The 120679-nt window shown below is 38.8% G+C and overlaps 2 protein-coding genes and 1 non-coding gene across 4 annotated transcripts in view; 1 reads left to right on the forward strand and 2 right to left on the reverse strand.

The window, feature by feature from the left end:
• Positions 1 to 6431: 6431 nt before the first annotated feature.
• On the reverse strand, positions 6432 to 111640 carry LONP2 (lon peptidase 2, peroxisomal). Of its 2 annotated transcripts, XM_069456583.1 has the most exons (15): positions 111336 to 111640; positions 104057 to 104291; positions 100388 to 100519; positions 99061 to 99183; positions 95945 to 96108; positions 87961 to 88055; positions 76777 to 77035; positions 66859 to 67000; positions 47856 to 48006; positions 44837 to 44963; positions 40679 to 40812; positions 20150 to 20292; positions 10617 to 10824; positions 10031 to 10221; positions 6432 to 6834 (listed from the first exon to the last, which is right to left on the reverse strand). In XM_069456583.1, exons 1-15 carry the CDS (start codon positions 111566 to 111568, stop codon positions 6613 to 6615), a joined length of 2559 nt encoding a protein of 852 aa, XP_069312684.1. In that variant the 5' UTR covers positions 111569 to 111640; the 3' UTR covers positions 6432 to 6612. The 2 variants fall into 2 exon arrangements, with proteins under 2 accessions (XP_069312684.1, XP_069312685.1); XM_069456584.1 differs by lacking the exon at positions 100388 to 100519.
• On the reverse strand, positions 67126 to 67255 carry LOC138374033 (small Cajal body-specific RNA 24). Its single transcript, XR_011231317.1, has one exon. It is a non-coding gene; the product is annotated as a small Cajal body-specific RNA 24 (non-coding RNA).
• Positions 111641 to 118681: 7041 nt separating the features above from the next.
• Positions 118682 to 120679, forward strand: part of LOC138373830 (ATP-binding cassette sub-family C member 11-like) — a 78395-nt gene continuing 76397 nt past the window's right edge. Inside the window, exons 1-2 of the mRNA XM_069456427.1 lie at positions 118682 to 118801; positions 119643 to 119779. Of these exons, the coding sequence (XP_069312528.1) occupies positions 118703 to 118801; positions 119643 to 119779 (236 nt within the window). The 5' untranslated portion in view covers positions 118682 to 118702. The remainder of the gene's footprint in view (positions 118802 to 119642; positions 119780 to 120679) is intronic.

The raw sequence follows: 120679 nt of genomic DNA on the forward strand, positions 1-120679 counted from the left end.
GTACTGCTGCTTGTTTGAGAGATAATAAACTAAACTTTCGATTCACAATCAGACATTTCAAATTTAATGACCTAATATTTTTGAAAAGGATTAGGACTATGTAGTTATATAACTGTTTCACCATGCAACATGATCATCTGAGCACTTTAACACTTTAATCTTGGAAAAACACAATTTTAGGTAATTTGTGAGGATTTATTGTAATTTTAGCCAGTTTCCTGTTGGATAGTTAATTGGGCTAGGTAAATTTTTTTCTGGTTATTTATAAACTGTGAACATTTCTGTATGCTTTCTGATTATATTCTTGGGATTCTTTTAAGATCTTAATACTTTTATTATTGCTTTCTGGAGAGGTTCCAGAGGACACTTTAGAAGAGTAGTGTGTTCAGGAGAGTTGCCTTTAAAAAGGAGAAAACAAAATTTAAAAAAGCAGTGTGAAGGATTTTCCATTTCATTGTCAAGTTTTGCTAATTTAAAGAAATTAATGTAAATTTTGTTTACAAATTAGTTTGGCAACTAATAAGGCTGACATTTTAATATTAAGTATTTGTATTTAAGTCCTCATATTCTTGGCCTATAGGAGTGAGATCTATATCCACATTTCTTGGTCTATTTGAGTTTGATTTATGGGGTATGACTCTTGTTCTTAAATTGCTTTTGCTATAACAAGTACTTTCTCCATTAAAGCCCTTGCCCCTTCCTTTTGGTGTTTTCTTCGAGGAGCTTGTATGTGGGGTGGGGGTAAGTGATACTTTTTACCTTTGCTCTTCTGTTTTAGACTTGAACTTGTCCTGTTGCACCATGGGCCAGTTTAGTATGTCAGTTATCATTGTGGAATAGTTTTTCCTTTCACTTTGATTTTTTTATTGTAACATATATGGCTTTCTTTTTAAGGCCCACATTGAGACTTCAAATTTACACGAATGGTTGTATTTGTTAGCTCACAAAAAATAATAGTGTCCCCTCCCTCAGCAAGAGTTCTTCATATTCAGGAACATCTGCAGTGATTCTGCTACGGGTAGAATTTTGTTTATTCAGAATAAAGACTGGAAGAATTGGTAAATAATCCAAATTTTAAAAATCATGGGGGCCAGTCTGTGACTGCTGCATTAGAATGGACCAGAGTAGGATCAGAACACAACAGGGTGAATAGTGTGTGTGAACTACAAACTAGGATTGTAGTCATTTGTATAGGTTATACGAGAAAGGTGCAGACTGCTACAAACCTGTAGAGTGAACATACTGCTGCAACTTTTCCGTTCCTCTACCCACTCGTCCAGTGTGCATGTTCAAACAAGATTATATGGGTCAGGCGTGGTGGCTTATACCTGTAACCGCAGCACTTTGGGAGGCTGAAGTGAGAGGATTGCTTGAGGCCAGAAGTTCAAGGCCCCACGTCTACAAAATACTAGATCAGCCTGGCGTGGTGGCACACGCCGGTAGTCCCACCTGCTGGGGACGCTGATGTGGGAGATTGCCTGAGCCCATCCGTGGGAGGCTGCAGTGAGGTATGATTGCACCACTGCACTCCAGCCTGGTGACAGAGTGAGACCCCGTTTCTTTAAAAAAATAAACAAGTTTTAGTGCTTATGATCTTAAGCTCTATTACCAAAAGAGATTCAAACTTATTTAAAAATGGCATCATCCAAAGAAAATTGTTTCTTATCAAGCACCTAACCAAAATTCAGTGTCTAACAGAGTAGGCTGTAGATTCTAACTGCCTGGGTTGAATTTTGATCGTACACCTATTAAGTTTTAATTAACTTGTCTCTGCCTGGTCCCTCCTCTGTAAAGGGTATGGTATCTACTACATGAGAGAACGAGAAAGGCTAAATGTGCTTATAAAGTGCTTATTTTTGCGCCTTGCACTGTGTCAAGTATCTTGCCTGAACCACATGTATTCCCTATCCTCATACAGCTCTAAGAAATTTCTTTGATAAATTCATTTTATTATAGGTGCAATTTTTGTAAGGCCTTTCTAAATTCGGAAAACCATACCTGGTTTGCAGATACTAATATAAATAATGGTAGGAAAGAACACTTGGTTTTGTAAAGTCACATTTTGACAGGCTTGCACTGTCACGTAAGATGAGGATTTAGCCTAAAAGTTTTGTTTGTATTGCCCAGAAGTGTGCTGACAATGTTAAGAGTTGAATATTTAAAATTTTTTAATACAAGATTTTTTACTGGGCCCCAAATTTTAAATATATTGAATAACTATTCTTTAGTTCGTTAGTAAGTACAAACTATAATATGTTCCAGATAAGTGAATTTTTGTGGCAAATAAAAGCTTTTCCTAGGATTAAAAAATTCCCTTTGATACAACTATTTTAAAACATCTCAGTGGCCATTCACTGGGTCTATTGAGATCCTTTTAATATTTTCTTCCTGTTTTGGTGTTTCTTTTAAAATAAAGTGCAGTTTTCATTGCAGGATTAGGATCCACAAAAATGAACATTAATACTGGACCATAAATCGTCAAATTGGATAATGACTGTAGCCTCAATTTTTTTAAGGTGCCAGGGGCTTCAAGTACAATGTCTCATTTTGGCCAAGATAATGTGAGCTTTTTTTTACTTCATTATAAAAACCAAAACTACTTGATGTTTATAGCTCATAATCCCAGTTAAAATAAATTTTGGATTTGGAAAAGGAGTTGGGAAATTAACATGTTTAAATTAAATATTAACATTCTTTGTAGCTTTGTGTCCACTCCCATAATAATAGTAAAGTTTACCTCATTTCAGTAGCTCATAAAGGAAAACGCCACCAAGTCAGCCCCCCTTACCCTCTGCAGTTGATTACCTGACGACATGGTTGATTTTCTAAGTGTAAATGTCACCAGTCACCTAGCACTGGAAGGTCTTGGTGGTGGACATCACTAGTCACCTTAACTGTGGTCACAGATTTATCGACTGATGCTATTTTAGGAATAAACAGATGGCATTTTTCACTGTGTTTGAATATAGGTGATCAGTGACTAAGGATCCCTCCTCTGATGGTTCGTGGTAAGGTTCAAACAGAGGGACCAAGAGGGACAGCCAAGTAAAAGCACGTATGCCTTAAGTGTACAATATAAAATTTCTTGATAACCAAGGCACTTAAAACTTTATAGTTTTAACACTTTAAGAGTGTTAAAAACTATTTTTTTTTTTTTTTTTTTGAGACAGAGTCTCACTCTGTTGCCCAGGCTAGAGTGAGTGCCGTGGCGTCAGCCTAGCTCACAGCAACCTCAAACTCCTGAGCTCAAGGGATCCTCCTGTCTCAGCCTCCCGAGTAGCTGGGACTACAGGCATGCACCACCATGCCCGGCTAATTTTTTCTATATATATTTTTAGCTGTCTATATAATTTCTTTCTATTTTTAGTAGAGATGGGGTCTCGCTCTTGCTCAGGCTGGTCTCGAACTCCTGAGCTAAAACGATCCGCCCACCTCGGCCTCCCAGAGTGCTAGGATTACAGGCGTGAGCCACCGCGCCCGGCCAAGAGTGTTAAAAACTCTTAATAAAAAAAGCACGGATCCCAAGGTCTCACCCCTAGGCCTACTGAATTAGAATGTGAGTTAATCAGCATTTTTAGTAAAAAAAAAAAAAATCCAGCTGATTGTGATACAAGGGATCTTTGGTTAACATTTTAAAAAACAATGCTAGAAAAAGATGCTCAGCATCACTACTTGTTAGGGAAGTTCAAATCAAAATACTATGGGACACCCATTTTGAGGGCCATTATCAAAAAAACAACATAGGTGTTGGCAAGGATGTGGAGAAATGGGAACGTTTGTGCTCTGCTGGTGGGAATGTTAAATGGTGCAGCTGCAGTGGAAAACACCTCAAAAAGTTAAACAGAATTACGTTGTCTTAGTTGTTTGTGCTGCTATAACAAAATACCTGAGACTGGGTAATTTAAAAAGAATAGAAATTCCTCAACAGTTCTGGAGTCTGAAGGCCAAGGTCAAGGTGCTGGCAGATTCAGTGTCTACTGAGGGCCCAGGCTCTGCTTCTCAGGTGGCACCTTGTTGCTTTGTCCTTGTATGATGGAAGAGCACAAAGGAGCTGGCTGGTTCCTTGGGCACTAAATCAGTTCATGAGGGTGGCGCTCTCATGGCCTAATCTCACCTCCTAAAGGACCCTACCTCTTAGTATCACATTGCTGATTAAGTTGAACACATGAATTTTGGGGGATATTCAGACCACAGCATATATGATCTAGCAATTTCACTTCTGGGTATGTGCCCAAAAGAAGTGAAAGGGATCTGAAGAGTTATTTGTACACCCATCTCTATGGCAACGTTATTCATAATGCCCAAGGGGTGGGAACAACTAACAGATGAATGAATGAACAAAATGTGGCGTATGTATGCAGTGGAATATTTTTTGGCCATAAATTCTGACACATGCTACAACATGGATAAACCCTGACAACTTGTGAGGCATGCCAGACGCAAACGGACAACTATTGTATGATTTCACGTACATGAAAGCAAATTCATAGACACAGAAACTAGAATAGTGGTTACCAGGGTCTGGGGCGAGGGTGGAATTGGGGAAGTTACTTTCCGATGGGTACAGAGTTTTACTTTGTGGTGATGATTTAAAAAAAAAAAAGGGGTGGGGTGTTCACACTGGCAACACTGAATGTAACTGATGCCCCTGAATTACACACTTAAATATGGTACATTTTATGTATATTTTGCCCGGTAAAAAAGGTGAAAAAAAGAAGAGTTCAGATGTCAACCAGCTTCTCCCTTCCCCTAAAAAAAAAAAAAAAAAAAGAAACCGAAACTTGCTGAAGAAATAAAGGTCACACTGTGAAATGTCCTACACGGTGAGACGTAGCCAGGATCTCAGGAGGCTCCTGGAAAAGCAAAGCCTGCTTAAAGCCAGAGGACACAGAAGACGCCCTAATGCCGCTTACAGACAAGCACAAGGCTGCACGTTCAAGACAGGAGAGGAAAAATACAGATAACCACGGGTTTGAAAAATGTTCTTTGCTGCGGCTGTTGAGCGTGGAACACGGCAGAGTAGCTCCCTCTGGTTGCTGAAAACGACTTAACAGGCATAGTTTAGTTCTTTCCCTTCCCTGTAAAATGACAGAGTAGAGATGATAATAATAGTGGATAAGAAAGTCAATTAAATGTTTTCAAATATCCTGATGTTCTTTCTCTGCAACTGTGCCATAACTGGTCCTAGGTCTGGACTTTTCCTCCCAGAACACACTCAGAGAAAGTTTATTAGCAGGTCTGAGGCACAGTATTCTGGGTAACATGCAGACCTCATTTTCACCGTGGAAATTCCAACATATCCTTACATATCTGTTGTTACATACGTTTTGTATCATAAGATTCTAAAGTCCCTTGCTGCCTGGAATAATAATTAGAAATTGCTTAATATTATTTATTATTTTAAATAAATAGTCCTGGTTAGGCCAGGACTGATGGGAAAAACATATTATTTTAGGTTGCATTCTAACTTAATCTTCACAGTAACAATTAGGTACTGTTATTTGCATTTCACAGATGAGGAAAACTAAGACAGGAAAAGTTCACACAGCTGGCAAGCAGAAGAGCCCGAATTCATGGTTACTAATAGCCTGGCTTGAGTCACAGAAGAAAACAGGCTTGGAAAGTCCACCGGATGTGGGAATTGGCACAGGCAAGCAAGAACTAGAAGGCAGGTATAGCAGGAGTCAGGATTCCAAGCTTAGGTACTGACCCAGGACAGATGGCTGCCTCCCTCTGGGAACCGGGCTTTTCTGAGCTGTGTGCTGGCACCGCCACTGCGGGACACAAATGACCAGTTCTGAGGGCTGTTTCCCTCAGCGTACGAAGGGACCTATATTGGGATGTGTAGCCTTACCATAGTTCGCTTAGCTCGAGCACTTTTATTTTCCGCAAGGACAAGCGGTTGGCTATGTATTCATCTTTGCCTAGTTCTCCTCCTAACTGAGTGGTTTCAGGATCCAATAAAGTCTACAGGAGACTCCCTTAAGGTGTAATGGTTGATACCATTACCAGGACTTCCGGCTGATTCTGAGAGTATTACATGATTCTGACCGTAAACACTGCTCCTGCGGGGCTTCAGGTGTGCCAGGATTACTTCCTTCTCTGCAGGTTTAAAGCCACGACCTCCTCTGTGCCACTTAAGAAAACATCCTCCGCTATCTAGGCTCCTGTGGTCCCTTCATGTTCTTGAACCTGGCTGTGCATCCGAAATACCTGCAAGGCTTCTTAAAACACAGAACTCTGCCCCCGTTCCCCCCTCCGGAGTCCGACTCAGGTGCTCTGCAGCGGGGCCGGCGGGCTTACGTTTCTGGAGCAAGTTCCAGGTAGTGCAGATGCTTCTGTTTTAGTGACTGCACTGAGAGCCACTGCTCTGCGTCTTTCCAGGAATAGTAAAGTTCCCACTAAAGACAAGAATTCAACTTTTATCAATTTTATTAAATTAATCTCATCTGTAATAAACAGTAGCCACTACCGGAATGAAGTTCATTACTGTTATGATTGTTTACAAAATAGGGACATTTTGCATACCCCTATTGGTGTGAATGAAATCAACCTTGTCAGTACCTTTTGGCACTTTTATAACTTAAAATTCTAAAAAGTTGAGATCTGGCCCTACAGTTTGCTATTTAAGAGACCAGGTCTGGTCTTGACGGTAAAGCCACCATCAAAAGCTGCATCGAGAACTTCATCCAGGCAGCTCGCTGTGACAAAGCTTAAGTCCTGTCGCACGTTGCCTGGGATTCCTTCCAGGTCCTTCTCATTTCTCCGAGGAATAATGATTTGCTTCAGTCCCGCTCTGTGTGCGGCCAGCACTTTGTCTTTGATTCCACCCACCTGAGGGAGAGAAGAAAGTCTTTAAGAGTAATGATCACCCTTAAGCTGTAAGGGACCCCAATCCACCTTTCTTTCACTGAATTTAACCACTGTTTTAAAACATCCATTTTCCATATAAGCTAGGAAAGCCACTAAAAAGATTACTAAGTAGTAACTTAAATTTTTTTGTTCTGATTAGTATTGTATTAAATCTTTTTTTTTTTTTTTTTTTTTGAGACGGAGTCTCGCTCTGTTGCCCAGGCTAGAGTGAGTGCCGTGGTGTCAGACTAGCTCACAGCAACCTCAAACTCCTGGGCTCAAGCGATCCTACTGCCTCAGCCTCCCGAGTAGCTGGGACTACAGGCATGCACCACCATGCCCGGCTAATTTTTTCTCTCTATTTTTAGTTGTCCAGATAATTTCTTTCTATCTTTTAGTAGAGATGGGGTCTTGCTCTTGCTCAGGCTGGTCTCCAACTCCTGAGCTCGAGCGATCCTCCCGCCTCGGACTCCCAGAGTGCTAAGATTACAGGCGTGAGCCACCGCACCCAGCCTGTATTAAATCCTTTTAAAGGGAGGGAATTCTACATTTTTCATAAGTGTGAGTACCTCTTTTGCCAGTGATTCCTTTTTTAAAATACTGTCAAGGTTAACATTTATATTCCATTCTGTAATCACAACACTCTTGTGTTAGGCTGATTCTGAGAGTATTACATTATTCTGACCGTACACACTGCTCCTGCGGAGCTTCAGCTGTGGGCCAGGATTACTTCCCTCTCTGCAGGTTTAAAGCCACGACCTCTGTGCCACTTAAGAAAACATAGCCTCTACTTTCCAGGCTCTTGTGGTGGTTTTGAAACATGTCCACAATGGTCCCTTCAAAAGGTGAATCTAATTCCCCTCCTCTTCAGTGTGGGCTAGGCTTTGTGAATTGATGATAAGAAACTGTGGGCTGGCGTAGTGGCGTAGTGCCGCATGCCTATAGTCCCAGCTACTTGGGAGGCTGAGGCAGGAGGATCGCTTGAGCCCAGGAGCAGGCGTTTGAATCTAGTCTGTGCAACAAAGTGAGACCCCCATCTCTTAAAAAAAAAAAAATGTAGGAGTGATGTTATATGACTTCCAAGGTTAAGTCATAAAAAAAGAGAGCTTCTACCAGGATCTCTCTTGAATCATTTGCCTGGAGGTAGCCGGTTACCATGTTTGGGATCACCCAAGCAGCTTGCAGAGGAGAAGCCCAAAAGTGAGGGGCTGGGGCTTCCTGCCACCAGCCAGGACCGATCTGCCAGTCACGTGAGTGACCCACCTTGGAAGCAGATCTTCCAGCCCCTTCAGAAGACTGCAGCCTGCCTTTTATCTGGATCGTAAGGATGAGAAGACCCTGGGCCAGAAGAACCCAGCTGAGCCTCTCCTGAATTCCTCATTCACAGAAACTTTGAGAACAAATATTCTAGTTTTGGGGTAACGTGTTCTGCAGCAGTAGATACGAATACAGCCCTCAAGTCACCCGCCTAGATATGTGATCCTCAGAGACGGCCCCCTTGGAGCCCTCCAGCCATTAGCTCCGACCCAGACCCGCCACTCTCCAGGCCTCCTGCACAGCTGTGGTCCCCCACCGCCATGCTCTCGAGGTCCTCTGCATGCGCCGAAGCACGTCGTGGGAGTGGGAGATACACTAACTGCTTGCGTGTAGCAGTGCTGATCTCAGCCTCACACCTGGCAGACAGGAAGGCCGTGATGCGAGACTGGATTTGGAACCATCTCCCCTCACGGTTTGCAGGTGCTGCACATCCCGTGTCCCTGAGGAGGAAGCTTTGTCCCAGTGGTCCCTTTCCATCTGAGGACACTGTAAATTCTAGGAAATGTTCCGTTATTTCTCTGACAATTTGTATATTCCATTTTCCTGTTTGCTAGAGCTCCTGTTAGATGTTGGATCTCTCGGGTTGTTTTTTCACTATAATTTTTTTCTGATAATTCTTTGACCAGTTTTAAAACCATACTTTTAAATCCAAAAGCCGTGTCCTATCCTCTGTTCTTGAATTATGCTTCCTCTAGCCTCGGCAGGTCTTTCTCTGAAATGCTACTGCTTTCCTTCCTGTCTCTGGTGAGATTTCTGTCGGGAAGACAGACTGGCTCTACCTCCAGTTCTGTTTCATGGGCCGGACACTCCTGTCTCCCCAGAAAATGTCTGAACTGTCAAGCTAATGACCCCACTCAGTTTTGGGTGTTAGAATTTATTCCCTTTAATAAGAGTTTATGGTCAATAAACCACCTCCTCATTCCCTTTTAGTAGCGTAGCTGGTGTAAGCCACTACTGTCTTCTTGAAATGCAAGAGTCCTGGGGAAGGGGGAGAAAAGTGATCAGCCATTCTTTTTAAGTATAGATCTACAAATATATCATCATAAATACAGTTTAGAATATGACCATATAACCTTCTCATTTAATGGCTGTATTAAATTAAAAAACTGGGGAAAAAGCATTTTTAGTGATCTAAATTAGCGATTCTATGATTTGCTTTCACTATTCATAAAATAAGGACTTTTTCAGAATAAAGAACATTCCTTTTATTTTTTTCTCATTTTGCTATGAACATGCCAACCTTTTGCCGTAGACTGGTACTGGTACCTAATAACTTAAAACCTAAATACTCTCTCAAGTTCTGTGTATTTTATCACAATGTTTTTATAAGCAGTTTAGGATATGGACTGGAACCTCAAGACCCCACATGTATGGAATTTTTTCAAAATTTAGCAATCAGATGTGGTTAATCGTTATGAGTTTCCATTCCACAATAGTTGTTTTTTCTATAAACCTATCAACTCTAGTAATGTAAGTTTTCTATAGGAGGATAGAAGGTCTCAAAGGAACTTCAAAAGTTAAGAATTGGGCTTAAAGCTTAAAAAGAGCTACTATCCCATTTTACATTTAACAATTTGTAGGTTATTAATAGAACAAGGTCTCAAATCTTCATGTGAACTGCTGATATTTCTGATGACCATACTGGTATTTTTTCCTTTAGCAAGTCTTAGAAAACATGGGCAAAATTATCAGTTTTTATTTGATCAAAATTTTAAAATATGCATTAGTTACAAGTATAAAAATTTAACATATATTTAAAACCAAGGTTTTCAAATAAAGAAGGTAAACCTTTCTTACTTTAAATTTAAAAATATTAATTTTTAAAAATTAAAAACCATATAAATCAGTTTTTCATACTTACTGGAAGAACAAGACCTCTCAGTGTAATTTCTCCAGTCATGGCTACATCTGAACGTACCAGCCGCCCACTAAAAAGTGAGGCGAGACAGGTTACTATGGTAACTCCAGCAGATGGTCCATCTTTCATGACAGCTCCAGCTGGGAAGTGCAGATGGATGTCTGTGTTGTCAAGAAGATCAAAACTTCCAAAAGCTTTAAAAAGGAAAAAAGGACGTTAACATAGGAAAATTGAACCTGTTTTCTTTTCCTCCTAAAAAGAAAATCAGACAAAAATGAATGTTTTGGGTAAATGAATCCTTCAAAATATTAATGGATGGTACAATTAGAGTGAGAGTCTGGAAGAAAAGTTTCATTCTATTTGAAGGATTAAAAACAAACCTTGTGAATTAGTTTCTAGTTCAGGCACTAGGCCAGATAGTACTAAAATGGGAACTAAAATTTCCACAGGGGTTCAAAAGCAAAGGTTTGTGCTTTACTGAATGGCGTAACTGATAATTTAGAGGTGGCAGAGTTGTGAGATGCCCCCTGGATTGTGATCCACGGGCTCCTCTTCCCTCGCAGCTGCGTCCAGCCGCGCGGGCACGCACCGTTGGTCAGCTGGTACTTCTTCGCATTGCTGCGTAGCCAGCTGATGGCCAGGTGGGCAGACTCCTTCATGATGGCCCCCAGCTGGCCAGTCAGAGTGAGCTGGCCTTCGCCATCCATCCGACTCGCCTCCACAAACATGATTTCTCCACCTAAGGGAGTCCAAGCCAAACCGATCGCCACTCCTGGCTGACTCAAACGCTGAGATACCTGGAAAGAGAAGAGAAAAATGATCGGAGTTAGGTCAACAGGTGCCGAAGTACTTTCAGGGGGACTCATCATCCTGCTCTGCAGGAGTCTGCTTTTTCCGTAAGAGACTTAAGCCGTTTACCTCAAAGTCATTACTACCTAACATGATTCCGAGTCACATTTACCGCTTACTGTCTGGCTTTCTGCCAGAAGAAATACCTACGCTTCTCTTTAGCATTTATCAGAAGCAATTTTACCTTAAAATACGTGTGAATAACTTTGATTTTTAAGAGCCAGATCTAGTTACATGTGCCCTAGTTTTCAAGGAATAAACCCAATAGTTTTATCTATTTAAGCATTTTTCTTAGGCTGCATATTATACATACTCCAGAACCTAACTTCATTTTAGGTAATCATGAATTTGTTTCAGAAAGTAGAAACTCTCGTTAGGACACATTTAGGAAGTGTGAGCTCCAGAGGCCAAGTGTGAAGAGATTTATCACAAAGCCTAGATTTTACTTCTCTGCCACTTACCTTTACTTTCTCTGTTATTGCTGCAGAGATTATAAAATACCACTAGCCTATCCACGGCCTGGCTGCCATTTTAAACCGAACCTGCTCATTACCTGAGATCCTGAGCCCAGAGGGTAATACATCCAAGTCATGAAAGCAAATAAAAAGTAACAGTTGAAAAACAATAATACTAACTTTCACTGTGCCCTTTGAATTTCCAAATTTCCCACCCTACAGGAGTTATTCATGTCAGAGGAACTGAGCAAAATGTGTCAACCGAGCACTAACCCAAACACGAGACTTTTCTACTGAGGGGCAACGTTCCCCCGAGGAGGAGTCTGTGGCGTTAGTTTCTGCCTGCAAGGCTGGGCTGCTAATGCTTATTCCCTTTCCAAGGGGCCTGGACAGTGAAAATCCTGATTTTAAAATTTATTCTAAAATCATGTGTGGCATCCATTGAAGCTACTGGGTGTTTATTTTCAGTAGTAAACATAATAGTCTATTTTAAAGCTTCAGAGATTCGGAGGCCAAACTCCAGCGTGGGCTGAGCCGCCGCGGCACACGCAGCACGGCTCACACTCCCCTCTGGCCTCGGCGCTCGCCTGCTGTGATGACTTCAGGGGAAAGACACGAAAGATCAATCAATATGCAAAAGATTAGGATTAATTAACAAAAATACAAACTATTCATAAAACTGTTTACAAAGTTTGTTTTTTCTAACATAAAATCAATTCTCTGTACCTGGACAACATCTAGTTTGAATGAAAATTTGCCAGGGATTCCTGTGGTTTTTTTGTTGTTATTGTTTGTTAGTTTTTGAGGTGGGGTCTTGCTATGCTGCCCACATCGATCTCAAACTCCCGGGCTCAAGTGATCCTCCTGCCTCAGCCTCCCCAGTAGCGGAGACTACAGACGCACGCCACCACACCTGGCTCTAATTCCTGTTTTTTGTCTTTTTTTTTAAAATTACATGATTCCTTTCTAAGGCTGGGTGAACTAATCCTAAAGAATTATCCTCAACATACTGAATCATGTTTAATTTAACATAAAAAGTCATTTGATATAATTTTGTTAGCTATACCATGAATAATCCCTTTCTTACATTTGAATCCTCAAAACTCATTGTCAAAATAATGCCAAAAGTATCCCAAAGAAGCAGTAGTAAGAGTCCTGTTGATTACCATGTTGCTTCAAGAAACCAAGCCAGTTTTCCAACAGTCCCCATCTGCGGGAGTCCTAGTGCTTCGGGTGGGAGTAACAGGTGAACGGTGGACTGGAAAGCGTGGGCGGGGCAGGTCAGTGCTTGTGGCCAAACCAAAGGCGTCCACGCTCACAGTTACCATTCTGACTTGACAGTAAGTGTTCTAGTGCGAACCTGAAGTTGGGACTAATGACAAGCCTGTGTAACGTCAACATACATGGGTGGGAGAACTGAAGTTACTATGAAACCTGGAATTTCTGTGATCAAGGCTAATAGTTATCTAGGAAGTAAAGAACTTTTAATTCTTAGACTTGGAGTCACACTCTTCCAGGGCATGTGCTCCGAAACTTTAACAATCAAAAGCACCCAGTTTCCATCTGTTTCTCCTTCAGAAAAGATGGAGTGTAAGCAAATACGAATTTAAAGGATACGATACATGCTGCTTTCTTGCTTTTGAATGCAGGCAGTTTTTCAGCCATCTTAACCCCTTTACACAGAACGATTTGTGTTTTATAGCAAATAAGTGACAACATGATTTCAAAACAATGTTTATCCACCAGGACTTTCCTGTCAGCGTCTGTTCCCATTACTGCTTTGTGGAATCATCAGCCACATCAGCCAAGACAGGCCCAGGAGTGAAGTTCAGAACGTGTTACTGTCGACGTGGCACGTGTGTGTCTCGAGTTCGTTTTTATTGTTCAGTTTCCCACTTGTCCTATTACTGTGCTTTCCTTATCTGTTAAATAAATATCTGTGCTTTCCTTATCTGTTAAATAAATCTCGTTCAAAGAAATGCTCAAATTCTTCTGCAATAATTCTATCAATAAGGTCAATATGCAGATTGAGGAAGTATTTCAAATATTTAAGGAAAAAACTAAGAAAAATAGAATGTGTCTTTTAATGTACGGGTTGCATTCCTAATACTTCATGGATATCAGTTTTTAATGAGCACTTACATATCGAATCATTGCCAGTTTCACATGTTCTTCCTTCTTGATCAACTAAAAATAGTAATATTTGATTGAAATAGTGAATATATGCAATTTTTCACGACTCTTCCAAGCCTAGACCAACATTAATAGATCCATCAGAGGGACCACGATTTTACATTCATTCAAAAGTCATTCACCAAGTATCCTGAGCCAGGTCATAGGGCACAATGGACACCTCCTGGAACTGACAGACTCCGTAAGGACATCAGACAAAGGAATAACTGTACTCCGGCGTGGGGAGCCACAACAAGGTATCTCCAAAGTGCTTTTATTAATATCTACAGGGAGCCCTGAAGAGGCAAAGGTCCCTCTCTAAGGAGAGGGTTCAAGTGTCACAGGAGAGGCTGGGTAGAGTCTTAACGAGAAGGGGCAGCCGGTGCCAAGAAATGGAGGTATGTAATTTTGTGGGCCTTGTTTCCAGGGACAAGCTTGGTGCAATGCTAAATGCAAAACCTGCGCTGTCAGACTGCTGTGGTCTGTGTGCGTTTGTTCTGTAGTGAGTTTCCACTGTCAGCTGGCTTCTTTGGTAGCTCATACAGCACTTTTGATGCTCCTGCCAGGGCTGTCACCCCAGAAGCTATCCATCTGGCAACCTCTTCATAAAGTCTTCGTACCGAGATCCTAAGCCTTGAGTTAATGCTATTTGAGTTTTCTAGCTGTGGACTGGTTTCAGTGGCACTCCGACAAGGGGTGGGCAGGCTCTGCTTCCCACCACTGTCATTTCTCAAAGCAGCACGGCCGTCGCCCCAGTCTGGCCTGGCGCTGGTGCTGCTGGGAACCAGCTGCTCTCCGATCCTGTCAGCGGGGCTTTCCCTGGCACGAGCGACCCCTGACGGGGCCCTGGGCCCGGCGGTGGGCGCAGCAGCGCGGAGACAGGCCGTGGCTCAGCATGCGTGAGTGGAGCGGGAGAGAGACATCACTTACTACCGTGATTCTCTGGGCCACTTAGTGTTTGTATTCCTCACTTCTACCAGCTCATTTTATTTGCTTGAAAGGCAAGCAGGATGATGGAATCTCCTGGAATTCACCTCTGAATGCACTCTATTCAGGATGCCTTTAAAAATCTGCACGTCTATCCTCTTCTTTCTTTTATTATTTTCTCAGGGCAGTAGCCTTTAGATAAGTCTTCTTATACACCACAGTCAGAAGCCAGTACTGAGGCTTTTATATAAGGTGGGCAATTACGTAGAAACATGCATGGAGTCAGGAATAGTCCAATGACAGAATCCTCTATCCATCTGGGTACACTGGTCCTTTGCTGTTTTGGGGGTGCCTCTGGTCCATTCTCCCTCCTAAAAGCAGCCTGACTCCTTTGGCGACCTACTGTTTTCATGCAGGCTTCAGGAGGCAGAAAACCCAGGATCTTGTCTTCCACTAGGGAGGATAGAAGCACAGCTGGAGAATGAGCTACTACCTACCCCCTACCTAGGAATAAGCCCACTTGCTTAGATGGTTCCTCCTAAGAGCTGGAGGAAGTGCTCTACGCCAAGCCTGTGTTGTGGTGGCGTAAGCAGCGTGACCCAAGTCCAGGCTGCCTGGGGACACCCGTGCCCCTCCTGTTCTTCCACACTCTGTCTCCAATAGTATAGGGAGACCTTTTATTTTACTTTTAAAAAGTGAGCTTAGCTGATGTTTTTTCTTTAGAAAATGTTGCTGTATTTGAGAAGGTGGCCTATAATACTGTTCCTAAATTTGAAATCTAGACTAAGTTCCTAGAGCCCATTTTTCAACCTGTTGAGAGACTTCCAAAGGGATCTAACTCATTAGCAAAAGTGTGCCTTCTCAGCTTTCTCTCTAACTGCCAGTCTGCTAAGTCAGTAACATTTTTGGGTACTGATATATTTTTGTAGACTTATATTCAATGAAAGTGAAGAACAATAAAGAGTGGTATAAGGTTAGTAAATATGGACACGAAATTAGGATTTAAAAAAACAAGGGTTTTTTTGGTGATTGGGGATAGGTCTATCTGTTTTTAGGGGAGTACGGTAGTTGCAGGAACAAGTATTTGTTCATTTTCTTAGTATGTACTGGGCATTATGTTGAGTGCTTTATATATAGTAACTCACCCCATACCCCACCCCCCGACTCTGTAATGGCACACATATAACCACCCCCACGTAGCAGAGGAAGACATGAAACTCAAGGAGCTTGGGCTTATCACCTGGTGATTAAGAGGCCTCCCTGCTACTTTCAGACCTTATTCTTCCTCCCTTCTAGTAAGCCCCTGTTCATGGCAGCTGGCTTTACCATCTCTCTCCTCACTATCTTCTACATTCAGAAAGACTCTTCTCCTTCCTTATCCCCCTAACTCCTGCTGTCATCCTGGGTGTCTACAGCGAGCACATGAAGCCCATCCAAAACTTGGCTTCTCAGTCCTTTCAACACCTCCTGAACTCAGTCAGAGACACTCTTCCAGGTCCTTATCACCAACAGACCTCCTGACCCTCTTTTTTTTTTTTTTTAAAGACAGGGTCCACTCTGTCACCCTGACTAGAGTGGAGTGGCATCATCATAGCTCACTGCAACCTCAAACTCCTGGGCTCAAGTGATCCTCCTGCCTCAGCCTCCCACATAGGACTACAGACCTATGCCACCGTGCCCAGCTGAGTTTTCTATTTTTGTAGAAATGGGGTCTCACTGTGTTCCCCAGACTGGTCTCCACCTCCTGGCTCAAGCAATCCTCCCACCTCGGCCTCCCAAAGCACTGGGATCACAGGCGTGAGCCACCGCACCTGGGCCCCGACCCTCATGTTCTTACCCTTCTGGCACCCTTGTACTCATGCCATAAACTCTAGCCATTTCTCATTACACACCAGCTCTGTGCTGGCTTCACGCCTCTCCTTGTTCAACTAACATACTGTTGCTCCATCATCATAATCTTCTCCTTGTAAATAACTCAGTATTCTTGTCCCTTTCTTCATAGTACCCTACAAAGGGGTATCCCTTCTCTTATCACAAGCCATTCTGGGCCCCATGACACCCCACTTTCCTGGAGACTTTGTTTCTGTTGTACCACCTCTTCCTCAGCAACATCAGTCGTGCCGTCTACTGGATTATTCTTATCGGCAGCTACTATCTGAAAACATTCTCCCTCTGTCGTCCGTATTCCCCTCTAGCTGCCTCATTTCTCTAAGTCATTCACAGCCAAACTTCTGAACGGTTGCCTACGTATGTTCTATTTCCTCGTCTCCCATTCTCTCTTCAGCATACTCCAAATCTGCCATCCCCACTCCCTGTGAAATCTCTTCCAAGGTCAGCCGCCTCTGTGCTTTCCAATTCAATACACATGTTCCTGACCTTATCTTCTATAATCCCGCCACAAACAGTAAACACATTTTTATGTTCTCTCCTTCTTGAAATATTCTCTTCTTTTGTTTTTACGGCAGCACAACATCTCTGTTTTCCTCTCCCCTGCTTGTTCCTTCTTACTCTCTTTTCTTTTTTCCCAGCTTTTCTCTTTTTTGTTGGCTCCTCGGGCCCTCTATGTGATCGCTGAACAATGGTGTTCTTCAGGGCCCGCTCCTAGCCCACCTGCCGTTTCCTATGGATACTTTCTTCTTAGATGATCTCAATATTTCTGGGGCTCCAAACATCCTCTATTTTCTGACAAGTCTCCGACTCACATCTGCGCCGTGGATCTCTTCTCAGAGCAGATCTGCAGTCCCAACGTCTCCACTCCGATGCCGCACAGGTATTTCAGAGCCAGCCTGTTAGAAAGAGCTGTTTTCTTTGCAACATCCCCTCCCCCCGCTCCCCCGTCTCCTCCATCTCAGCAGAGGGCACTACATACGGACCCTTCCTCAAATGTCATCCACCAGCACGTCGACCTCTCCCGTTGTCCCATCTGCCTCGAAAGTGGGTCTCAGATACAGCCAGAGCAGCTACTCCCTCAGTATCACCCTGCTGGTTTTCTTTATAGCATCAATCTCAATTTGTGGTATTTGTTTACTTGTCTATTTTTTCCCTGAAAGTAAGCTGCATGAAGGTAGAGATCACACCGTGCTTGTTTACTACTGTGTTGCCAGAAGCACGTCATAACCTTAATAAGTACTTACTAAACGAATGAAACTCTTTCTAGAATAAACGACAGACCTTAGACTTTTACCTTCATGGAGAATACAGGCATTTAAACAAAAAAAGGTATCTTACAACATCTTGGGAAGACCTCAACATGTCCTCCAGCATTCCCAGTGGGATCCCCCTGTTTGGATTCTCTGGCTAGGCCAGCACAAAGAAGGGGACAGACAAGACTGGCCGCTGTGAACCCCTTGCAGAGAACAGGGGACTTGCTCAGGTGTCCCTGCGCCCTGTTTCTCTACTGTAATAAACAGAGCACAAGCTTTGCAGTCAGTCAGGCCTGGAACCAATCTCAGTTCTGGCACAAGCTGTGTATTCTCTCAAGTTATTTAAACATTCTAAGCCTGCTTCCTCATCTGCTATTGGAAAGACACCATGACTGAGGATTAAATGATGCATCATTTGGAGAGGGCCTTCCCCAGCGCCTGACAAATGACAGACACAGACAGGGGAGTGGCCTAGAAGTGGAACCCAACCTCTCCCATTCCAAAACAGAGCACTACTCGGTAAGAATAAAAATGAAACCTGACGTAAAGCAGATGCCTTTTGAAAAAACTGCCATACGTCACTGCCACGATGTTTAGCAGGGAAAGGCAGGAATTTTCCAGGTCTGACAGGGTACTGTAGAAGAGTGGAAAGAACACTGTCCTTGGGAGTCAGCAGCTGAGTCAGGACACTCTGCTAATTGCACCTGATGCCAATTTGCACAATTCATTTCATCTCTCTAAGCTTTTCCCTGTGTTTAAAATGGAAGGCTCCTAGCACAGTGATGGCCCTCATGGACAATAAAGAAATGTTTCATAAATTTTGATTTTATAGATGCAAATGCTGAGGCAGATTGTGGTTAAGTAATTTGGGGCTGACATTTATCAGACCACTATAGTAGAGATAGAAACCTCAGGCCACAGAGTGAATTCTCTCTTTCAAGTGTGAAAAAGATGAACAAAATGTTCAAACTCTCAGAAACCAGGTCTTCTATTCTAAGACGCTATTTATAAAAGGCAACATGGCTACTGGAGACTTCCTTTCAGACTCACGTTGGTAAAAGTGTTCACATGTAACAGCTCCGATGCTCCGAGGAAAGTTAAATAAGTTTCCCCAGTGCTGACACAGAAAGCTGTTAAGCAGTGTCTATAAAATTTCTCACTTCTATCATTTTGGCTCTATCATTGCCAAGGCCCAGGAATGGGAGCAATGCTTCCAAGCCTAACATCAGCAGAAACAGCTGGGAGAGAAGGGCATATGCAACAGAAACATGCATCAATCTTGTTTTTATTTGTTGTTCTAGTTTAAATGCTCAAAGAACTGCTGGAATGTACTTTTCTGGATAGCCTAGAGCAAAACTCCATCAGCCAAGCAGGAGTCAGAACCTATTTACATCTTCACTCACGAAATTATTGGATTCTCTCAGAATGAGAAAGCAGGTTTTGTTCACCTTCTAAACCAACAAAGTTTTATTCAAGTTCTTTCAACACTTCAAAATTCAAATCTGTGATATCTTAAGAATTCAGATAACCAAAATAATGTCTCTGATTCTACTGTTCAAGTCCAGATTTACTGACAACGGTAAACAAGATGGAAAAAACAACAGGTATCTTAAAACTGACAAACTGCTTATTTCTGGACCAAGAAGAAAGTAGCTGAGAGCTTTGCCGAGCAGCTCATCAGTGTTCACGACCAGCTCAGAATTTGAGTGGATAAACAAGGTGGGTCTGGGCACTGTTTTCCTCTTCTGAGTTGTTAAGAACCTGAGGAAACCATGTCTACTGGTATGATTTCAAATTTTAGGTTATCTATGTATAATTTATCAGATTTCTTTTCTGAAAGTATTTTTTTCCTTAAATTGACAAGAAGGTGAGGGTAAAGCTACATTCAGTAGTATAACACAAACTTTTTCTAGTAACTAACCTACAAAAGCTCCTCCGAGCACCCTAGGAAATAGTTCATAACGCCCTCAGCAGTTATGTTCTGACACCTGTTTCCATCAGCTCTCTCAACTCAGTCCTGGGGCCCAGGCCCTTCTGCCGTGAGGTATAGGTGGGGGAAAAGATGAAAATAGGGCTCGACCTATACATGGATTTAACCCTAAAGAAACTATTAACAATGAAACAAGACATTCCTAAAAGATGCCACCTGGGTCTGAACTAGCAGCAGTCTGGAGCTAAAGCTCTGCTTATGTTTTCTGACATTTATCACGTTGATTCCCTAGCTCCTCCCCCAAGCCCTTGACAGCACACAAAAAATCCTTCATTAAAGCACATATAGGAATCTAGAATTTTTCTAAGGAGAAAGGTTGAGAGACACTGGTCTTAAGATGGAACTGGATGACAAAGAATCGAATGAAACTGGGTTTCTAAAAGAGGATACGGCCAGGGTCTCTGGCTCCCTGCAATAGTCATGTTATCCCATTAAGTACTAAAATGCAGTATCACACAGAAAACAAATTTCCAATCCTAAGACAAAATTCAGCCTCTGGAAACACCCCATTCTACTTCTCCCTTGATATATTAAGCAACCAGAAGAGTAAACTGGTGAGTATCAACGAAGAAATGAGAATGATCACCTCCATTTCATACATCGGGGGCCCAAGGATGTCTTTCAGAGCATGGAAATCAATCAAAATTGGCATTTCGGGTGGTAGGGCCAAGTCAGTAGCATCATTGATAGATTCAGGCTTTGCATCTTCTAAGACGTGTTCTTTGCAACCTAAGAGAGAAAGGTTTATTTAGAAGTTGTGATTTGCAGGTTTGAGAATTCATGAGCAGTAAATATCAAACAGAAGCACAGTGGACTTCAATAGTTCAGTCCCTTTTATGCACTGAAAAAATTCACTTTGCGTATCTGTGGAACACAGATAGAAGAATTAATCTTTCAAGACCCCCTCCAGGGTGGTATCTGCAACTGCCTTGTTCATTTTCTGTTTTGGAGACATGGTCTCACTGTGTTGGCTGGGCTGGAGTGCAGTGGCATCATCATAGCTCACTGCAACCTCAAACTCTAGGGCTCAAGCGATCCTGCCTCAGCCTCCTGAGTATTAATAGTACCTTGTTCATTTACTTTCATTTGTTTATTATCTGTCTCCCCCATTAAAGTGTAAGCACCAGGAGGGCAGTAACCTTGCCTGTCTTCTTTTTAACCATTATATTCTTAACTCAAGAACAATGTCTGGCACTACGCAACTTATGACTCCTAGAGGCCAGATACTGAAGGGTCAAATGCAATAGATGACTTTGGACAATTCTCTGTTAGATCAACCTAACTTAGGGCTTGTGGCAAACTCTTCAATTCCCTCCTCAGGGAAGTTTGCTCAGGTGTCTCATTTTCTAACGGGCAACACGAGCTTGGAAATGATGGAACCCACATAAGCAACGCCTCTTTCGTAGGCACATAGCTCAACTCAGGTTATCGTTTTCCAGCATAAATAAATATGTTAATAATTACCAGTGCCAGGGTAAGGGAACACAAAGCCTGGTCTGAAATCCCTTTAACAATGGACCGCTTCCTTTACCTGCCTAAGAGCCCTGATTGGCTGATATCTTGTCAAAGTGCTGACTGAGTTTGGTTTGGCCTAGACATACAGGGAGCAGGACCCCACTGATCTATCAGACCACCCTCTCTACTGGTCTTTGTAAGGCCAGTATGAGGAAAGAAAAATATTACATAATCTGGGGTCAGAAACCTAAAATGAGGAGCAGAGGTTTTAAAAATGTAGGAAATATTTGGCTCTATCTCATTCCTAGCCTTCTTTTTCTTTTAGTTTGCCATACTTTTTCTATTTCTTGTACTGTCTCATGAAATGTTTGGTTCTAAAATCTTTCTTTTATTACCTTTTTTACATACTCTCTTCCTTCTGAAAGTGACTGTTGTACATGATACATGTATAATTATACAGTTACCTAACATTATATATCTCTATATTTATTGTAGTTTTGCTATGATTCTTCCATTCTTATATTGTGAAATTAAAAGAATTGTTTTTTCACTAACTCTTTTCCTTTCAAAAGTGATTACTGAATATGTTTAACAATAGTAGACCCTTATAACTGGAGACATCCTGGGTGTCACTAAATGATTCCAGCATGACCTTTAGGGTTAAAGGGTTCTCCTAGTCCACTCTCCTTCTGGCCTCCACTGGGCTCCTTTTCAAGGCTAAATCATAAGTGATACAGGAGGGAAAACAAAAATTCAGAGTTTCTACTCTGAGATGGCTATTGGACAGAGCAAATTATGCTATGCAAAGCATCAGACCTCTCATTACCTATCTCTGCAGGATTGTTGTGAGACTTAAAAAGAAAACCCTCTGTAGACTGCCAAGTGCAATATGCAATATACATACTGCATCATATGTGTAAATCTTGAGTTTTATATATTTTTATAATCACACCTCTGTAATGTCACTTGAACAGTTTGGCTCGACCATGTTCTAGAAAGTCTTCCCTGATCTTTCTAACTTCGTTCATAGCATCCATTTATTTCACAAAATCTAGCAATTACTAGGTTACTCAGTAGCTTGTGGAAATGGGAGATTTTCTGCTTGCTGCTCTTTCTACAGCGTATTCCAGCAATACAATGACCAACGGTGGGAAAGCACTCAGATGATCAGTTTAGCTATATGTTGATCTCAGAATAGAAAAAGCATGTAGGCATCATTGCCTAAGTAAAATTAATGCACAGACAGAAAAGCACTACCTGGCTAAGGTCACTCTGAAGATGAAAGGCAGTGGCACGCTGAAACTTCGGCCAGTGCGCACAAGAGCCCGCAAGTTTCTCTAGTCTGTGGTGCTTTGAGACAAGCTTTTCTGAGATCTAATTACTGTTGCCAGCCTGTGTTTCACTGTCGCAGGCGGAGGCAAAGCTGGATGGGTGAAAGCCAATCCACAATTATGTAACCAATGCTTTAGGATATTCAATCCCTTAACTGAATTCAGTGCTTTGAGCACCGAGGCAGTTGGGGGTGGGGAGAGCTATTTCTAATGCAACTAGACATTAAAATATAAACGATGATAATTTACGTATAGCAGCTGGGTTATAAACTATAAACTCAGAAATAACCTATACTTCAAAATTTTCCATCATTAGAATACAGGCCCAGAAAATGAATGCTTCAGTTAAGAAAATGGCGCCAGCTAATAGGGAGACACAGGATAGCACTGATTTCAAGAATCATCTACTGAGCCTTGTGCAATGCAAAGTCAGAGAGCCTGGGTTTGAAGTCTAGCTTGTTCACTTACAAACTGTAACTTTGGGAAAGTTCCTTAGCCTCATCTTTTTTTTTTTTAAAGCTGCTTTTATTATGTAAAACATATATAGCATAATATTTATCACTTTAACCATTTGCAAGTGTATATTCAGTGGCATTAAACACATTCACACCGGTGTTGCAACCATCACCACTATCTATATCCAAAACTTTTCATCATCTCTAGCATAAAGTCTGTACCCAATAAATAATAACTCTCCATTTTCCACTCCCTGCATCCCTGGTAACTATCATTCCGCTTGCTGTTTCTATGAATTTGACTACCTCAGATACCTCCTAACAATATTTTTCCTTTTGTGTCTGGTTTATTTCACTTAGCCACATTTTCAAGGTTCATCCATGTTGTAGCATGTATTAGAATTTTCCTCTTTTTAAAAACTGAATCATATTCCGTTGTATGTATATACCATATTTTGTTTTTCCATTCACCTGTTGACAGACACTTGGGTTGTTTCCACCTTTTGGCTAATGTGACTAATGCTACTATAAACATGAGCGTACAAATACGTTTAAGTCCCTGCTTTCAATTCTTTTGAATGTATACTTAGGAATGGAATTCCTGGATAATATTGTAGTTCTCCGTTTAACTTTTCAAAGAACTACCAAAATGTTTTCCACAGTGGCCGCACTATTTGACATTCTTATTGGCAATACACAAAGGTTCCAATTTCTCCACATCCTTGCCATTGCTTTTAATTTTTTTTAATTACAGCCATCCTACTGAGTGTGAAGAAATATCTCATTGTGGTTTTGAGTTAATTTCTCTAACGACTAATGATGCTGACTGAGTATCTTCTCATATGCTTGTTGGCCATCTGTGTATCTTCCTTGGAGAAATGTGTATTCAAATCCCTTGCCCATTTTTTAACTCGGTTTTTTTTTTGGTGATTGAATTGTAGGAGTTCTTTATATATTCTGGATATCAATCCCTTATCAGATATATGTTTTGCAAGTATTTTCTCCCATTGTGTAGGGTTTTTTCCACTTTCTTAATAGCGTCCTTTGATGCACAAAAGTTTTTAATTTTGATGAAGTCCAATTTATTTATTCTTTTTTTGTTTTGTTTTTGTTTTGTAGAGATAAGGTCTTGCTCTGTTGCCCAGGCTGGTCTCAAGCTCCTGGCCTCAAGTGATCTTCCAGCCTCAGCGTCCCAAAGTGTTAGGATTACAGGTCTGAGTGACCGCAACTGGCTTATGTTTTCTTTTGCTGCCTGTGTTTTTGGTGTCATATCCATGAAATCATCAAATACGATGTCATGAAGATTTTTCCCAATGGTTTCTTCTAAGAGTTTTATAGTTTTAGCTTTTAAGTTTAGATCTTTGATCCACTTTTAGTGAATTTTTATATACAAGGTAAGGAGAGAGTCCAAGTCCAACTTCATTCTTTTGCATGTGGATATATCTAGTTTTCCTAGCTCCATTTGTTGAAAAGACTGTGCTTTCCCCATTTAATGGTCTTGGCTCCTAGTTAAAAAATCATTAACCATATATATGAGTATTTATTTCTGGGCTCTCTAGTCTATTCTATTGGTCTATATTTCCGTCCTTATGCCAACACCATACTATTTTAATTAGCTTTGTATAATATCAAATTTTTTTATTTTATTTATTTTTTTTTTGGAGACAGAGTCTCGCTCTCTTGCCCAGGCTAGAATGTCATGGTGTCAGCCTAGCTCACAGCAACCTCCAACTCCTGGGCTCAAGTGATCCTCCTGGCTCAGCCTCCCGAGTAGCTGGGACTACAGGCATGTGCCACCATGCCTGGCTAATTTTTTCTATTTTTAGTTATCTGGCTAATTTCTTTCTATTTTTAGTATGGGGTCTCGCTCTTGCTGAGGCTGGTCTTGAACTCTTGACCTCAAGTGATCCTCCCACCTCGACCTCCCAGAGTGCTAGAATTACAGGTGTGAGCCACCGTGCCCTCGGCCCTTAAGTTTTTTGGAAATAGTCTTGCTCTGTTGCCTGTGGGTAGAGTGCAGTGGTGTCATCGTAGCTCACTGCAACCTCAGACTCCTGGGCTCACCTCTTGCCTCAGACTCCTGAGTAGCTGGGACTACAGGTGTGTGCCACCATGCCCAGCTAATTTTTTTATTTTTAGTAGAGACGGGGTCTCGCTCTTGCTCAGGCTGGTCTCCAACTCCTGAGCTCGAGCAATCCTCCTGCCTCAGCCACTCACAGTGCTAGGATTACAGGTGTGAGCTACCACACCCAGCCTGTTTTGAAGTCAGAAAGTGTAGAGTCCTCCATTTTGTTCTTCTTTTTCAAGATTGTTTTGGCTATTTAGTGCCCCTTGCAACTCAATGAGAATTTGAAAATCAGCTTTTTCATTTCTATAAAAAAGGATGTTAGAATTTTAGAAGGGATTGCATTCAATCTGTAGATCACTTTGAGCAATATTGATATCTTATAATATTAAGTCTTCCTATCCATGAACATGGGATATCTTTATACTTACTTAGGTCTTCCTTAAATTTCTTTCGAGCATTGTTTTGTAGTTCTCAGCATACAAGTCTTATACTTCCTTGGTTAGAGTTATTCCTGGAAGTTAATTGTTTTAGATGCTATTGTAAATGGAATTGCTTTCTTAATTTCCTTTTCAATTGTTCCTTAACCTCTTTAATCTTCCATTTCCTCATCTGAAATGAGGAAAACAGTAACTACATTTCAAATAGTTCTTCTAGGGATCATGGATATAGAATATAGAGATAATGAAAGCATAGAGTAGCTACTGAGTTAGACTTGGAGCCAATCTCTCTATGTTAGAATCTTGACTCTGACATTTACTAGCTATGAACCTTGGGCAAGTTATTTCATGTTTTGAGCCTCAGTTTTCTCATCTGCAAAATGGACCTAAAACAATACCTATCTTATAAAGTCATTTAAGGATTAAATATATGTGAAATGCTTAGAATAGAGTCTGGCACGTAGTAATAACTTTATAAAGGACAATTAATTTTCCTGTCGGAATTGTCACAATAGCCTACTAATTTGGTTTCTCTGCTTAGTTTTCCTACCATCTATTTTATTTACTACTTGTAAATGAATCTTTCTAAATCCCAGTTCTAATTATATCACTTATAGACTTAAACATCTTTGTAAGTTTTCCTCACAAATTAAGTAAATTTCTAATGCCTAAAAGTTGAATTGAAGATCGGCCACAATATAGTGCCAAATTATCTTTCTATTTAATAATCCTAGCTCCTATTACTCTGGAATGCTTTAGTCTGAAGGAATAACCACCACCTAAACAGTAATTCAACTAACATTTATGGAGCATAACTTTGAGTAAGAAACAGGGCCCCACAAATAAATAATCTGATTAAAAATGGGAAAAAAACCTGAATAGACACTTCTCAAAAGAAGACATACAAATGGCCAAGAGGTATACAAAAAAAATCACTAACTAATCATCAGGAAAATGCACATCAAAACCACATGAGACATAACACCCATTAGAATGGCTATTATCAAAAAGACAAAAAAAAAAAAAAAAAACCCCACAACATAAAACAAATGTTTGCACAAATGTGGAGAAAGAGGGACTCTCATACACTGTTGGTAGGGATGTAAGTTAGTACTGCCATTATGGAAAACAGTATGGAGGTTCCTCAAAAATTAACAATAGAACTACCATATGATCCAGCAATTCCACTCCTGGGTATATAATGTATATCCAGAGGAAATGAAATCAGTACACTGAAGAGGCATCTTCACTCCCATGTTTACTGTAGCACTATTCACAACAGCCAAGATACAGACTCATCATATCCATCATCAGTGGATGAATGGATAAAGAAAATGTAGTACATACTCAGTGGAATACTATTCAGCCATAAAAAGAATGAAATCCCATCATTTGTAGCAACATGGCTAAATCTTAAGCACATTACGTTAAGTGAAATAAGCCAGGCACAGAAAGACAACACTGCATGATCTCACTCACATGTGGAATCTAAAGAAGTTGATCTCATGAGAAAGTAGAATAGTGGTTACCAAAGGCTGGCCAGGGAGGGAGGAAGTGGGGATAGGCAGAGTTTTGTAAGTGGGTACAAATCTACAGTTAGATAGTAGGAATAATTTCCAGTGTTCTTACTGCACAGTAGGATGACTATGGTTAACAATATTGTATTGTATATTTCAAAATAGCTAGAAGAGAAGATTATAAATGTTCTTACCACAAAGAAATGACAAATGTATGAGGTAATGGATATGCTAAACATCCTGATTTGATTTTTATACAATGTATACATATATTGAAACATCACACCATACCCCATAAATATGTACAATTCTTATGTGTCAATTTAGGAAAAGGAAGAAATGGGGCCCCAGTTTCTTAATCTGTAAAATGAAAGACTATATGAACTCTGTTCTTCTCATACTATTAACCATGCGTTATACAAAATAGGTAATCAATTATGTTCTCTTGAATTCGACTGAATTTGGGCTAAGTAATTCTTAAATTTTAATAGAATCTGTGAACAAATGAGAAATCACCAAAATACTTAATTACTTTAATTAGCCAAAAAATTACTAAGTTTTTAATGATTTTGTCAAGTAAACATTTTTAATCAGTGAAAATCAATTATGTAACAAAATTACTTAGGAATGATTAAAAGTTTTTCTTGAAGGTTGAATCCCATCACACTGGGTCTCTGAATTGTGTAACAGGAGCAAAATGGAACCTGGAGATGGGTGTGCCTGTGTCAGGGTGCAGGAGGTGTGGTACTGAGTATATACACGGCTAGTGGGCAGAGAGGTCACACGTGAATGAGGGGGAATACTGTTTACATCTCCGCTCTTTAGCATACACAGCTATACATGGATTCAGGTCCTATGTAAGCATGGAGAGAAAGATATGTATGGCTGCAATTATAAACAAGTAAGTTTTTTTTAGCCAAGGCTACTTTAAAAAGAGAGATGAGTTGCTGAGATTTTAAATGTCTTTGTTATTTTACCAAATAGTATAAAGTATGTTCCTCAAAGCTAAACTGACATGGATATAATGCATCTGAGAACCTTCTCATCAGAAGGCAGAAAGTGGAAAACAAAGTATCTGCAAAAAAAAACATAAAATAAAAAAAAAAATCAAGAAAACCAGAATATTTCCAACTATATAATTTGTGCTGTCAGTTTCAGGTTAATCTTTTCCAGAAAACTGTCTTCCCAGCCAGAGGAAGTGTGCTAAATGCAACTGAGATTCAAGTTACAGACCAGGGCCGCCAAGGCATTTGGGACTGCATATTTTCAATCTTTTTTTTTTTTTTTTTAAAGGAACTAGCTACAATGGAGGAATCTGTGGATCAAATGCCCAGAAAAGCTATGCTAGCAGCAAATTCTTTATTTTCTTTGTGTCAATATTTTCTTCATTATTTTGGGGGCAGCAATACAACCCTAACATTACCAAAAACATTTTCTTTCAAGTTTACCTACTAAACATTTCTACATAACCGCTGAGACACAGATGAAAGTTATGACCGGGTCACTTTTCACTTTTAGTGGCCATTATCTATTCATGAAAGTAAAGAACAAAAACAGTTATCTACAAAAAATTTTTTCCATTCAAAATGAATTTAGAGATGTAAGCAAATGACCTTTTTGTCTTAATTTACTAAAAGCAATTTTAAAGAGCTATACTATATATGAAATGTAATAAATAGAACAAATTTCTCAATGATCAATTTAGTGCCTTCACAGACTTTAAAAAACAGCATTTATCCAACTGTTAAAATTATCAGTTTATATATCCACCTCCTCCAATAGGCTACACATTTCTTTTTTTCTTTTTTTTTTTCCACCCTTGCCATCCTGAGGTTAGAAGACACACATTTATTAAGAGTTCTCTTTAATCAGCTACCCAGAATCCAATTTAGAACCTGGCATTCAGTGAGTACAGTCGTGTGCTACATGACAACGTTTCGGTCAATGACAGACCACATACAGGATGGTGATCCCGTAAGATTATAACGGAGCTGAAAAATTCCTATCTGCTAGTTATACCCTAGCTGTTGCAGTGCCCAGCATTATTCACACTGGGGTGATGCTGGTGTCAACAAACCTACTGCACGGCCAGTCCTAAAAAGTATAGCAGAGACAATTATGTGCAGCACACAACATAATACTTGATAGTAAGCGACTATGTTACCAGTTTATATATACTTTTAAAAAACATTTTTTAGAGATGGCATCTCACTGTGTTGTACAGGCTGGCCTCAAACTCCTGGGCTCAAGCAATCCTCCTGCCTTAGCCTCCCAAGTAGTTGGGACTACAGGTATACGCCACTGTACCCATTTATACCATAACATTTATCATTACTCCAGAGTGTACTCCTTCTACTCGAAAAAAGAAGTTAACTGCAAAACAGCCTCAGGAAAGTCTTCGAGTCGGTATTCCAGAAGAAAGCGCTGATATCATAAAAGATGATAGCTCCAGGTGTGTTAGTGCCCCCGAACACTTCCCAGCGAGACATTATGTGCAGGTGGAAGACAGTGATACTGAACATCCTGACCCCGTGTAGGCCTAGGCCAATGGTGTTTATGTCTTAGTTTTGTTTTTTTAAATAACGCTGTAGTGGGGCTTGCTCTGGCACCAGCGGACCAGGGCTGCCTGGGGCTTGCTGGCTGACTTGCCAATGTGACTTTTTTTTTTTTAATTTTTTTTTTATTTTATTATTATTTTTTTTTTATTTCATCTTGTTATGGGGGATACAGAATTGCAGGTTACATACGTTGCTCCTGTACCGCCTTTCCCCCCAAAGTCAGAGCTCCAGGCGTGTCCGTTCCCCAGGTAGTGCGTGTTGCACCCATCATGAGGTATATATCCCTCCCTTCCCCACCCCCCCTTCCCGAGTCAGCACCTTCAAGTGTTACCACTCCCCAAACGGTGCGCAATGCACTCATTGTGTAGGCATACCCCCATCCCCTCCCCCACCCCCCACCTCAGTCTGATGTCCAATTGGTGTCGTTCCCAGATTTGTATTTAGGTGATGATCAGGGAAACCAATTTTCTGGTGAAATGGGACTTTTTTTAACAAAAAAGTTTAAGAAGTTAAAAAAAAATTTTTTCTAAATAGAAAAATGCTTATACAGTAAGGATATAAAGATAGAAAATATTTTTATACGGCTGTACAATGTGTTAAACTGTTATTACAGAAGAGCCAAAAAGTTAAAAATGTTTATAGTAAGCTAAGGTTAGTGTATTACTGAAGAAAGAAAGATTAAAAAAAATAAATTTACTATAGGCTAAGTGTACAATGTTTTTAAAGTCTGCAGTAGTGTACAGTAATGTCCTAGGCCTTTGCATTCACTCACTACTCCCTAACTTACCCAGACTCACTTCCAGTCCTGCAAGCTTCATTTATGATAAGTGCCCTATACAGATGTACCACTTTTCATCTCTCATACCTTATTTTTACTGTATCTTTTCTATGTTTACATATGTTTAGAGGTACAACTACTTACTATTGTGTTACAGCTGCCTAAGGTATTCAGTACAGTACCATGCTGTAAGGTTTGCAGCCCAGGAACAATGGGCTATGCCATCTAGTCTAGGCGGGCAGGAGGACATACGATGTTCACACGTCAACGAAATCATCTGAAGACGCATTTCTTAGAACGTGTCCTCATCAAGCGACACGACTGTACTCAGTAAATGCTAGCGGACTGAATGAATTGGCATGTATAGGAGCCCAAAACACAGAATCCTATCTTTAGTACCAGACAAGAGAATTTACACCAGTTTCTCAATAGGTTTTATGTATTAATAAATCTCATTTCCTATGTTGGAGATCCAGAAAATATTCTTGGACAGTTATTTGGATTAGTAGTTAAAATGTGAAGACCATTTGAAATATTTTAGAAAAACCCATTGCTTTAGTACTCTTATAACTTAAAAAGGCTGGTTTTGACATTGTTTAACAATGACAACCAAAGGCCACTGTATTTTCCTACATGATTTATTAAATGGAACAATGACTTTATAATTATTTGGCAGTATTTTATTTTCCTGTCCCCAAATAGAATTTAAATAACAAATGTTTGGCTCCTATCATACATAATTAGGGTTTTTCCTTCATTGCAGCTTCCTTCTCGTCTGCATAGGCAAACAAATCTCTCCTAAACCTGGACGGTATTGACGAGGGAAGAACAATCAGTGTAAACGTCAGACTTAGAAAAGAATATTTAATATTGGCAGTGCATACCAACATGATACTTTTCCCTCAACATTAGAACATCACCTGATTTTAGATGTTTGGTCACAATATACTGCCTAATATCCTTACCAAATGCAAAGGATTTAGCATAGAAATTTTTAATCTCTAGATTCAATTTTTTTAAAAAAAATCTTGGTCTGTTTGCAAAATCCAATTAGCTCTAGCAGAACCTGTAAACCCCTGTGCTTAGTACCAGCAGGTCAGAATCCCTTGAGGACTGACACTCTTGTCTCTGAAATCTGTATTTCTCAACAGTAACTTCAGTTCCTTTGACAATTATAAATTTGTATTTGTCCTGAGCCACTAATACAATCAAAGGAAAGATAAGTATGAACAGGATGAAGTAAGACTTTAAACACTGAAAATGCAAAACTAAATTCAAACTTCTAAGCCCTATCTGTGCAACTTGGGTGTTTAATAAAGAAATTAGCTCAAGTTTGATGGATATTCAACAGCATATATTTTAATATTGGTTTAGAAAAATCCCTGATAAAAAAATGTCTTAGATTGTGATGACTGTTGAACTGCTACAGCCTTTTAAATTAGTAAATTCTATAGAAATAAACAGAAAACTTCAAAGCTATGTTGCCTAAAGATTAGGAAAATGTAGATCAATTTTAATTCAGCCCCCATAACAACAGTAAACTGTGATGTGTCACACTGTGCTGAAAGACCTCATACCATCAGACCCAGGCATTTCTTTAGAAACTAAAAATCTTACTTGTGAGTATTACAACAATCCAAAATAAACAGCCAAAGCATCTGGTCTCTGGTTTTTGCGCTCACAGGCACACATACAAATTGCTCTCTCTTTATTGTTCTAAATCTAACCAGAAAGGAAGAAACAGGATTTAGGTTAAAATGCTTGAGGACTTTTATATGTAATTGAAACCAAGTAATAGGAAACTTCTCCACTATCTTAACTTTACTAAAAACGGCTAACAAAGTTTTTATGTCCAAAACCAAACAAGAACATCAACAAAATCCACATGGGAAGCTGACAAACACAGGTTGTTTTAATTGTTGCAGAAGAATCATTCGTTTGGGGTCTTACTACGCTTTCTTCCCTTGAAGACTCACCTGACAGAGTAACGTAACTATTCCTAATCATTTCCGCAGTACTGAAATTTCTACTCTCTATTAACAATCCAAACCATAGGTTTTCCTTAGAACTCCAAACAAACTGTTCCAACTCTGGGAAATGGGAACTGTATTAACAGAAATGAAATGTATAAAAACCTTTAAAATGGGCCAAAAACAAAAAAAATCTGTGAGAGCTGTCCTTCAAGATGGCTCCCAAATATCCAATTCCTGTCCCCTAACACTCACGTCCTTATGAAGGCAGTGCCCTCTCCCATCGTGCTGGAGTTGGTCTGTGTGAGCAATAGAATAAATATGGCAAGAGTGATGGTTATAAAAGATTGCAGCTTCTGTCCTGGGCTCTCTCTCTGTCTCCCCCTCTCCCGGCTTCTCTCATGTATCATTCCTCCTGGGAGAAGCCAGCTGCCATGTCCCAAGCCTTGGGAGATGCACATGTGGTAAGAAACTGAAGACTCTGGCCAGCAGTCAGTCAGAACTGTGGTCAGCAAACAGCCGTGTAAATGAGCTTGGGAGCAGATTCTTCTGGAGCTCAGCTTCCGGCTGGCCAACAGCTTGGCTATAACCCTCACGAGAGGTCTTGAGCTAGAGCTACTACTCACTTATGCTGCTCCGAGATTCCTGACACACAGGAACTGAGAGACAATAAATGTTTGTTAAATGCTTAGGTCTGCTAAATTCTGGGGTAATTTGTTGCACAGCAATGGACAACTAATGTAAAATCCTAAAGAGAAAGACCCCGTAACAAGCAGAAGACTGTTCGAAGAAGACAAAGGGAGGAATTTAGCAGTGAGTCACACAAAGCACAGAAGTTACTTTCTAAAAACATCATATACAGTATTTTCCATTAATATAAGAAACGTATTCATGGTAGGAGACAAGAGAATGGATATGCATCAGATTTGGAGAAGACTAGTCAGAAAAAAAAAAAAAAAGCTGAAAGGATCAAAAGCACTTGACTGTCCTACAGGGACAACTTCCTGTTTTAGTTAGGAAGGAGCCACACTTAAAATGCCCGGTGAGGGCTTGAGAAGTCAATGGCAGGAAGCCACAACAAAGAACTCGGAAAGCAGCCCAACAGAAGACTCAGAGAAAGGCCACCGGGAGAGGAGCCTGCACAGACGCAGAGTGGGGTGGCAGGGGCCGAGCAGATAAACCTGTCAGCACGGGGTTCTGCCCATGGCATTTTGACCCCTGGGTTCTAGGATTCTTGCTTAAGTGGCAGGACACCTCTGCCCCACATACCACATTCTTGCCAGTAGTTGAAGAGGCAGTGAGCTGGGAGAATGAAAGTCAACGAATGAGGGGAACTAGTGCTGTAAAATGAAAATCTTTTATTTTGATGCATTTTTAATTGGAGTTGTCTGGAAAGAATATATCAAGGAATTTAGGATATGATATCTACCTTCTTCCACTACTTTAAGTTGATTTCACTGACCTACATGCCTGTAGTCCCAGCTACTCAGGAGGCCAAGGCAAGACCCTACCTCTTAAAAAAAAAAAAAAAAAAAAAAAGAAAGAAAGAAAGAAATTGTCATAGGGTAAGATTGTTTTGTGGTCTAGCCAGCCCAATCTTGTGGTCAGCAGGGGGCTCAGGGATCTGTCACGAGAGGATACATCTGTCTTCACGGACATCAAATCTTATTGCTATGACTCACACCACACAACCACTAGTCCTTTTTCCAATTTATAGCTTCTATTTTCCTATGTACAGGGAAATAGCCAAGTTTATAACGACATATCTGTTAACTAGGTCAAACAGACAAGGCACAGTGTTTATTGAGGAATGGTGTGAGGGGATTTATGAATCAAATCAGGGTCAAACTAGATGGCTACTGACGATCCTATTCAAATGAGATTTTATGATAGTAAATTATGTGAAAAGTGGGGGCCTAAAGCTATAAAACAAAGGCTTTATTTCTTATTAGTTTTTTTTTTTTTTCCTCTTACTTTGGGATAAAGAGAATTGAATATCACCATAATTCAGACTGGACAGAGTATGTGCTATATTTAGAATCATGAAATTATTTAGTCAAAAGTAACTCTGAGAATTAAAGGTTGTCAAAGCAACTGGGACTTCAATGGCAAAATCCCAGGGAAAAGGAAACCAGAAAGGAGGAAATAAAAAATCTGCACTCAAATCCCTCTCAAGTTGTTGATTAACTGATTCTAGGATAAGCATTTCCAAGAAGCCCAGGAGGAAAGAACAGCTGGGAGGCTAAAGACCTCACTGGTCTTTCAGCTGAGAACTCGGAAGGATCATGTCCTAGGAGTAAGGTCATGCCCCAGGGAGTAAGAACCACATCCTGGGAGTGCCACATCCTAGAAGTTAATACCATATCCAGGAATAAGGCCAAAACTGAAATAGACCAGTCCTAACAAAGCCTAAAACTAAGCCTTGACAGAATCAAAGGGTCTGTTGATACTCTAGCTACCTGTCAGAAGAAAATATAACCCTTTCTGAAGGATGGTAATAGCTAGAGCCTTTATATTTTTTATCCACAATGTTTAGCATCCAGTAAAAAAACACAAGAAATGCTAAAAAACAGAACAAATGACTGAAAATCAAGAAAAAACAAACAAACAAACAAACAAACAAAAAAACAGGTAATAGAAACAGACTCAGGTGAATCAGAAAATACTTTATTCAGTGTTCAGATAGAGACTTTATTATTTTTTTTTACTGGAGACAGAGTCTCACTCTGTTGCCCAGGCTAGAGTGCCGTGGCGTCAGCCTAACTCACAGCAACCTCAAACTCCTGGGCTTAAGCAATCCTTCTGCCTCAGCCTCCCGAGTAGCTGAGACTACAGGCATGCGCCACCATGCCTGGCTAATTTTTTCTATATATTTTTAGTTGTCCAGATATTTTCTTTCTTTTTTGTTTTTTTTTTTTTTTTTTTAGTATAGACGGGGTCTCACTCTTGCTCAGGCTGGTCTCGAACTCCTGACCTCGAGCGATTCTCCGGACTCAGCCTCCCAGAGTGCTAGGATTACAGGCGTGAGCCACCACGCCCGGCCCAGATAGGGGCTTTAAACACCATGATTAGTATGTCCACGAAGAGAGAGGAAAAGATGGATTAACTTGATGAAAAAAGAGAAGATTTCTTCCCCCCACCCCCTTTTTTTCCCCAAGAGGAGGTCAAGAGAAGATTTCAATAGAGAATCTACTGGAGTCTCTCTCTCTATTTATACACACACACACACACACACACACACACAATATATGTCAAGCTACTGGAGTCTCTCTATACACACACACACACACACATACACACAAAATATATGTCGATCTACTGGAGTTTCTACACACACACACACACACACACACAATATACGTGTATCTACTGGAGTCACATATATATATATTTTATTTATATATAAATATAAAAAATAAAATCAAATGAACATTACATAAGAAAAAAATATCACACGGAATTAAGAATTCCGTAAGTTTAACAGAAGCCTGGAAATTGCAGAAGAAAGCAATAAACTGGAATAGAGGGTAGCAGAAAATACCCAAACTGAATTACAGAGAAAAATTAAAGAAAAAAAGAGAACAGACGACAAGAGAGTTACAAGGTCTCTTCTCAAAATCCTAGAAGGAAAAGCAAAAGAATGAAAAGAATATTTGAAGAGATAATGCCCAAGATTTTTCTAAAACTAATGAAAGAGTTTAGTCTACAAATTCACAAAGTTCAATGCTATAGTCTGAATACTTGTCCCCTTCAAAACGCATGTTGATATTTAAATGCCATTTCTCACCGTGTATGGAATATGTAACGAAAAAAAAAAAAAAGAAAAGAAAAGAAATTAACTGCCATTGTAACAGCATTAAGTGGTAGGACCTTGAAGAGATGATTAGGCCATGAAGGCTCGACCCTCACAGGTGGGATTAATGTCCTTAGTGAGTTCAGGCTCTCTTTTCTCTCTCCTTGGTCATCTGCCATTTGATGACACGGCAAGAAGGCAGAGGCCAGCACCCTGATGTTGGACTTCTCAGTCTCCAGACCTGTGAGCCAATAAATTTCCATTCATTATAAATTACCCAGTCTGTGGTATCCTGTTACAGCAGCAAATCCCAAGGTGAATAAACAAATAAAATCATACCTGGCCACATGATAGTCTGTCCGACTTGTCTGATAACAGAGTCAAAGAGGCAAGTGTTTACTAGACAATGTTGAGAAGGCATTTATGAATCAAATCAGGGTCAAACTTGACAGTTTCTGAGAATTCTACTGAACTGAGATTTTATAATAGTCAATTAGGTGATGAAGGGTGATCTAAAGCTACAAAATAAAGACTATTTCACCCGGTAATTTCTTCATAGGCTTTTCTTCTGCTTACTTTGTCTATTATCACTATTCCTATTCAATATCTTCTAGGAGGTCCTAGATAGTGCATTAGGGAAGAAATGAAATAAAAAGTATAATGTTTGGAGAGGAAGAAGTAAAAACTGACATTTGCATTTCTGATGATAGTAGAGTATATGCAGAAAATCTGAAAGAATCTATAAATAATTAGAATTAATAAGTCAATTTGGCAAGTTTGTTGAATACAAGGTCAATATAATATTCCTATATCCTAGCAACAAAAAAATTAGAAAACTTAAAAAACACTATTTATAATAATGGACACACACAGATCAAATACATAGTAATATATCTAAAGAAAAAATATGTATGGTGGCGTGTGCTTGTAGTCCCAGCTACTTGGGAGACTGAGGCGAGAGGATCGCTTGAGCCCAGGAATCCAAGGCTGCAGTGCACTATGATCGCACCTGTGAATAGCCACTGCACACCAGCCTGGGCAACACAGCAAGACCTTGTCTCAAAATACAAACAAACAAATACATAAATAATAAAACAAGGAAAAATATGTAAAAGTGTGCTACTGAAAACTATTAAAATATTAAAAAATTTATTTAAGATGACTTAAATGAGGCTAGACATGAATTAGAAGACTTAATAACATCAAATTGTCAATTGATACTATCCCCAAGTAGATTTATAGATTCAATGCAATCATAACCAAAATGTCAGAAGGTTTTATTTACTTATTTATTGGTAGAAGTTGACAAGCTGATTTTTAAAACTTATATGGATACTTGAAGGACCTATAATAGCCAAGGAAATCTTGAAGAACAAAGCTGGTAGACCTGAACTACCAGATACCAAGATTATCTGAGATACATTAATTCTTGAAACTATGTATGATGCTGCCACTGGAAATTTTAGCCCAGACCCAAAGTACCAATCCCTTAATGTAAGTTAGCTAATTTAATTCATTTTTCCTATAAGTGTATATCTGAGTTCTCCATAACATAACACCTACAGTATTTAAATGATATTTAAAAAGCTTCTTTATAATGACACCTAACACATTTCAGGAATGACTGTTAAATCTGTATTAATTTTGTCTTTTTCTTTCTAACCAATTTTTCAGGTGATTTCTATGAGAAGAATCAAAAACTAATATCTACTGAGTTTCTTTCAGTTTAATGCAGCTTCCCTAATAAATACTATATTGTTTAAGAATAAAGTAAGCATGCTCCATATGGAAACTTTATAAGGACTGATTGTAATATGAATCCTCCTTTGCTAAGGATAATCTTTCAGGAAAAGTCTTACTAGATATTAATTGTACACATATAGTACCTGAGTACTTGAACAAAGGGATGTTTGCCTAACTCCTTACAAAGAAACACCCAAGTATGAAAAATTGAACACACAGAATATTTGTGTCTTGATTAAGGCAGGAAATAAGCAGAATAAAACTTCAGTCACATAATCGAACTAATCCCTCAACCCAACTAATACCCCAGAAAGGTCAAGGGCAATTCAGAAAACACTAATAACATGTAGAAAAACATAGGAAGTCTTGCTTTTAAAGAAATAGTTCTCATAGTTTATAGGTAGGTATCCGAGACCATAAATATTCCTCCTCTAACACAGATCAGTTATAGATCTCACCTCCCTTTAAAACTCCCCGATATTATTTGGTCTATTTAACTGCCAGTTAAGACCCCACAAATACAAAGATAACTGTTCACAGATCAGGGCTTCTGGGCTTATTCCAGAAAGAGTGTTTGATACACTGGAGGTTTCTCCCTGTTTTAAAACTTGTGGCCTAAAATTACTTTTCTTCTTGGCAGTAACTCCAATATTATTTTTAACATTAAAAAAAAAAAAAAAAAACCTTCCACACCGCATTACTTGAAATTTCTAAAACTGTTTTGCTTTATACTCTAACTTTAAATAATTCATTTTTTAATGAGAAACTTTCATTACTAAGCTCCATTTGAACTTTGTGGCACGAAAATCTAATGTAGACACTTCTTTAGATATTTTTCTTTTGGCTTGGTTAGGGCCATGAACACTAATTTGGTACCTTATAATTATTCTATCTGAAGAACAGTCGTTTACAGTAACTAAAGGGTATCTTACGATATTAGAACCAATTTGGAGTGCATATCTGTGCCTCTAATAAGGATTACGACCAAAATTAACCTTAAGAGATAAATATTTATCCTAATTATTCATTCGTCTGGATGTCCTTGGTAATATCTTAACTACCCAAATCTGTTTAACTACGCTATCTTTTAGGAGATGCTCTGTGAATCATGGATTTAAATAAATAAAAAACCAAACAAATAAATGTTACCATGAAAAACTCTATGTTCTCACAAAGTTCACAAGCTGTTTGAACAAGTCCTTGAATATCTGTGTCTTATTCTTACATTACTAATATGATCACAGGTATTATTAGAAATATGCTAATGGATGTACGTATAAACATTAAGCAACGTGTAACTATGGAATGTTTCCCTTGACATTGAATCCCTCTGAATGTATTATTATAAATTCTAAAATACACTATTTAAATCTTAAACACAATTTTCAAAATTTGTTAACTAGACAAACTTATTTCATCCTCTATCTTTCTATTATATCAGAGACAAGAACAAAGAGACGCAGCCTCAGTTGCTTGAGGCCACGGCACAAAGCAGATCTAGGGGTTACCTTTAGAGAGCTAGTTCTCTACTGTCACTGTCAGCTACATCAGTGATTTCCATTCTTGATAGGTACTCAATCACCTAGGACACTTTTTAAAAATTCAGATTTCTACAAGTGGTAGTCTGAAATGTATTTACCTCTATACCTCCTCTCTAAATCCTACTAAAATGGCAATTAAAAAATAAATAAACCCACAAGAACAAAAAGAATGAGAAAGAAGACAACAGCTGATAAAAGATGCTGACAAAATTTTGGAAAACAGAAAGTAGACAGAAAAAAGTAAGAAACACTTCGCAGGCTAGAGAAAGCAGAAACCTCAATGTCTGTGGGGTTGAGAGTGGAGGATCAACAACAGCAAGCTGGCTTCAGCCATACAATCTTACACGAGCTCAGGGATTGAAGGACCACTGAAAGTGTGGGTGAAGAGTGGGACTGCAAACCAAGTTTTAAAGTCTGGATGAGAAACAGAGCTCCTGATCCCCACCTGACTCCACATTATGAGGGCACTGCCACTTCAACAGAAGATGGGAGGTTTCCTCTAGGGAAAATGAACCAGTGAGGTTCCAGGCACAGGCAGGGAAGGGGTGAAGCATCATACTAGAACCCGGAGGATTATGTGCGTGTCTACTCTTTGACGCCACTGCTGTTAGTTAAATGCGCTGTGCTCAGCAACAGAAAGAAAAACAAGGAAGATATTTAACTGCAACTGTTCCACCAACCCTACCACTAATTATGGTTTTTTAATCATATTCACTCAACTTCTTTCTGGAAATAGCTATAGAAATGGTAGAACATCTAATAAATCTCTACTATGAAAGAAATTTTCAGTTCCCTACTGCTCAAGTCACGTTCGTTAAAGCAGATTTTGGCAAACTGCATAACAGCACGGTATGATGAACTGAGACCCCCTACAGTTCTGGGGCAAGAAGTTAAAACATTTTAACTGAGTATCAAAGGCAATATTCACACTTGATTAATTCCAATAATAGAATCCTCCTCATGTCACCATCCCTACAATTTTTTTTAAGAAGAAATAATTTGTTACGTTTAATTGTGTACCTAAAAAGAAAATGTGTGAGAAAAACAAATTATTGCATGTGGAGCTACTGTAGGGTACAAAGACCTGCCCTTGTAGTACTTGGACAGCTTGGATTTTCTTAATGTTGTAACAACTTTTCATGTTATAAATTATTCAAAGACATAACAACTGTCTGAATCAGAAAGAAATAAGAGAACCCATACACGAACTGGAGAAAGTTTCTATAGCATGAAAGCATTAATAGTGAGTATCATTCCAGTTAAAACTCTGCTATTTGTAAAAGAGAATCCTCTTGATAAAAATGTATCAGACATTAAGCCATTACTTATTGGATGCATTTAACAGTGGAACAGCATGTGCCGCTGCTCCAAGGACTACGCAAGTCCATCCCTCCGCACCCAGCTTTATTCTGTCATTCCCTCCTAGCCAGCAGGCCGCCGGGCACCACAACAAGGTCAAGGTCACGAACCTTCTCCCTCGGTCGCATCCGAGCGCTCTAGCTTGGCTTCCTTATGTTGTCCTTCTGCCACCTTCACAGCAACAGCTCGGCAAATGGCCCCCAACTTTCTGTCCAGAGAACGGACCCCCGCCTCTCTGGTATACCTGTCATCAAAAAAAAGATCTTGTTTTTGGCCAAATATCAACTGTACTGACAGAAGTAACATAATCAACATTGTTCATAAAGACAACGGTGTACATTTAAAAGTTCATTATCCTTTCTTGAGTAGGAACTTCTCCACACTTCAAACTTCTCATTAAAGTATTGTCATATCTTAAATATTCAGATGTATTTTCAGCCACAACTATTTCCTTTATACATATAATCTTGGACTATCCCTCTATACCTAAAAATAAATCCTTGATTGTTTATATTGCCAAAGTAAATTTGGTAGCACATAAAACAACATTCACTCCTTAATGCTATGTTTACGAGTTTTTAAAAATGTGTCAATTTAAGAAAATTCTTGATAAATTTATTGTACTTGAAATACTGCTGAAAGAATCAGAGAAACTGTACTCTTTGCGGAACTAAATCAAAAATGAATCGGAGACAGAAATCTGGTTTTTACTATTAATAGGAACTGTGCTAATCATCTCCATTCAGTGTATTTTCATTGTGAAGTTTTTTAAAGGAAAAGTATCCTAAGTAATGCAAGCACTGTGATGTTGTGAAAAAGATTCTACATGTGGTTATGCAGATCTGCTTAAAAAACATTTATGTTAGAATCAAATTCCATAAACCATTACATAGTGCAACCGTTTCTGTCCACCCAGCTTTGGATGGGCTTGAATGGGCAGCATCAGACAGAGAAACAGTTTTATCTGAAAAACTGGATTTCATTAGGCAGTCAGACATACACAGTAGATTTTAGAGAAGCAGATTTTATATGTTCTGAGAAAAGACAGATAAAAGGTCTTAGCTAAATACTCTAACGTAAAACTCATTGCAATCAAAGGCATCAAAGGATATAAAATAAAGTCCATATTATTAATATATGACTGCATACAATTTCAATAAGCAAACAGAGAGACGGCTGGGCGCGGTGGCTCATGCCTGTAATCCCAGCACTCTGGGAGGCTGAGGCAGGCGGATTGTTTGAGCTCAGGAGTTCGAGACCAGCCTGAGACCCTGTCTCTACTAAAAATAGAAAGAAATTATATGGACAGCTAAAAATATATATAGAAAAATTAGCTGGGCATGGTGGTGCATGCCTGTAGTCCCAGCTACTCGGGAGGCTGAGGCAGGAGGATTGCTTGAGCCCAGGAGTTGGAGGTTGCTGTGAGCTAGGCTGACGCCACGGCACTCTAGTCTGGGCAACAGAGCGAGACTCTGTCTCAAAAAAAAAAGAAAGAAAAGAAAATAGAGAGGCATCTTAAAAAGAAACAAATCAACATTTAAAAACAAAACCAAAAGCCCAATGGAGCTTCCTAGACAACTACTGGGTTGGTGCAAGTTAAAGGGTCTGGACAAAAGATGAAAGCAAGGGCGGAGGACGTTCCTAAACACGCCACGAACACACAGAAACGGAGCCAAGAAGTGCAGAATGAATTGGAGCTTGCCAAAAACAGTAAAGACAACAATAAAAAATATTCGTTTAAAAATGTGTTTAGAACAATAATGGGCTAGGAAGTAATGCAGATAGTATATAATTAACAGCTGGCCAAAAAAAACAGACATACCAATCCCTATTTGCTATGTGTAAACTGAAAAGGGAAGAATCACCAGGCTCAAATAAGAACTGGTTGATGTTTCTCACAATAACGAGAACATAAAAATGCTATAAATGCTGATTTTCAGAGGACATAAAACATCAAATATATTTGATGATAATTAAGATAAAATAATCAATTTGTTGGTAGCTGAAACTAACAATAACATATATATAATTACAAACTTCGACATTTGGGCTTTAAAAAATTCAACTCTATAAATGCAGAATGGGACATACAGAGCTTACCATTAAAATTCATTAAAAAGCGAAGAGAATAATCTTTAAAAAGCTAAGAATCTAGAGATATAGTCATAAAATAATAAAGTCAGAGTAAGGAAAGTATGGTCTTCTTGGTATACCAGAACTGTTTACGCTACAACTGAAATACTGTGTTCCATTCTGGGTGTCTTACTTTAAAAGGCACATTGATATAGGATCCATCAGAAAACAACTCAGGAAGGTGAAAAGTCTTAAAACCACGCCAAGAAGGATGAGAATAGGAATTTTTAGCTTGAAAAAGAGAACATTTATGGCGTACAGACTTGACAAAATATATATCTTTTAATGTCAGAAGGACTTTACAGGAAGGAATTATACCTAGATTCCAGGTGCTCCTACATGGCAGAAGTAGAAAATTATAGGAAAGTGAATATAAATAACATCTTTGTAACAATTAGAGTCATTCACCAAGAGTTAGTTAGCATTAAGCATCCTGGGACCGGAAGTATTCGAGTAGGCTATTAACACTGGGAGTTAGGAAACACATTAAGGGTCTATGACCATGAAACACTCCAAAAGATGAAAAACTCAAAAACTGATACTCTATGTCCTAAATTTGGTAATTCACTAAATACCCAAAATGTGCCTGGAGTAGCATATATTAATATTTGTGCTGTTTTTGGTTCTGTGTTTTTTTTTTTTTTTAGAAATGGGTCTTGATCCGTGGCCTAGGCTAGAGTGCAATGGTACAATTATAGCTCACTGCAGCCTTGAACTTTTGGGCTCAAGTGATCCTCCTGCCTCAGCCTCCCAAGTAGCTGGGACAGCAGGCGCATACCACCACACCCAGCTAACTGTTCTTGTTTTTTTTGGAGACAGGGTCTCACTATATTGCCCAGGCTGGTTTTGAACTCTTTGGCCTCAAGTGATCCTCAGCCTCAGTCTCAGCCTCCAAAGTTGCTGGGATTAAAGGTGTGGGCCACCATGCCCAGCTAATTGTGTTATTTTTAAAAACAATTATCAAAATTAACAAAACTGCCTAGAGATTTTCTAATGTCCATAGCTTCTGAGATCTGATGTTGTGAGTTAACAAGTATATAAAAAGAAACAGTTATCTAGGCAACAATCAGGAAATACAAATAATGATTACTCTTCAGAATCATTACTACTAAGATTCAGATAAGCTATGACTTTTTCTCCATCACTCATATTTTACAGATGCAGAAGTTATCAAAAAGGCTGAATGACTTGCTGAAAGTTACCCAAAGGCATCATGGGTGTTATATGGAATAATGATATTGCTGGAAGACTTCAGCACATAAATCACCCGATTTATTTCTCCTGGCATTATCCACACAGTACATCACAATACAAGAAAAGGAGCCCCCAGGTCAGATTCAGTTACTGTCTTGTATATAAATCTAAATAGACCCTTAGGAAGGCTGGCATAGATCAAAACACAGTCTGACTGGCCAAACTCTTAAGTCAAAGTTAAAGATGGAGAGATTCTTTGTATCTCTTGAAAATCAGTATGACCAGAGAAGGGCAGCATGCGGAGTGCTTGGCAGCCTGAGGCACCTTTCTGGACGATGCAACGCACAGTAATACTGGGCCAGGAAGACTAAACGAGGCTGTGTACAGGGTACGCTTTCCATTCAAACAGGGCATCTATAAATTACTAAGATAATTTATGCACTGTTTGCTACAGGCTTAAACACTTGGTAGCAAACTTAGGAAAGTACCTTCTCAATTGTTCCCACGTTAATTCTGAAAATCAGAACTCTAAGGATTTTTAAAATCCCTCAGCCAAAGAGAAGAAAAGAAAATCTGAATAACCTAAAACAGGTATCTGAAAGTAGCATCTCACCTCTTAAGAGAATTCAACAACTTTCAAGATCCTGGGCATAAAAAGTGTCTCTATATTTTTCACGTTTGGTTCTTCATTTATCAAATTAATCCCTTATGTTGCTATTGTGGCAAAGCAGAAATTCTGGCTTTAGCTATAAAGATATTTTAAATGCTTTCTGTATGAATTTCTGCCTTTTTGCCTAATGCAGAGCACTGTGTAAATCAATAGTTATGGTAGTGCTTGCTGGGAAGTTGTTGGAGAACAAGAAATGGATGCTATGCAATGCTAGTAAAATAATCCCCTTTCAGACTTAAATATTAATGAAGCCTCAGGATGGCCAACTAACCTGGTGATGATGTCCAGAGTAGTAACCTGAGGGATCTGAATCTGTTGAGGAGTCAGCCCATGTTGTTCCAGTTGCTTTGGGATCAAGTGCCTATGGGCAATCTCTATCTTTTCCTCTTGTGTGTACCCTGGAAAAGAAGCGATCTTTGTGGCGTATTTACATGACTCCCATAATGCCATGCTTTTTAAAATGAATCAAATACAGATTCAATGGATTTAAGTATTATTTCAACTACAACTATAATTGTGATAAATTTAATCTAAATCAATAATTGTTAAAATTTCCAACTTTTTCATAAACAACAAGCATTTACTAAGTGCAGTGTTTGAAAGTCTTTTGATTAAATGATACATATCTCAAAGAAAAAACTTCAGTCAAACCTTATAGTTAATTATCTCCTTAACCTCAAATCCTCTAAAATTTTAAATGAGAAAATAAAGGTATCCCTTTTCTTTAGCATATTTGGTACATACATGAAAAAACTCACACACATACATACACACACCTCAATTAAATAAGCGGTGGGCTCCAAGGGAAGGGCAGCAAAGGAGCTATTTCCAGAACTATGACAATACATTTTACCAGCAAAACAAAACAAAACCTAAGATGTCCCTATAAAAGTTTTTTCCTTTCACATATTTATATATTTGCTTATAAGTAAATATATAAAATACAGTATATTTAAAAGACTTTATGTTCTTATTTAATAGGCTCCATGAGTACAGATTTACCTTGTTTTAAAATTCTGTAAGACAAAATTCCATCTAAACTAACGCTCCCTTTCTGTTTAACAAGCAAAAATTAAAAATATGAACTGATAATGCATCTTTTGAACGGAAAGAAGAGGCTAAAAAACACCAGAAAAGCTAGAAGACTGGATGACCACATCTGCCAAAGGAAGAGGGTGGAATCGGACGTGCACTTTCGTGGCAGCTGTCCCCATCACTTCACTTCACTTCAGTGTGTCTTAGGGATTTTCTGTCATAATTTGGCATTTCCAGGCAGTTAAATCTCACTACTTATTGATTTTAGTCTTACAAAGACACACAAGCAGCTTTTTACTTCACCGTATTTTAAACCTAAATATACAAACCTGCAGGGCTCGCAAATAATTAAGAAATCTAATTATTATTCTCTTGGTAAAAATGTATTTCAGATTAACAGGAAAAATACATTTAAATTCTACTCAATTTTCATTTTTAAAAAGACCCAGTGATACTTGATCTCTTCTGAGAAATATCAATTCTGAACAATTAAAATAAGGTAAAAATTCCAGAACTTATTTAGTGTTAGTAACTGAAGGACTTTATTTTGCACACTCCAGTGAAGGAGAAGACATAAATAATATGGCAAGCATTTGACAGATTCAACTAAAAAGAAGAGAATTTAAAAGCATCATGCACTTTTATATAAAACTGAGGCCATACTTAATAAACAGAAAGTTTATTCTTTAGGAACCACCTCTTAAGAAAAGTAAATGATTACACAACATTTTCCAGAGAGAGATGGTGAAGACTTAAAAATCTGACAGAAAGCTAAACTGACCATGTGAAGATCTATATTTTGTTTTTAGACACCTACTTTAAAGAAATAAATTACTTTTATCTGCAATTTTAGAAATTGTTTCAAAAAAGAACGTCTTATTTTCCACAAAGTGTTCATTCTTTAATGCTAAATCAAATCTGAAATTGTTGTCAAAATTTATTCTTGACGTCTTATAGAACACGCACAGTCATGTGTCACATAAGGACGTTTTGGTCAAAACAGACTGTATATACAGTGGCGGTCCTATAACAGTATAATGGAGCTGAAAAATTCCTATCACCTAGTGACGATGTAGCTATGGTAACACTGAAGCAAAGCATTATCATGGGTTTGTGGTGCTGCCGGTGTAAATAAACCTACTGTGTGCTGCCAGTTGTATAGACTTATAGCACAGACAATTATGTACAGCGCATAATACTTGATAACGACCTTGTAACTGGTTTATATATTTACCATACTTTTTTGATCATTATTTTAGATCATTCTCCTTCTACTTATTAAATAAAAAAGTGAACTGTAAAACAGCCTCAGGTAGGTCCTTCAGGAGATCTTCCAGAAGAAGGCCTGGTTATCCCCGGAGATGACAGCTCCTGTGTGTTGTTGCTCCCAATGACCCTCCAGTGGGACAAGATGCGGAGGTGGAAGAAAGTGATATTGACGATCCTGACCCTGTGTGGGTCTAGGCCAATGTATATTTGTGTCTCAGTTTTTAACAAAAAAGTTTAAGAAGTTAAAAAAAATTAAAAAGTTTATAAAGTAAAAAAGTTACAATAAGCTAAAGTTAGTTTACTACTGAAGAAAATTTTTTAAATAAATTTAGTGTGGGCTAAGTGTACAGTGTGTATAGAGCCTGCAGTAGCGTACAGCAATGTCCTCGGCCTTCACATTCACTCACCACTCACTCTCTGACTCAACCAGAGCAACTTCCAGTCTTGCAAGCTCCATTCACGGTAAGTGCCCTACACAGATGTACCAATTTTTATCTTTTAGATCGTACTTTTACTGTATCTTTTCTGTTTAGATATGTTAAGAGACACAACTACCTACCATTGCGTTACAACTGCCTACAGTATTCAGTACAGTAACATGCTGTACAGGTTTGTAGCCTAGAGCAACAGGTTGTACCAAACAGCCTAGGTGCGTAGTAGGCTGTACCATCTAGGTTTGTGTGAGTTCACTCCATGACGTCCATGCGATGATGAACTTGCCTAATGATGCATTTCTCAGAACGCAGCCTTGTCATTAGGTGACACATGACTGTATTCTTGTCATGGTTAAAACAAATAAAGCTTTGCTGTTTCAGACTCTGAAGCTACGTAAAAGCTGAATTATATACCCTACTCAGAATTTTTGAAGAATGTATGTTGGTAAATGAACAACTTCACTCAAAACTCTACAGCATGACCAATTTCAAAGAGTTGTGCTCAGAAAGGCAAGCTATGTCAAATCATCGTTTAATTTAAGAGTCCAGTACCTGGAACCTGAATGATCTCCATTCTGTCCAACAACGCAGCTGGAATAGTAGCAGTGGTGTTGGCAGTAGCTATAAAAAGAACTTGGGAAAGGTCAAAGGCCACATTTAGATAATGATCCGTGAAGTTATGGTTTTGCTCAGGGTCTAACACCTACGGGAGAACAAAAAACAAACAAATTTAGTAGTTCCAATAGAAAGTTGCATAAATTAAACCAGGTTATTAGCAAGGTTGACATTTCTGCTCAATATAATTAATTTGAGAAACAAAGGGATAACACTAATACTTGAGCATTATTCTTTGCATTCGCCATATTCTAAATACTTATTCAAAAAAATAAAACATATTCAACATCAAAATTTCTTAACACAGGCCAGGCACAGTGGCTCTTGCTGATAATCCCAGCAGTTTGGGAGGCTGAGGCAGGAGGATGGCTTGAGGCCAGGAATTCGAGATCAGCCTGGGCAACAGACGGACGCCCCCATCTCTAAAAAATATAAGAAAAATTAGTGGGACACAGTGATGTGTGCCTATAGTCCCAGATACCCCAGAGGCTGAGGCAGGAGAATTGCTTGAAGCCAGGAGTTCAAGGCTGTAGTGAGCTATGATAAGGCCACTGCACCCTAGCCTGGGTGACAGAGCAAAGCCCTATCTCTAAAAAACATATATAAACAAATAAAATTTCTGAAAACACATAAAAGCACAAATAAGCAAAAATTATACTTTCAAGCTTTGTTCTTAAAACTATTTATTAAGCATTCATGGCCATAATAAGTTACCAATCCTGCAAGAACCCATTTCCCTCTTGGTAACACACTCTACATTAACTGCTATGAAAATATATTCTTAGATAACAGGTAAAATAATAATCAGTATATTCCTCCTGAAACAACACTGGAAAGTCTTAAGAGTGAACTAGTAGAAATTACTATACTATTATATTCTGACACAGCACAGCAAAAAATTCGCTTTTTAAAAATGCCTTACAGCAAAACCTTGCTGCTTATAAAACATCAATAGCTCTTAAAAATATTTAATTAGATACTTAGATACATTAGATAATTTACCAGTTAGATTCTTAAAGTGAGCAACTGTGTATTAAAGAGACTATATCTTCTTTAGGTTATTGCTCAAATGCTTTAAGGTGTAGGCACCGACTGCTAAGAGGCCTACATAGGACTTAAATAAGACACCAAGGGCCTTCTACATGTTCTTTTTTTTTTGTTTTGTTTTGTTTTTGAGACAGAGTCTCACTCTGTTGCCCAGGCTAGAGTGAGTGCCGTGGCATCAGCCTAGCTCACAGCAACCTCAAACTCCTGTGCTCAAGCGATCCTCCTGTCTCAGCCTCCCGAGTAGCTGGGACTACAGGCATGCACCACCATGCCCGGCTAATTTTTTCTATATATAGTTTTAGCTGTCCATATAATTTCTTTCTATTTTTAGTAGAGATGGGGTCTCGCTCTTGCTCAGGCTGGTCTCGAACTCCTGAGCTCAAACGATCCGCCCACCTCGGCCTCCCAGAGTGCTAGGATTATAGGCGTGAGCCACCGCGCCCGGCCGCCTTCTACATGTTCTAAACCTTAAACATATTACCACTTTCACTTACACCAGATTACTATAAATAGGGTTGATACACATAATCAAAAAGGAAACAAAATGACTAAAATACTTAACAATCACCATTTTACTATATAAGCAGCTTTTCCTACTAATTCTCTTTCTACAGTTCTACCTATTTTTAAAAATATACACAAGTCAGTCATAATTCAAGGCCCTTTACATATAATCTTGAATTTTGTTTGAATATCACGATGTTTTGGGGAAAAAAAAAACCAAATCTTTTTTTTTCTTTTCTGTTTTTGAGACAGAGTCTCGCTCTGTTGCCCAGGCTAAAGTGCCGTGGTGTCAGCCTGGCTCACAGCAACCTCAAACTCCTGGACTCAAGCAAACCTCCTGCCTCACCTTCACGAGTAGCTGGAACTACAGGTGCGTACCACAACACCTGGCTAATTTTTCTATTTTTAGTAGAGACAGGGTCTCGCTCTTGCTCAGGCTGGTCTCCAACTCCCAAACTCAAGCGATCCTTCTGCCTCGGCCTCCCAGCGTGCTAGGATTACAGGCGTGAGCCACTTCGCCTGGCCTTAAAAAAAACAAATCTTGAATTTTGTCAAATACTAATTATTACTGGAAGCTCACTGTTTATCTAGAATACAATTTCCAGAAAGCTCTAATTTTGTATTGTCACAGGACTTAATAATGTTTAATGTTATAAAAAATAAGGCACTTTTAAGTCATCAAAGAAAACTAATTATGGCCAGTATAGAATTGGTTAAAAGTAATCCTACTGTCTACCAATTATCTAAAAGCTGTTAATCTATACATGGAAAATGTACCAATTTTAGTTAAAACCATTATCTAGTGACAAAAACTCTCTCCTTTGACCAAAACTTTAGTCAGGCTCCTCCGAGTCCTCTGCTCAAGGAGGCCCAACCTTGGGCTTCCCTCTCTGTCTTTACAAAATCCATTCTGAGCAAGAATCTTGCTAAGTCAGTCTGGTATCTGCCCTCACCCCCCCCCCCCAAGATCTTATCACCCTGGTCTGCATTCAGCAAGAGCTTTGTTGCGTCATTCTAGTGAGAACCCCCTTACCCCTGACGTTTCCTCTTAGAAACTTTCCATTACTGACCCCACCGCTCCCCACTACTGTGAGATCCCACTATAACTGTTCTTATATCTCTTTGACTACAGTCATTCTTACCATCTTTAATAAGTGCCATGCATAATTTTTTCTTTAACAGTAGTTAAGGAAAAATCTATTCTTTAATGGCTCTAATTAAACTTAATGCATATCTGTTGGATATGTTTTAGAAATGGCTGTCAGACCTTTAGTTGAACTAATTTTTTCCCCTTAAAATTTTAAGACACTGGATTTTAAAAAGCAGGAAAACTAATAAAGCAATGTTTCTGAACTATGAATGAGATCTTCTAAAGTGCACTACCTATCAGGAGAAAAAATTAGTGATACCTGTTAGATGAAAAACTTTAGCCAAATTTAAGAGTTTCACTGAGCAAAGAATGACTTGAGAATCAGGTGGCCCCCAGAACCGAGATAGTTTTAGAGTGACCACGGGGCTGCCCCATGGTTGGATCATATTTACGGACAGAAAAAGGAAAGTGACACACAGAAAACAGAAGCGAGGTACAGAAATAGCTGGGTTGAGTACAGCTGGGGGTTTGCCTTATTTGACCACGGTTTCAACAGTTGGTCGCCTGTGATTGGCCAAAACGCTGTGATTGGTACAAGAGCAGGTTACAGTCTGGTCAGACATCAAGGTAGTTACAGTTCACTACGTATGGAGAAACCTTTAGGCTGAACTTAAAATATGTATGGAGGCAGCTTCAGGCTAGACTTAATTTAACATGCTTGGTTTCCCTGCCTCCATCTTATACTCAGGAAAACACAAAAAGATATGTAGAATTTAAACAGCATCGGAAATATTGATCAATATTCAGCCAGAAAAGAAGAATTTCTAGTAATCACTACTCAGATGAAGCCCCAAGGCAAACTAGTGAGTCCACAGAGGGACAAAAATCACAGTACGAACTCTGTAGCCATTAAACCTCTGCCGCGTACCCTAACATCAGAGCCAGGCGTCAGTGCCCAACTCGCCACATACAGGGCCTGCTTTCAAGAATGATTAGGGCTGTTTTTCCTCTCTTCTCCCCAATGCCAATGTTTTTCTAGATGAATACTAGGGCTGTAATTCCTAGCTAAAGATTATGACTGGGAATGGAAATAGCTCTGATATGACACTTTATTCCTAGGAACGTGAAGTCAGAGGTGAGATAAACTCGGGGGAGGAACATACACCGAGAACTGTTCAATAATAATTTCTGACAAGGGAAGAACTACAGATGTTTGTAGGCAATCCAAGAATATACTACCCATTACAAATGACTAGGTAACTGTCATTTTTAGGTATGCTAATATGGTTGTGTTTTCTAAAAGTCTGTATCTTTTAGAGATAGAAACTGCAATATTTATGAAAAGATATGATGTCTGGAATTGGCTTCAAAATAATTAGGGGTGGGGTAAAGGAGAATGGGAAGGAATAGATGAAACAAGATATTAAAGTTGGGTGATAAGTTTATAGGATTCATCATACTATTTTCTATACTTTTGTTATGGTTGAAATTTTCCATAACAGAAAGTAAAAATAAAGATAAAATAACTAAAATCAGCTCTGGAAGCCACATATAATTATAATAATACTATTGTGATATTGAAGAATATATATTTGGTGTTCATCCCTTTGCTTCCTGGCATACAACTCCTAAAATCCTTGGAATAAATACCATTTTGTAGGCTAATGATTGACTCGTGGCTGGCAGCCCTTAGATAGCTTCAGGATGGGGCTGGTCACAGGAAAGACCAAGGCATGATTAAAGGGTTGGGACTTTTCAGCCCTCTCCCCTGTCCCCAACCTCTGGGCAGGGGAAAGGGGTTAAAGGTTGAGCTGATCACCAATGGCCAATGATCTAGTCAGTCATGCATATGTCATAGAACCTCCATAAAACCTAAAAGGACTGAGGTAAGGGGCTTCCAGGAAGGTGAACAAGAACATGTCCGCGTGCTGGGAGACTGGTGGAAGCTCCTGTGCTGTTCATTTGTGTCCTTGAAAATATTCTTTGTAATACATTAGTAAATATAAGTAAATTGCTTCTCTGAATTCTGTGATCTGCTTTAGCAAATTAACTGAACCTGAGGAGGGGATGGTGGGAACCTCAGTTTATAGCTCTTTGGTCACAAGTTCCAGAAGCCCAGACTTGCAACTGGCGTCTGAGGTGGGGCAGTCTTGTGGGACCGAGCTCTAAACCTGTAGCAAGTGACGCCGCCTCCAGGGAGTGTCAGAACTGAGCTGAGGATACACCGCTGATGGCCCGCTGCTGAAGGACCGCTTGTTCAGTGTGTGGGGAAAAACCCCGTGCACCTGGTGTCTGAAGCATTCTGTGTTGTAAGAATTTAGCAGGAGAAACTGAGTTTCTTTTGCCTCTACATCCTCAACCATAGAAATTACATCAGTAATAAGGACAAATGAGAAAAATGTTCAAGACACAGAAGAAAAAGGCATTAGAGCCATGTAGAGATACATATAGGAAAATTGAGAAATTCAATTCATAGCTAATTGATATAACTAAAGAGTTTTCAACAAATTAAAATAGGGAATAACTAAAGAAATAACCAAGTATTCTAGAAAACTTGACACTGTAGATTGAAAAGGTTTAGACTCCTGTGCAATCAAAAAGGACAGAATGTTATTAGAATAACACCTATGGAATGTTCATGCAGAATTATCGCTAGTTTAAAATATTTTTAAATCTTGACTATATCAGATATATATAACATACATAAGAGCTGAAGCATAATAACAGAACAAGCACCTGTGAACCTGCTATAACAACTGTGATGACATTTGTTTATCTATTTAGACCGGTGGTCACAAAAGCGGAAAATGATCCATCAAAGTGCAAGTAGAAAATATTATTTATAATCATCTCTACCTACAAATACCAGAAAGAAATTAGCTTTTTAAATATTTAATATACAAAATGGGATTGATGCCCTCACTTGGTATATACGTCACGCATGTGAGGTAAGCTAAGAGGAGACATTCCATACGGGCGGGGCTGGCTGTGGTGCCCCCGCTCACGCACCCCCACTGTGACTACAGCACATTGCAGTCCATGTGTGCCTGACATGTCTTTATGCATTATGCATGGATGAATGGAGTGGTTTAAAAATATTCCTGCAAAATAGCATTAAAGATAATATAGGCAAAGGTAGAAACAACAAAAAAATTGATAGAGTTGACACTTTTATTTCTAGAATAAAGATCTGATAGCCATATTATGAAGTAAAAACACTTATCTAATTAGAACACATTACTTTCAGTAAAAATATAATTACCTTATCTCTTAAAATTTATTCTGTGTGTGTTATATAAAGTACAAAATATTGGTACACTGGTACATATATATCTTTTATTATACGCTGAATTATACCTCCTCAAAATTCATATGTCGAAGCCCTAACCCCCTATGTGACTGTAGTTGGAAACAGGGCCTTTAAGAAGGTAATTGGGGTTACATGAGGTTAAGGGCGGGGTCCTAATCCAATATGACTGGTGTCTTTACAAGAAGAGGAAGCCCGCAGGGACGCACACACACACAGAAGGCAGGCCGTATGAGGAAACAGTGGTAAGGCAGCCATCTATAAGCTGAGGAGAGAGGCCTCAGGAAAAAAACCAAACCTGTTGACACTTTGATCTCGCTTGGACTTCTAGCCTCCAAAGCTATGAGAAAATAAATTTCTGCTTTTATTTGTTTTTTAAAGCTACCCAGTCTGTGGTATTTTATTATGGCTGCCTTAGCAGACGACAACATCCATATTTTACATATATATTAGTATGTTATATTTACATATATATGAGAATATATTTTCAAAAATATTTTGCCAACGGGGTATATGAACAAAATGTGGAGGTTACCAGTGCAAACAACAAAGAAGCCTTCTCAAATATAAAAGAACTCAAATACAGCCCACACACAAATCTTTGAAAAAAGTAATCTAAAGATATATTCCAGCTGAACAAAGGATAAAATAAAAGGATCAGAAGGAAGCACTGAAGTCACGTAAGCACAAAATTAAAACTAAATGTGGGAGGAAGCACTTCTAGAAAGGCAGAGTAAGGAACTCTGAAAATCTGCTCTTTCAGAAAAGCAATGAAAGCACTGGCAAAAACTGTCAAGATCAACTTTTTCAGAATGCTACGTATTAACTTGCAACAATCTGAGCAGAGCTTATTCAAGAAAAACAGCTGAATCTTGATGAACAGAACAAGCATTCTGGTATTTTAACTTGCTTTACTCTCATCCCTTTCTCCCAAGTTCACAGTATCCCTGAAAACCAATAGTCTCACACAACAGTAGCTATGAAAACCAATAGCCTAGCAACCACTTTAGGGGGAAGAAGAGGATTAGAGCTCCTGAAAGCTCCACCCCCAGAGAACTGTCACTATTTGGCCTGTCTGCCAGTTCCTTAGAAAAGCTCCATATCTTTATTTGATCTAACTCAGAGAACACTCTGTGAGAACCGCTTTATCACCATTTGTCAAAAATAAACAGTAGCAATTGTTTAGCAGGCAGCTTTCTGACGCAGTGATACTAGCTGGGACTAATGAAAGGCTGATCAATTTCTGTGTCTGCCTGAGAGTCTGAAAAATTAAAAACAAAAAACCGGTGATCAAAAAATTTCAAAGGAAAAACTAGAGAATGAGATATTCATGAGGAGGGCGGGCTTTGAAAAGCTCTGACATATCCCTGAGAATCTAGACGGCCATGTGAATGTGCAGGGCCCTGAGCATGACCAGAAAATATCTGAGAAGGCCCTAAAAGCTCATCTCGGGCAGACAGAGGCTCTATAAAAACAGGAAGCGAAGGCTAAGGCAGAGTTGTAAAGTATCTGCCCAAGTGTTAAACAACAAAAGCAAAAACAACAAACCATTAAGGGTAGGGGATTCTGATTTTATTTATAAATATATGTATATATGTGTGTGTATATATATGTATGTATGTATGTTTTTTTTTTTTCTTTTTTAAGAGACAGGGTCCTGCTATGTTGCCCAGGCTGGACTCAAACTCCTGAACTCAAGCAATTCTCCTGCCTCAGCCTCCCGAGTAGCTGGGAATACAGGTGTGCACTATGGTGCCCAACTTCTAATTATACTATTTAAATATAATACTGTTTCAACAAAGAAATTATGAGACATACAAAGACATACAAAAGTATGGCCTAAACACAATAAGAAAAAAAGCAGTCAATGGAAACCATCCCCGAGGAAGCCCAGATGCTGGACTTCTTAGACAAACATTTTAAATCAGCTAGTACAAACATGATGAAAAAACTAATGCTATAATGTGGATGAATTTTCAGGATACTATGTGAAGAAACAAAATCCAGTTATAAAAAGATAAATACTGTATGATTCCACTTATATGAGGTATACAGAGTAGTCACTCACAGAAACAGGAAAAAGAATGGTAGATGCCAGGGGGCGGAGGGAGGGAGAAATAGGGAAATGCTCTTTAACAGGTATACAGCTTCAGTTTTGCAAGATGAAAAAGTTCTGGAAATTGGCTGCAAAAAAAAATGTGAATAATGGTATTGAACTATAATACTTAAAAATGGTAAAGATGGCAATTTTTATGTTATATGTATTTTACTACAATTAAGAAAACTAAAGGAAATCATGTCTAAAGAATTACAGTATTACAGTATAAGAGTGATGGTCTTTTTTTTTTCTTTTTTTAATTTCATCTTATTATGGGGGATACAGAATTTGAGGTTACATACGTTGCCCATGTACCGCCTGTCTCCCCAAGTCAAAGCTCCAGGCGTGTCCGTTCCCCAAGAGTGATGGTCTTGACAAAGAAAATATTGAGAGAGAAAAATAATAAAGAAGAAAAACCAATTTTGGAGTTGAAAAGTATAATAAATTGAATGAAAAATTTACTAGAGGGGCTAAACAACAATTTCAGCTGGCAGAAGAAACAATCAGCAAAATTGACAATAGGTCAGCTGAGATTATCCAATTCTGAACGACAGAAAAAAAGAGAGATACAAAAAAAAAAAAAAAAAAGTGAACAGTATTTCAGAGACCCAAGGGATGCCAGGAAGATTAACAACGTATCATAACGGGAGTCCCAGAAGCAAAGAAAAAGGCGTATTTGAAAAAATAATGACCAAATACTTCTCAAATTTGATAACAAACATTAATCCACCCATCTAAGAAGTTCAACAAATGCTAAGAAAACGCAGAGATTCTCACTTAGACACATCATAGTCAATCTGTCGTCAGAAGTCAAAGATGAAGAGATCTTGAAAGGAGTGAAAGAAAATGCTATCTTCATTAGGGACAAAGGAGCCTCCGTAAGATTCACAGATGATGTTGGATTAGAAACCAAAGAGACCAGAAAGTGGCGAGAGGACATATTGAAAGGCTGAAAGAAAAAGATTGTTAACAAAGAATTCTTTTTTTTTTGAGACAGAGTCTCACTCTGTTGCCCGGGCTAGAGTGTCGTGGCATCAGCCTAGCTCACAGCAACCTCAAACTCCTAGGCTCCAGCAATCCTCCTGCCTCAGCCTCCCGAGTAGCTGGGACTACAGGCATGCGGCACCATGCCCAGCTAATTTTTTCTATATATATTTTTAGCTGTCCATATAATTTCTTTCTATTTTTAGTAGAGACGGGGTCTCGCTCTTGCTGAGGCTGGTCTTAAACTCCTGAGCTCAAACAATCCGCCCGCCTCGGCCTCCCAGAGTGCTAGGATTACAGGCGTGAGCCACCGTGCCCGGCCTACAAAGAATTCTTTATCCAACAAAACTATACTTCAATATGGAGAAATTAAGACATTCCCAGATTAAAAAAACACTGCAAGAATTTGTCACTAGCAGACCAGACTACAAGAAATATTAATACTAAAGGCTGAAGTGAAAGGACACTAGATAGTATCCACACAAAGAAATAAAGAGCACTGGTAAAATTAGCTACATTGGTAAATATAAAAGAGTGTAACTGTCTCAAAGTGCAACTGTTTCAAAGATGACATAAAGCAATAATTACAAGTGATCCTTATTACTCATGGATTCTGTATTTGCAAATTCATCTACTTACTAAAACTCATTTGTAACCCCAAAATCAATGCAGGCATGCCTCAGAGACATTACGGGTTTGGTTCCATACCATTGCAATAATGCAAATATTGCAAAAAAGTGAGTCATGTGTATTTTTTGGTTTCTCAATGCATATAAAAGTTATGTTTACACTCTACTGTAATCTATTAAGTGTACATTAGTATTATATCTTAAAAATGTACATAACTTAAAAACACGTTATTGCTAAAAAGTGCTAACGATCATCTGAACCTCCAACAAGCTGTAACATTTTTGCTGGTGGACAGCCTTGCCTCAGTGCTGATGGCAGCTGACCGACCAGGGTGGTACTTGCTTAAGGTTGAAGTGGCTGTGTCTATTTCTTAAAATAAGACCAACAGCGAAGTTTGCTGCATCCATCTGCCTTTCACAAAAGACTTCTCTGTAGCAGGTGATGCTGTTTGACAGCATTTTACCCATAAGAGAACTTCTTTCAAAATTGGAGCCAGTGCTCTCAAACCCTGCCACTGCTTTATCAGGTAACTTTATGTAATATTCCAAATCCTTTGTTGTCATTTCAACAATGTTCACAGCATCTTTACTGGGAGGTAGATTCCATCTCAAGAAACCACTCTTTGCTTATCTGTAAGAAGCAACTCCTTATCTGTTGAAGTTTTATCATGAGCTTGCAGCAATTCAGTCACATCTTCAGGTTCCACTTCTAATTCTAGTTCTTTTGCTATTTCACCACATTTGCAGTTACTTCCTCCAATAAAATCTTGAACCTCTCAGTCATCTATGAGGGCTGGGATCAACTTCTTTCCAAACAAATGTTCATGTTGATATTAGTATTCTGACCTCCTTCAATGAATCACAAATGTTCTTAATAAAATCTAGAATGGTGAAACCTTTCCAGAAGGTTAATTTACTTTGCCCAGATTCATCAGAGGAATCACTACGGCAGATACAGCGTCAAGTTCCTCCTTGATCCATGAGCTACAGTTATGTTAGCAGACATGAAAACAACAATCTCCTTGGGCACCTCTTTCAGAATTCTTGGGTGACAGGTACATTATCAATGAGCAGTAATAGTTTCAAAAATAATTTTTTTCTGAATAGTATGTCTCAACAGTGGGCTTAACATATTCAGTGAACCATGCTATAAAAAGATGTGCTGTTATCTAGGCTTTGTTGTTCCATTATAGACTACAGGCAGAGTAGAGTCAATGTAATTCCTAAGCACCCTAAAATTTTCTGAATGGCAAATGAGCACTGGCTTCAACTTAGAGTCACCAGCTGCATTGATTAAATTAGCCCCTAATAAGAGTCAGTCAGTCTTTTGAAGCTCTGAAGCCAGGCAGTGACTTCTCTCTGGCTATATGAAAGTCCTAGATGGCCTCTTTCTCTAATATAGTATAAAGCTATTTTGTGTACATTGAAAATCTGTTGTTCCACATTCATCAATGATCTTAGCTAGATCTGGCTAACTTGCAGCAGCTTCTACACCAGCACTTGCTGTTTCGCCTTGCACTTTTATGTTACGAAAATGGTTTCTTTCCTTAAACTTCACAAATCAACTTCTGCTAGCTTCAGACTTTTCTTCTGCAGCTTTCTCACCTATCTCTGCCTTCAGAGAACTGAAGAGACTTAGGGCCTTACTCTTGATTAGGCTTTGGCTTAAGGGAATGTTGTGGCAGGTTTGATCTTCTATCCAGACCACTAAAACTTTCTCCATATCAGCAATAAGGCTGTTTTACTTTCTTATAATTCGCGTGTTCACTGGAGTAGTACTTTTAACTTCCTTCAAGAACTTTTCCTTTACGTTGACAAGTTGGCCAGCTGTTTGGCACAAGAGGCCTAGCTTTCATCTTACCTCAACTTTTGACACGCCTTCTTAAGTTTAATCATTTCTAGCTTTTGATTTAAAGTGAGATGTGCTACTCTTCCTTTCACTTGGACACTTAGAAGCCATTTTATAGAGTTACTAATTGGCCTAATTTTAATATTGTTGCGTCTCGGGGAACAGGGAAGCTAGAGGAGAGGGAGAGAGACATGGGCAGGGGGTGGAGCACTCAGAATACACACATTTATTAAGTTTGCTGTCCTATATTGAGCAGTTTGTGGTGGGCCAAAACAATTGCAATGGTAACAACATCAAAGACCACTGATCACAGATTATAACAGATATGGTAACAGTGACAACGTTTGAAATATTGTGATAATTACCAAAATGTGACACAGAGACATGAAGTGAGATGTTAGCAAAATGATGCCAATAGACTTGCTCAATGCGGGGTTGCCATAAACCAGGAGTGGGGAACCTTTTCATGTTGGAAGGCCACATTAATTTAGCTGTAATCAAATCAGGCTGAATTCAAGAAACTTCAATTAGATGTATGTAAAAATGTACATTATTTTGTAAAAATATAACTACTATGTACTTAATAATTTCAAAAAATGAAAACTATTTAATTTTAAAGTTAACTAACCTTTTAATGATTTTGTTGTGTCTGCTTTTTGTTGGAAAGCATTTGAATATTTGGTGGCAGCGTGGAGTCCGCAGTTTCAGTGGATCCTCTAGATGGTGTCAGTCATTTGTGACCTTAAGGGGGGTCTTAATTTGGGTCAGGTAGGAGAATGTAGATTCCCAGCAATAAGTGGTTGAAAAGCAAGAAAGCATTTTTTGAACATGTTGCCTAAGGCGTGGTTATTTTACTGCATTTTTCCATATTTCAACTGGATCTTTCTTAGCATCAAACATGACTTTAAAATGTCATCTACTGAGAGCTCAATCAATTCCATCTATAGTTGTTTAGGTGCCTTGGTGGTATCAACTAGTTAAGGCTGAAATGCTAATTCGAGTGTGATGTCAAGATTCTCAAAGTCAGTGAACCTTTCATTGCATTCGCTAATTAATAGCTGTATAACAGCTGCATATTCTTCAAATGATTCGCAAATATCATCCTGCTCATCTATGACCTTTGCTAACTGGGTGAAATGTTCACCCCAAATTTCCTTTTGAAGAAACGTTTTGAAAAAAGATAGCTTTTTTCAAAATGCTTGGATCTTTTGCCACATACCATATATAGACTTAGTTTTACCTTGCAAAGTAGTATTCAAGTCATTTTGTTTTGACACGGTATCATACAGAAATGCTGCATTCCTATAGAAATCTTCTTTCGATAATTCACATTGCTAATTCTGTTTTTCATAAAATTTAACTGTCTGTTCTGGCAGAGATAAAATTTTGGCTAACACCTGTCCCTGCTATAGCCAACACACTTTAGAAGGATATGGCATATTCACACTGATTATCTCATAGTTCAACTTTAGCATGTTACAAAACTGACCATGCCCTGCACGAATCCAGTTAACAATACTTAAAACTTGTTGCAAAATGTCACTTAAAATAGTAGCTTTAGCCCAGAGATTTTGCTGATGCAAGATACAATGAAAAGAAATGAGAGCATCTGGATTGGTTAATACTTTTTTTTTTATCTGTGCAATAAACTCTTCATGTTTTCCTGTCATGGAAGGTGCACCATCTGCACATACACTCACTAAATTTACCAAATTCAGTCCAACTTCATGACATTTATCTTGAAAGTTGTTGAAGATATCTATTTCTGTGAGTGCCCAAACTCTTTGGTAACTCTTTGTAGCAAAGAAGATCGTTATGACCCGAATGAAGTATTAAACCTGCACTGAGCCAGTAGTATCAGTTGATTCATCCAAAGTGACTGAATAATACATATTTTCCTTTGAAGTATTACATGAAGTTGTTAAGGTGAAGGCTAATTCATGTTGCGACTCAGTTATGGTTCTCCTTGACAGAGGCAGTTGTTTGTCCTGTGAAACATTATCAGGGTCGAGGGCATCCTACAACTTTGACAATGCATTCTTTCACAATTTCTACATCACTGAATTTCTTTAACATTGATACTGCAGTATCACAAGGCAAACAAATTATCTTATCTTTAGCAGAAACAAGATACTATTTCAATTCTCAATCCTCATTAAAAAAATCTGTTTTCTTCCTTCAGTGTTCTCTTGGTCTTCTTTGACACAGTAGGCTGTTAAGCAGACAGAATTAAAAAATACCGTCGAGCTGTGCAACTATTCACAAATTCCACTTCAAACTGAAACACAGTACACTGTTGTCAAAAGCTGATAACAGACTAGCATACCCCATCCCCATATACTCTCCCCAACCAGCCTCATGCGGTAGTGGTACGGGTCAGGCAGGGGAAGTTAGAACTAAATCATAAGCATAGCAGCTGTCAATTTAGTCCTTATGGCTTACTAATGTTCTAATTGTGCCAGTCAATCTCGGAGGATTAATCCGTTGAAACTTATTTTAAATATGTTCATTTTAAAAATAAAAATATAAAAGAAGGACAAAAGTGTATTAATAAAAATAAAAAGGATTTGTTCTGTAAAATTTGGATTCAGTCAAAAGACCACACTTAATGACTTAGAAGGCCACCGGTTCCCCACCCTTGCCATAAACCTTCAATTTATATAAAACGCAGTGTCTGTGAAGTACAGTAAAGTGCAGCACAATAAAACAAGGCATGCTTGTATTTAAGGCATCTTTTACTGTGCATGATTTTAGGAATTTATATTGTTAATATAGTACATAGTGAAACGAAAAATTAAGATAATATCCTGGGCTTTAAGTTTTTCATCTATAAAAGGATGAAGCTGGATTAAATGAGTTATAAGTCACTCTCCTCTGACATTCTTTGACAATAGTGGTAGAGCTCATATTATAAGATTGTATGTCTGTTGTATCTAAGTATTAAATATACTACTTGATCTAATAACTAACTGGATCTAACTCTAATTAAGAACTTCTGTTTTTAAAGAAGGAAGTTTACTATGTCTAGACTAGTAACTTTTCTATATTGGAGGAATATATATTTTTAGAACAGTAACATTATTGCCTATGTAGAAAACTGATAAAGTATCTATGCATCTTATTTGCCCATTCACACAAAAATGTATTTGAAAAATGCACTTATATTTAATAAATCTGAACACGCATCAATTATAAATATAAATAAAATCTATCTGATAAGAAAATAATTCGTAATTTTCTTTCAAGTCTATTTATTAATTACATAAAAGTATTTTCATTGGATCTAACATTTTAATGCAACTCAGTAACAGACTTGCCTGAACTCTACTGTCTGTCACCATTTGTTTATCAAGTAGTTGAACCTATTTTTATGTCATTTTAATAAATTATTAAAAGGGGCTATCTAAATATGAATGTTCATTTTTTGGACAAGAGCAACTGGAAATACATTCTATTTTACATGGAAGTTCTATTTTATTATGGAAGTTCAAGGAAATGCCCATATTCTTCATGGATAAATATGAAGGCAAGAAGAATCTACAACAGATCAAGTTTATTCTTTAATTTATTCAGGGTAACCACTCTGTATCTACTATTATGTTCTTCATATCTAGTCTATATTCCCTTAATAATATAAATTAGCTATACAATAATCTTATACAATTACATTTTACAAATGATACCTAGCTGTCATTTTTTAAAAAGTTTTCCATGTGGAAAGACCAAAAACTACAGTCTTGGATCTTCCAAACTCTCAGTAATATCCTACTTTAAATACAAGGTGTTAAAGTAATTGAATTTATTCTTTTTTTTAATTCACATGAGTCTACTGGCAAAGGAAACAGCAAGTGGCTTTCAAAGTAAATGCGAAAGAAATGTCGGGAAGTATTAAAGTAATGTCTGTAGAATACTTTACAGTTTACATAGCACTTTTTCATATATTGTCATTTATCTGTTTTAATAGCCTGTGAGGTATAAGGGTTTTACCCAGGATTTGGGCAAGTGAGGAGGAAGAGGATGTCAGGTACCAAGATACTTGGTTCTTCTACACATGTATCTTGCTTCATTTTATAGCACCACAATCTATAAGGAAATGATGCTATTCATAACTAAAGTACAGGGATAAGTATGTAGGCCCATGTAGCATTTACTTAGAGATATCACTTGAGGTTTTCATACTTTTATTTTGGAACACTGATAAATCAATTGCCAAAAAAGTGAGTACTGACATCTACAACAGACAAGAAGATTTCATTTCATGCTAGCTGTTTCTTATAAAAGATCGATTCAACACATATTATTAAATCATTACAAAGCATAGGTGAAGACCTAAAATATACTGTAACATATTTTAGTGTAACAACTGAGCAAATATATAGGGGACTTAATAATCTTTCACTACCTGTAAAGCTGTCTTTGGTGGACTTGCTTCAGGTATCCCCAAAACAAGACTGTTGAGAAAACTTAGTATCAGAGAATTATTCTCAAATTCTTTTCAACAGAATAACTGTAAGTGTCTAATGGGAGAATATGCAGATTATCTGAAAAATGTCCCAATGTAAATTCAATTGAAAGCGTAAGGGTCTTAACTAAGAAACTACTAAAAGCTTAACCATAGTATGATATAGAACACTAACTGCTCATAGGACTGCAGAGTAAACCAGTTACCGAGCCAGAATGTCATTATCTTATGACAAAAACAAGCAAAACCAAACCAAATCAAACTCTTATCTCCAAACTCTGAGGATTTTAAGTAGGGTAACTGTATTTTTTATTGTCCCAACCAAATTTACTTCCGAGACTAAAAAGGAGTGCACGTAACAATTAGGCATAGACTGGGAATGTCCCAGGCAAACCAGAATGCTCTCCCTGTTATATGGCACATGTCCCAGGCCATTCTGTTCTAAGATTACAAAAACAGGAAGCATGAGGGAACTCAAAGCATGGAAAAAAAATCCAAGAAAAAATAAAACTTCCACAAAGTAAGTTTTCCCTCAATTTTACAAATCAGTTTGAATTAATAGCATTTTACTTAAGCAAGGGTACAAGCGGGGAGGGGGCAGATGTGCTAAAATGAGGATGACTGGTTCAAGTAAGTTTATGAAGCAGTCAGGACCCAGGATCCCTTCCCCCACCCAGCAAAACACTGGAGGTTTATTTTCTTTAGAACACAGAACAGTGGTTCTCTGCACAGGGGAAACCGGGCACGGCTTGGAGCAGGTGCTATACTGCAAACGAGCGTGCAGGCGAACGAGCACTGCATGCCCTACTCCCCCGCCCGACTCTTCTCCCCTGCTTGGCGCCCAGAGTGCTGGCAGCCAGGCCTTCAATTCTCAAGGCAAGACACTTGAAGAATCTTCTCTGGGGACTTTGACCAGCCTAGAAGAAAGATCTAAAGTTACTGAAATAGGAGCTTCCTCAACCAACTAGCGCAGCCTGATGACCCTACCGTGAAACTCACTGTTAAGCACCACCCCTATGCTCTCGGCTTCCAATGAGCTTTTTTGTTCCTAACTATTAAATATGAACAGACACACAAAAAAAATTTCCAGAAATCTAATGAAAAACTCTAATATAAAGGATGGAGACCAAAGGAAATATAAAATAAACAGATAAAGGTGGCTTAGGGTAAAAAAGAAGTAAACATTTTTTAAAAATCTGTGTCTTTCTCACAGAGGTAAGAAGACATATTACAACTATGTAGCAAGAGCAGGGTACTATAAAAGAACACGCAGAGAAGTTAAAAAAAAGTTTCTGAAATAATAAACTCATAGAAAGTGTTTTAAAAGATAAATTTGGCTGGGCACAGTGGCTCACACCTTTTGGAGGCTGAGATGGGCGGATCACTTGAGGCCAGGAGTTCAAGGCCAGCCTGGGCAATGTAGTGAGACCCCATCTCTATAAAAATTTTTTTTAAATTAGCCAGGGGATCACTTGAGACCAGGAAGTCGAGGTTACAGTGAGCTGCAATCCAGCCTGGGTGATGGAGTGAGACTACTGTTTTAAAAGAAAAAAAAAAAAAGATAAATCTGAGGAAATAGAAAGTAGAGTAAAAAATAAAAGACATGAGTAATAGGAGGGAAAAGATAAGAAAATTAAAGATCTAACATCCAAGTAATAAGAGTCCCCAAAAATGAAGGGGAAGAAATCATCAGCAAAAGAATTTAAGAAAATTTCCCAGAACTAAAGGACAAGAAGAATTCAAAGAATCTGCAAAAACAGATAAAAAGAGACCCATGCAAAGGCAGATTACTGTGAAATTTCAGAACCCTGGGATGAAGGGAAGATCCTAAAGGTTTTCAGGGTAAACAAGTCACAAAGGATAGGAACTGAATGGCAGCCTTTTCAACAACAATGGAAACTAGAAAGCAAAGTAAAATTCTGCAGGAAAATTATTTCCAACTGGAATTCTATACTCAAACTACCAATCAAGTATGAGGAAAACAAAGATATTTCAGTTATGCAAAGTTTCAAAACATCTATCACCTATAAAAGCTTTCTCAGGAAACCATGAGGGAGATTAACAGCACAAAAATGCGGGAATGAACCAAGAGAGAGGAAGACATGGACTACAGGAGGCAGGAATCCACCATGGTGAGAGGTGAAGGAAGAGTCTAGGAAGACAGTTACATACCAGATGTAGAAAGCAACTAGCGCAGATTGGAAGCTCAAGAAGATAAAACTGATAGAACACCCAAGCGTCTGAATGTCTAGAACGAGAATTACACAACTGGTGAGATTACATAAACAAAAGAAAGACGACAACAATTAACTCTGAAAAGATTTTTAAAAACATCAACAGAAAAACCAAAAGAGGAACAGGAAAGGAAAAGTGATCATAGCTTACCACATGGTTCAGCTGTGAAAAGCACTTTTATAATCATGATAATGTAAATACTACTGATGACTTAAAAACAAAATTTATATTAGAAGCCTTGGAGTATAAAAATTATACAGTGGGGGCAAAGGGAAGGAAAAAAGCATCCTCATCTCCTATAGAGAGGAATCTATAGATAATGCCAAAAACCGAAAAATCAAAAAATATAGTCATGCTGTTTTGAAAATGGAGCTAATCAACTAAAGTTAAAAAGGTCAAAGTGCAGAAAAGGAAATGGGTAACCCTAAGGAGAGGGAACTTGCTTGCTGTTTTTTGTAATAATAACTTTGTAGAATTATTGGTCTCTAAATAATAAGCATGCACAAAATTTTGTTAAACTATTTGATAGAAACGAAACAGGCAAAAAGAAATGAAGGAACTTATCAGAAAGAGACATTTTAATTTAAATGTCAAATTGTTCAGACTTCAGTCTTTATCAAACTGTTTTTCCCAAAACTAAACCTAGACCAATGTGTTTATTACTTGAATATGATTACCTACCCTCATCCATACTCCTCCAGTGTGATTACAGACAGGGAATTTTCTCAATCTTACCTCAAGCAGAGCTGCCGCAGGATCACCCTGTAGACTTTTTCCCAGTTTGTCAACCTCATCTAACAGGAACACTGGATTGTTGACCCCAACAGTCTTCAAGCCATTGATGATACGACCAGGCATACTGCCAACGTAGGTGCGCCTACAGAAAGCAAGCAGCAAGTTCACAACGATGAGATGTCAGGAGGCAAGAGCGATACCAGTAAGAAATCAAAAAGGTACTAGATATTTAAAAGGCACTGTAATACACCAAAAAGTTATTATTTTAAATGTCAGTAGTGGAACGATCCACCCTTTTTACTTACAAAGGGTGAACAGAAAGCTACTATATTTCTCTAGGACATTTACAAAGAGTTATCTTCACCTTGAGAAGAAACTGAATAAGAATAAATGTCCACAACAAGTTATTAGATTCAAGTCTAATCTTACTTTCTATTTAAATTCCAGCTGCAAGTTGCCCATGATACTGGAAGAACTGTATCTCATTTTTGCCAGTTAGTGAAACAGAAAAACACTAAAGTCACCAGTTATGGTTTCTGCCCTTCAAGGCTCCAAAATGTCCAAAGGACCTTATGAATTTAATTCCCATGCTTTTCGTGGTTTTTCAGAGCATCCCCCCACCTCCAACACAATGAATGACCTTTTTACATGCTGAAATGGCTGCCCCAGGGCTGGTTAAAACATCACCATCTTCACAAGGAGATTAAAATTAGTTGAAGGGCCACTCAGAATGTAGACCTCCCCCCCACCCCCCGCAAAAAAATCCAAACTCTTTTATTTTAGGAGGCAATAATCTGTTATTAATTGTATTACATTGCTGCAAGAGTAACTGCAGTTTTAGCATTGTTGAAATTTGCTATTTGATACTGGAATACATTCTTAAATAAAGGTGGTTATGTTAAATCATTTTAATGCACATCTCTCACTTTACACTTTTTTGCTAATGACTTATTACTTGCTATCTATTTTATATTTATTTTAGACTATGGAAATGATGTTAGACAAAAAGCAAATTCGAGCAATTTTCTTATTGCTGAAATTTGAAAACATGACCCATATTTTCAAAATGGGTTATAAAGCAGCAGAGACAACTGGCAACATCAACAATGCATTTGGCCCAGGAACTGCTGGCGAACTCGCAGTGTAGTGGTGATTCAAGAAGTTTTGCAAAGGAGACGAGAGTCCTGAAGATCAGGAGTGCAGTGACTGGCCACTGTGAGTTGACAACGACCAGTTGAGAGCAATCACTGAAGCTGATCCTCTTACAGCTACAGGAGAAGTTACCCAAGAACTCAACATCGACCATCCTACGGTCATTTGGCATTTGAAGCAAACTGGAAAGGCGAGAAAGCTCTGTTAAGTGGGTGCCTCATGAGCTGATGAAAGATCAAAAAAAATAATCGTTTTGAAGTATCGTCTTCTCTTCTTGTGTGCAACAACAGTGAACCATTTCTCAATGGGACTGTGACGTGCGATGAAAAGTGGATTTTATACGACAACCAGGCAAAAACCAGCTGAGTAGTTTGACCGAGAAGCTCCAAAGCACGTCCCAAAGCCAAACTTGTACCAAAAGAAGGTCCTGGTCACTGGTGGTCTGCTGCCGGGCTGATCCACTACGGCTTTCTGACTCCCTGTGAAACCATCACGTCTGAGAAGTCTGCGCAGGAAATCAATGAGATGCACTGAAAACTGCAATGCCTGTGGCCGGCATCGGTCAACAGAAAGGGCCCAATTCTTCTCCATGACAACGCCCAACCACACATCACACAACCAATGCTTCAAAAATTGAATGAATTGGGCTATGAAGTTTTGCCTCATTCGCCACATTCACCAGACCACTCGCCAACCGACGACCACTTCTTCCAGCATCTCGATGACTTTTTGCAGGGAAAATGCTTCCACAGCCAGCAGGATGCAGAAAATGCTTTCCAAGAGTTCTTTGAATCCTGAAGCATGGATTTTTACACTACAGGAATAAACAAACTTATTTCTCGTTGGCAAAAATGTACTGATTGTAATGGTTCCTATTTCGATTAATAAAGATGTGTCTGAGCCTAGTTATAATGATTTAAAATTCATGGTCCGAAACCGCAATTACTTTTGCACCAACCTAATAGTAAAAGGATCTGGAGTCAACAGTGTTTATATCAAAATTCCATTATTCTGGCCTTTTGAATAAAACTGTATTTATCTCATAAACACTAACTGGCACAACCAAGTTCAGCCTGATATTTTGGTGAACATTAAAATGTTAGGGGCTGCTTTAACATGTATGAACAAGAATCATTCATGAAATTGTGACAGATGTAGAATGTCGCATGAAATAAAAACAAATACGTCTATCAAACTGAAAAAAAAGTGCCTTTTCTTTAACAGAGCTGGCAAAACTTTATTTTAAGCAGCAATTTACTAATTTTAATTACACCCTTGTTGCTTAAGTCATGCAGAAAGGCATAAAAGGCTGACTGCCTGGAAGAAAAGGATCTATGATAAGTGGAACAGCAGCAGTTATTTCATGATCTGCACAAAGCGGATTCACAGAGCAGGCCTCAGTTCTGCCACATGACTGGTATAAAGTAGGACAGAATAAACAGAGTGACCTTTGAAAAGACAAAAGAGCCTTAAAAATACCGTGGGAATGCCTTTCATCCAGAGAAGGTGACCACGGCCCTGGAACCAGATACAATAAACATTGTCCTGTTACAGTAAGGAATTGGCACATTCAAGATTTCAGAATGAGATATAGGAAGGATAAGACTCAAAAATTAATAAATTCTTTCAAATTATTTCTCTAGAGAACTTACAGATTTGCCATTACTCCAATTTTTATGAGTGGTAGCGAAGGGAAATTTTTTAAGAATCTCAAAGACTCTCTGGGTCATTTCTCTTTTTTTCCCTCCACTGCTCTGCTTCGTCCATGTTTAGAATGTGGGTCATTTCTTGCTGCAGTAATTTATTTGCCTTTCCTTTTTTGATGGGGAAACTTCAAAAACAAGTATCGACAATTCTAGACCTAAAGTTATGGGGAGAAAATAATATTCTGTGGAGGCACCTTTTCTAAAGAAATCTAGAAACCTAGATTTTGATCACACTGTATATAAGCAATTCCTCCTAAACGTTCTACTGTTTCCCAGAGCCTACACAATAAGGTTAAAACTCCTTTGTCTGGAGTTCAGGGGTCTTCACAATCCACGCCCCACCAGGCTTCCCAACTTGCTGCTATGACTCTCTTGCTTCATCCACCATCAAGATCCGATTACACCCCTTACACTTTTCACCTTTGTTAATATGGCTTCTTCCTGCCCTTAATACTCTCCCTGCCTATATAAATCCCAACATTCTAAGAAACTTTTCCTGACTACCTCTCACAAAGTGATTGTTCTAATAACGCACTGCCTACCACATTTTCTAATGCACACTTATAATCTAGTTTTTACTCATGGGTACTATTCCCTTCTCTAAAGAGCCAGTGAGCACTTTGATGGCAGAGACTGGGGCTTGTCACAGAACAGATGCTGGATACAGAGCTGTAAGACTGTTTGCATCTTTCTTTCACCACTGTTCAGCTGATACCAGCCTTTGAACACTACTCTGTGCAAATTACTTGACCTAAGTCTCAGTTTCCTCATCTATAAAACGGGGATAATAATAGCCAGCCTCATGGATTACATGAGGATTATGAGAGAACATAGGTAAAGCACAGGGCATAGAGCCTAGTACACAGTAAGCTTTCAAAAGATGTTGACTGTTACTAGTAACAGCTACTTAAAGTCTACTAGACTTAAAAAGTTAAGTAGACTTAAAGTCTACTTCTGGTTTCCTAGAAAAAGTACAAATGCAGAAATCAATATATATGAATTTGAGTCCCATTTCAATTTATGCCTCACAGAAGCAACTTTTACAAATGTATTTAATAGCACCAAGCATGCTCAATGCCTTTAGTGTTCCTCAATCACAGGTGACATCTCCTGAATGTATACCACTACTCTAGAGGTCAAACCATGACAACCATTACCACAGAGCTCACAAGCTACTGAAAAGGAATATAATGTAACTTCACATCAAAGTAGAGAATATCCACATTCAGCAATACCTGAATTTGCCAGTTTTTATTGACATTTTGAGTTTAACCAAGGTGGTTAGACCTTGGTTACACAGCCAGTGATTTGGGCTTCACTAAAAAGTGTATTTCTTTTCAGAGAAAATAAAAATGATTGATCTAGTAGTTTGTTTGAAAATGTTTTTCTATTCAGGACTATCTTTTGCCAGAAGGTACAATACCATGAAATTCACTAACTGAAGATACAGAATATCCTCTGAATCAATCTGTGGAATAGAATATGAAATAAGATGGTGAAAAATGTAGCAATACACAAAATGAAATATTCTCTCTCAATATCACCAAACAACTGCAACCATTTCTCAACAAATTAACATACCAAAACATCCTCCTGAGAAACTACACAGGTAGAAAATAAATGAAACTAGTACTCTTTAATAAACTATAATTTTCTTAAGGGCAAAATATTGATCTTTTCTATATTCTGCTTCCTCATGATATAGCATCTGGAAAGCAACAGTATAATACAGTAAAGTTTACAAAGAACATATTGTTTTAATGACTTACTATTCAGCCTAAATATAAGATTACCTAAAATTTTTTCCTAAAACTGAAGTATGCATGTTAATTTAAAAACACATGAAATTCATACTTTTCTTATAACTACTGCAGGCAATACATAGATTTATCAGGACTATTCAACTAGCGTATAAGATACACAAAACCAAAACTGTCTATATAGTTCAAAATTTTGAGTTATAAGATCAGTACTTTCATTTTCCAAAAAATAGTCTGGTTTATGCTTCAAAAAACAACTACAGAGAATTACAACATGATCCGTTTACAGCCCCATGGTAATCAACTATTTTTTACTATTCTGCTCTCCACCTAAATATCTTCAAATCTAATGTAATCCAAAAGGCTGGTCAACCTGTTACTGTCAATGACATCTAAAAATTAGGAATAAAATGTGTCTTTACTCACCTCTTTTCTAAGTATGAAAAGAAGGGAGAAAAACACAAGCATTTAACTATCAATTTTTTCTGTCTATTCAATTAAAGGGCTCTTATCGGCTATAATGCAAATCCTTAAAGTGATATTTACAAAGAATTTGTAATATAAAAAAATGTTTATGTGATATAAGTGGAAGGGCAGGATTACAAGTCTGTTGCTTAAAACCCAATAAAAAGTCTGGCAGAAAAGAAACAAAATGTTAACAGTGAGTATCTTTGTATGGTAAAAAAAAAAAAAAAAATGGGGACTTTTACCTTTCTTTTTTTTATTTTTCAAATTTTCTACCAAGGCGGGATGTGTGTGTATGTGTGTGTGTTTGTCTGTCTCAAATTGGAAAAAGTCATCAGTTTAACAAAGATCCTAATGATCTCAAAAAGAAAAATAGTCTTTAAGGAACTGAGATTTTAATATAACATGTCTAAATAAATCCAATTGTTATTCTTCTAGCAGTCATTCCTAAATCTTTTTATAGACTAATTTATATGCATGTACTCATCTAAAGGACAACATGACTTCCAAAATATAATTATGTTTTAATCTTACATGAATTTTCAAAACACTTAGAGAGCATTTACCATGTTCAGCACTGTGCTAAATAAGCATCATGGGGTATATACAAAGGAGTATAAGATATATAATAAATCCCCTGCCCGACAAAGCTTATACTTTTTATATATGTATTTATGTTTTATATACACAGTTGTATGTTAGAAATGCCAGAGGCCTATATTACTTAATCATTAAAGGAGTACAACAGACAATAAGTGGTCAGTTTACAGAAGCGTAAGATCGTAACTGATTACACTTATATTAAGAGGGGAAGCTTTGGGTTAGGACCTTAAAATAAAACTAAGTTTTAGGCAAAGAAAAGCTATACTCAAATCTTTAAGGAGGATAGTGAGCAAACCATACTATGTCTGATACACTATGCTAAAAAAAATATTAAAAGCTTGCTGCTTCAGTTATTTTTCCCTTGAAGAGACTAATAATGAAATAATTTATTTATAACTTCATTTCAGATTGCATATGAAAATTTATCAATGTGGAAATCATAAGTTTGTTTTTCTTATCAACTTACTTGAAAATTGAGCGAAGGACTCCTTGCAGTAATAATTTTATTATCTGAACAAACAGCTGGTAAAGTACCTCCAGAGAGTTAATATCAACAGTGATGTGAGATATATCATAACTTATCTCAAGGATTTCTTGTAATGATATAATTTGATTATGTGAGAAATAGCTAGTAAAGTACTTCTAAGAGTTAATATTAACATGACTGGAGATATGTTTAATATATCATAATAGGCATATTTCTTTTTACCAGTAAGAAAAACAGATAGATTATGCAAACATGATTTTATAAAACTTCAACCTAAAAGAAGTTATTTTATATTTAATGTTTGTGAATTGATTTAAATTACTTAAATATAAAAATTTAACTTGTAAAAACTGACAGAAGGGAACAGGTATTCTGTGGCTTGTAGACAGAAAAATCCCAATGGAGACAAACCCAAATGAGAAATGCTGAGAAGACTGAAAATCTGAATGGGTCAATATGGAACATAAACATTTTTCTTCCTTTAAGCCACTCAAAATAATATAAATAAAAACAATGACCAAATGTTAGTCAGATCATTATTATTTTCCCAGTCTAAGATTTAAATGTAAACCAAGCCTTTCTTTTTCTTCACCATCTCCCACCTCATTACCATTTAACTCTAAAAAATATCTTTGGCTGTTCTTAAAATCAATTTCCTATGTGTTCGCACCTTCCTTCACATAGGCAGGTACTTCTAGCAAAAGGCTGGAGGTCCACGCATGGGAAAATAAGGACAGTGAGTGACAAAAATGGAGAGCATAAGCAAGGAAGATAACATAAAGCAGCTCTGCTTTTTCTTTGGCTATTTAAAAACTGCAGAACAGTGGTGCCTACTCAGAGACTGAGGAAAACAAAACTTTTCATGAACTCTCACTATGAGCACATGACCAGTACTAAAATGCCAAGACCTGGGTGTCTCCTGAATGCCTCAATTGTCACATGGAACCACATGTTCCCACAGATGCCACCCACAGTTGTGCTGTGACGCTCTACTGTTCCTCCTCCCTCCTACTCACCTTCACTTCGTACACATACGCGCATACTCTGCCTGCACTCTTGCCTTTGCTTCACAACTGCACCCCATCACTCTCCACATGCTTCCAAACAGGTTCTCAAATAAAATTTTTTACCAGACTTTAATTTAGGGGGAAGGTGGGTAACAAGTCCCCAACAGCACAACAGCAGGTTGCTGTAGTGTTTGATGAATGATCTGGTGCAATGATGGCTAGGGAATACTTACCAGCAAGGCGTATCTAAATCACGTTTACAGAATGATTCACAAAACAAATCCAGATACCTTTTATTGTTTTTTGTTTTATTTTGAGCTAGGGTTTGGCTCTGTCACCCAGGCTAGAGTGCAGTGGTGTCATCGGACCTCGCTGCAATCGCAAACTCCTGGGCTCAGGTGATTCTCCTGTCTCAGCCTCCCAAGTAGCTGGTGGGACTATAGGCACATGCCACCACGCCTGGTAATTTTTCTATTTTTTGTAGAGACAGAGTCTCATTCTTGCTCAGGCTGGTCTCGAACTCCTGAGCTCAAGCAATCTTCCTGCCTTGGCCTCCAAGAGGGCTAGGATTATAGGTGTGAGCGCCCGGCCCTAGATACCTTTTATTTGGCAATGATCACAGCCTCAAAATATACATTTCTAAAAAGCTCAAATTTATAATATTTTAGGCAACAGTAATTGTAACATAACCTCCTTTTACAAAGGACTTATGAAGTAAATTCTTATTTTCTTCAGACTCAATTTTCTTTTTCTTTCTTTCTTTCTTTCTTTCATTCGTTCGTTTTAGAGACGAGGTCTTGCTGTATTACCCAGGATGGTCACAAACTCCTGGCCTCAAGTGATCCTCCCACCTCCTGAGTTGCTAGTGTAGTTGGGAGTACAGGCACGCGCCACCACACCCAGCTTATTTTTTTAAAAAATTGTTTTCAGCGATGAGGTCTCGCTATGTTAGACTCAATATTCTTTACATAGTCACACACAAAAGTATACTTACTTGAAAAAGAATGAACAAATTGTCAGTAAAGATTTAAAACAGAGATCTGTTTAAAACCAACAATGTTCATAAATTGTGAGAACCGTGACATTATACTTGTCCATCACTAGGCAACAGAAAAATACATTTTTCTACAATTTTGCCATATAAACTAAGTAATAATGCTGAGAACAGGATAAATATTTTAGAATGCACTGTAAAAATGAGGTTGAAATTTATAAAAAGTCATACTGAAGCTTGTAAATCTAAACTTGTCCTCCCGAGAATTTAGAATTAAAGTAATAATAGTTAAAACTAATTTTTAGTGAATGCTCACTGTGTGCCACGTACCTAATAAATCTTACTGAATAATAAATACCAGTGTGGAAAGAAATAGGACAAATTACGTATATGTTATGTGCCCAAGACATCAATTCCACATAACATTAATTCCACATAACAATAAACTCACCCTTTAAATCCCACCAAATGCTTACACCATACTATACTACAGGTAAGAAAAGAAAGAAACTAGAACAACTCAGGGTATGAATCAAGTCACTTGAATGAAGAACACCTCCCAAAAGCTCTGTAGCTAAAATTAGAAGATTTAGGCCCCAGACCCAGCTTCTCTCCAAGGTCAGTCCAAGAGTGATGATGGCAATTTCTTTACAAAAGCAAACTACACCCTCTCGTGGCACATGCGAGAATAGGAGCGTTCAAGCAACAAAAATATCTTTCAAAACTATCAAAAGTCACCCAAATCAATTCTCTACCCTGATCTGCAACCCTCATTGCTCATTTACTAAAATCTTGGAATGATTCTCTTTTTTATGCATAAGAATTATAAGTGAGCAAATAAAAGATAATAAAAATAACCATTTCTCATAGAAAAGTTTCTAAAACAGTCTTTGAATAAGGCAAATGAAAAATATGTTAAAAAAGTATCACATGCTTTTATAAGCAGTTCAAAGTTTCTGCATTTTTAAATGTTCTACATTTTAAAATGTTCTTTAACATATATACTATAGGTATGCTTCTCACAACTTGCAACTGCTATGAAACTCTTAAACCATGAAATATAAGTTCATGCTTTCCTAGGTATCTTCCAATCATATCAATAGAAAGGCCATCGAGAACAAAAAAATGAACATAACATGCAAATCTGAGTCTACTAGTGTCAGATTAATCAGAGACACAGTGCTTACAGTTTAATATGTTTTTCACAGAAGTGAGTCCATAACGCAAGGAAGGATAAGCCTTATTAATTACACTAATGTTTGTCCTTATTGCTCATTTTTGTAATACAAACTAGCCTTCAAAAAAGGAATTTGAAACTGTAACCAGAACAAATTTGTTATCAAAGATTTCTTGCCTTCTATCTGCCCTACCTATTGCAGTTATTTTTTCAAACTCTAAGAGTTATGGGTCATTATTTATAGAATGCTACTGAGCTAAAAAGAATATAGACATTATAATATCCAATCATAAATAATTTATAATTACATTCAAATGGATTCTAGGGAAGCTGAGGCACAGACTAGCTATACACTGTCACACAAATATCAAGGTTAGTCTGGGTATCACCATTAATGCTTACAGGCTCTAGGCTAGCTAATCAGTCTTGTAAGTGTCTTTTCCATTAAAGGTACCATAAATAGCCCTTTAAGAAAAATAGATGTATGTTATGCCTCAGCTTTTCTTTGGGCTTTAGTCAATTGAAAGGAAAGAAGAATCAGAGATTAAACTGAGAGAAGTATTCTACCTGTGTCCTCGGATGTCAGACTGATCGCATACCCCTCCAAGTGCAATCCTGTGGAACTCCCGACCCAGGGTCTTGGCCACTGATCGGCCCACACTTGTTTTGCCAACTCCAGGAGGGCCAACAAAGCAAAGAATTGGGCCCTTCAGGTTATTTTTCAGCTGTCTGACAGCCAAGTATTCCAGAACTCTTTTCTTCAATTTTTCCATGGCATAATGGTCATTATCCAGAAGAATCCGGGCTGCCCGAATGTCCAGGCGGTCTGTCAAATAATCCAACAGAAATAATTTGAGCACATGGAATTTTGAAGTGAAAGAACTCCTTGCAAGTCTGACAAGAGAAAAAATACTTTTTAGAAAAAAGATGTGGTAACAGATTCCCATCCTTCTAAATAAGTCTTGAAAGAGACCTGCATTTGGTTTGGCTTTTCTGCTTAAGATTTAGTGTCTTCAGAGATAATAGGCATTATACAATTAAAAACTGAATGCTCATTCATTTAATTTGGAATGATTTTCTAGATACAAATTATTTCTTCATGAGACACAATTTCTGTATATCTATTTGTGCTGGCATTTGCTCCTTTTTTAAAAAAAAAAAAAAAAGGTATTCTTTTTTTCTTGTTACAGTAGCAATATCTGTTCAATCCAGAAAACCTGATGACACTAATAAAAAAGAAGAAAATAGTTACCTATACTCTCATGCCCACAAGAGACTCTACTTTTATTTCGGTATATGTTATTCCAGGCTGTGTGGATACATTTACATACCTATTTTTCCAAATGGGATTTTATGAGGCTTTTGGGTTTTGTAAAATGTTTTTTCACTTAATATATTACAGACAACTTTCAGTGTAACATGCATTCTTCACAGTAACACTTTATGGTTATTTAATATTTCATTATTTAATTGTCTACATTAATTTAACATTTAATGTCCTATCGTGGGGCATTTAAGTTGTTTACCAATCTTTACAGTTATAAAGCATGGTTCACCATTGTGCATCACTTTAACTAAATCTCTACATATATCTGTAATTATTCCCTTCAGTTAATCTTCTATAAATGGAAGTACTAGGTTAAAAAAAAAAAAAAAAAAAAGATGTAAAGAATTTGGGGCCGGAGCGTGGTGGCTCATGCATGTAATCCTAGCACTCTGGGAGGCTGAAGCAGAAGGATTGCTTGAGCTCAGGAGTTTGAGACCAGCCTGAGCAAGAGCGAAATCCCCGTCTCTACCAAAAATAGAAAAAAAAAAAAAAAAGAAGAAGAAGCAGCAGCAGCAGCAGCAGCAGCAGCAGCAGCAGCAGCAGAAGCAGAAGAAGAAAAGAAAATTAGCTAGGTGTCATCCCAGGGCAATGGAGCAAGACTCTATCTCACCACAAAAAAAAAAAAAAAAAGAATGGCCTAATTTCCATCCAGAAAAGTTGTATTAATTAAAGTCTTATCAGAAGGGCTTAAGTTTGGCTTTGTTTGTAGAGCCAAGCTTTCATCAGGTTTACCGAAGTGCATTAGCACTCAAAATACTCATTACACCAGGTCACAGAAACCAAAATGAACTCATCAGCTGGGTGGCTGCCAGGGGACAATACACAGCCACATGATCATACTGACATTGAAAGAAGAAGATGGGAGAAAGAAATATAGACAAGTTCATTATTTCAAATAGTTATTTGGAATCTGTTATGGACTTTTTTCTGTTCTGGTTTTGTTTTTTTTTTTGAGACAGGGTCTCACTCTGTTGCCCAGGCTAGAGTGCATTGGCATCATCATAGCTCACAGCAGCCTCAAACTCCTGGGCTTAAATGACCCTCCTGCCTCAGCCTCCCAAGTAGCTGAACTACTGGCATGTGCCATACCTGGTTAATATTTATTCTTTTCTCTCTCTCTCTCTCTTTCTTTAGAGATAGGGTCTCGCTCTGTTGCCCAGGCTGGAGTGGAGTGGCATTATAGCTCTCAGCAACCTCAAACTCCTTGGCTCAAGCAATCTTCCTGCCTCAGCCTCCTAAAATGCTAGGATTACAGGCGTGAGCCACTGTGACCAGCCAGCATTTTTCTTAAAGGAAGAAAAATGGCCTTAAATGGTAATTTGGTTCCCAAGCTAGTCCATAAAAACTGAGCTAAGCAGTATCTTATCTAATTTAATTATAGTACTATTGATTTTAGTCACAGTCCTGGATGAGTGATTTGGAAAGGGAAGAATACAATGTGTTCCCACTTTCCTGGCTTCAGAACTCAACCAATGAATATATGAATAAGTGAAAGATAAGAAGTTTCCCAATTGTTTCACAATCTTAACCCTGACACTAAAACCTACCACAGTAAACACAAAGGAAAACTTCAGACTAATCCCATTTTGTATAGCTCTAAATATTAAAATGCTAGTAAATCAAATCTGTTGTAAGAATAACCTATTAAATCTCAGTGGGATGTATTTTAGTTACACAAAGATGGCTCAATGTTAGGTTATCAATATATTCATTATATCACCATGTCCAAGGGGATAAATTTTCCATCAAAATATTATTTTGTACCTAAAAAGGTACTTGTTATAATGCATCATCCATTCCTGATTAACCCATTCATGTAAGCTAATAACAGAATTCTAGGTAATTTAGAAAAGACTGAAAACGCTGTGAAGAAATTTCTTCTAAGAAATATGCCAAGATAATTTTAAAAGTACTTCCAATCTTTTAAGGAAAGGTAATTTCCATGCTATATAAATTACTATTTTCTATCTTTTCTAAATAGGATATATTATTCTTTTTAATGATTTAGAAAATATGCTTCCCATTTTGAAATAACAGTTACATGTAAAAGAAATTAAAACTTACTTGAACATAAATTTCTTTATTTACAATTGGAAGACTGGCTCCTCTTATTTAAGATGAGCAAATTAGCAAACGTATTTTCTACCACTCTTTCCTCTCTGCTTTCAATTAATACCTCAGATCTCTACTTGGTTAAGTTAGCTTCTCTTTTAAGAATTACAAATGACATTTTCATGGTTTTATAACCATACTCACAACAATTATCTAGACCTAATTCTATATAGTAATGGTTTAGGAGCTCAACATGACTCCTTTTATACCACAATTTACTCATCTTCAGTTTTTGTTGAAATGCTAAACAATGAGAAATATTTTCATGATGTTCCTACAAGTCATATGGGGCAAAAAACAAAGAAAAAAGAAAAAAAATTTTTCATGATATATACATGGGTGCTATACACCTCTAATGCTGATACACATGGCATCTTAGAGTCCCAAGAAATATTTCCCTTCAATTAAAAGGCAGTATTTTGTCATGACATGCACACATGAAATAAATTAAGAAATAAATTTACCACCATAGTTCATAGCAACTTTATCTTTAATGTCAAAAAACTGGAAACAACCCGTATATCCATCAACAGGTAAAAGAGGATAAACAAATTATGGTATATCCACATAACAGAATACAGCTCCAGCAATAAACACAATAGCATCAAAAAGGATAAAATACTTAGATATAAATTTAACCAAGAAGGTGAAAGGTCTATACACTGAAACTATAAAACACTGATGAAAGAAATTAGATGCAAATAAATGAAAAGTTATTCCATGTTCATAGACTAGAAGAATATTGTTAAAATGTCCAAAGTACCCAAAGTGATCTACGGATTCAATGCAATCCTTATCAAAATTCCAATGGCACTTTTCATAAAAATAGAAAAGAAAATCCTAAAATTCATATGGAATTAAAAAAGATCCTGAATAGCCAAATCAATCTTAGGCAAGAAGAACAATGCTAGAGCACCATATTTTCTGATTTCAAGTTACATTACAAGGCTACAGGAATCGGCAAGTATGGTTCTGGCACAAAACAGACACACAGACCAATGGAACAGAACTGACAGCCCAGAAGAAACCCATACCTATTGGGTCAACTAATTTTCAATGGGGGCACCAAGCATATACACAGGGAAAGGATAGTCTCTTCAAATAAATGTTGGGAAAATTGGATATCCACATGTGTAACAATGAAATTAGACCCTTAACTTATATCATATGTGAAAATTAATTTAAAATGTATTAAAGACTTAAACATAAGACCTGAAAATGTAAAACTTCTAAAAAAAAATATATATATATATATATATATATACAGAAAAAGGATCTCTGGCCAGGCACAGTGGCACACACCTGTAATCCTAGCACTCGGGGAGGCCAAGGCAGGAAGATCATTTGAGTTCAGGAGTTGTTCAAGAGCAGCCTGAGCAAGAGCGAGACCCTGTCTCTACTAAAAATAGAGAATTAGCCAGGCATGGTGGGATGCACTTGTAGTCCCAGCTACTTGGGAGGCTGAGGCAGGAGGATCACTGGAGCCCAAGAATTTGAGGCTGCAGTGAGCTATGATGACACTACTGAACTCTAGCCTGGGTGACAGAGCAAGACTTTGTCACAAAAAAAAAAAAGAAAGAAAGAAAGAAAGAAAGAAGGAAAGAATAAGAAAAAGGACCTTGATATTGGTCTGGGCAATGATTTTTCTGGATATGACAACAAAAGTAAAAATGAGCAAGTGAGATTACATCCAACTAAAAAGCTTCTGTATAGCAAAAGAAATAAGCAAAATGAAAAGGCAATCTATAGAACGGGAGAAACTACTTGCAAACCATATATCTAATATGAGGTTAATATCCAACATATACAAGGAACTCATACAACTCAATACCATAAAAACAAATAGCCCAAGTAAAAAAATGGACAATGGACCTGAACAGACATTTCTCCAAAGACATGCAAATGGCCAATAAGTGAAAAGTGCTTACCATGACTAATCATCAGGTAAATGCAAATCCAAACCACAATGAGCTATTCCCTCATACCTGTTAGGATGGCTATTACTAAAAAGAAAAAAAATGGTAACAAGTGAGGGCAAGAGTGTGGAGAAAAGGGAACCCTTGTACATTGTTGGCAGGAATCTAAGTAGATACAGCCATTATGAAAACAACATGATCCCAGAAAAATGGATGGCTTAAAACAATTAACAAAAAAGAATAGTATGAAAGTTACTAAAAAAAATAAAAACAGAACTTCCAAATGATCCAGAGATCCCACTTCAGGGTATATATCCAAATGAATTGAAATCAAGGACTCAAAGAGTTATCTGCACTTTCGTGTTCACTGCAGTTTTATTTACAACAGCCAAGATACGGAAACAACCTAAATGTCCACTGATAGATAAATGGATAAAGAAAATATGATAGAAACATGCAATGGAGTATCATTCAGCCTTAAAAAAAGAAAGAAATTTTACCATTTGTGATAACATGGATGGACTGGAGGGCATTACATTAAGTGAAATAAGCCAGACACAGGAAGACAAATACTGCATGATTTTACTTACACGTGGAATCTAAAACGGTCAAACTCAAAAAAGGAGAGAGTAGCATGGTGGTTGCCAGGGGCAGGGGAGAAGAAAAAACTGGGAGGTGATGGTAAAAGGATACACAGTTTCAGTTATGCAAGGTAAATAAGTTTTGGAGATTATAAAGCATAGCGCCTACAGCTAACAATACTATAATGCATACTTAAAATTTGCTAGAGGGTAGATCTTATGTGAAATGTTCTTACTACCACCACCCGCAAAAAAAGCCAGTAATAACAATAATAATAATGATAGGGGCAGGAGGAAGCTTTAGGAGGTAATGGATATGTTTACGGCTTTGAAGGTAGTCATAGTTTCATGGGTGTATACTTATCCCAAAACTCACTGAGATATATTCATTAAATATGTACAGTGCAAGATGGCCACATAGAACCCTCCAGCAATAGTCCCTCTGCAGGAACACCAAAATCAACAACTATTCATACAAGAAAGCACCTTCACAAAATCAACAATCAGGTGAATGATTATAGTATTGAGTTTTAACGTTTCATCAAGGAAAGAGGCACTGAGGAGGGCAGGAAAGACAGTTTTGCATTGCTCATCCCTCCCCATCCCCACCCCCATCCTGCCCAGTAGCACTGTGCCAGCGCCTGGTGGAGGGAGAATCTGTGTGCCTGGGGTGGGATGGGGAGACTGAAGTGACTCTGGGACTTTGCATTTTAACTCAGGGCTGCCCTGTCACAGGGCAGAACTGCTGGCACTCATGGAGGAAGCATTTAGACCAGCCCTGCCAGAGGGAAATCCTCCTCCCCGGCAATAGAAACTTGAGTTCTAACTAGTTCCACCACTGGCTGCCAAAAGGGGCCTGGGGCCTGCAACAAATTTGAAAGGTAGTTAGGCCACAAAGTCTGCAGTCCTTGGGCAAGTCCTACACCTGCACTAGCTCAAGAGCTAGTGGACTTTGGGTGTATGTGACACAGTGAGACACCAGCAACAGTGGCCAAGACAGTGCCTGTGTCGCCACCCCTCCCCTCTCTCTGGGCAGTGCAACGTAGGGAGAGTTTTCTTCTACTTGGGGAAAGGCAAGGGACGAGTACAAAGTAACAGTAAGCACACAAATACAGAATACTCGAGTGCCATGATTACAGTAGATAAACCATTTATATCTTGAGTAGGAATACTAAAAGACAAACCTATCAAAAATAACAACTTTTTAAGATGATATAAAAAGATATAAAACAGAAACAACAAAAAGTCAAGAAAGGGGGATGGAGTTAAAGCACAGAGTTTCTTTTAGATTTCTCTTTGCTTGTTTGTTTTCTGTAAACAGAGTTATCACTGGTTTAAAATAATTGGTTATAAATGTTTTTTGCAAGCCTCATGGTAACCTCAAATCAAAAACCCTGCAACAGATACATAAAAAATGAAAGGCAAAAATTAAAACACACTACCTGAGAAAATCACTTTTACACAAACGAAGATAGGAAGGAAGGAAGAAAGAAAAAAGGAAGACGGAAGGAAGGAAGGAAGGACGGACGGACAGACGTACCACAAAACAACCAGAATCAAATAACAACACGGGAGTAGTAAGTCCTTACCTATCATTAATAACACTGAATGTAAATGGACTAAACTCTCCAATCACAACACGTACAGTGGCTGAATGGATAAAAAAAACAAGACTCAACTATATGTCGTCAATAAGAAACCCACTTTACCTACAAAGACACATGTAGACTGAAAATAAAGGGATGGAAAAAGATATTCCACGCAAATGGAAACCAAAAAGAACAGGAGTAGCTAGACTTCAATCAGATAAAATAGAACTCAAGACAAAAACTGTAAAAACAGACAAAGAAGGTCATTTTTCATGATAAAGGGGTGAATTCAGCAAGAGGATAAAACAATTCTAAATATGTATGCACCCAACACTGGAACACCCAGATATATAAGGTAAATATTATCAAAGCTAAAGGGAGGGACAGGTCCCAATACAATAACACCCCACTTTCAGCACTGAACAAATCACCCAGACAAAAAAATCAACAAAGAAACACTGGGCTTAATCTGCACTATAAACCAAACGGACCTCATAGATATTTACAGAATGTTTCACCCAACAGCTGCAGAATACATGTTCTTCTCCTCAGCTCATGGATCATCTCAAGGATACACCGTGTGTTAGGCCACAAGTCTTAAAAAATTCAAGAAAACTGAAATCATATCAAGTATTTTCTCTGATCACAATGGAATAAAACTAGAAATCAATAACAAGAGGAATGTTAGAAAGTATAAAAACACATGGAAATTAAACAATATGCTCCTGAATGACCAGTGGTCAATGAAGACACTCAGAAAGAAATCAAAAATTTTCTCAAAACAAATAAAAACACAACATACCAAAACCCCACAGGTTTCAAATAAACAACTTAACAATGTATCTTAAAGAACTAGAAAAACAAGAGCAAACCAAACCCAAAATTAGTAGAAGAAAAGAAATAACAAAGATCAGAGCAAAAATAAATGAAATTGAAACCAAAAAATACAAAAGATCAATGAAACAAAAAAGTTAGTTTTTGAAAAGATAAAAATTGATGTACATTTAGCCAGACAAAGAAAAAAAGAGAGAAGACCCAAATACATAAAATCAGAGATGAAAAAGGAGACATTACAGCTGATACTGCAGAAATCCAAAGGATCATTAGAGACTACTACAAGCAAGTATATGCCAATAAACTGGAAAACCTAGAAGAAATGAATACATTCCAAGCCACACACAACCTACCAAGATTGAACCAGGAAGAAACCCCAGACTGAATAAACCAATAACAAGTAATGAAATAGAAGCAGTAATAAAAAGTCTCTCATCAAAGGAAAAGCCAGGACCGGATGGTTTCACTGCTGAATTCTACCAAGCTTTCAGTAAACTATTCCAAAAAATCAAAGAGGAGGGAATTATTACCAAACTCATTCTATGAGGCCTATATCACCCTGATACCAAAACCAGACAAAAACAGAACAAAAAAAGAAAACTATAGGCCAATATCTCTGATGAACACAGATTCAAAAATTCTCAAGAAAATACTAGCAAACCAAATCCACATTAAAAAGATCATTTGTCATGATCAAGTAGGATTTATCCCAGGGATGCAAGGATGGTTCAACATACCCAAATCAATCAATGTGATACATTACATCGACAGAACAAAGGACAAAAAGAAAAACCATATGATCATTTCAACTGATGTTGAAAAAAGCATTTGATAAAATCCAACATCCCTTCTCTTCATTATAAAAACTCTTAAAAAACTTGGTATGGAAGGAACATACCTCAACACAATAAAAGCCATATATGAGAGACACATAGCTAGTATCCTACCGAATAGGGAAAAACTGAAAGCCTTTCCTCTAAGATCTGGAACAAGACAAGGTTGCCCACTTTCACCACTGTTGTGCAACATAGTTCTAGAAGTTCTAGATAGAGCAATCAGACAAGAGAATGAACATCCAATTTGTGGACATCCAAACTGGAAAGAAGTCAAGTTATTCTTGTTTGTGGACGATATGATCTTATATCTAGAGAAACTTAAAGACTCCACACACAAAAAAACTATTAGAACTGATAAAGAAATTCAGTAAAGTTGCAGGATACAAAATTAACATACAAAAATGAGTAGCATTTATATATGCCAACAGTAAACAATCTGAAAAAGAAACCAATAAAGTAATCCCATTTACAACAGCTACAAATAAAGTACTGATAAAATACCTACGAATAAACTTAACAGAAGTGAAAGATCTCTACAATGAAAATTATGAAACATTGATGAAAAAAACTGAAGAGGACACAAGAAAATGTAAAGATATTCCAAACTCATGGATTGGAAGAATCAATATTGTTAAAATGTCCATACTATCCAAAGCAATCTACAGATTTAATGCAATCCCCATCAAAATACCAATGACATTCTTCACTGAAATAGAAAGATAGTCATACGATTTCTATGAAACTACAAAAGACCAAAAACAGCCAAAGCCATCTTGAGCAAAAAGAACAAAACTGGGGGAATCACATTACTTGACTTTAAATTATTCTACAGAGCTGTAGTGACCACACCACCATGGTGCTGGCATAAAAACAGACACACAGACCAATGTAACAGAAGAGAGAATTCAGAAATAAATCTACACATCTATAGTGATCTTATTTTCAACAAAGGTGATAAGAACACATAATCAGGGAAAGGACAGTCTCTTTAATAAATGGTACTGGGAAAACTTGATATTCATATGCAGAAGAATAAAACTAGACCCTTATCTCTGGCCATATGCAAAAATTAAATCAAAATAGATTAAAGACTTAAATCTAAAACCAGAAACTATGAAACTACTAAAAGAAAGCATTGGGAGATGCTCTAGGACACTGGTCTGGGCAATTATTTCCTGAGCAATGCCCCCAAAGAACAGGAAACCAAAGCAAAATTGGACAAATGTGATCATATCAAGCTAAAAAGCTTCCACACAGCAAAGGAAACAATCAACAAAGTGAAGAGATAACCCACAGAATGGGAGAAAATGTTTGCAAACTACCCATTAGACAAGGGATTAATAACTAGAGTATACAAGGAGCTCAAACAACTTGATAGGAAAAAAATCAATTTAATTAAAAATGGGCAAAAGATCTGAATAGACATTTCTCAAAAGAAGACATACTAATGGCCAACAGGTATATGAAAAAACTGTTAACATCATTAGTCATTACAGAAATGCAAATCAAATCTACAATGAGATATCATGTCACCCCAGTTAAATGGCTTTTATCAAAAAGACAGGCAATAAAGAATGCTGGTAGGGATGTGGAGAAAGGGGAACCCTGGTACACTGTTGGTGGGAATGTAAATTAGTGCACTATGGAATGTAAATTAGTTTCCACTATGGAAATCAGTGTGGAGGGTCCTCAAAAAAACTAAAAAATATGACCTAGCAATCCCACTGCTAGGTATATATCCAAAAGAAAGAAATTCAGTGTATCGAAAAGATAACTGCACTCCCATGTTTGCTGCAGCACTATTCACAACAGCCAAGATTTGGAATCAACCTATGTGTCCATCAATGGACGAATAGATAAAGAAAATGTAATACATATAAATAATGGAATATTATTCAGCCATAAAAAGTTATAAAATCCTGTCATTTGCAACAAAATGGATGGAACTGGAGAACATTACATTAAGTGAATAAGCCAAGCACAGAAAGACAAATCTCACATGTTCTCACTCATATGTGGGAGCTAAATATTAGAATAATTGATCTCGTGGAAACAGAGCATAGAATGATGGTTATTAGAAGCTGAGAAGGATAGCAGGGAGAGGAGAATAAAGTGGGGATGGTTACTGGGTGCAAAAATATAGAGAGTTAGATAGAATGAACTATACTTGATAGCACAATAAGTGACTACAGTCAACAATTAAGTTATGGTATACCTTAAAATAATTAAAAGAATGGAATTGGAATGTCCCTAACACAAAGAAATAATACATGCTTGAGGTGATGGATACCCCAATTATCCTGATTTGATTACTACGTACTGTATGCATGTATCAAACGTCACACGTACCCTGTAAATATATATAACTCTTACACAGGCATATTAAAATTTTTTTAAAAGTACAGCTTTTTATATGCCAGTCATATCTCAATAAAGTAATTTTTAAAAACTGAAAAATATAATTTAAAATAATGGAGAATATTTGAAATGAAAATTTGCATGGGCTTTCTGAGTGACAATTACACTGAAAAAAAAGTTGTTATTTTATTGGCTCACCAGTTGTACTTTTGTTCCAAGGAAGCTCCACCATAAGTTCCAAATAATTTCTTGTCAGAGCATATTCTGGCATTGACTGAGGCATTTTTTTGAGTCTGTGGGGAAAGAATGCATAGCAAACATGCTCAAGAAAATAGAAGACTCCCATAATAACAGAAAAATCAAGCAAATCTCCTTTTCTTGGTTAGATATATCATGAATATTTGGTTAAACAAATTTGAAAAAGTTGTTAAGGATCTAGTTAATAAAAAGCTTATTCTGTAATGCACTTGCAGAACAAAATAAAACAGATACCTGCAAACTGGTGGGAAAAATAGTGTATCTAATGCTATCCTGGAAATATGGCTTCACCAGTATCTGTCCCTTTTGAGCTCAGAGGGAGTCTCAAATAACATATATCCATCGATTTGCTTATCACAATAAGATTTAAGTACCTAACTGCATAAAATAACTACATATTTTTAATATCAGAAATGAAGTATGCCCATAAAAGCAAGCTAGTATCAGATATTTATTTATTTATTTTATTTATTTTTATTTTAGCATATTACGGGGATACAGATGTTTAGGTTACATACATTGCCTGTGCCCCACCCAAGTCAGAGCTTCAAGTGTGTCCATCCCCTAGATGGGGCACACCGCACCTATTAGGTGTGATTATACCCGCCCCTCCTTCCCCCTCCCCAACACCAGATGAGTGTTACTACTGTACATGCATAGGTGTTGATCAGTTAAATACCAATTTGATGGTGAGTACATGTGGTGCTTGTTTTTCCATTCTTGGGATACTCCACTTAGGAGAATGGGCTCCAGCTCTATCCAAGATAATACACAAGGTGCTGTATCACCACTGTTTTTTGTGGTTGAGTAGAACTCCACGGTGGACATATATCACATTTTATTAATCCACTCATGTATTGATGGGCACTTGGGTTGTTTCCACTTCTTTGCAATTGTGAATTGTGCTGCTACATTCGAGTGCAGATATCTCTTTTACAGAATGCCTTTTTTATCCTTTGGGTAGGTGCCCAGTAATGGGATCACGGGATCAAATGGTAGTTCTACTTGTAGATCTCTGAGGTTTCTCCATATTACTTTCCACAGAGGTTGCACTAGTTTGCAATCCCACCAGCAGTGTATGAGTGTTCCTATCTCTCTCTATCCACGCCAACATTGATTGTTTGGGGACTTTTTGATAAAGGCCATTATCACTGGAGTTAAGTGATATCTCACTATGGTTTTGATTTGCATTTCCCTGATGACTAGAGATGTTGAGCATTTTGTCATACATTTGTTGGCCATTAGTCTATCTTCTTTTGAAAAGTTTCTGTTCATTTCCTTTGCCAACTTTTTGATAGGGTTGTTTGATTATTCCTTGCCGGTTTTCCTGAGTTCTATATAGATTCTACTTATCAGCCCTTTATTGGATGTGTACCATGTGAATATTTTCTCTCTCTGTAGGTTGTCTGTTTGCTCTCGTGATAGTTTTCTTGGCTGTGCAGAAGCTTTTTAATTTGATCAGGTCCCATTTATTTATTTTTTGTTGTTGCTGTGATTGCCTTTGGGGTCTTCTTCAAAAATTCTTTGCCTAGGCCAAGGTCTATAAGAGTTTTCCAACATTTTCTTCTAGAATTCTTATAGTTTCCTGACTTAGGTTTAAGTCTGTCATCCACTGTGAGTTGATTTTTGTGAGGTGAAAGGTGCGGATCCTGTTTCAGCCTACATGTGGCTATCCAATTTTCCCAGCACCATTTATTGAATACGGATTCTTTTCCCCAGTGTACGTTTTTGTCAGCTTTGTCAAAGATTAGCTGACTATATGAGGATGGATTTATATCTAGGTTCTCAGTTCTGTTCCAGTGGTCTATTTCTCTGTTCTTGGGCCAGTACGATGTTGTTTTAGTTACTACACCCTTGTAATATAGCTTGAAGTCTGGTAAATTGATGCCTCCAAATTTGTTCCTTTTTGTTTAGGGTGCTTTTGCTATACGGGGTCTTCTCTTGTTCCATACGGAGTGTACAATTATCTTTTCTAGATCTGCAAAAAATGATGTTGGTATTTTAATAGGGATTGCATTGAATCTGTAGATCACTTTGGGTAGTGTAGACATGTTAACAATGTTGATTCTGCCAACCCATGAGCATGGTATAGTTTTCTACCTGTTAACGTCCTCTGCTGTTTCCTTCCTCAGTGTTTCGTAGTTCTCCCTGAAGAGCTCTTTTACTTCCTTAGCTAAATATATTCCTAGGTATTTTACTTTCTTTGCTGCTATTGTGAAGAGGATTGACTCTTTGATTTGGTTCTCAGTTTGACTGTTGTTGGTCTATAGAAATGCTCATGATTTGTGTAGATTGATTTCATAACCTGAGACTTTGCTGAATTTGTTTATCAATTCCAGTAGTCTCCTGGCAGAATCTTTGGAGTTCTCTAGATATAAGACCATATCATCATCAAAGAGTGATAGTTTCACTTCTTCTGCCCCCATTTGGATGCCCTTGCTTTCCTTCCCTTGTCTGACTACTCTGGCTAGCACTTCCAGCACTATGTTGAATAGAAGCAGTGATAGAGGGCAATGTTGTCTGGTTCCAGTTCTAAGTGGGAATGCTTTCAATTTTTCCCCATTCAGTATGATTTCGGCTATGGGTTTGTCATATATAGCTGCTACCATTTTTAGGTTAGCCCTGTCTATGCCTATTTTTTTAAGCATTCTTATCATAAAAGGGTGCTGAATTTTGTCAAATGCTTTGTCTACATCTACTGAGAGATCTTTGTTTTTGCTTCTATTTACATGGCAAATTACATTTATAGATTTGCATATGTTGAACCATCCCTGCATCTCTGGGATGAAGCTCACTTGGTTGTGATGGATTATTTTTTTGATAAGCACCTGAATTTGGTTTGCTGGGATTGTGCTGAGAAGTTTTGCATCTATATTCATAAAGGATATGGTCTGCAGTTTTCTTTTTTTGTTACATCCTTTCCTGGTTTTGGTATTAGGGTGATGCTGACTTCATAACATGTGTTGGGGAGGATTCCTTGCTTCTTAATGTTGTGGAATAATTTCTGTAGGATAGGCACCAGTTCTTCATTGTAGGCCTAGTAAAATTCAGGTGTGAAACCATCTGGTCCGGGACTTTTCTTTTTAGGAAGGTTTTTTATTGCTGCTTCAATTTTAGTACTTGATATTGATCTGTTCAGGAATTCTATTTCTTCCTGATTTAGCCTAGGGAGGCTGTGTGTTTCTAAGAATTTGTCCATTTCCTCCACATTTTCAAGTTTATGTGCATAGAGGTTTCCATAGTATTCATAGATGATATTTTGTATTTCTGTGGTATCAGTTGTAATTTCTTTTTCATTCTTCACTGAGCTTATTAGAGTCCTTTCTTTTCTGCTTCTGGTTAATCTAGCAAGAGGCATGTCAATTTTGTTTATTTTTTTAAAGAACCAACTTTTTGTTTCATTAATCTTCCATATAGTTTTTTTTATTATTGATTTCATTTAGTTCTGCTCTGATTTTATTTCTTTTCTTCTGCTGGGTTTGGGGTTGGTTTGCTCATCTTTTTCCAGTTCTTTGAGATGGTTCATTAGATTGTTGATTTTTGATCTTTCTGTCTTTTGGATGTAGGCATTTATGGCTATAAATTTTCCTCTCAGGACTGCCTTAGCTGTGTCCCACAGATTTTGATAACTTGTGTCTCATTTATAATTTAGTTCAAAGAATCTTTTGATTTCCATCTTTATTCCTCCTTAACATAATAATCATTCAGCAGAAAGTTGTTTAGTTTCCATGATTTTGTGTAAAGAAGAGATTCTGTTGGAGTTGATTTCCAATTTCATTCCCCTGTAGTCTGAGAAGATGCATGGTATAATTTCTGTTTTTTAAAATTTGCTGAGACATGCTTTGTGGCCTAGGATATGGTTAATCTTAGAGAGAATGTCCCATGAGCTGATGAGAAAAATGTATATTCAGTGGGTTTTGGGTAGAATGTTCTGTAAATGTCAGTCAGACCCATTTGTTCTGGAGTTCTATTTAAGTCCATTGTTTCTTTGTTTATTTTCTGTTTGGAGGATCTGTCCTGTTCTGTCAGAGGGGTGTAGAAGTCCCTGGCTATTATGGTGTTGCTGCTTATCATTTTGTTTAGATCAAGTAGAATTTGCTTTATGAATCTGGGTGCACCTGAGTTAGGTGCATAAATATTTAGAATTGTTATGTCTTCTTGTTGAATTGTACCCCCTTCACCATTATACAGTGACCACCTTTGTCTTTCATTACTTTTGTTGATTTGAAGACTAAGTTATCTGAAACCAGAACTGGTACGCCAGCTTTCTTTTGGCTTCCCTTTCCATTAAATATTGTTTTCCATCCCTTCACCTTGAGTCTGAATGCATCCTTGTGGGTTAGATATGTGCTTCCTGAAGACAGTAGACATTTGGCTTGTGTGTATCTATCCATTCAGCCAGCCTATGTTTCTTTAGTGGGCAGTCCAAGCCATTCATGTTTAGAGAATTGATAAGTGGGGCAGATTTCTGTTCATCCTGTTGAGTTGAACTTTGTTGCCTTGTTTTCTCTCTTGAGCCATTGCGGTATCTGGCCTTTAGCTTTTTGATGATTTTACACTGGTGAGTGTTATTGTGCTGATCCGTGTGTAACGTTGTTCTGAATACTTCCTGAAGGGCAGGTCTTGTCTTGATGAATTCCCTCAGTCTTTGCTTGTCTGAGGTCTTTATTTCTCCTTCATATAAGAAACTTAGTTTTGCAGGGTACAAGATTCTAGGCGGGGCATTATTCTGTTTGACTTGAGTGAGAATGGAGTCATGGTCTCTTCCGGCTTGTAAGGTCTCCGTTGAGAAGTCTGCAGTTAGTCTCATGGCTTTTCCTCTGTAGGTTACCTGTTTCTTTCACCTTACAGTTTGTAGGAGGGCCTCTTTTGTGTTTATTTTGGCCAGTCTGATGACCATACGGTGTGGTGTCTTCCTGTATGCAATGAATCTCCCAGGAGTCCTTTGAGCTTCTTGTACCTTGATAGTTAGATTTTTAGCAAGGCCAGGGAAATTTTCCCCCATTATATCCTCAAATAGTTTATCCAACCCTTGTGTATTTTCTTCTTCACCCTCAGGGATGCCTGTAATTCTCACATTAGGCCTTTTCACATAATCCCACATTTCTTGCAGGCTTTGTTCTTTTCTCTTATTTCTCTGCAACTGACTTAATTGAAAGGTGTTATCTTCAATCCCTGATATTCTTTCTTGTTTGATCTACCCTATTCTTGAGGCTTTCCACTGTGTTTTGTAATTCCTTGACTAATTTTTCATTTCCAGAAGTTCTGTTTGATTTTTTATTAATATTTCAATTTCTTTAGTGAAGTTTTCTTCTAAGTCCTGGATTTTTTTTTTTTGTGGTTTCTTTGTGTTGGGTACCCATTTTATCTTGCATTTCATTCAATTTTCTTACAATCCTTGTTTGAAATTCTTCTGTCATTTTAGTGTTCTGAATTTGGTTGATATCCATTGCTAAAGAGCTGGTGCTCCCCTTCGGGGGTGTGCTTTCAGTTTGATTCTTCATATTTCTAGAATTCTTGCACTGATTCCTTCCTATCTGTAGCAGCTGTTGCTTCTTTGGATTTTAGTTTAGACAATGACACGCCCAGTTTAGTCTCTGAGCCAGTAGGTGGTGCTTGTGGGTGAGAATCGACCACACCCTGTGTGATGAGTCTGTAAATGCAGTAAGAGGGTATGCAAATTGACCTCCCTACCAGTAGGTGGTGCTTGCCGGGAGGAACAAGCTGCAATGTTGTTTTGGGGTCCTGGGACCAGCTCTAGTGCCTCAGGTGGTGGGTGGGGCCCTAGGGCTTCCAAGTGTCTCCTTATTCTTGAACTCAGTGGGGGGAGATGGCGGAGTGAGGCTGGGAAGGGCTGGGTCAGCTGAGCCTGCCCTCAAGCTCCACAGATGCTGTTAGCAGTGGTCAAAGGTCTGTTCTCTGCTTCTGGGCAAAGCTGCCAGGGAAGGGCTGAAATGGCCCCACTCAGCCAAAAAGCGTGTGTGTGGAGGGGGGGCTGTCTGAGACCCACAGTTTGGAGCAGGCCTCGCTTCTTTCAACCCTCCCCTATTCCGAGGTTTCTTCCCGGCATCTGCCAGCAGGCAGGACTTCAAGCCAGAAGATCTCCCCTGGCTGTGATGTGAGCTGGGAGCATGGCCCTCCCGTGGCAGGGATGCCCCCTGAGCACACTGCAACTAGGATCCACTCTGATCTATCCCTGAAGGCACACACACCTGTGTTCACCTTGTGAATACACACTAGTTCACAAATATCTTTTCTGTGCCTCTGGGCAATGTGATGAAGACCTGGGTGTACCGGATCTGGCCTGCAGGCCTGTCCCCTAGGCCCTGGAGATCAATCCCTGACCATGCCAGGGAGAAGAATGCTGGTCTCCAATCACCCGTAGGGTGCCCATGCTGGATCAATGTCTCTCCACCTCGGGATTTGCCCTGCTCTGCTGGAGTCACCAGGCAAGCAGCCCCTGAGGGGGGAGGGGAGCGGGTAGGGAGCTCACAGTCCGAGTACCTTTCAGTCTGCTGCAGGGCCCCCATAGGAAAGGTCCCGTTCCCTGTGGATGCCTCCGGGTGGTGGCTGAATTGTCTCTCCCGGCAGCTGCAGGTAGGGGAGTGGAAGGGGAGAATGAAGCAATATGAGCATGCCGACGGGCTCGGGTCTGTGGGGCAGGAGGTGCCCCAAGGCAGCTGGGAGCCTGGTGTCCTGTTCACAAGAGGCTCACTGCTCACTGGTGTCAGCCGTCTCTGGGCTGTTGTTGGCAGGTCTCTCCAGCAGCTCAGGAGCCCACCAGCAGTCCGAGATGCAAGGGAGGTGAAATTTAACCGCTCCATCTACCCTTGTTGCTGGTCTCCAAACCTCTCGGGGTTTAGACCCTGCCGATGCCTTTCTCCTTCCAGTTCTGTTCCGCAATTTCTTCCCGTGGAGTCTCCTGTAGTTTAAGGCTCCCTTCCTTCCGACCCTTCTGCGATCTATGTTTGTCTGCCTGTTTGCTTTGTTCACGTTCATCTAAAAATCTTTCTTTCTTGCAGAGACACTCTGGCTGGTGGTTTTTCTCGTCCGACATCTTGCCTCAATTTCTATTATCTGACCTTGATATTTAATAACAATGCAACTTCCATAATGTATGCAGTGCTTGTCAGAGTTAATATAAAATACCCCTCAACTACATTTGCTAATGTTCTTAACATCAGAAGGTCAAATCTTAAGTTACCCAGCACTGAAGCAGGCTCATTATAATTCACTAATAAAAGAAAATGCAGTATAGTTATAAAGTTATAAGCATGTAAAGAAAAAATGATTTTCTATTTAACCCTGAAGTTATCCAGAAAATGCAATCAACCCATATATCCTATTCTGTCATCAAGATTTCCCCATATTTTGTCTTATACAAAAAGAAACTGACAGTCTGTGCTCTCTAGAATTTATAATCTAAAGAAAACAGTGATATGTGAAGAACACAGTGATAACTGAACATAAATTCTCAAAACAAAGAAGTATGGTCCATTGTTTTAGACAATGAAAAGGCAGCTATAATAGTTACAATGTTGACAGCATAATGTAGGTAGAAGAATTGTATATTTATCCTTGGTATTTGAGAAAAAGATTAGTGAAAATGATGTTAATTCAGGAGTATTAAGAATGTCTTAAGAATTAGATTCCAGTTGAAAAGTGAAGGAAGAGGGAAAAACATTCCATAGATCAAAGGTATAACCTGAGAAGTAAGAAAGCCTTAAAAGATAAGAATTGGCAATGGAAAGATAAGATGAATGGGTCGTCTATGAGCATATTAACCATCAGGAAAGAAGAGCAGAGAATATAAAACAGATGACTCAGCTTTCAGTCTGTGACCCAAAGTAGCGGAATCAAGTTTCCACAGGCAACAATTTTTAACATTAATAAACCAAATGAATAAATGTCTTACATAATTTACCTTTTTATCTCTTTGACACAGACTTTATGGGCCTGCTCTGGCATACTGGATGTCCGTATTTTTTTCTCTAGCATGACAATGTCATCATTATCTTCATCCTCATCATCATCTTCAAAAGTACCTGGAATGTGTGTAACCCTCCTAATAGGGCGTATTGCTATAACCTAATGTAGAAAGTACAAGAGTAAAACCATATGTCAAAATAAATTGGAAATGAGGTACCTAGTTATTCACATGTAAAGTTATGATTGGTGCTGAATTAGCATAAACACTTTTTATAGCTACAGTCAACATGGTAAGGAACTAAAGTTCAGAATGATAATGCAATCAACCTATATATCCTATTCTGTCAAGATTTCCCCAAACTTTTCTTGTACAAAGAGAAACTGACAGTCCCTACCCTCTAGAGTTTATTATCTAAATAAGAAAACAGTGGCATGTGAAGAATACAGTGATAACTGAAAAAATACTATGTCTAAACATATGTACATGTGGAGGCAGCAGAATTTTAAAAGTAGACCAACATAAGGTAGACATAATTCTTTGATATATGCTTACAAAAATATTGCATGGGAAAAAAAATTCAAGAAACTAGTCACTAGAAATAATTAAAACATGTCAGAATTACTACTGCAGCCACTATTTTTTCTTGATATATGTTACTGATTACCATTTTGTGACAGAATAAATTCCATTTTTCCTACATTACAAAATTTTTCCCTAGCATCTTTGACCTTTCTACCACTGGCTCTATTCTGTCTCCAATACATAAAGTCTTCTCCCTTTCAAAATATTTTATCTTACCTACAATTCCTTCCAGTAAGATACTACTACACTATTTACTTCCCTTGGGAGGTTCTGCTTCTCTGACAAGCAGCAATAACCACCACTTCCCCTTCCTCATTAATTACTTCAGGAGGCCTCTGACTTTTGTCCTCATCGTGCTGAAATCGTTCTTTCAACTCTAATGACCATCTTTTGTGCCAAGTAAAATGACCTCTATTTGTCTTCTCTTTCTCCATGATCTCTCCACCATATTCTAAAACTACCTTATGTGCTCTTTGAAATTCATGAATCAACTCCGATCATTACTGGAGCAAAATATACTCATATTTAATTTACAAGCCTCTAGAATTTACTTTTCTAATGGGAAATTATCTAATACATTCAAATATAAAAAGTTTGAAACATAAAGCAGTAAATAAAATTGTCATTTTATAAAAATAAACATTAAATATATTTTATTCTTATACAAGTCATTAGATAAAATTAATAAAATATTTTAAAGGATAAAAAACTGAAAATAAAATATTTTTTAAAAGTGAGATTTAAAAAAGCATATCAATGATTTCATCGTTGAGGCAAAAGTATCTTTTTATGCATTTTTCTTCTGACTGCTAAAACAGTGCTTTTCAAATCTTAGGGGGATGACAAAGAGACAATTTTAGACTAACTCCAAGTGTTATCCTCTGATTTCTACATTCTTAAATAACGGTCTCTTGTTTGATCATTTTCTGGTGCACTTTTTTTTTTTTTTTTTGAGACAGAGTCTCACTCTGTTGCCCAGACTAGAGTGAGTGCCGTGGCGTCAGCCTAGCTCACAGCAACCTCAAACTCCTGAGCTCAAGGGATCCTCCTGTCTCAGCCTCCCGAGTAGCTGGGACGACAGGCATGCGCCACCATGCCCGGCTAATTTTTTCTATATATATTTTTAGCTGTCCATATAATTTCTTTCTATTTTTAGTAGAGATGGGGTCTCGCTCTTGCTCAGGCTGGTCTCGAACTCCTGAGCTCAAACGATCCACCCACCTCGGCCTCCCAGAGTGCTAGGATTACAGGCGTGAGCCACCGCGCCCGGCCTCTGGTGCACTTTTGAACACCTTTCTTTTTAAGTGATGGTAACCTTTATTGACAGTAAGCTGCAGTTTTCTGTGACTCTCAGTGCAGAGTGTATGTGGATTTGTCTTTCTACACAAAATGAATAATTAAGTCACTGATCTGATCTCAAGCCAGAAATAATCCATATTTATAGTGTTTACCAGCATGGGTCCCAGAGTACTAACTACCAGCATGGTGATCACTGCTCCTGTCTCTCTCCTCAGCCTACTTTCCTGCCCCTTCTCTAGTTCCACCAAGGAGGAGTCCTTTCCTTCTGCGCTTCTTTCTCTACAGTGTATTTCCTTTGGTGAAGAAACACTTCCGTGCTGATGACCATCAAAGCACTAACATTATTCTCAACACTTCACTGAAGTCCGAGTTCTGCATCTCCAACAGCCTTCCAAGGACTGCCATTTTCACATCTTGTTCACATCAAATATATCTTCCTGAACTTAACTCCGCCCAGACATAAAAATAGTAAAATTAACAGCTCAAAGTAAACTTCAAACAGATCATATATACATTAGTATGATAGTGGGGAAGGGAAAGATTATTTAATTAGTGGTATTGAGTCACATCAAAAGCTATTTGAGGGAAAAACACAACTACTGTCTTCATCTTATTAACAGGACAAAATAAATAACATATGGGTTAAATACTTTTTAAAAAATTGACTAAAGGAAAACTAAAAGAAAAGTGAATATTTATCAAACCACTGGAGGTTAGAGGACTCTAAGTTTAGAAGACAGGAAGAGATTGAGAGTTTGACTAAATAAAAACTGCAACTTTTATAAGTTAAAACAAAAAAGTAAATCAAATTATGGCACAACACACAGTCCTCCTACGAAATAATTTTGTATTATGTAGTAAAAAAAATATTATATTCAAAGACAATCATCATAGTTATTTGCTAGTTTTTTAAATATGCAAAACATTGGAAACAACACAGAATGTTTGACAAAAGAAGAAGTGGCTCATAATTTATCCCTTTAGATGGTAACAAAAACAAAAAACAAAAAAATTGAGAAAAATGCTTATATGCCTTAAAAAAAAAAATCCAGGCATGGAAAAAGCACTAGAGGGAAACACCTAAATTTTATCAGTGACTTCAGTGGAAAAAGACAATGAATTTTTTCTTCTTTGTTCCTTTCTTTATTCCCCTCAATTTTTTTTTTCAAAAAAACAGAATCAAGCCACACCACACAAGCCTGAAAAACTGGATTGAAAGAAATATTTACCCGCTTATCATCATCTTGCTTGGGTTTTCTGGTTTTTTGAAGCAATTTCAAGCCTTCAATTTGTCTGACAAGCAGTGGTATAGTCATCTTGAACCTCTCCTCTAGGCTCACAGCGTCTAAAATCTAAGGAAATGTGAGTCAATTAATAGAATCTCTCCCTCAGAAACACACACTCCAAAAACAGACAGTCAGAGCCATGGCTCAAACTGTTAAGTAAAAAAAGAAAAAACCAATTCCTATCTATTTACAGCTACACTATGGCTAACACAATGTTCTTTGAGATGAATATTAGGATTGTAAAAAAAGACATGAAAAAGGATCTTGGTTTTTCATTTAAAAATGAAGCCACTCATGTATTTCAAGATCAAAAACCAAACACACAGTTTTGGTTTTTGAAGAACCAAACTTCTTCTGGAAATTAGTCTCTTAAAGCCCAGAATGTATCTACATGTTAGGTCTAAACAAATTCTAGGTTCAAAATAGTAAATGTTTATACACAAGCGAATAGAAGCATTCAACCAACCCCCACTGATGATGTGTCAGAGCAACCGCTGCTCGTGGTTCCTTCAGTAAAACACATCTGATGCCGCCCCCCGCCGGGCACTCCCACACTCCTCTGCTCCCACCAGGCTGGCTGAATGCTTGTATCCATAACCAACCCGTTTGTAGTAGTTATATTTGCTAATTTTAATTGTTGGATTTACACATTAAATAACTAATAAAGGGTTGTTTCAACGAAAACTAACAAATATTCTAAGAAGATTTAATAAAAAAGACAACTTAAAAATACATTAAAAATAAGTGTACAAGAAAACAAAGTTTTATAGTTTGGGGATTAAGTCAAGTAAATCTAGCATTCTACACTTGGATTATTTTTCAAGTGTCTTTAAAAGTGATTTCACTTTAAATAAATAGAAACTGAAAATCATAAATAATGTATCACAGGTGAGATTTATATAAGAAACATTATGAAATTTCTAAGAAAGCAGATCTATACACAAGGGAAAGGCCATGGTTCCAAGTTTCAAAAACGGTAAGGCAAAGTGTGTTTATATACTTAAATTAAATATTTATCTTTTTATGATTCTTTGCCTTATTTTTTCCATAAATGACCAATTACTATATTGGTTGTGCAAATAAAAGAGCTGCTTGTGTAAACAAAAATATAAAACAGTAACTTTTGAACATCAATTTAAGTATACAAGCATTTTAACTACTCCTCTGAGTCTCCAGAATATTTTTCTTGAAGGTTAAAATTTAACTACTCACTATCTAGATCTAAATAAAAAGTGACAAAGCAATATGGCATTCGAGAAGGGAGCTGTACCTGGAGCTTCTCTTTGTTGCTGGTTCGGATAATTGATGTCAAAATGTCTGGTAAAGCTTCTCTTGGAAGACTATCTAAAAGACGTCTCAATTTAGCAACTGCAGGAACAGACATATCCAACATTTCAACCAACTAGAGGGGGAAAAAAGTCTTTTTAATGAAATCTGGCATTATTTGTGAATTAAAAAAATCAGACTTCCAAACAGGTTTAAAGTTTGGGCCTCAGTGTTTGTTTTTGAAAGGTCACTGATTAATACAGTTCAGGCATTTTATAGGTCTCAGAGGAGAAGTACTTACAAAATATTAATCACAATAAAACACAAAAATGGTTTAAAAGTGGTTAATGCTGATATTTATAAAAGGCTTTGTGAATTTGTGCTATTTTAATTTTATTTTGAAAAAAATTCAAACGTATAGAAAAGTTGCAGCAATAGTACTACAAACTCCTGTATATCCTTCTCCCAGATTTACCAACTGAATTCACCGATTTTGCCACATTTGCTTTCTCTCTCCATACACATACACGTTATTATTGCTGAACATTTGAGAGTAAGTTGCAGACATTATGACCCTTGTTCTAAAGAACAAGCATGTTTTCTTACATAATAACAATATAATTATTAGATGTTGGAAATTTAACATAGTTGATGCCATTATTATAGCCAATCAGAAGTTGAAATACTGATTATTAGTTTAACATTTAGATTAACTAGAATCTGAGCACTAACTATGAATGATTTTTAGAAAAACAACGTCCAGGGCACATCCTGGAGTTAAGACCCATTAAGTCCAAGGCAAGCTCTCAGTAACTGTGATAATCATTAGGGCTACTGACAAAGATTCCCCCTTTCTTCTGAGCACATGGTAGGACTGTTCTTTCCACCTCCTTTGAACAGAGATATGGCTATGAGTCTTACATTGATCTATGAAACACAGAAAAAGGGACAGTCCCTCCTGGGCAGAAACATTAAAAGCCAGCAGGAGATCTGCCATATTTCCTTTTCCTGCCTCAGTGATAAAGAACTATGTTTTAAGATGAATTTCTATCCAACTGGGTCCCTATGGGACTCTTACAGGCACATCACCACACTCACTAGTTTTAGGCATGAAGCATGAGCAAGAAATACACCTTTGTTATGTTATGTGACTCAGATTTCAGAGTAGTTAAAACAGCAAAACTTAGTTCACACTAATTCGCAAATGATGTATCAAATCCTTATTTTGTCAACTGAAGACTTCACAATGTCAGTAATAATCAAACCTCTCAAACCACAATGTAATTTAGGAACCTAATCATTACCTGGCTAGAATCAAGGAAATTAAGGTATAATTATGATGAAGCTAATCAGGTAAGAGAAGTAGATAATAAAATTTGAAGACCCTTGCTACTAGAAATTCATCGCATGAAAATAAGTTAAAACTCATTCTCCAAACATTTATTGAGTATAAACTACTCACCAGACGCAATATTCTGCTCACTATAGGATGGCTAAAGCAGAGATAAAGTCAAGTTTGGTAGGAGAAAAATACCCATTTCAATACAATGTGATACTATATTAAATGACATGCATAAAGAACTGATGGTGAAGGCTCAGAAAAAGGAGTACTAACAGCCTACAGGAGTTGGGAAAGCATAAATTGAATTTAAAAATTAAGAGAAGGAAGAGCACTCCCAGAAGAGAACAGAAGGTGGAATCAGAGAGACATGAAATGATAAGATGTGAAACTCTTTTTATGCCCAGTATGGCTAGAACTAGGGCGTAAATAGAGAACTAGAGTTGAAGCAAGATAAGTAGGCCTAACACAAGTTGCAAAGGGTCTTAATGTTATATTAAGAAATTTGGGGGTGGAAGGAAAGTAGGAAAGATTCAGTGTGTGACAAGAATTCAATGCACAGTTGCTGGCTTTGAAGAGGAGGGGGCCGTGCACAAGACCAGAGAGCCATCTCTAGGAGCCTGACAGTGACCCCTGGCCGACAGCCAGGAAAGAAACCTCAGTCCTATGGCCACAAGAAACTGCATCTGCCAACCACCTGAATACCCTGGAAAGCAGTGCTTCTCCAGGTAAGAGGCCAGCCTGGCTAAGACCCTGATTTTGCCCGGATGAGGCCTGAGCAGGGAACCCAGGGGAGCCCACCTGGTCTTCTGACCTACAAACTTGTGAGGTCATAATGAATGCTGTTTTAAGCACCTAAAAAATAAATAAATAAATTTGGTCTTTAACTCAAGGGAAAGGCATGCCCCACACTTTTTTTTTTTAAACACCTCCTATTCCTGCTCAGTAAATAAGTGGTGTTAAAGACAGAAAAAACTAGGTGGTAGTTAGGAGGCTATTGAAGAAGTCTACTGAAAAGGGCTGTAGAAGCAGATATAGAGGGGATGACAGAGAAGCATTAATTGGAAACAATGTCTAAAAAGAGAAATGATAATATTATGATACGTCAAGTCCAGAAATTTACAAAAGTGTCTATATGAAAACTAGACATGGACATGAAAGCAAAATATAAAACTGAATATGGACCAAGACCAGAAGACAAAAATTAAATTAGATATATGATGGTAGTAAAATTTATGGTGATTTATTTCTCTCTAAAAATTCCTTTTTAAAAAGTTTCTGTATATCCAAACTGGAAAGAAGTAAAGGCAAAGCAAAAGAAACTATAAAGCTATGTCCAACAGAAATACAAAGACCAGGGAGCATAACCCCAGAAAAGAAGAGGAAATTCTATTATATTTCCCCTCTATCTTCTTTATTCCTAAACAGTTTTCAAGCTTACTCTAATCTTCAAACTGAAGTTACCTTCTTCAGAGTGAGTTCTTTCTTTTAGCCCCCATAGAAGTACAGCTCCAAATTTTTTATTTTTCTATTATGTTCATCACACTAGAAGTGAGTCACTTCAAAAGCCACATCAGGTGCAAATACTATAGGTTGTGAACACTTGCCCTACACACTTTTCAATGATTAGTGGTGTTTATAATTAAGACATTTAGACATTATCTGATCCTCATAAATCCAGTTATAGTCACTAGATTATATCAATAGAAAAGTAGAAGCCTACATCTTATAATTCTGTAATGTATTTCATTAAGGTTTGAAACAAAATTGGGTGGAAGAGGAGCTTTCTGTTCTATCTAGAGTTAATAAAAAACCTCAAACCTACAATTAAGGTGTCATATATTTAATGAGTGCCTAAAATGTGCTTCTGTCCCAGTATTGCAGTTAATCAAGGTTTTAACCATACTTGAAATTAGTCCACCATGGGCTTAATCTTGTATAGCATGGCCAAGCACAGCGTGACCTTGACTTCTGAAGCAATATAACTTATATAATTTGGTGTCTAGATATTTTAGTGACAAATAGCTTCTGTGCAGTATTTTAATTTTCAGCTTTAAATATTTATGTTTAATAATTATCTGATTTGGAGACACTGAAAGTTATAAGGAAAGCTCTAGAAATACTCTTTGGAAAAACTTTAGAAAGGGTAGGCTAATATGTCCTGGAATGATTTAGGTACAATCTAGACAAAAACAAACTGGAATTAATATATTACTAAATCATTTAAACGTACGCCACCCTAATACTTCACATTCCAGCATATTCATCATATCTTAGGACAGCAAAGGAACCAAAGAAAAAAGGGTTTTAAGGAAAAAAATAAAAGCAACTCACTTGTACTGCATATTTGTAAAACTGTTCTGATAGTTCCCCTAGCTCCTCCCTAGTTTTGCAGGTACTGGGAAATTCTTCAAGCCGGTCCAACTGTTCCACTTCAGCAACGGGATATGGCTTCTCTTTTAAAACCTGCACAATCTGGAAACGGCATAGCCCTGTAATCAGCAAAGTATAGTGGGGCTTGGGCCAATTACTGCCCACAACCTGAACTGCCAGTGCAGCCGTTCCAATCCTGAAAGACACACAAAACATCAGTATTACAAATATTCAATATGGCAGAACAGAAACTCACTTCAAAAAGAGTTGAGTTTCCTGAAAAATGCATTTAAAAGCAAAGAACATCTAAATTATTTCTCTAATTTAGCATTGAGTATGTGATCTATTTAGTCGCTGCTCTCAGCTAAGGGGCAAAACAAGTCATCTCAGTATAATTAGCACCTCTTTTAAAAATCAGGAATTTCTAAACATTTTGTATTATTTAGGCAAAAAAAGTAAGAGCAAAAGTAGCTGATAATTATACAGCTTAAATTAAATTTGCCAAATAGGAATCAGACAATCTTATACCAGAATAAATATTACTATTTTAAATATATTTAAATATAAACAAAATAAACCAGTCTAAGAAACCTCTGTTCTAGTAAGTTTTGTGACTAAAATCAAGCCGGTTTTTTTCACATTATCTATAAAACTTCTACATATCCACCTTATCACAAACCACTATCAAAATCTGGGAATTAATGCTAAATTTCCAAATGTGGGAGCTAAATATTCTAGACAACACACTGCCACGGACTGAGGAGAGCTAAATAAACAACTGCATCTTAAGAAGGTGTAAACCTAGTTCTAAGTGGTAACCACCTTCACCTAGTAATAGTCGCAAAAGTTTTATTTAAGTCTCAGCTCCTTATCAGAACACACAACCCTGACCAAGTCACATATAAACTTGATTCATAGAAAGTCTCACCCAAACTAAGCCAGTTATATAAAATATCAACATTCAGAAGACGCTTCCAGATCTCAAATTAAAATAGTGTTTTCTCCCTTTAGCCATAGGAAAGGTGGTAATTCCAGAAAAGAAACTAAAATTAAAGTGACTAGAGTTCCCAATTAACACGCTGGGAAAATGGTAATACTAGAATACAGTACCTGCCCATCTCAAATATAGTGAATCACATGCAAATACAGTATGTGAACATTTCAGTGAATTTGCCTACTTCTATATACAGTGAATTCTTGATTACTTCCTCATCAATTATTCATTCTGTGGATTACATGTAACTTTTGGCTGCCTTCTGCCACTTAGCTTATTTTGATCTTCGTCCATCCTTATCAGCTTTTAGTCATTATCATGTGTACAAGGAATAAAAACTGACTGAAACAACAGCTTAAGCCAAACAATTGGGAAAGAGAAAAAAGTGAGAGAAAAAGCCACATACTTTAAAATCTTGAAATGATTTGGCAATTATCTATCATTTTGATTTATTTGTGTTGTGGTTCCTTTTCTTCAGTCACTAATCAATAATAAGTTATATTTGTCATTTCCTGAAAACCAACTCAGATTGCCTGAGAAAGTTAGCAATATCTAAATTGATTAGAGACCAATTTAGACTATAATTTATTGCAGATATTCACCAATGAGTGCACAATGCTGAAAGAGTTCACAGTTCTGTTTGCATATTAGAAACAGGCACAGACAAGAAACTGGATCCTTGGCCTAAGGGGTTTATAAAGGAGAAACCAGAGAGAGAGAGAGAGACAGACAGACACAAACTCAAACCTCCAGATTAGGATATAAATTTGGGCTACATTACCAATAAAAGGTGCAACTAAAAAAATGAGTTTTCTTTCAAAACAATTAAAATGTTTTTGCTAACTGTGGAAGGAAGATGTTCCAAACTTAAAAGAGATTGAGTTGGATTTACACTATGCCTCTCATTCTAATGAGGCAAAATATATAAAGGTTTTATTTATTTTTTTTTTGAGACAGCATCTTGCTGTTGCCTGGACTAGAGTGCAGTGGTGTCATCATAGCTCACTATAACCTCAAACTCCTGGGCTCAAGCAATCCTCCTGCCTCAGCCTCCCCAGTAGCAGGGTCTACAGGTATGCACCAACACTCCTGGCTAATTTTTCTATTTTTTCATAGAGACGGGGGCTTGCTATGTTGCCCAGGCTGGTCTCCAACTCCTAGCCTCAAGTGATTCTCCCCCATCGCCTCCCAAAGTGCTAGGATTACAGGCGTGAGCCACCTCGCCTGGCCATATACAAAAATTTTAAACGTGTTAATTGGTTTTTACTTGAAATCACTTAGAGCTGACCAGTAGAATGTATCCCTCAAAAAAAAAAAAAAACACCTGTGAAATTATAGATGGCTATAAACAATTCCTGATGAAAGACATTTTGAGTGAAAAGCATTGTGAAAAAGGATCTATTGTATATAAGGCCCTAGGTTTTATATATAAAAATAGGTAAATAAATTATCCAATTAATCTAATACTTTCCTTCTATGATACACAAAAGGCTTTATATCAAGCTAGTCATCTTAGTATTGTAGCTCTTTTATTATGTGCATTAGGTATGATCAAAAAGCAACATTTTAATTTTGCAACACATCTAAATTGCGAATGAGTGGCGTCTTTCCCTTTAGTTAGTAGCTCTGTAACTCTGTATCTTAATTCCTGCGATGTTCCAGGTCAAAGAATTTTTGAAACTCCTAACTGGAATCTACCCTCAGTTTTTTGTTTTTTGTTTTTTTTTTTTGTTTTGTTTTGTTTTTGGTTTTGTTTTTTTTTTTTTTTGTTGTTGAGACAGAGTCTCACTTTGTTGCCCGGGCTAGAGTGAGTGCCGTGGCGTCAGCTTAGCTCACAGCAACCTCAAACTCCTGGGCTTAAGCGATCCTACTGCCTCAGCCTCCCGAGTAGCTGGGACTACAGGCATGCGCCACTATGCCCGGCTAATTTTTTCTATATAGATTTTTAGTTGTCCATATAATGTCTTTCTATTTTTAGTAGAGACGGGGTCTCACTCTTGCTCAGGCTGGTCTCGAACTCCTGACCTCAAGCGATCCACCCGCCTCGGCCTCCCAGAGTGCTAGGATTACAGGCGTGAGCCACCGCGCCCGGCCTACCCTCAGTTTTTAAAATATTATTTTAATCCAAACAAGGTCTGACTACAATGGGTATGATTTATATAATTTGGAAGGTGATCTAAATAATATAAGTGTTCCAAAAGTATTTAAGAACCATCAACTGTAGAGGTGGGAAAAATTTAAAAACAGCATTCCTAGAAAAAGCAGTTTTCCAAGATGAGGATATTAGGTAAATACCTAAATTCTGGTCTATATACCCAGAATTTTTTTTTTTTTTTTTTTTTTTTATTTTACTGAAAGCCCTCCATTTTTCTTGGAATCTTCAACCTTCCTTCTAATAATGCTAGTTCAGTTTGGCCCATATTGGAAGAATACAGGCCCTCCCTACTCCTCACCTCAACCCCCATTTGTGAAATCTACATTTAAACCTACCCCATTTGAGGAATAACAACACCACCAGCATATACATCTAGAATGCTTTGCAGTTAGAAAAGGCTTCCACAAATACTATTTCATTTTATACCTCCTTTCACCCCTATGAGGAAGGTAGCACTAGTCCTTATTACAAATGAGTAACTGAGATTCAAAAAGACATAACAAGTTAGTTATACACGGTTACAAGGAAATTTAATAGAAATAAGCTTCCTGAATTAAGTGTTAAGAGAAATTTTACTCTCTTCCCACCACAATGAACAATATAAATTTGTACCTATAAGAAGTATAAAAGACTTACTAACATAGCTTCTAAATAGCTGAGCCACTGGAAAGCATAGCTATTATTTAATATACAATGTTAACATTTTATATTTACTTAACGAAGAGAAGCACTTCTACCAAAGTTCTGGAAACAAAAGAAAAGTTACCCATTTCTGGAAAAGAGCCACTGAAATATCTTTTTAGTTCTGTTTTGGTGTCACCCTATTTTTCTTGAATATTTGATTTCTCACAAGATTTATCATGATTAATAATAATTTAGAAGTCATGTACCCTGAAGAATTTTAAGGCTGGAAGAAGACCAGATGGATGATCATCTAAAAATGCATGAAAGGATATCGTACAGGTAGTGCTAAATTATCATCCATTTTCCTTAAGAAAACAATGGGTCACTCAGGAACCACTAAAAATACAGTTCAGTGAAACAGAGAACTACAGGGTGTCCTGAGCTGGCGTGGGAGCCAAGTTCTATACTGCAGGGCAAATCCAAAGCTCTTCCTTTAAAAGGCTCCTGTCAGGCAACATGCCCGCACACCAGCACGCAGAGAGACTGTGCTGTTCCAAGTGGCAAAGGAGGTAGCACAAGCAAGTCAACAGCTGGCCCTGCTCCTGTGTGTGGCAAAGAACACAGGGGAGCAAATTACTTCTGCTCCTCCTTGAAGACTGCAGCAGTGTCACCCGGATGGTGTAAAGGAAACAAGAGACAGAGCAGAGCCCCTTGCCCTCCTTCTGGGGCACTGCTACCATCTGGAAAAACAGGTAACTGGGGAAGGATGGATTTGTATATAAAAACAGACTAATGCTATGGATAACTCAATATTTGTACTATTAAAGTTTTTTTCTTTTTTTAAAGTAAAGAGTGTTTTAAAGTCCATTTTAGAGAAAAAAAAGACATTGGAACCTATTGCCAAAGAGTATGGTACAATCTATCCTCACAGACTTTTCAAGTAGCAAACATTTCCAGGATAACTAGACGGTCTGATGGGTCCTTATAATGCTGGAATTCTATGAAGACTTTTCAACGTATGTTTTCCAGTTTGAATAATTAAGTTTTGACATTGCTACTCATTTAAAACAAAGGCAACAATATGAAATATTAAGGCTCAGATTACACATTACCTGATTACTAGTGCTTACTTCCAGGCAGAAGAATTTAGTTACTGTTGTCTTGAAAGGATTTACACAAAACAAACTAAAAATTCTCAAAGTCTTGCCTGAGTAACACTAACAAATAGTCAAACTTAAAATATGACTAAGCCAGGGCTGTGGCTGAAGCCTGTAATCCCAGCTATTTGGGAGGCTGAGGTGGGAAGATTGCTTGAGCCCAGGAGTTCAGGATCAGCATGGGCAACATAGCAAGACTCGTCTCTAAAAAAATAAAATTAGGCCGGCACAGTGGCTCATGCCTGTAATCCCAACACTTTGAGAGGCGGAGGAGGGAGAACTGCTTGAGCCCAGGACTTTGAGGTTACAGTGAGCTATGACCAGGCTCCTGCACTCCAGCCTGGGTCACAGAGTGAAAAACTCTGTGTGACAAAAAAAAATAAAATAAAATATGACTAACTCTTCTTTTAAAATTCACAGTGTACCCATAAGTAATCAATATATAGGCACAGAAGAAATAAGACATATAACCATGAGAACTCTTACCTCAACAAGCAGCTAAGTGCCTGGGCACAGAAGGCAAAAAATTATGGGAAAAATAAACAGAGGTTCAAAGAGTGGGGTCATATGTTGGGAAATCAGAATCCAATACAATTTATCAAAGAGTACTAAAACTTGAAAAGCATCCAACTCCGCTTAGGCAACAACTCGAGCAGATCAGCTGGGAGCCAAAATGTTTTCCATGCTTGAGAAAAGCAAGGCTTTTACAATGTGAACTAACATTGGGCTGTTATGGGTTTTGTTGTTGTTGTTGTTGCTTTGTTTTTGTTTGTTTTTTTTTTAAAGGAGGGGAGAGGAGAGGTACCAGTGTCCTTTGAGAATCTGAAGCTACAAAGTGTGCTCAAAAAATGTGCGTAGTCACAAGAGTTTGAGTAAAAATAAGGCATTTCTAACCCTCATGACATGCAGAGTCAGGAAAACCTAATTTAAAAAATGAGAGATAACTGCAGGGGAAGGAGCAACTCTATATTGGAAAAACACTTCAAGCACAGTTAAGGATAGGAGGCAGTGGCTTGGGAGGTGGGTTTGAAGATAATGTTTGTTGACAGAATACCAGCATTGTCCGATAAAAGCATAATGTAAGCCATATACATAATTTTAGTGGCCACAGTATAAAAACAGGTGAAATCTTAGTATTAATATTTTATTTAACCTCAAGTGGTCAAAATATTACCATGTCAATATTTAATCCATATAAAATTTATCAACAAAACATTTTTCATACTAAGCTTTTCCAAAATCTGTTGTGTATTTGCACACTTAATAGCATATTTAGGGCGACAGGTCACCCTGGTGTGCCTGGGAGTGAAAGGCTTTCTGGGACATAGGACTTTCAATGCCAAAGCCATGGCAGTCCTGGCAAACCAGGACCACCAGTCACTCTAGCATCTCAATTTGGATGAACCACATTTCAAGCACTCTACAGCCACATGCACTAGACAGTACTGGACAGCACAACCATCCATCAAGCAGGGTGTAAAGCAGATTATACACATTATTTAAGCTTCATAACACACCTAAGAGATGGATGCTGTTAGTTTCCAAATTACAGATCAAGAAAGAAACAGATACACACCAAGCCTCTCAATCCAAAGTCACACAACTAGGGCAACCTAAGCCTGGGGCCTAAGAAGAGAAATGCTGAGATATGAAAGAGGGAGCAGAGGTGAGAAGCTAGGAAAGTTCCAGAAAGGAAAACAAGGGAAAAATGGCAGCAGGAATGACACTTTTAGTAAGGGAAACAAGTACTAGGAGGAGAAGGAAAAGGGTGGCAAGGAGTGTAGAAGGCACCCAAAAGTTAACGGGAGGGGTGCTGCAGTTTAGGAACAGGATAGGAAAAAGAGAAAAGGTATTAAGTAGAGTGTCTCAGAGAACAAAAATGATAGGAGGGAGGCAGAAAAGGGGCGCGGGGAATAGGAAGAAAAGGGATTGGGGGAAGGGGTAATGGGGAAAGGGAAGGAAAGAGAAGGCGGAAATTATCCTGGGAGAAAGGAAGGGCCTGGAAAGTTAAGAGCACTGGCTTAGGAAACTGAAGACCAAGGGCGGGGAGGAGAATCAATCGTATCATCAGCAAAAGCGACAGGTAATTGTACAGAGATTTCACCAGGTGCCACGAACTGCTTCATGAATTATCTCACTAGGGGTCACCCGGTATTTATCTGTCACCCCCATTTTTCACGTGAGGAGGCTGAAGAGGCAGAACCCAGCCGCAAAGGCTGCCCCGAGCCGAACCTCCGCGCTCAGAGGCCGGCCTGGCCTGCGCGGGAGCCGCAGGAGGCCGCCGCCGCCGCCGCGGGGCTCCGGGCCTACCTGTGCAGCGGCGGCAGGTCCTGCGTGTCACTGGCCGGGTCGGGCGTGTTGGGGATGACGCCCAGGATGGTGCTCTGCAGCGACGTGCCCTTGAGCAGGCGGCTCCGCACCAGCTGCAGGTTGCGGGCCGAGTCCACGCTGGTGCGCATGGTGGAGCCAGGCAGCAGGACGCCCTCGTGGGTGAGCAGCAGCGGCAGGCGGCTGGGGATCTGGATGGGGCTCACCGACGACATGGCGACGCCCGCTCACGCTGGGGGCTGTGGAAAGGAGCGGACAGACGCCGTAGCACGGCCTCAGCTACCGACCGCCACCCCACCGCGCGGCCGTCCGCCCCGCCGCTTCCGGCCAGCGCTACGGTCCGCCCCCAGGCTCAAACGCCGCAGCTTCGCGCTGCCCTGCGAGCGGCCGGCGGCGCTCCGAGTCGTAGATACGCGAAAAGAGGCGCACCAAAGCCCTCTGTCACCTGCGCCTCGGTTACGCTCACTTGCAGAGGGCGTTAGGAAGGATGTTTGGGTTTGAATTGTATATACTTGAAATGTCTTTAACTTGTTACTCGAATTGATTTTAGATTTACAAAAATGTTGGGAAAATATAGCAAAGAGTTCCCATATCCCTTTCACTCAGCTTGCGCTGATACCATTTTACCTAATCATACTTCATGTATCAAAACCAGGAAATCGACATTACTATTATCACTTCCATAGACCTTACCCAAATTTTGCCAGTTTTTTCACTAATGTCCTTAATTGGATCTGGTCCAGGATCCAATCCAGGACCCCACTCTTTATTTTGTCATGATATCTCCTAGGTCTCCTCCAATATGTGACAATTCCTCAATCCTTTGTTTTTATTTCTTAAAACCTTGATACTTTTAAAGGATATCGGTCAGTTGTTTTGTAGAAGGTCCTTTAATTTGGATTTATCTGGTGTTTCTCATGATTAAATCAATGGTATGCATTTTTGAGGCCAAATACCATAGAAATAATGTTGTAACCTTGTTGTGATACAGGATGATGAAATGTCTCATTAATGGAGACTTTAATCTTGAGTACTTGGTGAAAGTGATGTCTGCCATGTTTCTTTTTTCTTTTTTTTTTTTGAGACACAGTCTCACTCTGTCGCCCTGGGTAAAGTGCTGTGGCATTGTTGTAGCTCACTGTAGCCGCCAACTCCTGGGCTCAAGTGATCTTCTTGCCTTAGCCTCCCAAGTAGCTAGGACTACAGGTTTACCGGGATGACTGGCTAATTTTTCTATTTTTAGTAGAGACGGGTCTCACTCTTGGTCAGGCTGGTCTTGAATTCCTGAGCTCAAGCAATCCTCCCACCTTGGCCTTCCGGAGTGCTAGGATTACAGGCTTGAGCCACCACTCCTGGCCTGGGTTTCTTCACTATAAATTATTTTTCTTTTTGTAGTTAATAAGCATCTTGTGAGGAGGTAATTCTATATTTATTAGTTAGAATTCTACTGTAAGAAAAAGCTACCCAATATCCCCCATTTATTTACTTAATTACTTATTGATGTTAGTATAGACTTGTGAATATTTATTTTTTATGGATTGTAATCCAATAATATTATGTATTTCTTTGCTTGAATTGTTTCAGATTTGACCATTTTGCAATAGGAAGGGGGCAGGGTCAGATTGTAGAGGGCTACGTAGGCTCTGGTAAGGAGTTTGGCTCTTACGCTAAGCCTGATGGGAGCCATAGGAGATTTCAAGGTGATTATCTGGCTTATGTTTTCAAAAGTTCATTTTGGCTGCCATGAGGAGAGTGGAATGTAAGGATGTAAGATCAGAAGCAGAGAGGTCAGAAAGAGTTAGTTGCAGTTGTCCAGGCAAGAAGTGATGATGACTTAGACTAGGAGCAGGTGGAGTCAAGCTATGTTTGATGGCTTGATGGCTCTGTTGTAGTTTCAACAGAACTGCTGATGGATTGGGCGTGAAGATCGAAGGAAACACAGTTGTCAAGGATTATTCTGGGTTGAGGCCAGAGCCACTAGAGCCTACAGAGAAGTTGAGCTGGCAGCTGAAGATTTGGGTGTAATTAACAGGTTCATGGTCATTTCCCTGGATGTGTACTATGTCCCCTACCCTGTGGTCAGCTCTGGGGGAGATATGGAGGTGAAATATGCATTGCCCAGGTCCACAATCACTTACCTTTCGTCAAGGGTCTCTCCAAGAGTAAGGGGGTGGGGGCCGCATTCTTTGAGGCTCCCAGTGTTTTAGCAAAGAACTTATAAAACCGCCTTACAAACACTGTGGTATATTTTTAAAACACTTAAGTGTTTTAAAATGTTTAATGCTTTTAATATACACACATGCACCAACAACATTAAACAATGCTGTGTAAGTATTCTGCTCACACAATAATTGCTGTATGTATTTTTTAAAATACAAATTCATGCTGCACTACAGAAGGTACGTGTGGGAATGGGCCCAGGTTTAACATGCTTGCTTGATGAACATCTTTCAATCCTGTCACTGTATCTCTGTGATGAGCTGTGTCAGCCTCCTTGAGAGGCCACGAAGAATCTAAATGTGAACCTTTTATGACACTGTGGCTTTCCTGGCTCCTTTTTGACAGGCTGTGCATGTTCTTCATTTGTTTTCTATCAAATATTTATTAAGCATATACTATGTGCTGAGCACTATTCTAGATTCAAGGATACACCAGTGAACAAGGCAGACAAGGTCCTTGGTTTTCTGTGTGTATATTTTGAGATAGAGTCTTGCTCTGTGGCCCAGGCTGGAGAGCAGTGGTGTGATCATAGCTCACTGCAGCCTTGAACTCCTGGGCTCAAGTGATCAGCCTCAGCTTCAGCCTCAGCCTCCCGAGTAGCTGAGACTACAGGCATGCACCATCACACCCAGCTAATTTTTTAATTTTTTGTAGAGGTGGGAGTCTCACTATATTGCCTAGGCTGGTCTCAAACTCCTGGACTCAAATGATCCTCCTACCTCAGCCTCCCAAAGTGCTGGCTGGGCTTATAGGCATGAGCCACCAGGCCTGTCCCAAAGAGCTTACATTCTAATGAGGTAGGCAGAAAATATATAAGCCAACAAAGAAATAAACAGCAATTTCAGAAAGTGATAAGTAAAGAAAATATAATAGGAAAATCTGTAGAAGGTGCTAGGGAGAGGATGACGACGTTAGGTAGGGAGGTCTGGGAAGGTTACTCAGTGGAGATGGCAGAAATGGTGTTTGAGCTGAAACCTGAATGACAAGAGTGGATCAGCTCCGTGAGGAGCTGCAGGGAGAATATTCTGGGCAGAGATTAGGGCTAGTGCAAAGATCAAGGTGGGAAGGATTGTCCCAGCTTCTGGGACGGAGGAAAAGGCCAGGCGCTGGGATGTAGGAGTTCAGCCATCCGCAGGGTGGCCTGCTGAAACTGTGGGAGCTCACAGAAGGAAATAAACCCAAGAGTAGGGAAAGCTAAATAACACAGGCTGACGTGCAGGAAGCAGTAAGACCGAATCACTTGAACTTCTTTAGGGCCTGGGTTGCAGGTGCTTCTGCCCCTTGCCCTGGGCACTTCCTCACCTCCCTCCCCCTAAGCACTTTCTGGTCTTGAACACTAGACCCTGCTGGGTGAGTGGTGAGAACAATGAGGAAATAAATCGGCTCTTCCTGAAAGCCCTTGTCTCAGGTTACCTTGCTCCAGCAACTCTCCTCCTGTCCCCTATGTAAATGGCCCATGTCTAAACCAAGTTTGCAGTCATGACCTTTGCTTCTGGGAAAGGGGAGAACACAGGGCTGGAAGCATCTGTTTCCTCTGTTTTATTCCCAGTCATGTCCTGGTCCCTACCCAGACGGTGGTGATGGTCTTGCCACTAATTGGAGTGAATAACTTGAGCTTCAACTTCTTCCTGAGAGGAAGCTGGGAGGCCAGGGAAATTTTCAGGGACTGCCAAAGGAAGCTCTGGGGGAAATTCCCTGGCCAGTCCAAGAAGTGGAAGTGGGCCTTGTCGCACTGGAAGGAGGCCCAGGCTAACGTGTGGCCGAGCGCTCGTTTCACTGCGATGTGCAATTCATGTTCTGCAAACATCCGTTACGCATGTTTGCATTTTCTTGATTTTCATTTGGTTTGGTTTTCCCTGTTGTTAGTTTCCTGGACAAAATCCATCTAGGAGAGAGTCACACTTAGGAAACCCTGGCTGCATCTTTTGCGCAGGTGTATATGAATAAACCAGGCTGGCATATCATTCTGTATCTGAAAGGCAAGAGAAAATCTAATTTCTTTACATGATCTCTAAGAATCTGGTTTTACTCACGATCCTCCGCTTGCTGGTTAATGAGGGGAAGTAAATGTTTAGGCTTACCATTTTAAGATCTTGTTTGATCCAATAATTTAAATACTTCCATTAAATCATACTTAGTAAAGGCTCATTTTCAGAGTTGTCACCTGTCAGAGGAAGAGTTGGGGACCTAGGCAGTGTCCTCTGCTCTAGGATTTCCCAGGTGATACCTTTTATCCAGGTCACTACCTGTCCTACTGTGGTTAGAAGCTGACTGTTCTTGTGTCGGTCTTCAAGTGATGCTTTTTTTTTTTTTTTTTTTTTTTTTGAGACAGAGTCTCACTCTGTTGCCCGGGCTACAGTGAGTGCCGTGGCTTCAGCCTAGCTCACAGCAACCTCAAACTCCTGGGCTCAAGCGATCCTCCTGCCTCAGCCTCCCAAGTAGCTGGGACTACAGGCATGCGCCACCATGCCCGGCTAATTTTTTGTATATATATATTTTAGTTGTCCATATAATTTCTTTCTATTTTTAGTAGAGACGGGGTCTCACTCTTGCTCAGGCTGGTCTCGAACTCCTGACCTCGAGCGATCCACCCGCCTTGGCCTCCCAGAGTGCTAGGATTACAGGCGTGAGCCACCGCGCCCGGCCCAAGTGATGCTTTTTAGCTCACTCACCTGGGATGTTCCTTGAGTGCTGGGCCCCATCTATCCCGCCTCTGTTGGCACTGTGCTCTCCTCCAAGATCCATGATTCCCAGGTGTTTGCAGCCTGGGTTGTCCACTAGGCCACCTCTTGCAAGCTCCTTACCCAGACTTTTAGCAACTTCTTGTTCTCACCTCTACCACAGGGGAGCCAGGAAAGCTAACTAGCCCCCAGGCACAGCCAGCAATAGTCCATGGAGCTCTTATAAGTAAATTGGAAAAAGATGTCCCCAGAAGGTGGAGGATTTAGAAAAAGGCACCACTTTTCCAAGATGGATGTGGCAGTGATCGGAGGGAGCCTGTTCAGACTGGCTTAGGAGAACCAGCGGTCACATTTTCAGGAACTTTAGGAGCCCAGTTTTTAAATACAAACATTAATAAAATTAAATTGTATAAACTTATAGTTAAATTATATCAAAATGTATCATTTCCTAATTATTTTACTACCTTTTACTTTTATTTATACCTTTGAGATTACACACATGTTGCATCTGGATGGTAGCAATGCTGTATGATGATGTCATGTTGCGCCTCTCTTCCCAGTTCTGCATTCAGTGCAGCTGTGTTGGTGTGGAATCTGGAAGTCAGCTGTGATGGGAGTAGTTACACCACAGAAATCAGCAAAGGATACACGTCAGGGCTTGATTTATTATTTTGTTGATTGTCTAGGCTCAAGAAAGAAATGTAGGAAATGTTAATAATGCAGATTAAATTCACAAGTGTGTGGTCCCTGTAGCCATTACATTGTGAATAGTGAAAAAAATAAGGGAATATTCTTTCAATATTTAAAAACTTATTCAGCAAATTGACTCAGGTCATTGACAAATGGGTGAAGACCCAGTTCCAGCCAACATTCCTGTTTGGTATTTCATTGTCTTCTTACTCGTTAACATAGAGGAAAATGTGGAGGAAGGTGTATGTTGGGACTACACTCATCCACTAGTTGCAACCATAGGGCTATCAGCACACCGCTGCAGGCTGCCCTTGCCAGGGTACAGGACTTGCCATCTGGAGTTGGCCACCTTCCTCCCATGCCCATGCCCTTCACTGAGGACCTGCGTGCAATAATCTGTACAGCAGTACACTATGACCTTAACCTCATTCTACTGAATCATGCCAATTTTATGTTAATGTGCCTATGGCAGCCAGGAAACTGGCCTCCTCTCAGAGTCTTTTTTTCTATGTACAGTAAGTTTTGTCATACTTCCCAGAGTCTCATACAGAGAGTAGATGGCATCCTCTCTTACCTAACACACCTCTTTCTCTCTCTTTTCTCTTTTCTACCATTCCTGAAGGGTCCACATTCTACCACTACATGGCAAGTGAACTTCATGGTCTGGTGCCAGGGCTGGGAAGTCTATTTAGCTGGTTTCCAGGAGAATTCCAGAAACTGAGTGTACCAAATTTAGTTGTCATTTGGTAAAAGGGAGTGGAATGGGAAGGGGTGGGAAAAGAAATTTAGAGAATCTTCTCCTAAAATAATGGGTTAGTTTGTGGTGTATTTGCTTGAAGCACAATCCAATATTTGGATGTCAAAAACTATATCTGAACAACAGGACCAACTACATAATTTGCTGGACTCAGCAAAATGAAAACGTGGGGCTCCTCATTCAAGTTCATTAAGAACTTCAAGATGGCAACAGCAGAGCATTAAACTAAACGTGGGACCCTTCTGAGTGAGAGGCCCAGGCTGTGCCCCCAGGACACTGGCGCTACTGCACACTTTCTTTATCTCTTTGGAAATATTCGTAATTACCACCCCCTCTCCCACCTTAGGGCACATGGATGTTCTAGGTCAGCCAGGGAGTGAGTCACATACTGAAAAAGGCAAAAATGAAAAGCATATTCCTTGTTTTCCGCCCCCAAAGCACCCACCTTAATTACTTAAGCTTCCTAAATTGTGACAATTCCCTCTGGAGTCTGTGAAAACCAAGAGTCAAAGAAAAGAAAAGTGATGTTTCTTTTGCTCATTCATTTAGGTATTAAGAACCTGCTCTCCTCCCAGCCCACTCCAGGCCCCTGAGATTCAGTAGTGGGCAAAACAGACATATCCCTGTCCCCGTGAGGTTCCCTGCGTAGTGCAGAAAGTGAACACATGCACAGTTACAGACTGGGATATGGCAAGAAGATGGTTGTATGAGCAAGCCTTTGATAGAGCCAAAGAGATTGGCCTGGCCCAAGGGGGTGGGGGTGGGGAGGTTGGGGAGGATGGTCACAGAAGGTTTCTCTAAGTGATCTTAGACCAAGCATATTCCAGGCAGAGGGAAGAGCCCATGCTGTGACCATGACCCTCCCCTCTGCATGGCCCTGAAATGCCTTCAGGGTGATGGCCCCTCTCCTGGCTGCTCAAGGCTGGATCTAAGCTGCTCCTATCTGTGCCTTTTCAGATTCTCTGCTTCTGGGAAACAAAGAATTATCAGGACAACTGAAAATGACTAGGAAGAGGACATACTGGGTCCCCAACTCTTCTGGTGGCCTCGTGAATCTTGGCATGGACATAAGCGATGACAGGGTTTCGGGACTTAGCTATGTAAGTTGATCTTCTTGGCACCAAAACACCAGGCAACTCAGTTGACAGAATATTCTCAATGGTCATAAATAAGGTCAAAGAACTTTGTCCTATGTTATTTTCCTCTGATTTTTTCAAATAGACCTCAGGCTTCCACAATTAGATAAGTCATAATCCTTGGACACAACACACTTTTGTGATTCATGCATCCCTCTGTCTGTCAATCATCGATCCCCTGTATATCCACGTATATACTGTAATACGTGGTATTATAATAAGCACCTGAAAACCCATCACCAACACACCAGCTCGGACCTTGACAACTGTGTCCAGCTCTTGGTCTTCCCACATCTCGGTGCCCAACTGCCCCTAGCTGGCGTGACCGCTACTCTGAATCTCTTTCTGTCCGTCTCTTGCTGTGCTTTTAAAACAGTATTTGATATTATTTGTTCCATATAAAGTCCTAAAAATTACCTATCTTTTAATTTTAGCTGTCAAAAGGGTAACACGTAATATTTTGTGATTCACTTTTTACTTACTGATTTCTTTTTAGTAGATTAACCCCCAGAGGGTGACCTGGTCTCACATTCTGTGACTGACCGTGGCACCTTGTATCTCTATCTGCCGCATTTACTGCCAGGTAAAAATCCAGGGAGGTGGAGTGACCTGGCCGGAGTCACCCAGCAGGTGCGGGGCAGAGCCGGGCTGGGCCACTGCCCTCGGTCCCGCCGGGCCTGGGGGCCTTTCCTTAGGAGGCTGATGTGGAAGGAGCCACCTCCTCTGGGGCAGCAGGCCCAACATTCCCTCAGGGCAGTATTTATGAAAGTTGAAACTGGTGCCTCTTTGGTTTTTCTTTCCCAAGAAAACTTACACTGTCAGAGACAGCCCCTGGCGCGAGCAGGAGGGCGAGCCTGAGGCGGCGCAGAGGGCGGACGCGCTCCCCGGGGGCAGGTACGCCGCCGCCTGGAGGACCCTGGTCCCCTTCCGGCCCCGGCCCAGGTGAGTGCGGGCCTGCCTGGGGCAGCGATCCTCAACCTCACACCTGGACCTCTCGCAAAGGTGGCTCGCTATGTCCCCGCACGGCCCTGTCCCCCGCTGCAGCCAGGTCCCTGCAGAGCAGCCCGAGGCGCATCGGGGGACACAGGCATCACACGCACGCACGCACTCCACGGGGCGACCACAGAGCTAGACCCACAGGCGCAGCAGGGAGCAAGGCGGGCGTGCCCTTTGCCATCCCGGACCTCCCGTGGGGGAGAACCACGTAAACTCATCAATAGACCTGTCATTCCAGGCTGTTTGAGGGAGGTGCCATGAACACGTGTGGGCTGAGGGACAGAACAGTGACGTCTTGACGAGTTCTGCCTGACTTAAACTGAGTGAGGGCTGGAGGACAAACCAGAGTGGAGTAGGCAAGAGGAGCGGGGGAGAGTGACTGGGGCGTGGCGACAGCGCGTGCAGAGGCCTCCCTGCGCAAGGGACAGGTGACGCACCCAGGGGTGAGAAGGAGGCCTTGTGTGCTGACCGGCAGGGCATGAAACGAGGCCGTGGAGGCAGCCAGCGCCCGAGGAGCACGCAGGCCCCCGCAGGCCAGGTTAAAGACGTCAGCCTTCCTCCTAAGGGTAAGGGACAGCCCTGGAAAGAGCTAAAAACCCTGTCGTGTGAGCCTTAAATTTAAGACTTAAATACATTCAACTTACACTTGTCCAATAAATCGTAATTTAATGCGATCGTCCCCCAATTGCTTTCTGACTTAATACAGCCTTGCTTTCAGGGACCGCCACAGAATCGCACTCCCCAAGCAAGCCACGTTCATTTATTTGTCATTTCTTGACGAGACCTTGGTGCCCTTCTAGTCTGATGCTTCCGTGTCTCACCACCAAGAGTTCATTTTGTATCTGC

Source organism: Eulemur rufifrons, chromosome 23 (genome assembly GCF_041146395.1).
Source record: "Eulemur rufifrons isolate Redbay chromosome 23, OSU_ERuf_1, whole genome shotgun sequence".
NCBI classification, from domain to species: Eukaryota; Metazoa; Chordata; class Mammalia; order Primates; family Lemuridae; genus Eulemur; species Eulemur rufifrons.

What these genes read in the sequence shown, in the direction of transcription:
- LONP2 (XM_069456583.1), bottom strand. Translation starts at nt 111,568, where the DNA reads ATGTCGTCGGTGAGCCCCATCCAGATCCCCAGCCGCCTGCCGCTGCTG. An exon ending in TGTGTCAAAGAGATAAAAAG is followed by an intron (nt 88,056 to 95,944) that starts GTAAATTATGTA and finishes CTTTCCCCACAG; the next exon opens with ACTCAAAAAAATGCCTCAGT. An exon ending in GAAGTACCAGCTGACCAACG is followed by an intron (nt 10,222 to 10,616) that starts GTGCGTGCCCGC and finishes TCCTTTTTAAAG; the next exon opens with CTTTTGGAAGTTTTGATCTT.